Below are 144,179 nucleotides of genomic sequence, written 5' to 3'. Positions count from 1 at the left end.
TTGATAGACGCTACCTTCTCATCTCAGACGCCTTCTCTGCTTCTTTTACTAGATGCGGAGAAGGCATTCGACAGAGTGCACTGGGGATTCATTGAAGCAACCCTACTTAAATTCCGCCTTTCTGAGTTATTTTTGTCAGTGATAATGGCGCTCTACTCACACCCTAGTGCAGGGCTGGCCAACCTGCGGCTCTCCAGCTGTTGTAAAACCACAATTCCCACAATGCCCTGCTGTAGGCTGATAGCTGTAGGCAGTCTTTGCATGCTGGGAGTTGTAGTTTTGCAACATCTGGAGAGCCGCAGGTTGGCCATCCCTGCCCTAGTGCATCAGTCTACTCCTCCGGATTTAAATCCTCATCCTTCCCAATCCCTAATGGCACTAGGCAAGGATGCCCATTGACTCCATTGATATTCGCATTGGTGATGGAACCTTTCGCTGAACCCCAAGGTTACATCCTCAGTGCTAATTGCTGGTATGAAGGCACTTTGGCCTCCTCCTTAAATTCCAAAAGGTCCTTCTTCCATAGATGGAAATTGTGGCATAGATGTCCCCATTGTACTTTACCCCAATCAAGCTTTGTTCTATAAATGCTTACTCAAGTTTTGTCACTAATACATATCTATATTCGTAATTTCGAATATTCAATTTTTTTTTAAATCAGTACACATGATCCCTTCCTGCTTCTAGCTTGTGGGCCAATGAGAATACTGCAGTATATTTGACTTTAGGAGTAGTGTTGTTTACGAATTTTCGTAATGCGAATTTTTAAACTTACAACTATTAGACAAAGAAGATTATATATATAGAGGTTCAAACGGTGGAGGGCACTCAATGGCTGGGTATACAGGTAAACAATGGATATCAGATGCAAATGTGGTGTGTATAATAGAGTATTTATTGATAGAATAAGATATATATATGTATGTATATATATAAAGCACCACTGGAACTTGCAATATCAGTGATGACTTGGCCACAAATGGGATGAAAACATATATAGTCGGATATACTGTAGATATATCTATCTCTATATTATGAAATTACCTACTCATACAGGTGATCAATCTGTATAGAGGTATTGATAAAACATATTAAAACATATTAAGGCGCACAGAAAGATTAAAATCGGAATATAAATCACATAAAAGTGTAGGAAAATCGTAAGCAGATTATAAAAATCGAATCACATTAAGACAAGTGATTAAAATCGAAATATAGGCTGTTGGTGATAGTGATATTTGCGATCTTGCACTTGTGTCCCAAATAAATATTAACAGCCGTATGGATAGAGGAACAGTCTTACCCCATTAGTTGTGGGTCTCAGAGAGCGGCTGTGGGCAGGTTCTGTATATACGATACCCTGGTCTATGTGGGTGATAATCCGGTCCTAAATGGCGTTGGTACACACGTGGTTTGTTGCTACCTCGGCGTTTCTCTCTCCGCTGCGGCGTCCTGGACTCCTGGCTTCTCCTGCTGCGTCCCACGTAGTAAAGGATAGCGTCCCATGTGACTGGAAGAGAACTAAGTTACTGCAGTCAGCTGGTTAATTACGTCAGAGATTTGTGTCGACTCTGTAGATATCGGCTAGCAATTTTCCTTTATATAAAAATTTTCAGCTTATTGCATTATCATAGGTCCATTTAAGTCCATATACTGTCTGTCCTATAACAAACGCGTTTCGGTGCGCTCTTGCATTTTTGCATTGTCACTAGACACCAAATTGCCTTATACTTGAGCAATCAAAATCTCTCTTCTCTTCAAAAAATTATTGAAGAAGTCAATGATAATTGCTGGCTTACAAGTAAAGAAAAAAATATGTAAATTAAATTTATTGATACATAATAAAATATGAATAACCCCCACAGAAAGACGATAATTTCATCAATTATAACATATGTCCACAGAAAAGCTAGTGTGACGCGATATACTGTCAACGGATATAACTAACTGTTAGCAATATACTGTTAACAAGTACACAGGTAATATCATACAAGTATACAATGCAGGCTATTTGATGCAGTTACTCACGGTTCCCATAATTTTTACGTGGTGCCACTTGATGGAATAACTCATGGTTTCTGTGATTTGGGAGGATGACACCCTTCGGGATATGAAGTCATCAGAGAAGATGTTGTCGGGAGATGGTTTGTCCCTGGGTGTCCCTTTTTGGCTATCTCTGCCTAAAAGTGTAGCACCCTCCTCGAAAGGGGCGACCCCACTCCTCGGTGGCTAAACCCTGGAAAAAATTCCCTAGAAAGCCCTAAATGAATTTGTCAAACTGAGTCCCGACGCTTTTTCCCATCCATGATGATGATGGTTTATCAGGGGACAAAAATGCTATAGATGAAACCAAAGATACTGGCAGCCAGAATGAAGTGAGCGCAAATACATGCCCAAAGACCCCCTCTTTTATACCCAGTAAAGTACCTGTGTTTGCACATGACCCTCCTGCTCTCAGGAGCGTGATCACCGGAAGAAGATGCAAATTGCACATGACTTCCGGTATATGGAATGCAAATGTGTTCCACAATGTTAATACATGTGTAGTTCATAAAATAAAAAAATAGATGCTAAACATATGAAAACTTGCCTTTACAAAGGTGAATTAGATTAGTGAGGGATAGGATTATCCCTATAAATAAAGGGACCAGTCGGACCGTGCATGTGAACCGAAAGAAAAACAACTTCCAGTCCGTGGAACGCATCAGGAAGCGGAATGGAACGCAGATTTTAGAATGATGGAAATGGACTGCAAACATGCGTTCCACCACCCTATTTTTTAAGAACTGCTACAGGTGATATTGGAACAGATGCCAATCAACATTAATATTAGTATTTAAAAGTGATGAGCAGGAGGTGCCATATTCTATTTCGCAATATTTCGCGAATATTCGATTGAATATTCGTCTTATATTCGTCGAAATCAAATATTCGTCATTATTCTATTTATCGCGAATAATATGTGATTTAATTATTTGCGTATTATTTGCGTTCTTTTAACTGTATAAGGCAACTTTCCTATGGCTATGGCTAGGCTAATATGTGTATTTTACGAATATTCTCTATATTGCTATAGCTTCGTTTTTTAGAATATTCGTAATATTCTAAAAGACGAAGTTATAGCAATATAGTGAATATTCGTAAAATACACATATACACTGTACTTTAGCTAATATAGTGCTATAATCTTATTTTTTTAAACAATTTTTTTTTGCCTCTTCTGAACTTCAGTTTTGGAAAAAATTGACACTATTAAAAAAAAATACTATAGCACTATATTAGCTAAATTGCAGTCTATATATGTATTTTACGAATATTCGCTATATTGCTATAACTTTGCTTTTTAGAATATTCATAATATTCTAAAATATGAAGTTATAGCAATATAACGAATATTCATAAAATACACATATAGACTGTAATTTAGCTAATATAGTGCTATAATCTTTTTTTTTGTCTAATTTTTTTTGCCTCTTCTGAACTTCAGTTTTGGAAAAAAATTACACTATAAAAAAAATACTATAGCACTATATTAGCTAAATTGCAGTCTATATATGTATTTTACGAATATTCGCTATATTGCTATAACTTCGTTTTTTAGAATATTCGTAATATATTAAAATACGAAGTTATAGCAATATAAACTAATGACTTATTGACCCACAAGAAAGAAGCAGGGAGGAATCATATTTTCAGATGTAAAAAAATGACGAATATTCGATATAACGAATATATAGCACTATATTCGTAATATTCGCGAATTTACGAAGTTGTGATATTCGCGATTAATATTCGCTATTCGAATACTCAAGCTCAACACTAGTATTTAAACGGGAGAGGGGATTTGGGCAGGCTTACTGAGGCTGACCAGAAATTTAATAAACAAAGTGAGGGAGACTAAGGGATTAATAAACCAAGGCTAAGGGATAAATACCCAAAAAAAACAGAATCCCCATTAGGTACATTATGTACATATATGACTCATTCTGGTCCGATACTGAAAGGCAGATTAACAAGTGTACACAAAATTAGAAAAGAGGACGAAGTTATTAATCAAAAAAGCAAGAAAAGAAGCAAGGGAAAAGTTTCTTCAATGGAAACAGGCGAATGATATCTGTTTGTTGAGGCCGAGAGGAAACACAATTTTTAGACGGTGTATCCACTGTGCCTCTTTACAGAGAATACTCTTGTACCAATGACCACCCTTAGGGGATCTATGGACTACCTAGTTTACTGAAATTTAATAGTCCTGTAGTCACCGTTGTGGTTTTCCAGAACGTGACGTGCTATAGGTTTACGATGACTAATATCCCCAATGTGACATCCTCAATGCTAATTGCTGGTATGAAGGCACTTTGGCCTCCTCCTTAAATTACAAAAGGTCCTTCTTCCATAGATGTAAATTGTGGCATAGATGTCCCCATTGTACTTTACCCCAATCAAGCTTTGTTATATAAATGCTTACTCAAGTTTTATCACTAATACATATCTTTGTATCATACCATTCCTCCCCCCATCCCCTCCACAAATGTCACATATGACTATGTAAAACTGTCATGAAAATTATGTATATCCTTTATACCTGTGTAATGTAAACATAACTTCATTTTTGTATGACAATTCAAAACTATCCTAATAAAAATTAATGTCCCCAAAAAATATCAAATATGTACAGTATATATAGTGAAACCTCACAATTTCACAAAATAAGGAATTTCATGGGAGTGTTCCTCTCAAAGAAACAAGTACACATAATTAGTTAATATATTCAAGAATCCTGTTCAGTGCACAAAAAAAGCACACAAAATGATACAGCACCCCAAAATCATTTCATTATTTCCTCTAAAACAACTCTGATCCATTAAGGCATGGACTGTACAAGACCTCTGAAGGGGTCCTGTGGCATCTAACACTAAGCCGTTAGCAGCAGATCTTCCGAGTTGCAAGGTAGGGCCTTGGTTGATCAATATGTTTTGCCATCATACTCCATGATTATTTGAGGAGACTGAGGTGTGGGGAATTTGGAGACCAGCTCTATACCGTGTACTCTTTATGTTCCTCAAACTATTCCTGAAGAATGTTTGCAGTGTAGTAAGGTGCGTTATCTTGCTAAATACATCACCACCATTAGGCAATAACGTTGCCTTCTTGAACTTGGTTTGTGTCAATGTTTAAGTAGGTAATTCCACATGAATGTTAGGATCCAGAGTTTCTCAGCAGACCATTTAGCAGAGCATCATGCTGTTTCCATCAGCTTCTTGCTGTGTTTACATAGTTCATCCTGTTCCCCAGGTAAGCGATACACATGCAAACAGCCATCCAAATGTAGTAAAGATGTTAAAAAAATGAAATTATCAGACAAGGCCACCTGTTTTCATTCCTCCCGAGTCCATATCTGATGCTTACATACCTACTGTAGATGCTTTCTGTGGTAAACGGGAGGAAGGAATGGTCATAATAATTAGACATGCTTGTTTTAAAAGCAAAGAGTGACTATTACAGTTAATGTGATAAATACCTGATGTGATAATAATTGTTCATGATCCAGCAAAACATATATGTGTAGAGAGAAACGAAGTTCTGAAAAATTAGATTCAGCTACTTCGCAAAATTTCACAAAAAAAATCTGATTTGTGATTAATTACTTTGTTACAAAGCACATTCCTTTGTATGTAGTGGATGCTATGACATGGAATGGTGATCATGCTGCCCCCAGTCATTGAATTCCTCAGACGCCCCATTCAATGTTGTTCACAGCATCTGAGGCTACAATTTAGGCCTTTCAGTGGTTAATCAAGGTAAAAAAAAAATACTCACCTTATCCATTTGCTCACGTCGCAGCCATCTTGTTAGAAGAAACGGCTTAAAGTCTTGTGTGGTGACGCGATGACGCCATCACTCTGGCCATGGATGACGTCACCGTGTCTGGCCAGTGCGCAGGTGTGCTGCCGTCATACATCACCCTGCATGACATTCGCACAGTTTCTGCAATCAAGATGGTCGTGCTGGATTAGGTGAGTTTTTTTTGTTTTTTTTACCACCATTTCAGGAAAAAATGATTTCTTACCACGAAGCACAAGGAAATTCGGTTTTGCGGCAAATCAAATTTTTCCTGAAATTTGGATTGAAGTTAGTTCATTTGGCATCAAATCGCTCAACACTATATAGAATATATAATTGTATAATGTACATTTTTAACATGGAAGCCTATGGGTGAAAGATGCACATCTCATGCCATACATCTTGGGATATGTAAGGTTTGAAGTTAGAAAGGACCTACACATATCTGTACATACAGTATCTGCAATCCATACCCTACAACTAGGGATGAGCGAACTCGAACTGTATAGTTCGGGTTCGTACCGAATTTTGGGGTGTCCGTGACACGGACCCGAACCCGGACATTTTCGTAAAAGTCCGGGTTCGGGTTCGGTGTTCGTCGCTTTCTTGGCGCTTTTGTGACGCTTTCTTGGCGCTTTTTGAAAGGCTGCAAAGCAGCCAATCAACAAGCGTCATACTACTTGCCCCAAGAGGCCATCACAGCCATGCCTACTATTGGCATGGCTGTGATTGGCCAGAGCACCATGTGACCCAGCCTCTATTTAAGCTGGAGTCACATAGCGCCGCCCGTCACTCTGCTCTGATTAGCGTAGGGAGAGGTTGCGGCTGCGACAGTAGGGCGAGATTAGGCAGATTAACTCCTCCAAAGGACTTGATTAACTGATCGATCTGCAGCTGTGGATCATTGAGCTGCTGATCCTCAATTGCTCACTGTTTTTAGGCTGCCCAGACCGTTTGTCAGTCACATTTTTCTGGGGTGATCGGCGGCCATTTTGTGTCTTGTGGTGCGCCAGCACAAGCTGCGACCAAGTGCATTTAACCCTCAATGGTGTGGTTGTTTTTTGGCTAAAGCCTACATCAGGGTGAAGCTGTCACACCAAGTGCATTTAACCAGCAATAGTCTGTTCATTTTTTGGCCATATACAAAATCAGGGGCAAGCTGCGCCTGTCACCAAGTGCATTTAACCCTCAATGGTGTGGTTGTTTTTTGGCTAAAGCCTACATCAGGGTGAAGCTGTCACACCAAGTGCATTTAACCAGCAATAGTCTGTTCATTTTTTGGCCATATACAAAATCAGGGGCAAGCTGCGCCTGTCACCAAGTGCATTTAACCCTCAATGGTGTGGTTGTTTTTTGGCTAAAGCCTACATCAGGGTGAAGCTGTCACACCAAGTGCATTTAACCAGCAATAGTCTGTTCATTTTTTGGCCATATACAAAATCAGGGGCAAGCTGCGCCTGTCACCAAGTGCATTTAACCCTCAATGGTGTGGTTGTTTTTTGGCTAAAGCCTACATCAGGGTGAAGCTGTCACACCAAGTGCATTTAACCAGCAATAGTCTGTTCATTTTTTGGCCATATACAAAATCAGGGGCAAGCTGCGCCTGTCACCAAGTGCATTTAACCCTCAATGGTGTGGTTGTTTTTTGGCTAAAGCCTACATCAGGGTGAAGCTGTCACACCAAGTGCATTTAACCAGCAATAGTCTGTTCATTTTTTGGCCATATACAAAATCAGGGGCAAGCTGCGCCTGTCACCAAGTGCATTTAACCCTCAATGGTGTGGTTGTTTTTTGGCTAAAGCCTACATCAGGGTGAAGCTGTCACACCAAGTGCATTTAACCAGCAATAGTCTGTTCATTTTTTGGCCATATACAAAATCAGGGGCAAGCTGCGCCTGTCACCAAGTGCATTTAACCCTCAATGGTGTGGTTGTTTTCTGGCTAAAGCCTACATCAGGGTGAAGCTGTCACACCAAGTGCATTTAACCAGCAATAGTCTGTTTATTTTTTGGCCATATACTACATCAGGGGCAAGCTGCGCCCGTCACCAAGTGCATTTAACCCTCAGTAGTGTGGTTGGTCAAGCTGTGACACCAAGTGCATTTAACCAGCAATAGTCTGTTCATTTTTTGGCCATATACTACATCAGGGGCAAGCTGCGCCCGTCACCAAGTGCATTTAACCAGCAATAGTGTGGTTATTTTTTGGCCATATCCCAGTCTAATTCTGTCACTAAATCCATACCGGTCACCCAGCGCCTAAATACTAGGCCTCAAATTTATATCCCGCTAAATCTCTCGTTACCGCTGTCCTGTTGTAGCTGGGAAAGTTATTTAGTGTCCGTCAAAGCACATTTTTTGTTCTGGGTTGAAGTACAATTCCCAATTTAGCAATTTCATAATTTAGTGGTTTCTGCTATATCAGAGCTATTTGAAATCTATCCCTAAAAGGGTATATAATATTCAAGGTGCACATTGGGTCATTCAGAATAACTTCACACACACCCGCTACTGTGTATTTTCAAGTCTAATTCTGTCACTAAACCCATACCTGTCACCCAGCGCCTAAATACTAGGCCTCAAATTTATATCCTGCTAAATCTCTCGTTACCGCTGTCCTGTTGTAGCTGGGAAAGTTATTTAGTGTCCGTCAAAGCACATTTTTTGTTCTGGGTTGAAGTACAATTCCCAATTTAGCAATTTCATAATTTAGTGGTTTCTGCTATATCAGAGCTATTTGAAATCTATCCCTAAAAGGGTATATAATATTCAAGGTGCACATTGGGTCATTCAGAATAACTTCACACACACCCGCTACTGTGTATTTCCAAGTCTAATTCTGTCACTAAACCCATACCTGTCACCCAGCGCCTAAATACTAGGCCTCAAATTTATATCCTGCTAAATCTCTCGTTACCGCTGTCCTGTTGTAGCTGGGAAAGTTATTTAGTGTCCGTCAAAGCACATTTTTTGTTCTGGGTTGAAGTACAATTCCCAATTTAGCAATTTCATAATTTAGTGGTTTCTGCTATATCAGAGCTATTTGAAATCTATCCCTAAAAGGGTATATAATATTCAAGGTGCACATTGGGTCATTCAGAATAACTTCACACACACCCGCTACTGTGTATTTCCAAGTCTAATTCTGTCACTAAACCCATACCTGTCACCCAGCGCCTAAATACTAGGCCTCAAATTTATATCCTGCTAAATCTCTCGTTACCGCTGTCCTGTTGTAGCTGGGAAAGTTATTTAGTGTCCGTCAAAGCACATTTTTTGTTCTGGGTTGAAATACAATTCCCAATTTAGCAATTTCATAATTTAGTGGTTTCTGCTATATCAGAGCTATTTGAAATCTATCCCTAAAAGGGTATATAATATTCAAGGTGCACATTGGGTCATTCAGAATAACTTCACACACACCCGCTACTGTGTATTTCCAAGTCTAATTCTGTCACTAAACCCATACCTGTCACCCAGCGCCTAAATACTAGGCCTCAAATTTATATCCTGCTAAATCTCTCGTTACCGCTGTCCTGTTGTAGCTGGGAAAGTTATTTAGTGTCCGTCAAAGCACATTTTTTGTTCTGGGTTGAAATACAATTCCCAATTTAGCAATTTCATAATTTAGTGGTTTCTGCTATATCAGAGCTATTTGAAATCTATCCCTAAAAGGGTAGATCATATTGAAGGTGCACATAGGGTCATTCAGAATAACTTCACACACACCCGCTACTGTGTATTTCCAAGTCTAATTCTGTCACTAAACCCATACCTGTCACCCAGCGCCTAAATACTAGGCCTCAAATTTATATCCTGCTAAATCTCTCGTTACCGCTGTCCTGTTGTAGCTGGGAAAGTTATTTAGTGTCCGTCAAAGCACATTTTTTGTTCTGGGTTGAAATACAATTCCCAATTTAGCAATTTCATAATTTAGTGGTTTCTGCTATATCAGAGCTATTTGAAATCTATCCCTAAAAGGGTATATAATATTCAAGGTGCACATTGGGTCATTCAGAATAACTTCACACACACCCGCTACTGTGTATTTCCAAGTCTAATTCTGTCACTAAACCCATACCTGTCACCCAGCGCCTAAATACTAGGCCTCAAATTTATATCCTGCTAAATCTCTCGTTACCGCTGTACTGTTGTTGCTTGGAAAGATATTTAGTGTCCGTCAAAGCACATTTTTTGTTCTGGGTTGAAATACAATTCCCAATTTAGCAATTTCATAATTTAGTGGTTCCTGCTATATCAGAGCTATTTGAAATCTATCCCAAAAAGGGTATATAATATTCAAGGTGCACATAGGGTCATTCAGAATAACTTCACACACACCCTCTACTGTGTATTTCCAAGTCTAATTCTGTCACTAAACCCATACCTGTCACCCAGCGCCTAAATACTAGGCCTCAAATTTATATCCTGCTAAATCTCTCGTTACCGCTGTACTGTTGTTGCTGGGCAAGATATTTAGTGTCCGTCAAAGCACATTTTTTGTTCTGGGTTGAAATACAATTCCCAATTTAGCAATTTCATAATTTAGTGGTTCCTGCTATATCAGAGCTATTTGAAATCTATCCCAAAAAGGGTATATAATATTCAAGGTGCACATAGGGTCATTCAGAATAACTTCACACACACGCTTCTGTGCATTTCCAAGTCTAATTCTGTCACTAAATCCATACCGGTCACCCAGCGCCTAAATACTAGGCCTCAAATTTATATCCCGCTGAATTTGAATACAATACATTGGGCCAAATAATATATTTGTTGTTGTGGTGAACCATAACAATGAGAAAAACATCTAGTAAGGGACGCGGACGTGGACATGGTCGTGGTGGTGTTAGTGGACCCTCTGGTGCTGGGAGAGGACGTGGCCGTTCTGCCACATCCACACGTCCTAGTGTACCAACTACCTCAGGTCCCAGTAGCCGCCAGAATTTACAGCGATATATGGTGGGGCCCAATGCCGTTCTAAGGATGGTAAGGCCTGAGCAGGTACAGGCATTAGTCAATTGGGTGGCCGACAGTGGATCCAGCACGTTCACATTATCTCCCACCCAGTCTTCTGCAGAAAGCGCACAGATGGCGCCTGAAAACCAACCCCATCAGTCTGTCACATCACCCCCATGCATACCAGGGAAACTGTCTCAGCCTCAAGTTATGCAGCAGTCTCTTATGCTGTTTGAAGACTCCGCTGGCAGGGTTTCCCAAGGGCATCCACCTAGCCCTTCCCCAGCGGTGAAAGACATAGAATGCACTGACGCACAACCACTTATGTTTCCTGATGATGAGGACATGGGAATACCACCTCAGCATGTCTCTGATGATGACGAAACACAGGTGCCAACTGCTGCGTCTTTCTGCAGTGTGCAGACTGAACAGGAGGTCAGGGATCAAGACTGGGTGGAAGACGATGCAGGGGACGATGAGGTCCTAGACCCCACATGGAATGAAGGTCGTGCCACTGACTTTCACAGTTCGGAGGAAGAGGCAGTGGTGAGACCGAGCCAACAGCGTAGCAAAAGAGGGAGCAGTGGGCAAAAGCAGAACACCCGCCGCCAAGAGACTCCGCCTGCTACTGCCCGCTGCCATCTGGGACCGAGCACCCCAAAGGCAGCTTCAAGGAGTTCCCTGGCATGGCACTTCTTCAAACAATGTGCTGACGACAAGACCCGAGTGGTTTGCACGCTGTGCCATCAGAGCCTGAAGCGAGGCATTAACGTTCTGAACCTGAGCACAACCTGCATGACCAGGCACCTGCATGCAAAGCATGAACTGCAGTGGAGTAAACACCTTAAAACCAAGGAAGTCACTCAGGCTCCCCCTGCTACCTCTTCTGCTGCTGCCGCCTCGGCCTATTCTGCTGCTGCCGCCTCGGCCTCTTCCTCCGCCTCTGGAGGAACGTTGGCACCTGCCGCCCAGCAAACAGGGGATGTACCACCAACACCACCACCACCACCTCCGTCACCAAGCGTCTCAACCATGTCACACGCCAGCGTTCAGCTCTCCATCTCACAAACATTTGATAGAAAGCGTAAATTCCCACCTAGCCACCCTCGATCCCTGGCCCTGAATGCCAGCATTTCTAAACTACTGGCCTATGAAATGCTGTCATTTAGGCTGGTGGACACAGACAGCTTCAAACAGCTCATGTCGCTTGCTGTCCCACAGTATGTTGTTCCCAGCCGGCACTACTTCTCCAAGAGAGCCGTGCCTTCCCTGCACAACCAAGTATCCGATAAAATCAAGTGTGCACTGCGCAACGCCATCTGTAGCAAGGTCCACCTAACCACAGATACGTGGACCAGTAAGCACGGCCAGGGACGCTATATCTCCCTAACTGCACACTGGGTAAATGTAGTGGCAGCTGGGCCCCAGGCGGAGAGCTGTTTGGCGCACGTCCTTCCGCCGCCAAGGATCGCAGGGCAACATTCTTTGCCTCCTGTTGCCACCTCCTCCTTCTCGGCTTCCTCCTCCTCTTCTTCCACCTGCTCATCCAGTCAGCCACACACCTTCACCACCAACTTCAGCACAGCCCGGGGTAAACGTCAGCAGGCCATTCTGAAACTCATATGTTTGGGGGACAGGCCCCACACCGCACAGGAGTTGTGGCGGGGTATTGAACAACAGACCGACGAGTGGTTGCTGCCGGTGAGCCTCAAGCCCGGCCTGGTGGTGTGTGATAATGGGCGAAATCTCGTTGCAGCTCTGGGACTAGCCAATTTGACGCACATCCCTTGCTTGGCGCATGTGCTGAATTTGGTGGTGCAGAAGTTCATTCACAACTACCCCGACATGTCAGAGCTGCTGCATAAAGTGCGGGCCGTCTGTTCGCGCTTCCGGCGTTCACATCCTGCTGCTGCTCGCCTGTCTGCGCTACAGCGTAACTTCGGCCTTCCCGCTCACCGCCTCATATGCGACGTGCCCACCAGGTGGAACTCCACCTTGCACATGCTGGACAGACTGTGCGAGCAGCAGCAGGCCATAGTGGAGTTTCAGCTGCAGCACGCACGGGTCAGTCGCACTACAGAACAGCACCACTTCACCACCAATGACTGGGCCTCCATGCGAGACCTGTGTGCCCTGTTGCGCTGTTTCGAGTACTCCACCAACATGGCCAGTGGCGATGACACCGTTATCAGCGTTACAATACCACTTCTATGTCTCCTTGAGAAAACACTTAGGGCGATGATGGAAGAGGAGGTGGCCCAGGAGGAGGAGGAGGAGGAGGAGGAAGAGGGGTCATTTTTAGCACTTTCAGGCCAGTCTCTTCGAAGTGACTCAGAGGGAGGTTTTTGGCAACAGCAGAGGCCAGGTACAAATGTGGCCAGCCAGGGCCCACTACTGGAGGACGAGGAGGACGAGGATGAGGAGGAGGTGGAGGAGGATGAGGATGAAGCATGGTCACAGCGGGGTGGCACCCAACGCAGCTCGGGTCCATCACTGGTGCGTGGCTGGGGGGAAAGGCAGGACGATGACGATACGCCTCCCACAGAGGACAGCTTGTCCTTACCCCTGGGCAGCCTGGCACACATGAGCGACTACATGCTGCAGTGCCTGCGCAACGACAGCAGAGTTGCCCACATTTTAACCTGTGCGGACTACTGGGTTGCCACCCTGCTGGATCCACGCTACAAAGACAATGTGCCCACCTTACTTCCTGCACTGGAGCGTGATAGGAAGATGCGCGAGTACAAGCGCACGTTGGTAGACGCGCTACTGAGAGCATTCCCAAATGTCACAGGGGAACAAGTGGAAGCCCAAGGCCAAGGCAGAGGAGGAGCAAGAGGTCGCCAAGGCAGCTGTGTCACGGCCAGCTCCTCTGAGGGCAGGGTTAGCATGGCAGAGATGTGGAAAACTTTTGTCAACACGCCACAGCTAACTGCACCACCACCTGATACGCAACGTGTTAGCAGGAGGCAACATTTCACTAACATGGTGGAACAGTACGTGTGCACACCCCTCCACGTACTGACTGATGGTTCGGCCCCATTCAACTTCTGGGTCTCTAAATTGTCCACGTGGCCAGAGCTAGCCTTTTATGCCTTGGAGGTGCTGGCCTGCCCGGCAGCCAGCGTTTTGTCTGAACGTGTATTCAGCACGGCAGGGGGCGTCATTACAGACAAACGCAGCCGCCTGTCTACAGCCAATGTGGACAAGCTGACGTTCATAAAAATGAACCAGGCATGGATCCCACAGGACCTGTCCGTCCCTTGTCCAGATTAGACATTAACTACCTCCCCATAACCATATATTATTGGACTCCAGGGCACTTCCTCATTCAATCCTATTTTTATTTTCATTTTACCATTATATTGCAAGGCTACCCAAAGTTGAATGAACCTCTCCTCTGCCTGTGTGCTAGGCCTAAATATATGCCAATGGATTGTTGCAGTGGTGGCTGACGTGAAGCCTCATTCTCTGCTATGACATGCAGACTGATTCTCTGGTGACATGAAGCCAGATTGTCTGTTACGGGACCTCTCTCCTCTGCCTGGGTGCCGGGGCCTAAATATCTGAGAATGGACTGTTCCAGTGGTGGGTGACGGGAAGCCAGATTCTCTGCTATGGAACCTCTCTCCAATTGATTTTGGTTAATTTTTATTTATTTAATTTTTATTTTAATTAATTTCCCTATCCACATTTGTTTGCAGGGGATTTACCTACATGTTGCTGCCTTTTGCAGCCCTCTAGCCCTTTCCTGGGCTGTTTTACAGCCGTTTTAGTGCCGAAAAGTTCGGGTCCCCATTGACTTCAATGGGGTTCGGGTTCGGGACGAAGTTCGGATCGGGTTCGGATCCCGAACCCGAACATTTCCGGGATGTTCGGCCGAACTTCTCGAACCAGAACATCTAGGTGTTCGCTCAACTCTACCTACAACAACTTCCCAGCTCACACAATAGTATTGTGTAGTATATTGTTTACACCGAAACCAAAACATGTGCAAGTCACACTGAATATCGAATGAAATAAAATAATAAAGCAAACAGGAACCTAAACAAACATTGACTTTGTTTGCTTACTTCAATATTTGCCACTTTCTATTGGCATTACATCAAATTGAATAATCTCGTCAATGTGTACAAAAGCTAAGGCACGCAAGGACAGTCTGATAAAGTATATTAAGAAAAGGTTTTACTATTACAGCCTTAAAAAAAAAAATTGGGAAAATCTGTGACATGGTTTAAATTGAAACTCTGGTATACATAAAATGTGTCACTTAACTGACACTGCAGACAGTGGTTTAAAGCAGTTATCTGGGATTTTAAGAAAATTAGCTGACAACAGGAAATAGTATCAAATAACCATTACTAACCTGTTAGTCTACAGCATTGACATCACACACTGTACATGATCCATGTGAGCAGTGTAGCCACTGGTCTCAGGGATGATGCTTGCATGCGCAGAACACGACTATCAGTTGTGTGGCTGCAGTGGTCACGTGAATGATGTATGTTACATAGTTACATAGTATGGTTGAAAAAAGACATAGGTCCATCAAGTTCAACCAAGGGTAGAAGGGAGTTCTACCAAGGATGGGTGGGAATAAGAATTAAGAGAAGGGGAATGAGAACTAGACTTCTACACAAGCATTACTGTTAATTAGTTCTAGAAAATCACCTAAGCCTTCCTGTTACAGTTCTTATGGTGAAGAAGCCCTGGTGAATGAATCGTTTCTTATCAAGATGGAGGCAGTGCCCTCTTGTCTTTTGAGGGGATTTTACATGGGACAGCTTTTCACCACATTGTTTGTATGGGCCTTTTATATATTTGCATAGGTTAATCATAGCCCCCCTTAGATGCCTCTTCTCAAGGCTAAATCCATTTAATTATTTTGTCTGTCCTCATAACTAAGCCCCTCCATTCTTCTTATCAGTTAAGTCGCTCTTCTATGTACTGTTTCTAACTTTAGGGCATCCGTCCTATGAACTGGTACCCAGAACTGCACTGTATATTCCAGAAGATGCTGCACCAAAGCTTTGTAAAGTGGTGTAATATTACATTCTTGTCCCACGAGTCCATGCATGCCTTGTTTAACCCCTTAATGACCATCATTTTTTTATTTTCGTTTTTTAACTTCCAGCCTTCCCAAAGCTATTACTTTTTATTTTTTTCCATTCACATAGCAGGAAGAGGGATTGTTTTTGGTGGAACAAGTTGTAAATTTTGCCCTTGCCTGTGAATTGGTGTGCTAATCACCTATATGCTGGATTAATTATATTCAATTACCCCCCCCCCCCAAAAAAAATAAAATAAAAAATCAACTGTGTGTGGAGATAATAAACAGATATAGCCGTAATATTTCAGTCTCAATCACTGATGTATACAGTTTTTCAAACTAAAACAAATAAAAAAAAAATAAAAAAATATGTGAGATGAGCTGACAGAGTTCAACGCAGAATGATGTTCTTCTCTCACCCTTATTGCAAACTCTACTTTCTAAGCCTGTGGACATTATTTTAGCTATTAAATGTGTATAAGGGGTAGTATCAAACAGGGGAGCACCCAGGAATTTTGTCTAGGGGGTCCGAAAAGATAAAAAAGTGGTGTGCGGCCCATTTTTCTAAGCCCATCCTAGAAATAAAAATGAGCCGCACCATTTTTTCGCCCCGCCTATTGTTATAAGCCCCTCCTACATATAATAGGCCACTCCCAACAAACACTGTACAGATGAAATGATATTGCTGAGGATGAAGGTAAAGCTCTACAATGGAAGCACTCATCTCCTACTGCCACCCCCCCACTGCCGCCTGCAATTAGAACCAGGGCCACGCCGCCTGTGGCGATCAGTGGTGCTGCCCTGAGAGATAAAAAAAAATATATATGAATGGTTCTAGGGGGGTCCAGACCCATTGAACCCCCCTGTTTGTGCGCCACTGGTATCAAATACCTTTGCAAAGTCCAAGAATGCTCTATCCACAGCTTCCCCTCTGTCCAGGCTTCTACTTACCTTCTCATAAAAACAACATCATGTTAGTCTGACAACTTCTGTCCTTGGTAAACCCATGCTGGTTGTCACTTATGATATTATTTAGAGTTATATATTCCTGTGTAAAGTTCCTTAAGGGTCCTTCAAACATTTTGCCCCAATGGGGGTTAATCTTATTGGGCTAAAACCTGTCCGTCCATAACTGGCGGGTAGTGGGTGTCCGCCACTAAGCGTCTGTTAGTCGGTCAGTGAGAGTCCGTCATTAGGCATCTATTATGGATGGTCAGTTACCTCCTTTCATTAGGGACCATGTGTCCATCTGTAACTGGCGGGTAGTGGGCGTCCGTCACTGAGCGCCTGTTACAGTAGGTCACTAGGCGTCCGTAATTAGGCATCTATTAGGGACAGTCGGTTACCTTTTTTCATTAAGGACTGTGTTCGTCTGATACTGGCGGTCAGAGGCCATCTGTCACTGTCCATCTGTTAGTTGGTCAGTGGGGGTTTGTGACTGTCCATCTATTAGTCGGTCAGTGGGCATCTGTTAGGGTCCATCCATAATTGTTGGTCAGTGGATACTCCACTACTGATGCTAGCAAACATTTACTTTGAAATTTTTAGGAGGGGATATATATTATATATGTTTTTTGTTCTTTATGAGCTTTATATTTAAAAAAAATGTCTCAAAGATTATATAGTGCAGAGCAGGGATATAAATTTCTATAAAGAAAAAATATGGGGGATTCAGCCCGCACAACCCTATGCAGTGCAGATTGCAATGGCGAAATACAGATACAAACGCAAAAACACAAATGCAATCGCACTCTGCAACCAGCACTCTGCCCTGCCTTTATGCTGGATGTTGAATAAGGCATTGGTGTACATTTTGGCCAAAGCGTAATAAGCCACGCACCACATCAAGGTCGCCTTCATGAGTGGTCCCTAACACTAGTTCCTACCTGTTATGGGCCATGACAGCCACACAACGTCCAGGGAGTGTAGGTACAGCATGCACGCCAAGCACACTCTGCTTTTAACCCCGTCCGGTGCCATTACAGCTTTCATCGGATCCAGGGATGAAAGTACCAACATGCATGCTGAGCCCACTATATACTTCTCCTGGAGCCAAATGGCTACTGGTAGGCTCAGCATGCATGTTGGTACTTACAGAGTGTGCTTGGCGTGCATGCTGTACCTACACTCCCTGGACTTTGTGTGGCTGTCATGGCCCATAACAGGTAGGAACTTGTGTTAGGGACCACTCATGAAGGCGACCTTGACGTGGTGAGTGGCTTATTACGCTTTGGCCAAAATGTACACCAATGCCTTATTCAACATCCAGCATAAAGGCAGGGCAGAGTGCTGGTTGCAGTGTGCGATTGCATTTGTGTTTCTGCGTTTATATAAATCTCTATGCACTGAAAACTCTGCATCCGACACCACTTCAGAGCCGGAAATATTTTCCAATAGTGGGGATTCTAACTTCGCTTACATGCTTAGACCCCATAGCCCTATGGTGGTAGAAGTCGCCACCTCATCTCATTCACCACCCAGTGTTTCTGTCCCTTCTACTACGTGAGTTCCCCAATTTTTATCTACTCCCCAAATTATTATGGACGTCACCAATTTTACCCCTTAAGATTTTTTTATTTATTTGTGGACGATAAAGTCCTGGAATTATTTGTGCAGCATACTAATCTGTATGCCACACAGTTTGCTGTATAAAACCCCACGTCTATTTATCTAAGACGATGGACCCCCCACAAGTGTTCCTGAAATTAAAAAAAAGTTGGGGCTTGTAAAAAGTAGGGGCTTGTAAAAATTGTAAAAAAAACACCCGTCCGATCCTATTGGGCTGGTGTTTACTGTCCACTCAACTCCTGTGTTTGCAGCAGTTATGTCCCGAAACCGCTATGAAGTCCTAATGTGGTTTAGGTATTTTCATTTCATTTCATTTCAATTCCCAAGAGTCCCCCAGAACTCACCCAGCCATGAACGGCTAAATAAATTGAGACCCCTTATTTACCTCCTTAGGGATTTATTCTTAAAATTATATACCCCTGATACAAATCTGTCCGTCGATGAATCCCTTTTTAGTTTTAAAGGCCGCCTTTCCTTCCAAGTGTGCCAGATATGGGGTAAAATTCTATAAAGCGTGCAAGAGAGCAATAGGAATCTGAGGACGTTCGAAGGCTTTTAGAATGCCGCTTCCCTCACCCCATCCCTGCCACTGCCAGCAAGACATATCCTCAGAAACTATGCCGGGTGTGTAGCAAACATGGAAGGAGGAGGGACACACGATTTTACTGTCCCAGTTGCCCATCACAACCAGGCCTCTGCAATTACCCCTGTTTTGAGACATACCATACAGTTGTTAATTATTAATTTTATTTAATACCAAAAAGGGTTAGTTTGTCGGCTTTCCATGATCGTCATGATTAAGACGTACAGTCGAAACACGTAGACATTGCCTGTCTGGTCAGCCTATAGATTTTATAATGAAGAAATAAAGAAATTGGATTTTATCCTGAGCCTGTTGTTGGATATTTTCTACTGTTCTGATTGATTCCTGGTCCGGTATCCATGCACGGCGAAGGAGGACGATGGGTGAGACAAAATCCCTTTTTTTCATGATATTGGCATGATATTTATATTTGGAGCATCTCTTATGACTGAGTTGTTCCTCACCAGTACACTAAGTGCTTTTTTTAAGATTTTTTTTTTTTTTTTGTGAACAACAGGTCTAGAAAAACTGACATCATTTTGGGAATTAGTGATCCATTACTGTTCCTACAGTCGGTTGTGGACACTGTCCTTTTATATATTCTGTAGGTGACTGGTTGATTGTGTGCATAGAGGTTCTTTACCTTGCCGGGCAGGGGCCTGTTATGGTGCATTGCGCCACTTAGCACGTTCGTCTCTCATATAGGGATTGATGGGGCTAAAGAGACGTTGTATGACCAGTCACTGTCCTTGAATGCCAGCTTGTCATTATAGCCCCATGGGTGTTCTTGTATCTTGTGAACAAACCTGGAATTTGCAACATAGTTGGAGACATTTTGCTCTGTTTTCTTGAACATGTTGCCTTTCACTACAGTTCAGTTTTTTTTTCTGCAATAAGTAATTATATGACAGACCAGAACGCAGCATCAGAATGGCGGAAATGCGGGACAACTGCTTTGTTAGTGAGACATAATCATATGTACAGGCAAATGCCTTTTTAGAAATCTGCCTTCCTTAGGCCTCTTTCACACGGGCGTCAGTTTTTTTGCCCGGATAAGAGGCGGGTGCGTTGCGGGAAAATGCGCGATTTTTCCGCGCGAGTGCAAAACATTGTCATGCGTTGCACTCGTGTGAGAAAAATCGCGCATGTTTGGTACCCAAACCCGAACTTCTTCACAGAAGTTCGGGCTTGGGATTGATGTTCTGAAGATTGTATTATTTTCCCTTATAACATGGTTATAAGGGAAAATAATAGCATTCTGAATACAGAATGCATAGTAAAACAGCGCTAGAGGGGTTAAAAAAAAATAAAAAATTTAACTCACCTTAGTCCACTTGATCGCGAAGCCCGGCATCTCCTTGTGTCTCCTCTGCTGAACAGGACCTGGGGTGAGCTGCTGCATTAAATAGAGGTTAAGGACCTTTGATGACGTCACTCCGGTCATCACATGGTACGTCACATGATCTTTTACCATGGTGATTCACCATGGTAAAAGACCATGTGATGACCGGAGTGACGTCATCAAAGGTCCCTAACCTCTATTTAAGCAGCTCACCCCAGGTCCTGTTCAGCAGAGGAGACACAAGGAGATGCCGGGCTTCGCGATCAAGTGGACTGAGGTGAGTTAAATTATATATATATTTTTTTTTAACCCCTCTAGCGCTGTTTTACTATGCATTCTGTATTCAGAATGCTATTATTTTCCCTTATAACCATGTTATAAGGGAAAATAATAATGATCGGGTCTCCATCCCGATCGTCTCCTAGCAACCGTGCGTGAAAATCGCACCGCATCCGTACTTGCTTGCGGATGCTATGCGATTTTCACGCTTCCCATTCACTTCTATGGGGCCTGTGTCGCGTGAAAATCGGACAATATAGAGCATGCTGCGATTTTCACTCAACGCACAAGTGATGCGTGAAAATCACCGCTCATGTGCACAGCCCCATAGAAATAAATTGGGTCAGGATTCAGTGCGGGTGCAATACGTTCACCGCACGCATCGCACCCGCACGGAAAACTCGCCCGTGTGAAAGAGGCCTTATAAGTGCACAGCTTCACTTCTCGTCTGTATGCGACACAAAGATAAGAATGTGTCGGATTTCGAAGACAGAAAGCTAATAAAAGTATGGCAGCACAACATTTCACATACAAACAATAGAACTGAGAAATAGGGATTATTCTAAATTAAAGTGGTATTATACCTACTATAAATTAAAAAATAGAAGCTCTTTGCGCGCATTTTTGATCAAACGTGTGTCGGGCGCATCTACTGGCATCAAGGTGGCTTCGGCAGATGGGTACCTAACATTAAGGCTGGGTTCACACAGGCAAGATTTCCGCGCGGGTGCAATGTGTAAGGTGAACGCATTGCACCCGCACTGAATCTGGACCCATTCACTTCTATGGGGCTGTGCACATGAGCGGTGATTTTCACGCATCATTATGTTGTGCATTTATCACGCAACGCAGGCCCCAATAGAAGTAAATGGGGCTGAGTGAAAATTGCAAGCTTACGCAAACAAGTGCGGATGCGGTGTGATTTTCATGCATGGTTGCTAAGATGACAGTCTATTCACTGTATTATTTTCCCTTATAACATGGTTATAAGGGGAAATAATAGCATTCTTTAATACAGAATGCTTAGTAGAAGGTCAATTGAGGGTTAAAAAATAAAATTAACTCACCTCCTCCTCTTGATTGCGTAGTTGCCGATCTCTTCTTACTTCTTTAATCATAAGCTGCCGGCTAAAGGACCTGTGGTGACGTCACATCACATGGTCCAATCACATGGCCCATCACCATGGTGATGGACCATGTGATTGGACCATCTGATGAGCTCAGTGACGTCACCACAGGTCCTTTGACAAGTCCTGAAGAAAGAACAGGAGACCGGCAGCTACGCAATCAATTGGAGGAGGTGAGTTAATATTAGAATTTTTTTAAACCCTCAATTGACCTTGTACTAAGCATTCTGTATTAAAGAATGCTATTATTTTCCCTTATAACCATGTCATAAGGGAAAATAATTACATCTACACAACCTTGAACCCAAACCTGAGCTTCAGTGAAGAAGTTTGTGTCTGGGCACCACATTTAGTTTTTTATCACGTGCGTGCAAAACACATTGCACCCGCACGATAAAAACTGAACAACGGAATGCAATCGCAGTCAAAACTGACTGCAATTGGGTACCTACTCGGGTTTGCAGCAATGCACCCGGGACACATCCGGAGCCAAAATGTGATGCCCGTGTGAACCCAGCCTAACAGAACTGCCTCTCCTGGGCCTAACCTAAGCCTACAATGTTCAGGGCAGTGTAGGAACCAGATACATTTATACTCTGCTCAGAAGCCCCAGGCAGATAGGTGTTGCTCGGTCAAAAAGAGGCCGCTACCCTCAATATATACTACAAGAAAATTTAGACTAGCACATTCATGGGCACAGGTGTCATAACGCCTGGTAGATGGGCCTGACACATGTTTTATCAAAAATGTGCGCAAAGAGCTTCTATTTTTTTTCATTTATAGCAGGTATAGTACCACTTTAATTTAGAATTATCTTCATTTCTCAGTTCTATATTTTTTATGTGAAATGGTATGCTGAGATACTTTTATCAGCTTTATGTATGCTTGCTTTATGGATATGCACCTGTGACCATAAATGTGCTAGTCTAAATTTTCTTGTAGTATATATTGAGCAATCCATCTTCCTGGGGCTTCTGAGCAGAGTATAAATGTAGCTGGTTCCTACACCACCCTGAACATTGTAGGCTTAGGTAAGTCCAAAAGAGGCAGTTTTGTTAGGCTAGGGCTACAGGACAACATGTGTCGCCCGACAGTTTTAATAATGATAGTCTATGGTGTCGCACTGCGACATGCGACATGCTGCGACTGCGATATGACAGGATGGAATTTTCTGTGACTATCGAGTCACAGTCGCAGCATGGACTATCTTCATAAAAATTGTAGCGCGACACATGTCGTCATGTAGCTCTAGCCTAACAGAACTGCCTCTTTTGTGCTTACCTGAGCCTACAATGTTCAGGGCGGTGTAGGAACCAGCTACATTTATACTCGGCTGTCGTGTAGCTCTAGCCTTAGTGTTAGGTGACCATCTGCGGAAGTCACCTTGACGCCTGGTAGATGGGCCCGGCACACGTTTGAACAAAAATGTGCACAAAGAACTTCTATTTTTATTTATTTATAGTAGGTATTATACCACTTTAATTTAAAATGATGCCCATTTCTCAGTTCTATTGTTTGTATGTGAAATGGTGCGCTGCCATACTTTTATTAGCTTTCTGCATACTCGCTTTATGGATAAGAACCTGTGACCATGAATGTGCGAGTCTAAATTTTCATGTAGATTTCTAAGACAGTAACAGTTACCTATCTAAAAAAAAATTTTCTCCAATTTCCTGTAAAAATTGTATTAACAATTTAAATAAAACCATATATACGTATTATTTCATCTTACAATACTTTTGCACTCAGCATGCTCACTAGACCCCTAGATGCTGCTTTAACCCCTTCAGGACCCTGTCATTTTTCACCTTAAGGACCAGGCAATTTTTTGCAAATCAATGACATGTGTCACTTTATGTGGTGATAACTTTAAAACGCTTTTTACTTATCCAAGCCATTCTGAGATTGTTTTCGCATCACATATTGTACTTCATGACAGTGATAAATTTGAGTCAAAATATTTCATTTTTATTTATAAAAAAATACCAAATTTACCAAAATTTTGAAAATTTGCAACAGATAGTGATACCTCCTAAAATAGTTATTACTTTACATTTCCCATATGTCTACTTCATGTTTGGATCATTTTGTAAATTACATTTTCTTTTTTTGGGATGTTAGAAGACTTAGGCCTCTTTCACACGGGCGTCATGTTTTTTGCCCAGATAAGAGGCAGGTGCGTTGCGGGAAAATGCGTGATTTTTCCGCGCGAGTGCAAAACATTGTAATGCATTTTGCACGCGCGGGAGAAAAATCGGCATGTTTGGTACCCAAACCCAAACTTCTTCACAGAAGTTCGGGCTTGGGATCGGGGTTGTGTAGATTGCTATTATTTTCCCTTATAACCATGTTATAAGGGGAAATAATACATTCTGAATTCAGAATGCATAGTACAATAGCGCTGGAGGGGTTAAAAATAAAAAAATAAAAAAATGAACTCACCATAATCCACTTGCTCGCGCAGCAACGGCTTCTCTTCTGTCTGTCTTCTGTGCTGTGTGCAGGAAAAGGACCTGTGGTGATGTCACTTCGGTCATCACATGATCCATCACATGATCTTTTACTATGGTGATGGATCATGTGATGACCGAAGTGATGTCACCACAGGTCCTTTTCCTGCACACAGCAGAGAAGACAGACAGAAGAGATGCCGGGCTGCGCGAGCAAGTGGATTAAGGTGAGTTAAATAAAGAAAAAATTTAACCCCTCCAGCGCTTTTGTACTATGCATTCTGTATTCAGAATGCTATTATTTTCCCTTATAACCATGATATAAGGGAAAATAATAATGATTGGGTCTCCATCCCGATTGTCTCCTAGCAACCGTGCGTGAAAATCGCACTGCATCCGCACTTGCTTGCGGATGCTTGCGATTTTCACGCAGCCCCATTCACTTCTATGGGGCCTGCGTTGCGTGGAAAATGCACAATATAGAGCATGCTGCGATTTTCACGCAACACATAAGTGATGCGTGAAAATCACCACTCATGTGCACAGCCCCATAGAAATGAATGGGTCTGGATTCAGTGCGGGTGCAATGCGTTCACTTCACGCATTGCATCCGCCCGAAAATCTTGCCCGTGTGAAAGGGGCCTTAGAAGTTAAGAAGCAAATCTTAAAATTTTTCTGAAAATTTCCAAAACCCACTTTTTAAGGTTCAGTTCAGGTCTGAAGTCACTTTGTGAGGCTTAAATAATAGAAACTACGCATAAATTGCCCTATTTTAGAAACTACACCTCTCACGGTATTCAAAACTGATTTCACAAACTTTCTTAAGCCTTTAAGTGTTCCACAAGAATTAAAGGAAAATGTGGAAGAAATTTCAGAATTTCACTTTTTTGGCAGATTTTCCATTTTAATCATTTTTTATGCTAACAAAGCAAGGGTTAACAGCCAAACAAAACTCTATATTTTTTGCCCTGATTCTGTTGTTTTTAGAACCACCCCATATGTGGTCGTAAACTGCTGTATGGGCACACGACAGGGCGCAGAAGGAAAGGAACGCCATATGATTTTTGGAGGGCAGATTTCACTGGGATAATTTTAAGTTGCCATGTCACGTTTGAAGAGCCCCTGATGCACCCCTAGAGTAGAAACTCCACAAAATACCCAATTTTATGAAGCTACGAGATAAGGTGGCAGTTTTGTTGGCACTATTTTAGGGTACTTTTTGTAAGGCAAGGTAACAAAAAATAGCTGTTTTGGCACGGTTTTTATTTTTTGTTATTTTCAATGTTCATCTGACTGGTTAGATCATGTGGTATTTTTACAGTGCAGGTTGTTACAGACGAGACAATACCAAATATGACTTGCTTGTTTCAGTTTTACAAAATAAAGCATTTTTAAAAAACACTTTTTTTGTGTCTCCATATTCTCAAAGCCATATTTTTTTTATTTTTTGGGCGACTGTCTTATGTAGGAACTCATTTCATTAGGTATGAGATGACGGTTTGATTGGTACTATTTTAGGGTGCATATGACTTTTTAATTGCTTGGTATTAGACTTTTTGTGATGTAAGGTGCCAAAAAATTGCTTTTAATTTATTTATTTTTTCACAGTGTTCACCTAAAGGGTTTAGGTCATGTGATATTTTGAAAAAAAAAATAAATCATGTTTTAGTGTCTCCATAGTCTGAGAGCCATAGTTTTTTTTTTATTATTTGGCGATTGTCTTAGGTAGGGTATCATTTTTGCGGTTTGCGGTTGGATTGGTACTATTTTGGGGTGCAAATGACTTTTTGATTGCTTGCTATTACACTTTTTGTGATGTAAGGTGACAAAAATGGCTTTTTTGACACCGTTTTTATTTTTTATTTTTTACGATGTTCAGGGGTTAGATCATGTGGTATTTTTACAGAGAAGATTGTTATGGATGCGGTGATCCCTAATATGTCTACTTTTTTTTTTTTTACATTTAACACAATAACATTTTTTAAACAAAAAAATCATGTTTTAGTATCACCATCAGCCATATTTTTATTTATTTTTTGGGGCGATTGTCTTAGATAGGGGCTCATTTTTTGCGGGATAAGGTTATGGTTAGATTAGTACTATTTTAAGGGGCATACACCTTTTTAAATCGCTTGTTGTTGCATTTTTATTGATGTAAGGTGACAAAAAATTTATTTTTAGCCCAGTTTTTTTTGACAGTGTTCACCTGAGAGGTTAGGAATCAGGGGTAGGCAACCTCCGGCACTCCAGATGTTGTAAAACTACACCTCCCAGCATGCATACTTCCTCTGCTCCTCTCAGAACTCTCACAGAAATGAATGGAGCATGCTGGGAATTGTAGTTTTGCCACAGCTGGAGTGCCGGAGGTTGCTGACCCCTGGGTTAGGTCATGTGATTTTTTTCATAGAGCGGACGATACGGACGCAGCGATACCTAATATGTCTACTTTTCTTTCTTTTTTCAATTTTTTTTTACTTTATTTTGGGAAATAGACACTTAATTTTTTTTTTACTTGAAACATTTTTTTTTACTTTATTTTTTTTACTTCTTTTTTCATTTTCTTTTTTGTACCACTCTAAAACTTCACCTTTTGGGGGTCTGATCCCCTTTACAATGAATCACAAAACGTTCAGACAATATACTGGCTGCAGGGCAGGCCAGCACCTCCAAGGCGTAAAGGGCAAGCTCAGGCCATGTGCCCAATTTGGAGACCCAGAAGTTGAAAGGGGCAGACCCATCAGTCAGTACGTGTAGGCGTGTGCACACATACTGCTCCACCATGTCGCACGTCCCTGTGATGTCCAAGATCCAATTGGATATCTTCTCTATCAACTTTCAATGTTCTTTTATGCGCCTACCATGTTGATTATGGTTAGTGGCGAATCAAGTTTCTACGCCGGAAAGGGAGCGTTAGAAAGGGATACCACATCCAAAGGAGGTCAATGGAGGAAATGTGATCAAACGGAAATGTGGGACAAGTTGTTAAAGCGGAAGGATTGAATGAAAGGAGGTGGCACGCGTCAATTAAAGATGAATTTTAGAAATTGAAGTCCCTGTCACCTACGCAGAGCAGGGGTTTTTCATAGGCAAAAATGCGTTAATGTCACCCACCAATAGAACAGACTATTTTTAAAAATTTTGGTCCCTGTCAACTATGCAGAGCAATGGTTTATTCACGGCAAAACTGTGTTTATGTCACCCACCAATTGAACAAACAATTTTACAAAAATTAGGTTCCTGTCACCTATGCAGAGCAGGGGTTTGCATGCGGCAAAATTAGTAAAATGTCACCTGACAATGTAACAGATGATTTTTTGAAATTTATGTCCCTGTCACCTGTGCAGAGCAGGGGTTTATTCATGGCAAAAATGGTAAAATGACACCCAAGACGCTTTTGCACCCTGCTTCCTCTTTTGCTGTGCTGGTGCCTCTGTGCGACCACCGAACTAGACAGGTCACTCGCATGACCTTGATTCCATGTGGGGTCTAGTATCTCATAATCCTCCACATCATCTTCCAACCACTTTTTACCCCTGTCCTCCTTGTCGGGTTGCAGACTGCAGAAACCGCAGCAGTTGGCACCTGTGTTTTGTCATCATCAGAGACGTGATGTGGTGGTCTTCCAATGTCCTCATCCTGAAACATAATTGGTTGGGCATCAGTGCACTCAATTTTTTCCACTTCTGGTGCAGGGCTATGTGGATGGCCCACGGAAACCCTTCCAGCAGAGACATCAAAAAGCATAACTGACTGCTGCCTGACTTGGGGCTCAGACTGCTTGCCTGATTTGCAAGGGGGTGAGTTGAAAGACAGATGGTGAACGTCACCTAACTATGTAACAGACAAATTAGTGAAATGTATTTCCCTTTCCACTATGTAGAGCAGGGGTATATCACAGCCAACAATTTGGGAATTTCACCCGACAATGTAACAGACAAATTAGTGAAATTTATTTACCTGTGTACTAGGTAGAGCAGGGGTATATCACAGCCAAAAATTGGTGAATTTCACCCGACAATGTAACAGACAAATTAGTGAAATTTAGTTTCCTGTCTACTAGGTAGAGCAGGGGTATATCACAGCCCAAAATTGGTGAATTTCACTGGACAATGTAACAGACAAATTAGTGTAATTTATTTACCTGTCTACAAGGTAGAGCAGGGGTATATCACAGACAGAAATTGGTGAATTTTACCCAACAATGTAACAGACAAAGTAGTGAAATGCATTTCCCTGTCCGCAATGTAGAGCAGGGGTATATCACACCCACAAATTTGGGATATGTAACCCAACAATGTATCAGACAAAATTAGTGAAATGACTTAAAATAAAATATGTAAAAATTAAAAATAATAATCTTGATCTTTGAGGTGGAGTTCCATATGGAGTAGAAGGTTGAGGAGGCGGTGGATGTAGCAGTGTAGGTGGAAGCGGCGGTGAAGGAGGACGAGGTAACCAACACTGGCTTTTGGTTTTATTTTTTTATTTTTGTTTAAATTAGGGTACACCCCAAAAGAGTGGGAAAATTAAAAAATATAACAATGAGCAATTGCACTGTAGTATAACAATGGCTGGGTAAGTCCTGTATACATGTCTATTCTGCACAAGGTATAGACAAGTCCTGTGGGATCCATGCCTGGTTCATTGAAATGAACATGAGCTTGTCCACATTGGCTGTGGACAGGCGGCTGCGCTTGTCTGTGATAATGCCCCCTGCCGTGCTAAGCACACGTTCAGACAATACACTGGCTGCAGGGCAGGCCAGCACTTCCAAGGCGTAAAGGGCAAGCTCAGGCCAGGTGCCCAATTTGGAGACCCAGAAGTTGAAGGGCACACATACTCCTCCACCATGTTGCTGAAATGCTGCCTCCTGCTGACAAAGCTTTTCCACATTTCGGCCATGCTTACCCTGACTTCTGATGTGCTGGCGGTGCCCCAGTTGCGTTGGTGACCTCTTCCTCCTCCTTTCCCTTCTCCTTGTGCTTCCACTGTGCCCCCGCTGTCAAGTGGGAATGCCACCAGCGTGCGCTTGTACTCGTGCATCTTACGATCATGCTCCAGTGACTGAATTAAGGATGGTACGTTGTCCTTGTAACGGGGATCCAGCAGCGTGGCCACCCAGTAATCAGCACTAGTTAGAATGTGGCCAACTCGGCGGTCATTGCGCAGACACTGCAGCATGTAATCTCTCATGTGTGCCAGGATGCCCAGAGGCAACTACAAGCTGTCCTCTGTGGGAGGTGTATCGTCTGTGTACTCTGTATCCCCCCAGCCACGCACAAGTGATGCCCATGAGCTGATTTGGGTGCAACCTTGCTGTGAACACGGTTCTCCTCCTCCATCTCCTCCTCCTCCAGAACTCTGCCCTGGCTGGACAATTGTGTACCTGGCGTTTGTGGGTGCATGAATCCACCCTCAGAGCCACTTGTGAATGACTGGCCTGAAACCCCATGAAATGATGCCTCTTCTTCCTCCTCCTCCTCCTCCTGTGCCACATCCTCTTACATCATCGCCCAAAGTGTTTTTTCAAGGAGGCATAGAAGTGGGATAGTAACGCTGAGAATGGTGTCTTCGGCACTTGCCATGTTGGTGGAGTACTCGAAACAGCGCAACAAGGCACACAGGTCTCGCATGGAGGCCCACTGGTGGTGAAGTGGTGCTGTTCTGCAGAGCGACTGAACCGTGCAAGATGCCGCTAAAACTTCACTATCGCCTGATGCTGCTCGCACAGTCTGGCCAGCATGTGCAAGGTGGAGTTCCACCTTGTGGGCACGTCGCATATGAAGAGGTGAGCGGGAAGGCCAAAGTTACACTGCAGCGCTGACCGGCGAGCAGCAGCAGGGTGAGAACGCCGAAAGCGCGTACAGACGGCCCACACTTTCTGCAGCAGCTCTAACATATTGGGGTAATTTTTAAGGAACCTCTGCACCACCAAATTCAGCACATGCGTCAAACGGGCTAGGCCCAGAGCTTCCACGAGATTTTGCCCATTATCGCACACCACCAGGCCGAGCTTGAGGCTCACTGGTAGTGATGGACGAGCATCTGCTGGGACAGTTCGCGATCAAATGTTCACAAACCGCAAGTTTGTGGCGGGTCACATTTATTTTAATGGCAGGCGAACCTGAAACACAAAGAAGTGCACAAATAGTCCTACAACATGGACAGTGACATACCAGATGTATTATTCGAATTTGCGATCGCCATTCATTATTTTTTTCAATGCGAAATATCGGCAATATAATTTTTGCTTACGCACATGCGCACACCAGTTATAACTATTTGTTCCAATACCGTTTGTCACTGGGTGTAGCAGAGGTAATGCAGCAAACAAATGCTGCTGTACCCGAATGCACTATATAGAAAGTATATTATTGGTATATAACACCCCGCTTCTATCAGTTTTTGGGGGGGGCGACTGTTATATCACACCAGTTATAATTATTTTTTCTGATTGCATTTGTCACTGTGTAGCTGCAGTATCGCTGCAGAACCGCTCACTAGTCACCACCACTGCTGCACAATACAAATTCACTATAATATGTGTAGAGGGAAGTCAGGTGGGCGTATGTATATGGATATATATGTATCTGCCCCTTCCTTGATATGTAGTTAAGGCTGCCGTGCAGCCTGTATTTGTGGGAGGGGCATAGGCCCCGCCCCCTTGCTACATATGCCGAGGAGTGCAAGGGACGGGACGTGCAGCCAGGTACCTGTTACTTCCGGTCACGTCTGGTTCCTGCACGTCCCGCTCCAGTAAGCCTTGATCCGGGTAAGTAGTTGGATTGGCTTCCCTCGTCCAGGTCAGGTAAGCTGCGTGTATCCGATGCCAGCAGGCGGTACGGAGGCAGGCGCACGTCCTCACCGCTCAAATACTCACCGATACGGGGACGCCGCAGACACGCGGGGGGGGGGGGGTTGGGGACGGCACTCCACTTACTTCATCTCACCTCCGGTTCAGGCCGGGCGGCGCTGGCAGATCATGGACGAGCGGGTGGTCCTGTGTCAGTAGTGCACTTACGGGCACACATCACTCAACAATCATTAGTCAAACACAAGGGGCACATGCCATGGCAATAGCTTGCCTGGGCTCAGGTACACAGTCGCCCAGCATCCATGTCACATAGAGCTGTATGGGTTCCTAGGTAGGGTGGGCAGTGGAGACATAGTCAACGGGACATACATTCATTCTAATTCAGGGAACCTAGACATGCATTCATTATGGCCTTCTCATTCTGATCATGTATGGGCGTCCACGGTTCATGCAACCAGCGGCCTGTCTGTGTGGGGTCTTGTGTAGTTCCTTCAAACTGTCTCAAGCGGTGTTATGGGGGCTCTTTAAAAAAAAATGTAAAAATACATTTACATTGTCATCATGCATCATCTTGCAGTGTCTGCTTCTGGTCGGTTATCTGACGCTCCCCGCCATTCAAACGATTCCTTGCTTACAGTAGGTGGTACGTCCTGATTTTACACGGGTATGGTATCTGTCACGGGGGTTTGGCCGCAGGCACATTTGCACGTCCCATATGTCATGTCAGCCGCACCAGTGGCTTGGGGTCCCCCTTGGCACACCCAGGTGGTCACGCTCGTTTCTCTCTCTCGTTGCTCGTCTGCTTGAAGCGTTCAGGCGCCATTCTGCCGGCCACCCCGGTGTCACATGATTCTGCCTGGAACGTCCAGGTCGTCACTTGTCTATTTGTGGTACGTCTGCTTGAAGCGTTCAGGCATCAATGCGTCCGCCACACTGTTGGCATGTAGTCCTGCCTGGAACTCCAGGTTGTCGCTTTGTTAATTGTGGTTCGTCTGCTTGAAGCGTTCAGGCATCAATCACCTGTAACTCCAGGTCGTTCTCTTGGTTATTGTGGTTCGCCTGCTTGAAGCGTTCAGGCATATGTTACGTCCGCCACTCCATGGCACAGTGTCCTGCCTGGACCTCCAGGGTGCCTTGCATCTCACGTGGTACGCCCGCTTGAAACGTTCAAGCATGGTTAGGTTGGTCACTCCAGTGACAGGCGGCCCTACCTGGAACGTCCAGGTTCCCATACTTGTCTTCTGTTGCACGTCTGCTTGAAACGTTCAGGCAATGTTCGTCTGCCACGCCGGTGGCACGTGGTTGTACCTGCACATCCGTGTTGTCCTACTCGTCTCTTGTTGCACGTCTGTCTGAAGCGTTCAGGCAATGTCGCTTCAGCCGCCCCGGCGGCATGGTCTCCTGTCTTACACGTCCAAGGGGTCTTTTTCGCCAGTCTTGGCACACATCCACCCATAACAGCATGCCTGACCTAGCAGCACACCCAGGGAGGGCACGTCATCCTGGGTTGTTGGCCGTTCTGTTCCCATCATTGTTACCTACGGCCTGACGCCCAGGTTGGTTATCTTTCCAGTACATTTAGATTTTCTTACTTGTTCTTTGTTTATACGGCAGCACGTTTCGGGTCTCAGTACCTTCAGTCCCCATAAACAAGGCCTCCACCTCGGTCGGTGGTACGGGCCTCCAGTACGGTATCGTTACCATTGTTCATCAAAATCCATATCTAGGTGAGTATCAATTTAGGTTCGGCAGGCCGGCCATAATCCAGGGGGGGGGCCTTCGGGATGTCCAAGGCCCGCCTGGTGTCCGCACAAGTAACAAAGGTTTTGTCCTCAGGTGTTGTCCAGGGCGTAGAGTGATTGCAGCGCGGTCAACATGTCCCAGGCCTCAGACATCGACGATGCCTCGTCCATCCCCGGGTCCGTGGTTTCCGGGCTGGCTGGGCATGGATCCCTGAGGAGCTGGACAATTCCGAAACTGGTGGCCGAATTGAATAGGAGGGGCATCAGCCAGGAAAGCCGAACTTTATAGGCTGATGATGTCTAGCCCGGTCCCAGCCAGCGAGCAGCTGGCAGTACCTTCTATTCAGTCATTACTGGCTCAGTTGAATGCCACTATGGGGAGCCTGGCTGCCTTGGTAGCGGACATCCAGCACAGGATCATGGAGCTGGAGTCCAGGGCCTCCACCTCTTCACAGTCTGTGGCGCCCGTGACGGCAGTATCAGGGCCGTTGGCGGGTTCCCCAGGTATGTCTTCTACGCCACCGGCCATTGTCCCAGCTCATTTTGTGGCAGAGAACATTAGGAGGGATATACTGGCAGGCAAAGAAGTCAACCTGGCATCTATCCTTATAGCATCCCACGATGCGAGCGAGCATAGAACCATTGATTGCGGGGAGGTTTCAGTGGTAATGAGGTCTAAGGATGCCCGGTTGAATCGCAAGCTGTCCATACCGGAGTTTGTCCTCGCATTCAGTTTATTCAGAGACGTCATCTGCTCGGCTCAGCCCAATAGAAGGGAGGAGCTGGATGCATATTTATACCAGGTCACTGATTTGGGTCACAAGTATGGGGGCTCGGCGTTCTATGATTATCACTGGTCCTTCGCGGCTAAGGATGCAGCCTCCCTAGCACAGTTCCAATTTATGACCAATTGGGCCGTGCTGGATATGGAGCTGTTCTGCAGGCATTTTGCTGGTCTCCGAGCCCCCACTTGTGGCGCATGCCAGACCATTTTCCATGCCACGGAATGGTGCCCAAACAAGGCGTCCGCCCATCCGGACAGAGCCCTTCCGGGAACGTCGGGTGTTCCCAGGGGCCCGGCCCTCATGGACAAGTTTGGCAGGTCTATTGTGTATCTGGGCAAGAGCCAGATATGCAATAACTTCAACTTCGGCCACTGCATGTTCAGCGGGTGCAGGGCCCTGCACGTGTGCACGGTCTGCTTTCGGGCACATCCCAGGTCCTCCTGTCCCAAAAAAATCGGCCAAGCAGGCATGACTGACCGACGCCAACGTGGATCTCCTGGAGGCGCTCCTCGGAGGGCATGACGATCGGCAGTTCGTGCAACACTTGATCTCTGGCCTGTCTCTAGGGTTCCACACGGGATTGGTGGCCCTGCCACATTCGAATTGGGAGTGTGAGAACCTCCTCTCTGCCAGACAAGATGCTGAGGCGGTGCAAGCAGCATTATCCTTGGAGTTGGATAAAGGTTTCATCATCGGCCCATTCGACTCGATCCCCTTTGAAGTTTGGAGGGTCAACCCGATTGGAGTGGTGGCTAAAAAAGGCTCAAATAAAAAGAGGCTGATCTACGATCTCTCGGCTCCTCATTCCTCGCACATTCCTAGTATCAACTCTCTCATACCATCAGAAGAGTTCAGCATGACATACTCCTCTATCGATGAGGCCCTTCTGTTCATCCTCAAAGCAGGCAGGGGGGCCTGGTTGTCTAAAACTGATATTGCCGATGCCTTTAAATTGCTCCCGATCCTCCCACAACTGTGGCAATATTATGGCATCAAATGGGCAGGCAGATACTACTTCGCCAATCGCCTAACATTTGGCTCAAAAAGCAGCCCTTGGCTGTTTGACCGGCTTGCCCAGGCCCTGCACTGGATCCTGGTGGAACATGGCCAGGCTCCTATGTGTATCCACTACCTGGATGATTTCCTGCTGGTGGAACACCCCTCCTGTCAGCCCTCCGGTTTATCCTCCCTGCTGGAGTTGTTTTCGGCGCTGCAGGTTCCGGTCGCCGCGGGGAAGACGGTCGGTCCTTCCTCAACGATCACCTTCCTGGGGGTCATTCTGGATTCGGTAAAGTTGGAAGCAAGGCTCCCAGAGGAGAAATTACAACAGATCCGGTTGGCCATCCAGGAGGCGGCAAAATCCTGCTTCCTGACCAAGACAAGTCTCCAATCATTGCTGGGCCGGCTGAACTTCGCCATGAGGGTCATGCCCCAGGGGCGCACCTTTGTGTCTCGGCTCTTGCTGCTCCTACCATCAGCCCCGGAACAGGACAGTGTCGTCCGGTTGGACCAACAAGCCATGGCAGACCTGTCCATGTGGAGCTCGTTCATGTCCTCATGGAACGGCGTCAGGTTATTTATTACCCCCCGGGACCCGTCCTCTCCCACGGTTTATTCTGATGCGGCTGCATCCAAGGGCTTTGCGGCCATATTTAGCAATCACTGGCTAGCCGGTGCCTGGCCATCCCAGATTATGCTGGACGGGCATGCCCTTCGGTCTTCTCCCTTGTTGGAGATGTATCTAGTGGTGGCAGCAGCTCATGTATGGGGTCACGTTTGGTCAAACTCAAGGGTACTATCCATTACCGATAGTCAGGACTTGGTCGACATCGTCCGCAATGGCAGAGCCAAATCCCCAAAAATCATGTCTCTTATGCGTAGGCTGGTGTGATTGTCCATGGTACACAACTTTTGCTTCGAGTGCTCCCACATTCAGGGTTCCAAGAATACGGCTGCTGATGCGCTGTCCAGGTTTAACGTCGATGTCTTCTTTCAGAACATGCCACTCGCAGACGTAACAGGGGCGAACGTTCCGGCATACAGCGACCTGGTGTGGGACTAACATCATTGATCAGCAAAGCGAAGGACCTGTTGCACCGGAGCTTGTCTGAGAATACAGTCAGGAACTACCGTTCGGGCTGGAATCTGTTTAGAAAATTTGCCGAGAGTCACCCACAGGGCGACGTGGATGACGTGTCATTTATCATGGCCTTCATCGCACATTGCCATGCCAACCTCGGACTCGCTCACAATACCATCCGCCTGTATTTAGCGGGAGTGCAACATCAGTTCACATTGGACAATCCGGCCCGGATTTCGTTATTTACATCACAGGCCATCAAGGCCACGCTCCGGGGCATAGAGAAAGCCGGTGCAAGCAGGCCGGTGGTCCGGCAACCCATGTCCGGCTCCTTATTTAGGCAATTGTCCTTGGCTCTGGATGGTGATCCTTTTGGGCCATTAATTAGCACAATCATCAAGGCCGCCCTTTATCTAGGGTTTTACGGGTTCCTTCGTCCAGGGGAATTCACCCCCTCCGTCCGCAACGGCCGTCATCTCCAGAAGCAGCACTTGTCCTGGCACCACGATCTGTTTGTGCTGAGCATTCCATCTACCAAGACCTCCCAGACAGGGCCTCCAACCCTGGTGTCTTTCTACCCCTCACACAACGCCTGGTGCCCGGTCAAGGTGCTGCGTCAGTTATCTGTGGCCCTGCAGGCTGCTGCAGCAGACAGCCCCCTACTTCCCTTCAATGGAGGGCCGTTGTCCACGCCTCAGTTCATGTCACATGTGCGTTCTTTAGTGGCCGGGTTAGGTCACGACCCGAAGGGCATCTCGGGGCATTCCTTTCGTATTGGGGCGGCCTCTGCGGCATCAAGGCACCAGATACCCCCTCATGTCATCAGGTGCATGGGGCGCTGGAGGTCATCATGTTTCGCTAGGTACGTTCCGAATCCCCAATCCGAAATCCGTGATGCTTTCTGTTCTCTTGCCCTGTAATGGTATAATAAAGTATCTATGGTACGATTTTGTCTCCTTTTTGGCCCCTTTTAGGCCTATCCTCGTTACAGGCTTCTGGCATTCACCAGCCAGAGGTCGGCGCTAACTCCTTCATCCAGGGACCGTCGCCCTGACCACAAGTAGTTAAGGCTGCCGTGCAGCCTGTATTTGTGGGAGGGTCATAGGCCCCGCCCCCTTGCTACATATGCCGAGGAGTGCAAGGGACGGGACGTGCAGCCAGGTACCCCTCCCTCCCTTCCCCTTTATTAGCTCTTCCCTTAGGATAGGCCCCCTTTTAGGCCTATCCTTGTTACAGGCTTCTGGCATTCACCAGCCAGAGGTCGGCGCTAGCTCCTTCATCCAGGGACCGTCGCCCTGACCACAAGTGTATATATGTATATATATATGGGCCCCTTTATACTGTATGACCAATAGGGATATAAATTTCCTGTATTGCCGTGTATATATTGGCCCTGTATGGCAAGTGGGGACATATGTATGTCCCCTGTATGTGATGCCCCAGGTATATGCAAGTGTGTGTGTATATATAGATATGTTTGTATGTATTTGCACACATGTCTATGTATATATACTTATGACAGCATGACAGTATGTATGTGGGCTTATTGCTGCCCATTCATACCCCCGGTTTTGTATGTATGAATGTGTATATGTTTATAGATGTGCCCCAAGCATGTGTGGATATATATATATATATATATATATATATATATATAGAATCCAGAAAAAGGACGGCACTCCAGTAAGATGAAAAGAAAAGGATACCTTTATTCAACCATCCGGTGCAACGTTTCGGCTCTGAATGAGCCTTTTTCCTGCTTGAAAAAGGGTCATTCAGAGCCGAAACGTTGCACCGGATGGTTGAATAAAGGTATCCTTTTCTTTTCATCTTACTGGAGTGCCGTCCTTTTTCTGGATTCTACTTGTGGGGTGAGAAGTCTATACCCTAGGATCTTGCACCCTATTTTCATCTAATTACAGCCAGTGCCGCCATTTTTCCTTTGTATATATATATATATATATATGTGTAGAGGTAAGTGTATTAAATATTCCCTAGATTCAATTCCCTATCAACTCTTATCAACAGTTCATCCCCCATGTTTAGAGAAAAACTTGTGCTGATAGCCTGAAGGATAACAGCTGATCAATATCTGGTCCTCTTTTGTTCAGGCCCTAAACAGTAGGATGGTCTCGTTTGCTGGTCACCTCAGGACAAAGAGATTGCAGACTCTCTGGCACCGTTTGTCAGGGGGCTTTCTAACCTGTTTCCACACCTCTGCCCCATGGCTAAACTCCATCCCCCTACTTCCAGCATTTTGGGACTAGGGGGGAGGACTCTTGGGATTTGAACATAAAGAGAGAGACACTTGGTAGAGGAGAGAGAAGTGGAGTGCATGAGGGAGAACCATCCCCAGGAAAATGAGCAAACGAGGATCTCTCCTGGGATGAGCATAACTCCCTAGAGACGAGCACTGGCTAAGTATCATTTACCCCGATTCACCCCTGGCCCGCATTGGGTTAACCCTAACCCGTGCATTTAACCCCTTTTTCCCTATACCACCAAGCATCCCCTAACCCCGACTGCTGAACTCCTGCAGTCAGTATTTACCCCCTGCTGCTGACCTCCTGCAGCATTAACCTCAGCCCTGTCTGCCTCTGCCCATATCCTTTACCCCTGCCCTGCAGAGCATTAACCCCTGCAATCCCTGTACCCCAGTTCCCTGAACCTGTACTCATGGCTACATCCCTGGCCTGCAAGTATTACCCTTTCTACCCCGTAGGGACAGTGAGTAGCCAGGCGGGTGGGTTGCTGCTAATGAATGTACAGTACAGACCAAAAGTTTGGACACACCTTCTCATTCAAAGAGTTTTCTTTATTTTCATGACTATGAAATTTGTAGATTCACACTGAAGGCATAGAAAATATGAATTAACACATGTGGAATAATATACATAACAAAAAAGCATGAAACAACTGAAAATATGTCATATTCTAGGTTCTTCAAAGTAGCCACCTTGTTGCTTTGATTACTGCTTTGCACACTCGTGGCATTCTCTTGATGAGATTCAATAGGTAGTCACTTGAAATGGTCTTCCAACAGTCTTGAAGGAGTTCCCAGAGATGCTTAGCACTTGTTGGCCCTTTTGCCTTCACTATGCGGTCCAGCTCACCCCAAACCATCTCGATTGGGTTCAGGTCCGGTGACTGTGGAGGCCAGGTCACCTGGCGCAGCACCCCATCACTCTCCTTCATGGTCAAATAGCCCTTACACAGCCTGGAGGTGTGTTTGGGGTCATTGTTCTGTTGAAAAATAAATGATGGTCCAACTAAACGCAAACCGGATGGAATAGCATGCCGCTGCAAGTTGATGTGGTAGCCATGCTGGTTCAGTATGCCTTCAATTTTTAATAAATCCCCAACAGTGTCACCAGCAAAGCACCCCCACACCATCACACCTCCTCCTCCATGCTTCAAGGTGGGAACCAGGCATGTAGAGTCCACCCGTTCACCTTTTCTGCGTCGCACAAAGACACGGTGGTTGGAACCGAAGATCTCAAATTTGGACTCATCAGACCAAAGCACAGATTTCCACTGGTCTAATGTCCATTCCTTGTGTTCTTTAGCCCAAACAAGTCTCTTCTGCTTGTTGCCTGTCCTTAGCAGTGGTTTCCTAGAAGATATTCTACCATGAAGGCCTGATTCACACAGTCTCCTCTTAACAGTTGTTCTAGAGATGTGTCTGCTGCTAGAACTCTGTGTGGCATTGACCTGGTCTCTAATCTGAGCTGCTGTTAACCTGCGATTTCTGAGGCTGGTGACTCGGATGAACTTATCCTCCGCAGCAGAGGTGACTCTTGGTCTTCCTTTCCTGGGGCGGTCCGCATGTGAGCCAGTTTCTTTGTAGCGCTTGATGGTTTTTGTGACTGCACTTGGGGACACTTTCAAAGTTTTCCCAATTTTTCGGACTGACTGACCTTCATTTCTTAAAGTAATGATGGCCACTCGTTTTTCTTTACTTAGCTGCTTTTTTCTTGCCATAATACAAATTCTAACAGTCTATTCAGTAGGACTATCAGCTGTGTATCCACCTGACTTCTCCACAACGCAACTGATGGTCCCAACCCCATTTATAAGGCAAGAAATCCCACTTATTAAACCTGACAGGGCACACCTGTGAAGTGAAAACCATTTCAGGTGACTACCTCTTGAAGCTCATCAAGAGAATGCCAAGAGTGTGCAAAGCAGTAATCAAAGCAAAAGGTGGCTACTTTGAAGAACCTAGAATATGACATATTTTCAGTTGTTTCACACTTTTTTGTTATGTATATAATTCCACATGGGTTAATTCATAGTTTTGATGCCTTCAGTGTGAATCTACAATTTTCATAGTCGTAAAAATAAAGAAAACTCTTATGAATGAGAAGGTGTGTCCAAACTTTTGGTCTGTACTAATATATATATATACACGTATATACACACACAATGTAAAATTATATTCTTTATTGAAACTATTCATATATAATCCAAATAAACCAGGTTCTATTTTCCAGGAAAAAATAAGAAACATTATAGAATCATAGTAGAGTCTAGTCTAGAACTGCGCAAGGTTATTGCCCAGAAGATTTATTGCACAAGCAAGTCAGCTCACTATTCAGCACTTTTCCCTGTATCTTCTCTTCAGACTGTGACACAAAATGTAAGTATGAATCATCAAGCCTCCTTCCAGAGTAATGTTTGTCTTATGCCTCAGCTTTCCTGTGGAGACTTCTTTCTTTAGGGATGTGTTCTCTTTTCCTTTTGACCTAATTGAGGGCCTCCAAAAACACAAGCAGATGAAAACATGTCCAACCCCGCTCGGCTTGTCACTGGAAAATATGACACTCTCCTGATGAAGGTCAAGAGTATGTGCTATGTTTTGACAAATGTCTGAAACCATTAACCAACAGTGCTCTAAATTCTTTAAGCAAGGAAGTAATGATTTCATAATTGCCCTGTGTATCAATGTCAGTCAATTTGAAACAAGTGCTAGATTGTCCTTAGAGACGCAATGCTGGACATAATGTGCATAAAAATACATATATAGCTATATGTGTAATTAGAGAGAGATGGACAGCAGGGTATGATGTCAGCAATGAAAAAGCCATGATTTCGTCATGTTTTATAGTATCTTACATTTGTATTTTCATAGCATTTTGTGTAGTAGTTTATTTGTCTAATAGACCAGAAAAAAATGGTTGAAAAACCTTCAAGAGTATGCTTATCAGAAAAGACTGACCACATAAAATAATGATAAATGTATTAATTTGGTTTTCCAACAATGGTTACTGTTCACAGAATAGGTGCTAAACGTCTGATTAGACAGGTTCCCATTGCTGGAACGACCACCATTGACTAAATTAGGGTTCCTTCTCACTGCACAATACACACAAGTAGGTATGTACTAACAAGTCAATGTTTACACTGTTTCTCTTCTTACAGGCTGTTTATAATCAGGCTTTGTGTTTGAATACTATAGGTATGGTATTAGTTACTGTAAGAGACTCCAACTCCAATCTACAAGCTTGTTTTATCACCCTCTTGTATTATACTAGGAACCACAAAACTTTAAACCTGAACAATATTTTATAAATTTTTATGATAATGCTGTCCCTTACTGCAATATGCTATAGGTAGGGATGAGCGAAATTCATATTTTGAAGTTCGTGTGCGAGTTCGTGTTGTGGTATTTACTGAATTGCGTTATGGATTCCATTACCACGGACCATAATGCAATTCCATGATGGAATGCATAACGGACTGCCTTTAGAGGCATTCCGTTATTCATTCCGTAATAATAGAAGTCTATGGCCTTCAAAACAGATCCATCCGGTTTACGTTATGCAGGAGAGGACTCCCTCATGCATCTATATCAACAGTAAAACAAAAAAGTTATGGATCTTGAAATGTTTGGATTATAGATGAGCAAATTTTATGAAATTCAGGTCCAATTCATCATATTTTTCAAAAGATTTCAGGGTACATTTATGAAGATCGGCGATTTATATGCCGGTGTTCGGCCCTCCTGCACTGGCGGTTCATCCTCTACGTAACCCCATTCATTCGTGTCCAAAATGATTCTACACACAACATAATTGCTCTGATTTGCCTAAAAACTGGTATACAGTATGACACTCTAAGGTCTCCTAGGACTCAGATTTTATTTTATATGTTTTCGTTTTCTCTTCTTTTAAATGTTATTTTTACAAATTATTGCTGTCTTCTGACCCTCTTTTAAGCTCTTTAACACAATGACAGAAATAGCAAATATGGACACTGCCATATATAGCAATGGGTAAATGCATGGTTATTAACAGCGTGTTTAGAATAGAAACACACTGCACAATCACATTTGTTATGCTTTTTCATATTAGAAAGCTTCCAATATTGTCATTTACTGGGGGCAGGTGGTGTTTAAACACACACAGTGGTATGGGAAAAAAAGTGGCTTGGGGAAAAACCAGGCGTCCAAAAATTATGCCTTAATAGGGTAGATCCCTGCCCCTGTGTTACTACCAGCGCCGGCAAACGCAATTCTCCGTGAAATTGCCAGTATCCGGTTGCCAGGGAGACAGTCTGATCTCCCTTGTCAGGTGTTCTGACATCATAGGTCACATGATGCTGGCTGTGTCACATGATCAGGCAGTGCATCACATGACCAGGAATTGCACAGATTGCCTTTGAATGGGTCTATATGCCTAAACAGCACTTTGGATTGTTAATTGTTCTGACTAGAGGTGCGCAAATTATTCCAGAGAGCAGAGAGCCCCCTTTCCCCCCCACCGGCAGTCAGAAACACACAGTGTATCCTGGTAATAAAGTAATTTGACCTCCATTTTAGCAACATTGGGAGAGATTTATCAAACTGGTGAAAAGTAGAACTGGCCTAGTTGCACATAGAAACCAATCAGATTCTATTTTAAATTTTTACAGTTCCTTTCGAAAATAAATGGTACAATTGGATTGGTTTAGTGCTCTCATTAAGAGAAACAAAATAAGAGTATTGCAGGTTTGATACCTTTTAATAACTAACAAAAATAGAAGTAATGATGTTACATAGCGAGCTTTCGAGACATCACCAGTCTCTTCATCAGGCGTACTACAAGAATATATGAGGAAACAGCAATATATATATATATATATATACACAATAAGAACAGAAGCATGGGGGAATGAATGGACATTTGAAAAAAAACAGAACAACATATTAAAGATCTTGAGAATGAGTCCTTAATTATCTTACAGACAGGGGCGTAGCTATAGGGGGTGCAGAGGTAGCAGTCACTACCGGGCCCAGGAGCCTGAGGGGGCCCAAAGACCCTTGTGCTGCATTACAAGACACCGGTATTATAGAAAGTGCATGCTGGTCAAGTTACACCTCTGTCTGGAGGGAAGGGGTTAGGTCAAAATGGAGGGGGGGGGGTGCCGTTTCAATTTTTTTGCCTCAGGTAATATGAAGGCTATTAGCTTCGCTGCCCTTGGTCACAAAACACTGAGGGAACGAGGGCCCAAGCTGAGCTCTTGCACCAGGGCCCATGAGCCTTTAGCTACGCCCCTGCTTACAGATAAGGGGTGTGAAAGTTTTATGGTCTCTAAATTGATGTTATCTCAGAGACCAGAGACCTGGTGCCCCGACTATGTCTATAGAAGACTCTTTAGATCTTGTAGTGTGTCATAAATCCCGGGGACAAATTCAGTCCAGTATTCAAAGTGTCAAGCAGTGTAATAAATTTGTATTCCCAAATTCTTCTAGCTTTTTGGGATTTGAAGTTACCTTTTAATATAAGAACTTTCATGTGTTCTACATTGTGTCCTGGGCTACAGAAATGCTTAGCCACAGGAAAGTGTAGCTTCTTCTCTTTAACCACTTAAGGACCACAGGTTTATACCCCCCTAGTGACCAGGCCCTTTTTTACAAATCGGCACTTCACAACTTTAACGGTTTATTGCTCGGTCATGCAACTTGGCACCCAAATTGATTTTACCTCCTTTTCTTCCCACAAATACAGCTTTCTTTTGGTGGTATTTGATTGCTGCTGAGATTTTTCGTTTTTCTGATATTAATCCAAAAAGACTGCAATTTTCAAAAAAAAAGTGTATTTTTAACTTTTTCTGGTAAAATTGTTCAAATATAATTACATTTCTATACAAGTTTGTGTCAGAATTTATTGTGCTACATGTCTTTGATAAACTAAAATCCAATAAGTGTATATTTATTGGTTTACGCAAAATGTGAATTTCCGCATTTTGAAGCAGCTCTGACTTTCTGAGTACCTGTCATGTTTCTTGAGGTGCTAGAATGCCAGGATAGTATAAATACCCCCCAAATGACCCCATTTTAGAAAGAAGACACCCCAAAGTATTCACGGAGGGGCATGGTAAGTTCATGTATGATTTAATTTTTTTTCACAAGTTAGCGGAAAATGACACTTTCTGAGGAAAAAAAATAAATAATAAAGTTTCCATTTCTGCTAACTTCTGGCAAAAAAATAAAAAATACCACGAACTCACTATGCCCCTCAGTGAATACCTTGGGGTGTCTACTTTCCGAAATGGGGTCATTTGTGGGGTGCGTTTACTGTTCTGGCATTTTGGGCGGGGCTAAATTGTGAGCAACCCTGTAAAGCCTAAAGGTACTCTCGGCCCCTTTACGCACCTAGGCTGCAAAACAGTGTCACACATGTGGTATCGCTGTGTTCAGGAGAAGCAGGGCAATGTGTTTTGGGGTGTATTTTTACATATACCCATGCTGGGTGATAGAAATAGCTCTGTAAATTGACAACTTTGTATAAAAAAAATGGAAAAAGTTGTCATTTACAGAGATATTTCTCACACACAATATGGGTATATGTAAAAATACACCCCAAAACACATTGCCCTACTTCTTCTGAGTATGGCGATACCACATGTGTGACACTTTTTTGCAGCCTAGGTGCACAAAGGGGCCCAAATTCCAATGAGTACCTTTAGGATTTCACAGGGCATCTTTACGCATTTGGATTCCAAACTACTTCTCACGCTTTAGGGCCCCTAAAATGCCAGGGCAGTATAAATACCCCACAAGTGAACCCATTTCGGAAAGAAGACACCCCAAGGTATTCCGTGAGGGGCATGGCGAATTCATAGAAGATTTTTTTTTGGGCACAAGTTAGTGGAAAATTATTTTTTCTTTTTTTCTTACAAAATCTCATATTCCACTAACTTGTGACAAAAAATAAAATTTTACATGAACTCGCCATGCTGTTTTTTAGCTAATCCCTTGCTAAATTGCATTAAGCAGCAAACATCCAGCTGGCATCTAAAACAGAATGGCAATGGTTGACTTTACACATATAATAGAAGGAAGGGGAATTAGGAGTGTCTTTCTGGCCTATTTCTGTTGGGGAAGATAGGATGTCCATAAAGGAGCACATGAAGGAAGTAGATAAGCGCCTACTTTGGGAACCAGAATAAAACAAACATGGAGGTGTCAATAGGATCTCGACTTGTTGCTGTAGTGCTCCCTCACTGCAAAAAACATTCACGTAGTGGGCTGTAAAAACATGTACTGTCTCTGCCCATAACACAGCAAGAACTGCAAGGAGCAGCCTACATTCTCCGCTATGTGACAGTAAAAGATAGGGATGGCTTTTTTTGAGAAATAAAGGTGGTGCTATCAGCTCCCAAAAGGGCGCAGAATCCATTAAGTGGTTCAGCAATGACTGCACCACCAGCAACTAAGCCAGGTGGGAGTTTGGTGGGAAGCCTGCACACCAGCAGACTGTTGAGCATATAGTTGTGTACTGGCCATACATTCTGTTATTGATGGCTTACAACTGAATGGGGTAAGGAGAAGAGGAAGTAGTCTAAGTTGGAGAAGCAGTAACTGATGATGACGATGACAAGGACACTGTACTGCACTTGGATGCGGCCTGGCTGCTGAAAAGGAGATAGGGAGAAGGAGGACATTCTTTTTTTTGTGCTAGCTGGCAGACACCTCTATTTGCACACAGTAACTGGTGATGCCAAATCATGAGCTGCAATAGAGCCATGGTGCCTATATTTGACTTTGAATGTCAATGGCTTATTTTAATCCTACAGATCTTGCAAGTGGCAATGCTTTTTTCTTCTGGTACTTTGGAGAAAAACCTGTCAGATGTGAGATACTAGCGTAATCTTCACAGAGCTAGCAGCAGCTGAGCCTGGCTTAGGTCTGGCACGTTTTGAGCCTGCAACTACAGTATCACCGACATCACCAAAGAAGGCTTTAGAACATATAACTGCACCGCTGAACGGCAAATAATCCATATTTTTTGCCACCAATACATGCTAAAAAGGGCTTTAGAATATGTAATTGCACCGCTGAATGGCAAATAGGCCCTTACTTTTTTCCACGTATACACGCCACAAAAGGCTTTAAAACATATAACTGCACTGCTGAGCGGCAAATATATATATTTTTTGCCAGTAATACACACCAAAAAGGGCTGTAATTTTCTCACTTCACCACTCAATGGCAAATACTTTTTTTTGTGCCACTAATACACGCCAAAAAGGGCTTTAGAACATATAACTGCACCACTGAATGGCAAATATATATTTTTTCTGCTACTAATACACATCAGAAAGTGAGTAAGAACATATAGCTACACAGCTGAATGGCAAATATATATTTTTTTGCCACTAATACACTCCAAAAAGGGCTGTAGTTTTCTCACTTTACCACGCAACGGCAAATACTATTTTTTTGGGCCACTAATACACACCAAAAAGGGCTTTAGAACATATAACTGCACTGCTGAACGGCAAATTATATACGGTATATTTTTTTGCCACTAATACACACCAAAAAGGAATTTAGAACATATAATTGCACTACTGAATGGCAAATAATATATATATTTTTTGCCACTAATACACGCCAAAAAGGGCTGTAATTGTCACACTTCACCACACAACGGCTAATAAGCCCTTTTTTCCTACTAATACAAGCCAAAAAATTATTTAGAACATATAACTGCACCACACAAGGGCAAATAAGACATATAAATATTTCCTTGTAGTAAACTCTATTAATGGCTGTATCAAACAGCAATTGCATCCCAATAACAAGAACAGTTTGATGCAATTACAGAGCTGTATAATGGCAATTTGGATCCCCAGTGCAGCAAGGTGTAATAGGATTGTTCCTATTACCCAGGCTGTAAACTCCCCTACTAAACCCTTCAATACTGTGGAATGATTCCTCCCTATCCTTTCCCTGAACTACTATACAGCAAAATAAAAGTTTTAAAGCCTTTTCTACCACTGTCCCTAGCGCCTGCTGACGTCTCTCCCTGCACTAATGTGGTATGCCAGACCAAGCAGGGGAATTATACGTGAGGTTACGGTGTGAGCAATAGGTGGGCCGAGGTAAATACAGTTCTCTCACGGTTATGTCGTTCCTGGGCAGGCTCACATAAGTGAAGAGGAGAACGGCACAAGAATTCTCTGGGGCACACTCTGGTGTAAGGGACACATGCCAGATGGTGGTTTGAGGTGCCCTTGATGGTCTGTATTATTGTGCCTATGGCAAGGTCCCTTTTAGTCGTGACGCCAGTACCTTTTGTCGTGGTACAACCATTTATAGTAGTGTTAATTGAGGAACTGAAGACTGAGACAAGGATGGTGCAATCCAAATTATAACTTTTACTGAACGTTGCTCCTAGTAACAATTTGTCACTACCAGAGCTTTGAGACGTTCTCACAGCTCTGTGTCTCCACCCCTGTGATGATGTCACTTAGAGTTCGGAGGTGTTCTCACTGTTCTGTTTCTCCGCCCCTGTGAGGAGGTCTTTACTCCCAGCTGTCTCTCCTGCGTTAGATTTCCCTGCCTTTAAATCACCCCTCCTCCTATTGCAGGGCGTGGATTATATTTCTCTTTTCAGTTGTAGCTCTGCCTTGAGTATCTTCACTTCTTAAGCTACTAGTTCTCTGGACCTGTGTTCTGCTGCTGCAAGCACTCCGGATATTGCCAGCGGCCCTTGGATCCGTCTTCTCTGCGGCTGCAGCTCCATCAGCTAAGTGTGCAGACTTTGTTGTGTACCTGGTGATTTCCTGACTGGATCTGAGGTGGCCACGGTTCCCTCCATATTCTGAGCAGGGCATCGGTGGCCGTGCCCCTTCCACTATTGTAGGGGTTACAGGGCTCATCAGTCTAAGGTACGCGGGCATGCCTCGTTCCACCATTTGGATCCGGGCATGTGCTTTAGCAGCATAGGGAGAGTGTTGAGGGTCTGACAGGGGTCACCCTTTCTCTTCCCTAGTTTGGGTCCGGTCAGTAGCTCTTCTTACTGTGTATGCTCTGGTTACCCTTAAACAGCCGTGACACAATTCCATCCAATTTATAAAACAGTCCTTTGTACATCCCAGCATAAAATACAGTCTCATGCATACAGGGGTAGGGAAGTGTAAGTCCTCAGAAGTAACAGGCTCTTGTCCTAAATATATATGTAAGAAAGCTACTGCTTCAGACTAGGCTTTGAAGAAATAAAACTATGTGGCTGGTAAAAACTCTCGCCTGATCCTAACCTGACTTGAAGGTGGTTTGCAGAGTCCTTGAACCTCTATTTTCCAGTGTTTTCTGACAGATGGCCTATAGTTTCTCTTGGTTTAAACTGAAGGTGTGGATGCCGGAAGCTGTGTCCTACACCTGCTTGCAAAGGTGCCTGGGAAGCCCTTAAGGCTGGGTTCACACCTGAGCGTTTTACAGCGCGTTCCTACGCGCTGTAAAACGCTCAACAAGGAGAAACCAATGCTTCCCTATGGGAATGGTTCTCACCTGGGCGTTTTACAGCACGTACGATCACGCTGTAAAACGCTCGACGCCCCAAAAAGTACATGAGCTTCTTTGGGGAGTCTTGTCGCGCGTTCCCGTACATAGACTTTCGGGAACGCGCGACAATGGGCGTTCGCTTGTCTCTGTATGCGCGATTGCAAACGCCGGTACAATCGCGCATACAGAGCGCTCCGGTGTGAACCCAGCGTAAGTATGGCCGTGTGCTATCCTTTGACTTTAAGACAATATCAAAATCCCCTTGAATACTTGCTTTAGTAGCTGGACACTAGTCACCCCGGAAGAGTGTGCTGTAGAAGTGGACTTCTCACCTCTGGGTGGAATCTTGCGGCTTTAACCCTAGTCTGTGAAGCCAACAGGGAAAGAGCAGCGAGGCTACTCTCTGTCTAGAAACTAACTCTACTCTGAACTGGACTGAACTTGCCCAGACTGGAACTAAACTGCCTAACTGTGCCTGAGCTAAGCTATATATACACTGTAACACTGCCCCACCTTGTAGATAAACTAGTGTAGTGCACCCTAACTAGGCCTATGTAAAGGATCTTACATGTGGAATCACATCATGACATGGGAGAATATGACATGAGATGAAATACAGCATACAGGCATAATATAAGGCATTAAGACACAATAAAAACAAGTTTCCGGTGCCCACAATCACGTAGTAGGACACTGCACTTACACTGGAAAATGTCTGAATCCAAGATGGCTGAGGCCATTTATAGGGCTGTGACATCACAGGGCTGGCTGGCTGCTGATTGGCTGCATGCATGGCATTGTGGGTGATCCCTTGTTCCCAGAATTCCTTGCTCCATTTTAGGAAAATATGTGATTCGTTACCACGAAGCGTGAGGAAGTTTGGATTTGGTGCGAACCACATTTTTCCTGAAATTCTGATCGAATTCCACTTTGTCAACTTCGATATGCTTATCTATAATATCTCAGGCTGTTTAAGATACAGAGATTTGGAAATATTTGTTGAAAGACAAGATGGAGTCTGTTAACAAGCACTTTTTAAATATACTGACAGATTGTTGCTATGTATTCTCACTTTTAACTGTCTTATATTATATGTACAATAAACATAATAAGCATTGCCATCTCCAAAAATGTCAAAACTATTAAAATCTAAAACATGTATTGTGGCAAAAAATTGCCTACTGTTTTGTGCTCTTGTTGCCTCCACCAAAAAGAAATAATTTGTGAAGTTTGTATGTACCCCTAAATTGTACCAATAAAAATGGCAGTTCACCTTGCAAAGAAAGAGTCCTCACACAGCTCTATAGACATGGTGATGAAATAAAAACAAAAATAATAATTTTAAAAGGTTTTTATTTTCTAAAAGTAGTACAACATAATAGAAACTATATAAATTTGGTATTGCCATAATCGTGTGTGAGTGTATGCTGTCTGTTTGTGTGGCAATTGTATAATTGGTACAGCTTGTAATGTGCGACTGATGTATGAAACATGTATGTAATGTATGGGTGATGTGTGTGGCCAATATCTGAAGTATGAGAGGAGTATCTAATCTGTGAGAGGCATGTGTGCGACAAGCATTCTAATGTGTTTGAGGTCTGTGATCGTCAAAGTATCCAATGTGTGCATCAAATATCTAAAGTCTGAGAGGCACGTGTGTGGCAAATACCTAATGTGTGAGAGCAGGCTTGGACTGGTCCACAGGTGAAACCCCTGCACAAGAGGCGCAGTAGACAGACTAGACTACATATACACTCACCTAAAGAATTATTAGGAACACCTGTTCTATTTCTCATTAATGCGATTATCTAGTCAACCAATCAATGCATGTAGGGCTGTGGTCCTGGTCAAGACAATCTGCTGAACTCCAAACTGAATGTCAGAATGGGAAAGAAAGGTGGGCTACAACAGCAGAAGACCCCACCGGGTACCACTCATCTCCACTACAAATAGGAAAAAGAGGCTACAATTTGCACGAGCTCACCAAAATTGGACTGTTGAAGACTGGAAAAATGTTGCCTAGTCTGATGAGTCTCGATTTCTGTTGAGACATTCAAATGGTTGAGTCCGAATTTGGCGTAAACAGAATGAGAACATGTATCCATCATGCCTTGTTACCACTGTGCAGGCTGGTGGTGGTGATGTAATGGTGTGGGGGATGTTTTCTGGGCACACTTTAGGCCCCTTAGTGCCAATTGGCCATCGTTTAAATGCCACAGGCTACCTGAGCATTGTTTCTGACCATGTCAGTCCCTTCATGACCACCATGTACCCATCCTCTGATGGCTACTTCTAGCAGGATAACACACCATGTCACAAAGCTCGAATCATTTCAAATTGGTTTCTTGAACATGGCAATGAGTTCACTGTACTAAAATGGCCCCCACAGTCACCAGATCTCAACCCAATAGAGCATCTTTGGGATGTGGTGGAACGGGAGCTTCATGCCCTGGATGTGCATCCCTCAAATCTCCATCAACTGCAAGATGCTATCCTATCATTATGGGCCAACATTTCTAAAGAATGCTATCAGCACCTTGTTGAATCAATGCCACGTAGAATTAAGGCCGTTCTAAAGGCAAAAGGGGGTCCAACACCGTATTAGTATGGTGTTTCTAATAATTATTTAGGTGAGTGTAGATAGGCAGTTTATTATTATAGATAATGGCAGATTTCTAGGCTCATAGTCAAGCCAGCCAGTGTAATTTTTCTCCAAGACTTGACTTCTCAAAATTGCTGCAGGGACACCTACAGTCAGGTCCATAAATATTGGGACATCAACACAATTGTAACATTTTTGCCTCTATACACGACCACAATGGATTTGAAATAAAACAAACAAGATGTGCTTTAACTGCAGGCTGTCAGCTTTAATTTGAGGGTATTTACATCCAAATCAGGGGAACAGTGTAGGAATTACAACAGTTTGCATATGTGCCTCCCACTTGTTAAGGGACCAAACGTAATGGAACAGAATAATAATCATAAATCCAACTTTCACTTTTTAATACTTGGTTGCAAATCTTTTATAGTCAATTACAGCCTGAAGTCTGGAACGCATAGACATCATTAGATGCTGGGTTTCATCCCTGGTGATGCTCTGCCAGGCCTCTACTGCAACTGTCTTCAGTTTTTGCTTGTTCTTGGGGCATTTTCCCTTCAGTTTTGTCTTCAACAAGTGAAAAGCATGCTCAATCGGATTCAGGTCAGGTGATTGACTTGGCCATTGCATAACATTCCACTTCTTTCCCTTAAAAAGCTCTGGTTGCCTTTGCAGTATGCAATCTGCACTGTGAAGCGCCATCCAATGAGTTCTGAAGCATTTGGCTGAATATGAGCAGATAATATTGCCTGAAACACTTCAGAATTCATCCTGCTGCAGTAACATCATCAATAAATACAAAAGAACCAGTTCCATACATGCCCACGCCATGACACTACCACCATCATGCTTCACTGATGAGGTGGTATGCTTAGGATCATGAGCAGTTCCTTTCCTTCTCCATACTCTTCTCTTCCCATTACTCTGGTACAAGTTGATCTTGGTCTCATCTGTCCATAGGATGTTGTTCCAGAACTGTGAAGGCTTTTTTTTATGTCGTTTGGCAAACTCTAATCTGGCCTTCCTGTTTTTGAGGCTCACCAATGCTTTACATCTTGTGGTGATTCCTCTGTATTCACTCTGGTGAAGTTTTCTCTTGACTTTGACACACATACACCTACCTCCTGGAGTGTGTTCTTGATCTGCCCAACTTTTGTGAAGGGTGTTTTCTTCACCAGGGAAAGAATTCTCCGGTCATCAACCAGAGTTGTTTTCCTTGGTCTTCCGGGTCTTTGGTGTTGCTGAGCTCACTGGTGCGTTCCGTCTTTTTAAGAATGTTCCAAACAGTTGTTTTGGCAACGCCTAATGTTTTTGCTATCTCTCTGATGATAGGTTTGTTTTGTTTTTTTCAGCCTATTCAGGGCTTGCTTCACTGATGGTGACAGCTCTTCAGATCCCATCTTGAGAGTTGACAGCAACAGATTCCAAATGCAAATGGCACAATTGAAATGAACTCTGGACCTTTATTTGCTCATTATAATTGGGATAATAAGGGAATAACACACACCTGGCCACGGAACAGCTGAGAAGCCAACTGTCCCATTACTTTTGGCCCCTTAACAAGTGGGAGGCACATATGCAAACTGTTGTAATTCCTACACCGTTCACCTGATTTGGATGTAAATACTCTCAAATTAGAGTTGACAGTCTGCAGTTAAAGCACATCTTGTTTGTTTCATTTCAAATCTATTGTAGTGGTGAATAGAGCCAAAAATGTTAGAATTGTGTTGATGTCCCAATATTTATGGACCTGACTGTATGTGAGCTGAAGTATCTAATGTTTAAGAGGCATGTGTGCGGCAAGTATCTAATGTGTGAGAGATGTGTGCGGCAAGTATCTAATGTGTGAGAGGCATGTGTGCGGCAAGTATCTAATGTGTGAGAGGCATGTGTGTGGCAAGTATCTAATGTGTGAGAGGCATGTGTGCGGAAGTATCTAATGTGTGAGAGGCATGTGTGCGGAAGTATCTAATGTGTGAGAGGCATGTGTGCGGCAAGTATCTAATGTGTGAGAGGCATGTGTGCGGAAGTATCTAATGTGTGAGAGGCATGTGTGCGGCAAGTATCTAATGTGTGAGAGGCATGTGTGCGGAAGTATCTAATGTGTGAGAGGCATATGTGCGGCAAGTATCTAATTTGTGAGAGGCATGTGTGCGGCAAGTATCTAATGTGTGAGAGGCATATGTGCGGAAGTATCTAATGTGTGAGAGGCATGTGTGCGGCAAGTATCTAATGTGTGAGAGGCATGTGTGCGGAAGTATCTAATGTGTGAGAGAAGTGTGTGCGGAAGTATCGAATGTGTGAGAGGCATGTGTGCGGCAAGTATCTAATGTTTCAATGTATCTAATGTATCTTAATTTGTTTCATTTCAAATCTATTGTAGTGGTGAATAGAGCCAAAAATGTTAGAATTGTGTTGATGTCCCAATATTTATGGACCTGACTGTATGTGAGCTGAAGTATCTAATGTTTAAGAGGCATGTGTGCGGCAAGTATCTAATGTGTGAGAGATGTGTGCGGCAAGTATCTAATGTGTGAGAGGCATGTGTGCGGCAAGTATCTAATGTGTGAGAGGCATGTGTGTGGCAAGTATCTAATGTGTGAGAGGCATGTGTGCGGAAGTATCTAATGTGTGAGAGGCATGTGTGCGGAAGTATCTAATGTGTGAGAGGCATGTGTGCGGCAAGTATCTAATGTGTGAGAGGCATGTGTGCGGAAGTATCTAATGTGTGAGAGGCATGTGTGCGGCAAGTATCTAATGTGTGAGAGGCATGTGTGCGGAAGTATCTAATGTGTGAGAGGCATATGTGCGGCAAGTATCTAATTTGTGAGAGGCATGTGTGCGGCAAGTATCTAATGTGTGAGAGGCATATGTGCGGAAGTATCTAATGTGTGAGAGGCATGTGTGCGGCAAGTATCTAATGTGTGAGAGGCATGTGTGCGGAAGTATCGAATGTGTGAGAGGCATGTGTGCGGCAAGTATCTAATGTGTGAAAGGCATGTGTGCGGCAAGTATCTAATGTGTGAGAGGCATGTGTGCGGAAGTATCTAATGTGTGAGAGGCATGTGTGCGGAAGTATCTAATGTGTGAGAGGAGTGTGTGCGGCAAGTATCTAATGTGTGAGAGGCATGTGTGCGGCAAGTATCTAATGTGTGAGAGGAGTGTGTGCGGCAAGTATCTAATGTGTGAGAGGAGTGTGTGCGGCAAGTATCTAATGTGTGAGAGGCATGTGTGCGGAAGTATCTAATGTGTGAGAGGCATGTGTGCGGAAGTATCTAATGTGTGAGAGGCATGTGTGCGGCAAGTATCTAATGTGTGAGAGGCATGTGTGCGGCAAGTATCTAATGTGTGAGAGGCATGTGTGCGGAAGTATCTAATGTGTGAGAGGCATGTGTGCGGTAGTATCTAATGTGTGAGAGGCATGTGTGCGGTAGTATCTAATGTGTGAGAGGCATGTGTGCGGCAAGTATCTAATGTGTGAGAGGCATGTGTGCGGAAGTATCTAATGTGTGAGAGGCATGTGTGCGGCAAGTATCTAATGTGTGAGAGGCATGTGTGCGGAAGTATCTAATGTGTGAGAGGTGTGTGTGCGGCAAGTATCTAATGTGTGAGAGGCATGTGTGCGGAAGTATCTAATGTGTGAGAGGCATGTGTGCGGAAGTATCTAATGTGTGAGAGGCATGTGTGCGGAAGTATCTAATGTGTGAGAGAAGTGTGTGCGGCAAGTATCTAATGTGTGAGAGGCATGTGTGCGGCAAGTATCTAATGTGTGAGAGGCATGTGTGCGGCAAGTATCTAATGTGAGAGGCATGTGTGCGGCAAGTATCTAATGTGTGAGAGGCATGTGTGCGGTAGTATCTAATGTGTGAGAGGAGTTTGTGCGGCAAGTATCTAATGTGTGAGAGGCATGTGTGCGGCAAGTATCTAATGTGTGAGAGGAGTGTGTGCGGAAGTATCTAATGTGTGAGAGGCATGTGTGCGGAAGTATCTAATGTGTGAGAGGCATGTGTGCGGCAAGTATCTAATGTGTGAGAGGCATGTGTGCGGAAGTATCTAATGTGTGAGAGGCATGTGTGCGGAAGTATCTAATGTGGGAGTGGCATGTGTGCGGCAAGTATCTAATGTGTGAGAGGCATGTGTGCGGCAAGTATCTAATGTGTGAGAGGCATGTGTGCGGAAGTATCTAATGTGTGAGAGGCATGCGTGCGGAAGTATCTAATGTGTGAGAGGCATGTGTGCGGCAAGTATCTAATGTGTGAGAGGCATGTGTGCGGAAGTATCTAATGTGTGAGAGGCATGTGTGCGGAAGTATCTAATGTGTGAGAGGCATGTGTGCGGCAAGTATCTAATGTGTGAGAGGAGTGTGTGCGGAAGTATCTAATGTGTGAGAGGCATGTGTGCGGAAGTATCTAATGTGTGAGAGGCATGTGTGCGGCAAGTATCTAATGTGTGAGAGGCATGTGTGCGGAAGTATCTAATGTGTGAGAGGCATGTGTGCGGAAGTATCTAATGTGGGAGAGGCATGTGTGCGGCAAGTATCTAATGTGTGAGAGGCATGTGTGCGGCAAGTATCTAATGTGTGAGAGGCATGTGTGCGGAAGTATCTAATGTGTGAGAGGCATGCGTGCGGAAGTATCTAATGTGTGAGAGGCATGTGTGCGGCAAGTATCTAATGTGTGAGAGGCATGTGTGCGGAAGTATCTAATGTGTGAGAGGCATGTGTGCGGAAGTATCTAATGTGTGAGAGGCATGTGTGCGGCAAGTATCTAATGTGTGAGAGGCATGTGTGCGGAAGTATCTAATGTGTGAGAGGCATGTGTGCGGAAGTATCTAATGTGTGAGAGGCATGTGTGCGGCAAGTATCTAATGTGTGAGAGGCATGTGTGCGGCAAGTATCTAATGTGTGAGAGGCATGTGTGCGGAAGTATCTAATGTGTGAGAGGCGTGTGTGCGGAAGTATCTAATGTGTGAGAGGCATGTGTGCGGAAGTATCTAATGTGTGAGAGGCATGTGTGCGGCAAGTATCTAATGTGAGAGGCGTGTGTGCGGAAGTATCTAATGTGTGAGAGGCATGCGTGCGGAAGTATCTAATGTGTGAGAGGCATGTGTGCGGCAAGTATCTAACGTGTGAGAGGCATGTGTGCGGCAAGTATCTAACGTGTGAGAGGCATGTGTGCGGAAGTATCTAATGTGTGAGAGGCATGTGTGCGGAAGTATCTAATGTGTGAGAGGCATGTGTGCGGCAAGTATCTAATGTGTGAGAGGCATGTGTGCGGAAGTATCTAATGTGTGAGAGGCATGTGTGCGGCAAGTATCTAATGTGTGAGAGGCATGTGTGCGGAAGTATCTAATGTGTGAGAGGCATGTGTGCAGCAAGTATCTAATGTGGGAGAGGCATGTGTGCGGTAGTATCTAATGTGTGAGAGGCATGTGTGCGGCAAGTATCTAATGTGTGAGAGGCATGTGTGCGGCAAGTATCTAATGTGTGAGAGGCATGTGTGCGGAAGTATCTAATGTGTGAGAGGCATGTGTGCGGCAAGTATCTAATGTGTGAGAGGCATGTGTGCGGCAAGTATCTAATGTGTGAGAGGCATGTGTGCAGCAAGTATCTAATGTGTGAGAGGCATGTGTGCGGCAAGTATATAATGTGTGAGAGGCATGTGTGCAGCATGTATCTAATGTGTGAGAGGCATGTGTGCAGCATGTATCTAATGTGTGAGAGGCATGTGTGCAGAATGTATATAATGTGTGAGAGGCATGTGTGCAGGCAAGTATCTAATGTGGGAGAGGCATGTGTGCGGTAAGTATATAATGTGTGAGAGGCATGTGTGCAGCATGTATATAATGTGTGAGAGGCATGTGTGCAGCATGTATCTAATGTGTGAGAGGCATGTGTGCAGCATGTATATAATGTGTGAGAGGCATGTGTGCGGAAGTATCTAATGTGTGAGAGGCGTGTGTGCGGCAAGTATCTAATGTGTGAGAGGCATGTGTGCGGAAGTATCTAATGTGTGAGAGGCATGTGTGCGGAAGTATCTAATGTGTGAGAGGCATGTGTGCGGCAAGTATCTAATGTGTGAGAGGCATGTGTGCGGAAGTATCTAATGTGTGAGAGGCATGTGTGCGGAAGTATCTAATGTGGGAGAGGCATGTGTGCGGCAAGTATCTAATGTGTGAGAGGCATGTGTGCGGCAAGTATCTAATGTGTGAGAGGCATGTGTGCGGAAGTATCTAATGTGTGAGAGGCATGCGTGCGGAAGTATCTAATGTGTGAGAGGCATGTGTGCGGCAAGTATCTAATGTGTGAGAGGCATGTGTGCGGAAGTATCTAATGTGTGAGAGGCATGTGTGCGGAAGTATCTAATGTGTGAGAGGCATGTGTGCGGCAAGTATCTAATGTGTGAGAGGAGTGTGTGCGGAAGTATCTAATGTGTGAGAGGCATGTGTGCGGAAGTATCTAATGTGTGAGAGGCATGTGTGCGGCAAGTATCTAATGTGTGAGAGGCATGTGTGCGGAAGTATCTAATGTGTGAGAGGCATGTGTGCGGAAGTATCTAATGTGGGAGAGGCATGTGTGCGGCAAGTATCTAATGTGTGAGAGGCATGTGTGCGGCAAGTATCTAATGTGTGAGAGGCATGTGTGCGGAAGTATCTAATGTGTGAGAGGCATGCGTGCGGAAGTATCTAATGTGTGAGAGGCATGTGTGCGGCAAGTATCTAATGTGTGAGAGGCATGTGTGCGGAAGTATCTAATGTGTGAGAGGCATGTGTGCGGAAGTATCTAATGTGTGAGAGGCATGTGTGCGGCAAGTATCTAATGTGTGAGAGGCATGTGTGCGGAAGTATCTAATGTGTGAGAGGCATGTGTGCGGAAGTATCTAATGTGTGAGAGGCATGTGTGCGGCAAGTATCTAATGTGTGAGAGGCATGTGTGCGGCAAGTATCTAATGTGTGAGAGGCATGTGTGCGGAAGTATCTAATGTGTGAGAGGCGTGTGTGCGGAAGTATCTAATGTGTGAGAGGCATGTGTGCGGAAGTATCTAATGTGTGAGAGGCATGTGTGCGGCAAGTATCTAATGTGAGAGGCGTGTGTGCGGAAGTATCTAATGTGTGAGAGGCATGCGTGCGGAAGTATCTAATGTGTGAGAGGCATGTGTGCGGCAAGTATCTAACGTGTGAGAGGCATGTGTGCGGCAAGTATCTAACGTGTGAGAGGCATGTGTGCGGAAGTATCTAATGTGTGAGAGGCATGTGTGCGGAAGTATCTAATGTGTGAGAGGCATGTGTGCGGCAAGTATCTAATGTGTGAGAGGCATGTGTGCGGAAGTATCTAATGTGTGAGAGGCATGTGTGCGGCAAGTATCTAATGTGTGAGAGGCATGTGTGCGGAAGTATCTAATGTGTGAGAGGCATGTGTGCAGCAAGTATCTAATGTGGGAGAGGCATGTGTGCGGTAGTATCTAATGTGTGAGAGGCATGTGTGCGGCAAGTATCTAATGTGTGAGAGGCATGTGTGCGGCAAGTATCTAATGTGTGAGAGGCATGTGTGCGGAAGTATCTAATGTGTGAGAGGCATGTGTGCGGCAAGTATCTAATGTGTGAGAGGCATGTGTGCGGCAAGTATCTAATGTGTGAGAGGCATGTGTGCGGCAAGTATCTAATGTGTGAGAGGCATGTGTGCGGCAAGTATCTAATGTGTGAGAGGCATGTGTGCGGAAGTATCTAATGTGTGAGAGGCATGTGTGCGGCAAGTATCTAATGTGTGAGAGGCATGTGTGCGGAAGTATCTAATGTGTGAGAGGCATGTGTGCAGCAAGTATCTAATGTGGGAGAGGCATGTGTGCGGTAGTATCTAATGTGTGAGAGGCATGTGTGCGGCAAGTATCTAATGTGTGAGAGGCATGTGTGCGGTATGTATCTAATGTGTGAGAGGCATGTGTGCAGCATGTATCTAATGTGTGAGAGGCATGTGTGCGGAAGTATCTAATGTGTGAGAGGCGTGTGTGCGGCAAGTATCTAATGTGTGAGAGGCATGTGTGCGGAAGTATCTAATGTGTGAGAGGCATGTGTGCGGAAGTATCTAATGTGTGAGAGGCATGTGTGCGGCAAGTATCTAATGTGTGAGAGGCATGTGTGCGGCAAGTATCTAATGTGTGAGAGGCATGTGTGCGGCAAGTATCTAATGTGTGAGAGGCGTGTGTGCGGCAAGTATCTAATGTGTGAGAGGCATGTGTGCGGCAAGTATCTAATGTGTGAGAGGCATGTGTGCGGAAGTATCTAATGTGTGAGAGGCATGTGTGCGGCAAGTATCTAATGTGTGAGAGGCATGTGTGCGGAAGTATCTAATGTGTGAGAGGCATGTGTGCGGAAGTATCTAATGTGGGAGAGGCATGTGTGCGGCATGTATATAATGTGTGAGAGGCATGTGTGCGGCATGTATATAATGTGTGAGAGGCATGTGTGCGGAAGTATCTAATGTGTGAGAGGCATGCGTGCGGAAGTATCTAATGTGTGAGAGGCATGTGTGCGGCAAGTATCTAATGTGTGAGAGGCATGTGTGCGGAAGTATCTAATGTGTGAGAGGCATGTGTGCGGAAGTATCTAATGTGTGAGAGGCATGTGTGCGGCAAGTATCTAATGTGTGAGAGGCATGTGTGCGGAAGTATCTAATGTGTGAGAGGCATGTGTGCGGAAGTATCTAATGTGTGAGAGGCATGTGTGCGGCAAGTATCTAATGTGTGAGAGGCATGTGTGCGGCAAGTATCTAATGTGTGAGAGGCATGTGTGCGGAAGTATCTAATGTGTGAGAGGCGTGTGTGCGGAAGTATCTAATGTGTGAGAGGCATGTGTGCGGAAGTATCTAATGTGTGAGAGGCATGTGTGCGGCAAGTATCTAATGTGAGAGGCGTGTGTGCGGAAGTATCTAATGTGTGAGAGGCATGCGTGCGGAAGTATCTAATGTGTGAGAGGCATGTGTGCGGCAAGTATCTAACGTGTGAGAGGCATGTGTGCGGCAAGTATCTAACGTGTGAGAGGCATGTGTGCGGAAGTATCTAATGTGTGAGAGGCATGTGTGCGGAAGTATCTAATGTGTGAGAGGCATGTGTGCGGCAAGTATCTAATGTGTGAGAGGCATGTGTGCGGAAGTATCTAATGTGTGAGAGGCATGTGTGCGGCAAGTATCTAATGTGTGAGAGGCATGTGTGCGGAAGTATCTAATGTGTGAGAGGCATGTGTGCAGCAAGTATCTAATGTGGGAGAGGCATGTGTGCGGTAGTATCTAATGTGTGAGAGGCATGTGTGCGGCAAGTATCTAATGTGTGAGAGGCATGTGTGCGGCAAGTATCTAATGTGTGAGAGGCATGTGTGCGGAAGTATCTAATGTGTGAGAGGCATGTGTGCGGCAAGTATCTAATGTGTGAGAGGCATGTGTGCGGCAAGTATCTAATGTGTGAGAGGCATGTGTGCGGCAAGTATCTAATGTGTGAGAGGCATGTGTGCGGCAAGTATCTAATGTGTGAGAGGCATGTGTGCGGAAGTATCTAATGTGTGAGAGGCATGTGTGCGGCAAGTATCTAATGTGTGAGAGGCATGTGTGCGGAAGTATCTAATGTGTGAGAGGCATGTGTGCAGCATGTATATAATGTGGGAGAGGCATGTGTGCGGTAGTATCTAATGTGTGAGAGGCATGTGTGCGGCAAGTATCTAATGTGTGAGAGGCATGTGTGCGGTAGTATCTAATGTGTGAGAGGCATGTGTGCAGCAAGTATCTAATGTGTGAGAGGCATGTGTGCGGAAGTATCTAATGTGTGAGAGGCGTGTGTGCGGCAAGTATCTAATGTGTGAGAGGCATGTGTGCGGAAGTATCTAATGTGTGAGAGGCATGTGTGCGGAAGTATCTAATGTGTGAGAGGCATGTGTGCGGCAAGTATCTAATGTGTGAGAGGCGTGTGTGCGGCAAGTATCTAATGTGTGGGAGGAGTTTGGGGGCAAATATCCAAGAGTCTGAGTGGATGACTTGTGCACTGAGTGAGCGTGTATGGCCCGTGCTTATGTCCGGTGTGTGCAGCAGGGGTCTGATACTTAAATTACTTACTGGTATGTACAGTATGAATTATGTCGCTTGCTCACCTGTGAAGTGAGGGTGCTGAGACACACTTCTTGCAGGGGGGCCTAGTCAGTGGTCTCCCCTGATCTTTTTTAGTCATAATTTAGATGACTAAATGAAAACAAATGAGTAGACATACGGGTCGTTATAGGGATCCCTGAAAATGTGAAAAACATTTTTTATGAATTACCCTGTTGCTATGACATATTACTACTATTGCCACTCCTCCCCTAAGCATGCTCCATCTTTTGGAAGCCATAAATTAAATCAATTTACTAACATTTTCCTGAAGAATTGCTGCCTCTTTTGTATCAAATATTTCAATAAAAAGACTATGAGGAAGAAAAGACTAGCTCGTTGCCAGCGGTTCTGCTTCAGTGTCCTCATGACTTTTCCTGTCCTGTTTTTTGACGTTTCAGTGTTTCCATAAAGGCATTCCAAATCAATATTCACACCCATGGCTGCACACCAACTAGCTGGAAAAGCAGATAAATAGGTTGGAAATGCAACGGGTGTGTCCACCTAGGGCCCTCTATGTAATGCAGGTATAGGAATGCCTGGTGGTATAGTGCGGCCTAAAATGTCCCTTTATATATGTCCCTGTGCTCCTACCTGGATACGGCTTGGACCCCAGGCTTTGGCTCCGAAGCAATAAATAGGGGGAATAATTGAGGAATTTGCAAGAAAAATTTAGTCCAGACATTGTATATAGTTGGACAGCAGCTTTTCTTTGAATAAACCTTCATCAGTAACAATCTTCTACCTTTGTCTTGGTCCCAGCAGGCTTTAGCATTAAAACTGGCAGGCGAACTGGACTCTTCTGTAATGACAGACTGACTGTATAACTCAGATTATTCTGTCTGCTGCACCTTTGTAGTTTGACTCTTAAGTTATGCCAGGGAACTATGCTCCTGGCTCCTAAGGATCTTAAGCTTTGAACTCCATGGCCAGCAGAGCTGAGGGTGCTCTGGCTGTCTTGGACACGTCCAGCAGAAACGTGCCCTGCACACCTTCCCCAGGCAAGGGGTAAGCATGAACTGACTAGAAACTGGGACCCACCCTTCCTGCAGGAAGTAGGACTCTCCAGGGGGGAGTTAGAATAGAGTGGAAAGCTCCATTCTACCTAACTATAGCTCTGCCATATTTGCTGCCACCTGCTGGTGAACCGGACACATTACATGTGAACATAACAGTTGCAAAACATTAGAAATGCACAGTGTAGTGGACACTAAACAAAATACATAAAATGGCGCTTTTTTAGCCCATTAGAGATATAGCAGGCAGAAGTAGTAATGCCACTCTGGGGCGTTACAGAAATGTTCAGATTTGTGCAGAAGATAATATAGATTTACTCAATGTCAAAATAAAGAATAGAAAATCTTAGGAACACTGCAACCAGCCACTTCCGTCAATGGTATATGTGCAGAGGGACGTGGTAGTGAAGAAAGAATTTGTAAAAATGTCTATTATACTTTTAATTGCTGTAATATGAATACCAATTTTGTAAAGATTGCAATACGGAATTCTTTGTGCCGCCGATCTTATTTCATTTACCTTTATTTACCATTTAGCTTGAAATGTTACATGAAAAACGTTGTTTTCAGCCCTAATTCCTCAAACTGCCATTTCACTGTGTCTTCCGACTTATTACACTGAGAATGAATGACCGCTATTATGAGGCTGTCAGCGCCATAGCAGCTCATTTAACCCAATTTAAAAAAGAAGAAAAAGAGCTATTCATTTCAATTATTAAAAAAATTCAGTTTTGTCTCCACATTAAGACCTACTGGGACATGTGCCTCATATAAAATAGATCATTTTATAAGATTTGAGATTGAATATATTGATGTCCAATATTTGTTTTTCACTAGGGATGAGCGAACTCGAACTGTATAGTTCGGGTTCGTACCGAATTTTGGGGTGTCCGTGACACGGACCCGAACCCGGACATTTTCGTAAAAGTCCGGGTTCGGGTTCGGTGTTCGTCGCTTTCTTGGCGCTTTTGTGACGCTTTCTTGGCGCTTTTTGAAAGGCTGCAAAGCAGCCAATCAACAAGCGTCATACTACTTGCCCCAAGAGGCCATCACAGCCATGCCTACTATTGGCATGGCTGTGATTGGCCAGAGCACCATGTGACCCAGCCTCTATTTAAGCTGGAGTCACATAGCGCCGCCCGTCACTCTGCTCTGATTAGCGTAGGGAGAGGTTGCGGCTGCGACAGTAGGGCGAGATTAGGCAGATTAACTCCTCCAAAGGACTTGATTAACTGATCGATCTGCAGCTGTGGATCATTGAGCTGCTGATCCTCAATTGCTCACTGTTTTTAGGCTGCCCAGACCGTTTGTCAGTCACATTTTTCTGGGGTGATCGGCGGCCATTTTGTGTCTTGTGGTGCGCCAGCACAAGCTGCGACCAAGTGCATTTAACCCTCAATGGTGTGGTTGTTTTTTGGCTAAAGCCTACATCAGGGTGAAGCTGTCACACCAAGTGCATTTAACCAGCAATAGTCTGTTCATTTTTTGGCCATATACAAAATCAGGGGCAAGCTGCGCCTGTCACCAAGTGCATTTAACCCTCAATGGTGTGGTTGTTTTTTGGCTAAAGCCTACATCAGGGTGAAGCTGTCACACCAAGTGCATTTAACCAGCAATAGTCTGTTCATTTTTTGGCCATATACAAAATCAGGGGCAAGCTGCGCCTGTCACCAAGTGCATTTAACCCTCAATGGTGTGGTTGTTTTTTGGCTAAAGCCTACATCAGGGTGAAGCTGTCACACCAAGTGCATTTAACCAGCAATAGTCTGTTCATTTTTTGGCCATATACAAAATCAGGGGCAAGCTGCGCCTGTCACCAAGTGCATTTAACCCTCAATGGTGTGGTTGTTTTTTGGCTAAAGCCTACATCAGGGTGAAGCTGTCACACCAAGTGCATTTAACCAGCAATAGTCTGTTCATTTTTTGGCCATATACAAAATCAGGGGCAAGCTGCGCCTGTCACCAAGTGCATTTAACCCTCAATGGTGTGGTTGTTTTCTGGCTAAAGCCTACATCAGGGTGAAGCTGTCACACCAAGTGCATTTAACCAGCAATAGTCTGTTTATTTTTTGGCCATATACTACATCAGGGGCAAGCTGCGCCCGTCACCAAGTGCATTTAACCCTCAGTAGTGTGGTTGGTCAAGCTGTGACACCAAGTGCATTTAACCAGCAATAGTCTGTTCATTTTTTGGCCATATACTACATCAGGGGCAAGCTGCGCCCGTCACCAAGTGCATTTAACCAGCAATAGTGTGGTTATTTTTTGGCCATATCCCAGTCTAATTCTGTCACTAAATCCATACCGGTCACCCAGCGCCTAAATACTAGGCCTCAAATTTATATCCCGCTAAATCTCTCGTTACCGCTGTCCTGTTGTAGCTGGGAAAGTTATTTAGTGTCCGTCAAAGCACATTTTTTGTTCTGGGTTGAAGTACAATTCCCAATTTAGCAATTTCATAATTTAGTGGTTTCTGCTATATCAGAGCTATTTGAAATCTATCCCTAAAAGGGTATATAATATTCAAGGTGCACATTGGGTCATTCAGAATAACTTCACACACACCCGCTACTGTGTATTTTCAAGTCTAATTCTGTCACTAAACCCATACCTGTCACCCAGCGCCTAAATACTAGGCCTCAAATTTATATCCTGCTAAATCTCTCGTTACCGCTGTCCTGTTGTAGCTGGGAAAGTTATTTAGTGTCCGTCAAAGCACATTTTTTGTTCTGGGTTGAAGTACAATTCCCAATTTAGCAATTTCATAATTTAGTGGTTTCTGCTATATCAGAGCTATTTGAAATCTATCCCTAAAAGGGTATATAATATTCAAGGTGCACATTGGGTCATTCAGAATAACTTCACACACACCCGCTACTGTGTATTTCCAAGTCTAATTCTGTCACTAAACCCATACCTGTCACCCAGCGCCTAAATACTAGGCCTCAAATTTATATCCTGCTAAATCTCTCGTTACCGCTGTCCTGTTGTAGCTGGGAAAGTTATTTAGTGTCCGTCAAAGCACATTTTTTGTTCTGGGTTGAAGTACAATTCCCAATTTAGCAATTTCATAATTTAGTGGTTTCTGCTATATCAGAGCTATTTGAAATCTATCCCTAAAAGGGTATATAATATTCAAGGTGCACATTGGGTCATTCAGAATAACTTCACACACACCCGCTACTGTGTATTTCCAAGTCTAATTCTGTCACTAAACCCATACCTGTCACCCAGCGCCTAAATACTAGGCCTCAAATTTATATCCTGCTAAATCTCTCGTTACCGCTGTCCTGTTGTAGCTGGGAAAGTTATTTAGTGTCCGTCAAAGCACATTTTTTGTTCTGGGTTGAAATACAATTCCCAATTTAGCAATTTCATAATTTAGTGGTTTCTGCTATATCAGAGCTATTTGAAATCTATCCCTAAAAGGGTATATAATATTCAAGGTGCACATTGGGTCATTCAGAATAACTTCACACACACCCGCTACTGTGTATTTCCAAGTCTAATTCTGTCACTAAACCCATACCTGTCACCCAGCGCCTAAATACTAGGCCTCAAATTTATATCCTGCTAAATCTCTCGTTACCGCTGTCCTGTTGTAGCTGGGAAAGTTATTTAGTGTCCGTCAAAGCACATTTTTTGTTCTGGGTTGAAATACAATTCCCAATTTAGCAATTTCATAATTTAGTGGTTTCTGCTATATCAGAGCTATTTGAAATCTATCCCTAAAAGGGTATATAATATTCAAGGTGCACATTGGGTCATTCAGAATAACTTCACACACACCCGCTACTGTGTATTTCCAAGTCTAATTCTGTCACTAAACCCATACCTGTCACCCAGCGCCTAAATACTAGGCCTCAAATTTATATCCTGCTAAATCTCTCGTTACCGCTGTACTGTTGTTGCTTGGAAAGATATTTAGTGTCCGTCAAAGCACATTTTTTGTTCTGGGTTGAAATACAATTCCCAATTTAGCAATTTCATAATTTAGTGGTTCCTGCTATATCAGAGCTATTTGAAATCTATCCCAAAAAGGGTATATAATATTCAAGGTGCACATAGGGTCATTCAGAATAACTTCACACACACCCTCTACTGTGTATTTCCAAGTCTAATTCTGTCACTAAACCCATACCTGTCACCCAGCGCCTAAATACTAGGCCTCAAATTTATATCCTGCTAAATCTCTCGTTACCGCTGTACTGTTGTTGCTGGGCAAGATATTTAGTGTCCGTCAAAGCACATTTTTTGTTCTGGGTTGAAATACAATTCCCAATTTAGCAATTTCATAATTTAGTGGTTCCTGCTATATCAGAGCTATTTGAAATCTATCCCAAAAAGGGTATATAATATTCAAGGTGCACATAGGGTCATTCAGAATAACTTCACACACACGCTTCTGTGCATTTCCAAGTCTAATTCTGTCACTAAATCCATACCGGTCACCCAGCGCCTAAATACTAGGCCTCAAATTTATATCCCGCTGAATTTGAATACAATACATTGGGCCAAATAATATATTTGTTGTTGTGGTGAACCATAACAATGAGAAAAACATCTAGTAAGGGACGCGGACGTGGACATGGTCGTGGTGGTGTTAGTGGACCCTCTGGTGCTGGGAGAGGACGTGGCCGTTCTGCCACATCCACACGTCCTAGTGTACCAACTACCTCAGGTCCCAGTAGCCGCCAGAATTTACAGCGATATATGGTGGGGCCCAATGCCGTTCTAAGGATGGTAAGGCCTGAGCAGGTACAGGCATTAGTCAATTGGGTGGCCGACAGTGGATCCAGCACGTTCACATTATCTCCCACCCAGTCTTCTGCAGAAAGCGCACAGATGGCGCCTGAAAACCAACCCCATCAGTCTGTCACATCACCCCCATGCATACCAGGGAAACTGTCTCAGCCTCAAGTTATGCAGCAGTCTCTTATGCTGTTTGAAGACTCCGCTGGCAGGGTTTCCCAAGGGCATCCACCTAGCCCTTCCCCAGCGGTGAAAGACATAGAATGCACTGACGCACAACCACTTATGTTTCCTGATGATGAGGACATGGGAATACCACCTCAGCATGTCTCTGATGATGACGAAACACAGGTGCCAACTGCTGCGTCTTTCTGCAGTGTGCAGACTGAACAGGAGGTCAGGGATCAAGACTGGGTGGAAGACGATGCAGGGGACGATGAGGTCCTAGACCCCACATGGAATGAAGGTCGTGCCACTGACTTTCACAGTTCGGAGGAAGAGGCAGTGGTGAGACCGAGCCAACAGCGTAGCAAAAGAGGGAGCAGTGGGCAAAAGCAGAACACCCGCCGCCAAGAGACTCCGCCTGCTACTGACCGCCGCCATCTGGGACCGAGCACCCCAAAGGCAGCTTCAAGGAGTTCCCTGGCATGGCACTTCTTCAAACAATGTGCTGACGACAAGACCCGAGTGGTTTGCACGCTGTGCCATCAGAGCCTGAAGCGAGGCATTAACGTTCTGAACCTGAGCACAACCTGCATGACCAGGCACCTGCATGCAAAGCATGAACTGCAGTGGAGTAAACACCTTAAAACCAAGGAAGTCACTCAGGCTCCCCCTGCTACCTCTTCTGCTGCTGCCGCCTCGGCCTATTCTGCTGCTGCCGCCTCGGCCTCTTCCTCCGCCTCTGGAGGAACGTTGGCACCTGCCGCCCAGCAAACAGGGGATGTACCACCAACACCACCACCACCACCTCCGTCACCAAGCGTCTCAACCATGTCACACGCCAGCGTTCAGCTCTCCATCTCACAAACATTTGATAGAAAGCGTAAATTCCCACCTAGCCACCCTCGATCCCTGGCCCTGAATGCCAGCATTTCTAAACTACTGGCCTATGAAATGCTGTCATTTAGGCTGGTGGACACAGACAGCTTCAAACAGCTCATGTCGCTTGCTGTCCCACAGTATGTTGTTCCCAGCCGGCACTACTTCTCCAAGAGAGCCGTGCCTTCCCTGCACAACCAAGTATCCGATAAAATCAAGTGTGCACTGCGCAACGCCATCTGTAGCAAGGTCCACCTAACCACAGATACGTGGACCAGTAAGCACGGCCAGGGACGCTATATCTCCCTAACTGCACACTGGGTAAATGTAGTGGCAGCTGGGCCCCAGGCGGAGAGCTGTTTGGCGCACGTCCTTCCGCCGCCAAGGATCGCAGGGCAACATTCTTTGCCTCCTGTTGCCACCTCCTCCTTCTCGGCTTCCTCCTCCTCTTCTTCCACCTGCTCATCCAGTCAGCCACACACCTTCACCACCAACTTCAGCACAGCCCGGGGTAAACGTCAGCAGGCCATTCTGAAACTCATATGTTTGGGGGACAGGCCCCACACCGCACAGGAGTTGTGGCGGGGTATTGAACAACAGACCGACGAGTGGTTGCTGCCGGTGAGCCTCAAGCTCGGCCTGGTGGTGTGTGATAATGGGCGAAATCTCGTTGCAGCTCTGGGACTAGCCAATTTGACGCACATCCCTTGCTTGGCGCATGTGCTGAATTTGGTGGTGCAGAAGTTCATTCACAACTACCCCGACATGTCAGAGCTGCTGCATAAAGTGCGGGCCGTCTGTTCGCGCTTCCGGCGTTCACATCCTGCTGCTGCTCGCCTGTCTGCGCTACAGCGTAACTTCGGCCTTCCCGCTCACCGCCTCATATGCGACGTGCCCACCAGGTGGAACTCCACCTTGCACATGCTGGACAGACTGTGCGAGCAGCAGCAGGCCATAGTGGAGTTTCAGCTGCAGCACGCACGGGTCAGTCGCACTACAGAACAGCACCACTTCACCACCAATGACTGGGCCTCCATGCGAGACCTGTGTGCCCTGTTGCGCTGTTTCGAGTACTCCACCAACATGGCCAGTGGCGATGACACCGTTATCAGCGTTACAATACCACTTCTATGTCTCCTTGAGAAAACACTTAGGGCGATGATGGAAGAGGAGGTGGCCCAGGAGGAGGAGGAGGAGGAGGAAGAGGGGTCATTTTTAGCACTTTCAGGCCAGTCTCTTCGAAGTGACTCAGAGGGAGGTTTTTGGCAACAGCAGAGGCCAGGTACAAATGTGGCCAGCCAGGGCCCACTACTGGAGGACGAGGAGGACGAGGATGAGGAGGAGGTGGAGGAGGATGAGGATGAAGCATGGTCACAGCGGGGTGGCACCCAACGCAGCTCGGGTCCATCACTGGTGCGTGGCTGGGGGGAAAGGCAGGACGATGACGATACGCCTCCCACAGAGGACAGCTTGTCCTTACCCCTGGGCAGCCTGGCACACATGAGCGACTACATGCTGCAGTGCCTGCGCAACGACAGCAGAGTTGCCCACATTTTAACCTGTGCGGACTACTGGGTTGCCACCCTGCTGGATCCACGCTACAAAGACAATGTGCCCACCTTACTTCCTGCACTGGAGCGTGATAGGAAGATGCGCGAGTACAAGCGCACGTTGGTAGACGCGCTACTGAGAGCATTCCCAAATGTCACAGGGGAACAAGTGGAAGCCCAAGGCCAAGGCAGAGGAGGAGCAAGAGGTCGCCAAGGCAGCTGTGTCACGGCCAGCTCCTCTGAGGGCAGGGTTAGCATGGCAGAGATGTGGAAAACTTTTGTCAACACGCCACAGCTAACTGCACCACCACCTGATACGCAACGTGTTAGCAGGAGGCAACATTTCACTAACATGGTGGAACAGTACGTGTGCACACCCCTCCACGTACTGACTGATGGTTCGGCCCCATTCAACTTCTGGGTCTCTAAATTGTCCACGTGGCCAGAGCTAGCCTTTTATGCCTTGGAGGTGCTGGCCTGCCCGGCAGCCAGCGTTTTGTCTGAACGTGTATTCAGCACGGCAGGGGGCGTCATTACAGACAAACGCAGCCGCCTGTCTACAGCCAATGTGGACAAGCTGACGTTCATAAAAATGAACCAGGCATGGATCCCACAGGACCTGTCCGTCCCTTGTCCAGATTAGACATTAACTACCTCCCCATAACCATATATTATTGGACTCCAGGGCACTTCCTCATTCAATCCTATTTTTATTTTCATTTTACCATTATATTGCAAGGCTACCCAAAGTTGAATGAACCTCTCCTCTGCCTGTGTGCTAGGCCTAAATATCTGCCAATGGATTGTTGCAGTGGTGGCTGACGTGAAGCCTCATTCTCTGCTATGACATGCAGACTGATTCTCTGGTGACATGAAGCCAGATTGTCTGTTACGGGACCTCTCTCCTCTGCCTGGGTGCTGGGCCTGAATTTATGACAATGGACTGTTGCAGTGGTGGCTGACGTGAAGCCTGATTCTCTGCTATGACATGCAGACTGATTCTCTGCTGACATGAAGCCAGATCCTCTGTTACGGGACCTCTCTCCTCTGCCTGGGTGCTGGGCCTAAATTTATGAAAATGGACTGTTGCAGTGGTGGGTGACGTGAAGCCTCATTCTCTGCTATGACATGCAGACTGATTCTCTGCTGACATGAAGCCAGATTGTCTGTTACGGGACCTCTCTCCTCTGCCTGGGTGCTGGGCCTAAATATCTGACAATGGACTGTTGCATTGGTGGCTGACGTGAAGCCTGATTCTCTGCTATGATATGAAGACTGATTCTCTGCTGACATGAAGCCAGATTGTCTGTTACGGGACCTCTCTCCTCTGCCTGTGTGCTAGGCCTAAATATATGCCAATGGATTGTTGCAGTGGTGGCTGACGTGAAGCCTGATTCTCTGCTATGACATGCAGACTGATTCTCTGGTGACATGAAGCCAGATCCTCTGTTACGGGACCTCTCTCCTCTGCCTGGGTGCTGGGCCTAAATTTATGAAAATGGACTGTTGCAGTGGTGGGTGACGTGAAGCCTGATTCTCTGCTATGACATGCAGACTGATTCTCTGGTGACATGAAGCCAGATCCTCTGTTACGGGACCTCTCTCCTCTGCCTGGGTGCTGGGCCTAAATTTATGAAAATGGACTGTTGCAGTGGTGGGTGACGTGAAGCCTCATTCTCTGCTATGACATGCAGACTGATTCTCTGCTGACATGAAGCCAGATCGTCTGTTACGGGACCTCTCTCCTCTGCCTGGGTGCTGGGCCTAAATTTATGAAAATGGACTCTTACAGTGGTGGGTGACGTGAAGCCTGATTCTCTGCTATGACATGAAGACTGATTCTCTGCTGACATGAAGCCAGATCCTCTGTTACGGGACCTCTCTCCTCTGCCTGGGTGCTGGGCCTAAATATCTGACAATGGACTGTTGCATTGGTGGCTGACGTGAAGCCTGATTCTCTGCTATGATATGAAGACTGATTCTCTGCTGACATGAAGCCAGATTGTCTGTTACGGGACCTCTCTCCTCTGCCTGTGTGCTAGGCCTAAATATATGCCAATGGATTGTTGCAGTGGTGGCTGACGTGAAGCCTGATTCTCTGCTATGACATGCAGACTGATTCTCTGGTGACATGAAGCCAGATCCTCTGTTACGGGACCTCTCTCCTCTGCCTGGGTGCTGGGCCTAAATTTATGAAAATGGACTGTTGCAGTGGTGGGTGACGTGAAGCCTGATTCTCTGCTATGACATGCAGACTGATTCTCTGGTGACATGAAGCCAGATCCTCTGTTACGGGACCTCTCTCCTCTGCCTGGGTGCTGGGCCTAAATTTATGAAAATGGACTGTTGCAGTGGTGGGTGACGTGAAGCCTCATTCTCTGCTATGACATGCAGACTGATTCTCTGCTGACATGAAGCCAGATTGTCTGTTACGGGACCTCTCTCCTCTGCCTGGGTGCTGGGCCTGAATTTATGACAATGGACTGTTGCAGTGGTGGCTGACGTGAAGCCTGATTCTCTGCTATGATATGAAGACTGATTCTCTGCTGACATGAAGCCAGATTGTCTGTTACGGGACCTCTCTCCTCTGCCTGGGTGCCGGGGCCTAAATATCTGAGAATGGACTGTTCCAGTGGTGGGTAACGGGAAGCCAGATTCTCTGCTATGATATGAAGACTGATTCTCTGCTGACATGAAGCCAGATTGTCTGTTACGGGACCTCTCTCCTCTGCCTGGGTGCTGGGCCTAAATTTATGAAAATGGACTCTTACAGTGGTGGGTGACGTGAAGCCTGATTCTCTGCTATGACATGAAGACTGATTCTCTGCTGACATGAAGCCAGATTGTCTGTTACGGGACCTCTCTCCTCTGCCTGGGTGCCGGGGCCTAAATATCTGAGAATGGACTGTTCCAGTGGTGGGTGACGGGAAGCCAGATTCTCTGCTATGGAACCTCTCTCCAATTGATTTTGGTTAATTTTTATTTATTTAATTTTTATTTTAATTAATTTCCCTATCCACATTTGTTTGCAGGGGATTTACCTACATGTTGCTGCCTTTTGCAGCCCTCTAGCCCTTTCCTGGGCTGTTTTACAGCCGTTTTAGTGCCGAAAAGTTCGGGTCCCCATTGACTTCAATGGGGTTCGGGTTCGGGACGAAGTTCGGATCGGGTTCGGATCCCGAACCCGAACATTTCCGGGATGTTCGGCCGAACTTCTCGAACCCGAACATCCAGGTGTTCGCTCAACTCTATTTTTCACACATAACTGTGAATGGGATTTTTAACCCCTTAATAACTGTGCACTCTGCTTTACTGCCTGTTAAAGGGGTTATCCCATCATAATGATCACTGTTAAATCTGTTAATGATTTGACAGTGATCATTTTTGTAAATATATCTGATTAACAAATTCCCACCGTTTAGAATAAAATTCATCCCCACTTACCTCATTGTTGTCATTCGGTCTCTTCTGGTTACGGCCACCGCTCTTCTCCGGAATCCCGGTGGCCGCACTTGTGCAGAAGACTCCTTTTTTTGTTGCTGCGCATGCGTGATGGTGACTTATTCGTGGCCAGAATAGTACAGAGCCGCGAACGCGCACGCTGGCTCTGTACTATACTGGCCAGGAATAAGTCACCATGGCGCATGCGCAGCGATAAAAAAAGGAGTCTTCTGCACAAGTGCAGCCACCGGGATTCCGGAGAAGAGCGGTGGCCATAACCAGAAGAGACCGAATGAAATCATTCAGTCCAGCTTGCGGCCCGTCCGGGAGAAGGCTTCAATCAAGATGAAGCCCGCCCCCAGCCAGAATCCAGGAAGTGAACGGCGCGCTGGCAGCAGGTAAGTATGAAAAGGCGAAGTGGGATAACCCCTTTAAAGGACTTTATTCTGCAGAGCTCTAAAACACAGCACTTCCAAAAAGTGGCTGTTTAATTCTCTGTCCCAAGTGAGAGACAGCCAGGCACAAGAAAGCGGAAACATTTCTGTTACACTTTCATCTTTCTCAATTAATGAGCGCAGCGCATGTAATAGAGTTACGGGGGAAATGAGTGTAATTGACTGTAGCGAATAATAATAAACATGTACCCAGAGGGTACTGTAAAATATATAGTAAAAAGCTAATAATAACATTATAAATACAATGTGCCACACTTATGTTCTGAGTAAATGACCAGGCACTTTTTAGTAATCTTGGCTAAATGGTAATGTTGAGAAAATTTAAGTGAAACGAATTGACTTCTATCCGAATTTCAGGAAAACTTCAATTCACCATGAATCCAAATTTCCTCTCACTTCATAGTAACGGTGGCTACACGTGTTACAAAGTGAAAATAAGAAGCCAGGGAATGCAATATGACCCATAATGCTGTGCAGCCATCCCTTGCGATGTCAAAGGCCTATAAAAAGCCTAATCCCGTCTGGTCATTTTACTGTGAACTGAGCATAGGGAGAGATTTGACAAGTGCTAGGGACAGTGTTTTAGCAATCTTTTAATTGTATAATATTGGATAGGGACAGCGTAGGAAGATCATAAGGAGAGTTTTCAGACACTGCAGGGAGAGCATAGGGCGACTGCAGGGACAGTGCAGGATCAGTGCCGGCTCTGTGTAATCGCCCTGTGCTTCTTGTTCCACTGCTGTGCCATTCATTATTAATCTGTTCTGTCATATATGGACTGACTGTGCATCAGACTTAGTCTTAACAGCCGGTCTAATATACTGTATAGGCACGTGTACCTAGTTCATCTGCCGTACCATTAATAGTTATTCTGTTCTGGTATACATAGACTGACTGTGCATCAGACTTAGTCTCAACAGCCGGTCTAATATATAGGCATGTGTACCTAGTTCATCTGCTGTACCATTAATAGTTATTCTGTTCTGTTATACATAGACTGACTGTCCATCAGACTTAGTTTTAACAGCCGGTCTAATATATAGGCATGTGTACTTAGTTAATCTGCTGGGGAGGTTCTTATATAGTAAGGGGTAGGCAGCTTTCCTATTGGTTGCTAGGGATGTTGCTAAGCTCTGACAAATATATTGTAGCCTTCTCATTGGCCCACAAGCAAGAAGGGAGGTTACTGGTGAAAATAAATCTAGAATATTCGCCATTAAATATATATATCACTATATTCTACATCTTTGCAAATTCTCAAAGTGCTGATATTCGCAATAAAAATAAGCGATTAGAATATTCGCGATCAACATTAGTCTCAGAGGGCATACGGTCATGTGCAAGAGCCCTTAATCTCAACAGCCAGTCTAATATATAGGAGCACATACCTAGTTAATCTGCTGCGTCATTAATAATTAATCTGTTCAGTTATACATAAACGTATGGTGCATTAGACGCATTGTCAACAGGCAGTTTAATATATAGGTGTGTTTTTCTAGTCTATCTACTGTGCCATTCATACTTTATCTGTTACATTACTGATTCAGTTACTGTACACTATGACCAAAAGACAGTTGCCTGGGCCCTCAAAAGGAATGAGCAGTGGCAAAAATTTTGCTGTAGCCGGCACAAAATAACCATACAACGAAAAAAAATTATGTAGTACAAAAATAATCTTTATTGTGTCATATCCTATTAAATAATAAGTAAAAAGAAGTGCAGATCAATGCTGTGAGAATGATAGCCCCACCAAGCTCTAGGTCCACATGTATTAGACTCTCTCACTTAAAACTATGTGGTTAATAGTATTAAATATTCAGTCATACAAAAATATGAGCTGAGTCACTCACCAACACCAGTGCCATGTTAACTAAGAAGTGGTGTTTCAGTCCATTCCCCAACACTTTATCATATTGCCATGAGTAGTGTTGATCACAAATATTCGAATTGCGAATTTTTATTGCGAATATCGGCACTTCGAGAATTCGAGAATATTTAGAATATTGTGATACATATTTGTATTTTTTTTTTTAAATCAGTACACATGATCCCTTCCTGCTTCTAGCTAGTGGGCCATTGAGAAGGCTGCAATATCTTTGACTTTAGGAGTAGTGTTGATTGCAAATTTTTTTATTGCCAAGTTCCGCAATCAAAAAAATAATGACTGGAGATAACGAATTCTCGAATTCGCAAATATATGGCGAATATTCACGAAATATCACAAATTCGAATATTGCCCCTGCCCCTCATCACTAGTCATGAGTATCAATATATAATAGGGAAATAATCAGACCAAACTGCCACCATAATAATTAAGAGATCTGGAAAGCCTCCCTAGTTAAAATAAAACCAGAGGGCATTAAAGGAAAAAGTTAAGAAGCACTGGAATAAATGAGACATACAGACCAGGAGCTGCAGAAAATCCCCGACGTACGTTTTGCCTCTTTTTTGGGGCTGTTCTTCTGACAGATCAGAAGAACAAAAAAATAAACAGTGATGTGAACACAGCCTTACTGCTGACACCACTGTCATGAGGACACTCTTTGAATTTTGGGCCAAGCCTACTCTCTGATTAGGTATCATGAACATATCTGCACCTGTACTGTGGGTTTGACCCACACCTACTTTGGGCTGACAATTACTGACCAATTAAGTGAAGTATAACCTAAGACTAATAGTGACACACAGTCATTCTACCGCTAACAGAAGGGATTCAAATGCATGTGTTTGCACTGCTATAACATGGATTAAAAGAACCTTTTCTGGTCTCCACTTCGTTATTAGTGCTGTCTCCATGTCTTTATTTTGTTCCACTAAAGAGTCATTGGGGCGCAGGGGCACGCAGCTTTACTGAAGGATGCTGTATGTTGTTTTTTTTTGTTTAGCTAGGGGTTAGCTAGGAATGTTGGTGGCCTGCAGGATTATGTGCACAGCCATATATGTGACCTTAGAAACAGAGGAAAAAGGAGCTCATAATGCCAAAAGATATAACAAATTTTATTAAAGCATGATTAAAATGACAAATAATCAAGAGGTGTGATGCCATGAACATGATAAAACAGGAGCGGAGGACAAAAAAGCAAAAAGCACCGCCCTGGGAAGAAAACACACGGATCATCAAAATGGTAAGGTATCGTATACATACAGCATGGGAGCAAAGTACAAAATGGAAAAATCCAAACCCATGCACAAAAAGAGTATAAGGGTCCCCGGTGAAGTTCCCGCTACCACATATATCTCAAATGGGCAATAGATGGTATGCAAATGTATATAGAGAAAGTAAGAATATATTGCAGACCAATCAATAGTGAACCAAGTAAATAAAAAACAAGGTCCAAGGGCCCACAGAGGGTGGTGGAGAACAGGAACTCACCGGAGATGAACCGTGTGTGAAAGGACCCAGGGCGGCACTACCCCAACGCGCGTTGCGGCGTACCTTCGTTACAGAATGAAGAAAACTTGTCTAATGAATGAAACAAATATAAATGTAATTTTGTTTTATAGTCTGCAAAGAACTGTATGTCCTTTGGCAAACTGACAATAAAAGCTGACACAGATAGTATAAAGAGAATGTAAGAAATCACTCTGGTCATAAGGCATAAACTAATCAGCTGGTACATAAACTACAGAAAAGTCACCACTCTAAAAACAGTCACATGGTTCTGAAGATCTCTAAAATAAGCACAGTTTAGAGTCATTGTATCTTGATCAGTGGAACAACACTTCATTCTAGTTATCCAACATATTTCCTTTCTGAAAACTTCTCTTTGGCTGAAATGTTACAGTTCTCCCACATGAAAAGGACATCACACAGCAATATTGCTGTGAAAAACAATGCGTACTGTATATAAAGTTGGACTTTGTAGGCTATGAGACATGGCTTCATTTCCACCGCAGTCCTTACCTGAAGTAAACCAGTGATAGACCATTAGTAATAGGCATGTAACATACTTTGAATGGACAATTTATTAAAGACACCTGTCTTTTTATGATTGGAGCTTCCATGCATTTAAAATTAGACAACGTGACTCTGGAATGCAGCATAAAATCAAGTGAGCAAGTTTTCCATGGATCAGTTTCAGCGTAATTCCACATTGGAATGGCAAAATCAAGAGATCTGAGTAGGTTCAAATGAGGCATGGTCTCATGTAAAAGTATCAAGTATATGCCAGGAATAGCGTGATCAATGAAAACTATCAATTGAAAGGGATTTCCCTACACAAACAACTCGTCAACCAAAGAGGTCAGATGGATCTTGAGAATAATTAGCTGTTGCTTCAGCTCTCATGTCCAAACACATATTCCTTAGCATAGATGGGCTATAAAAGCCATTGCTGTCTAAGGAAAACAGAAAAGCAACTCTTCAGTGGGTATGTATCGATGAACCCTTCCGGTCAGTTATAACCATTTCAGGCTAGTGGAGCTGGAGTAATGTTGTCATGGGTTGCTTACTTGGTGCTCCCTAAGATACATGTGGATGGGTTATTTGACCAGTAAGGGCTCACCTTTTGTTGCTTTCTTGGTGAAGATAACTGTATCTGGCATAGTCCGACACTTTATGTCATAAATGCCGGCTTTGGCTGGACAAAAAGTTGTGCATGCAGAACTTTTTGTCTGTCCGAAAACTGCATTTATGCTGGAAAGTAGCTGGATTCCCACTAGATCCCATTATTATCAATGCAGATCCGATTGTGCACGGCCTTATCCGGTTATGTCGGATATGGGGAACTCTGACAATATACTCCTCTGCTGAAACAGGCTGCCAGAGTTCGCAACGCATATGTGAACTTAGCCTTAGTTGAATTATGGTATTACTTAAACCCATTGGTGACCAACTATTTATTATATAGATGGAGCTTTATCATGTGGATTCCAGCTGATCCACACCACTGTTACAGCATTACACACATTGTGCATACATAGCACTCCTACAACCTTTTTCCTGTCTAAGATGCTGTTTGCTTCCTCTTCCTCTACCCTCTTCTTTTGCAGCAGAGCTTTTGCCTGGATCAAGTTTCAACATCCGATAAGAAGCTCCAACTGTGGGAAGCTTATTTAGCATTGACAGAAAGGAAGCTAGAAGACAGAATGAGCAGAAACCTTTCTACATGAGTACTTCAACCCCTCATTCTTGGCCATGCCCCTGCATAGTTATGCAATTTAATCAATACCCCTGAATAATAGGGTGCCAGTATGTAAAGTAATACTAGTATACATCTTTCCAACCTACCCTCTAGTTCAAACTGATATACCATGAAACTTTATACTCAAAAGAAGTAATACACATACCCCCCAGTATACCATGAGTAGGTGGCAAACTATTGATGAGCTATAAAAAAAAAAAATGTTTTTTTTTTTTCCCTTAACTAGATGGGCCTCTAATGCACAGACTATTAAATGCAGATAAGAGCTGAATAAATATAAGCTGCACAGTGATTGGTCACGATGACAAATGAAGCCCACTGTATTCTAGTCCTCTGAATTCTCATGTAAATATGAATTTGTTAAAATAAAAATGTCAAAATTCATAATTATGTTTGTGTGGTCTCATTGTGTTTACTAGTCTTGAATTTGGAAACAATTAGATTCCACTTCCTATTAAAGGGTTGTCCTATTAAAGAGCCTTGGAGTCAAGTACCCATTTGGTCAGGACCTGTGAAGCCCCAGCAAGACCAGGAACGTGGCTGGGTCCCGTGATCGCTTCAGCAACTCAAAGGCCTCAGTTGTCACAGCTATGAATGCTATGTCACAGCAGTGATGTAATTGCCTACAGTATTCACAAGACCCAGCCGCCTAATGGTCCTGTGGGGAATGAAAAGCGTACAGGAACAGAGCAACATTGGGAGCAACATTGGCGATTCTTCCTTTTTTTATGTTCAGGGGTTTCCAGATTAAAGGGGTTGTCAGCTCCATGGTCAGACAACCCTTTTATCTGTACTATTTCTGTATTCTCTTGTATTTCCATGAGCTTCCTGGCTCATGAATACATGAATAGAATGTGAGAACTCCAGAACTCCAGGAATAACATAACACCAAATGTTACATGGGCAGATCATTTTTTTTTTTTTTTTTTGGAGAGGATGTTTTGTGGGAGTTTTAACCCTCCCTAAGAAATTCTAGGCTTCATGATTCTGAGAAAAGCTACATAATATGACATACTATAGAATGAACGATACTAAGATATGCACTTTTGTTGGAATCCCAAATTGTGTCACGATGGGGAGTGGGGAAAACCCCCCCACTGTACAATGTAAAGCAGACAGACAAGCAACTAGGCCAGAGGCTGGGATAAGGGAGCTGGTCACCCCCTACTGCATCCCTATTTCCTCGCCGTAACTCCTCACCGTATGAGCGGACCTGGATGGTAGGACGGCTTGTGCCCAGGAAACCTAGGACCCCGAGTCACCCTGAAAGTGATTTAAATAGAGAAAGGAGATGAGACAACCTGGTTATCCCAGACACGGATGAACAGGAGTCTCACTGGCCTAGCTGCCAGGGAAGGGACAGACAGCTACTGGATCGGCAGGTAAGAGCCCCGAACAACACACACTTACCAGCCTCTGCAACCATGACGACTGGACCCCATGCAGATGTACTGGAACCCGTTCACCTCACAGGACACAGCATAAAACACAAACACAGAATCCAGCAAACCAGAAACTGCCTGGACCCCTATGTGGATAGGATGCATGGCGGCCCAAGCAAAGCACAGACAAACAAGAGGATGTCTAGCAACCATTCCGGGCATTACACCAAACATACTAGACATAGAACACAAAACTAGACATAACAACAAATTCTCAAAACAAACCCACACCAAACATAACAACAGGTAAGGTAGGGAACAAGGAGGAGATCATAGGGAGACATCGCTAAAGACCTTGATGTTCCACAAGGAGGCCCTCACGGACAGGTGAAACATCCAGAGAGGAGCAAAGCTCATTCTCCTACAAAGGCAGACAAACAACTGACCTCAAGCTCACAACTCCAACAAAGGAAGAGCCATGAGGCCACACCCAGCTCCACCTTGCACACACCTTAACCCCGTACACACCAAAATGGGAAGGAACACCAGACTAAAAGGGGAAGTGACCACACATGCACGTTGCCACTGGCAACAAGCATGCACGGCACAAGTGTCACGGTCCACTATCACCAGACCATGACACAGCCATGACAAATTGCTATCTTTAAGAAAAGAAGGCATTGTTCCAAATTTTGTCTGCTATTTTAATGTAATATAAGGAAGGCATTCAATTTTTGGAAGAAAATGTACTAAACTTCTCCCATAAATGTGATTGTGGTTTTGAATCTTGTGTTCTTTTCATTTTACATTTTCCCTCCTCTCATCCAGATGATGAAAACACAAGTCACATGCTTTAATGCTTTTACACTTTTACAAGGCAACACAATATTCAAGAAGAAACAAAGACGGTTTTGTATTGTGTCTGAGGATGTCCATGTGTAACTGGGCTTGGGTGGGTTTTATGTTACTTAAGCTGGCACTATACACATACTCTGCACACTGATACTTTAAAGAGGACTTGTCATGTCTTCTGTCATGCCTATTTAACAAATGTTTGTTTTCTTCATGATATAACAATCTTGGAGCATCTTTTCTCAGATCTATATGCTGCTTCTGTTCCTTTGTTACTCCACCTAGAATTTTATATATAAATTGACAACTTAGGGCGGGTTCGTATTAGCATTAGAAATTCTGTTACAGAAGAATATAGCAGAGTTATAACGGAATATAACGGAACTTTAGGACAGAATACAAAATGGTGCCCTTTAAGAGGCATTCCGTTTTGCTTTGTCCTAATACATTTCTATGGGCACAAATATTGGTTCCATTTCTTTCTGTTGCGAATGATGAGAAAAAAAGTCCTACATAGTAACATAGTTTAAAAGGCTGAAAAAAATACATCTGTCCATCCAGTTTGGCCTGTTATCCCGCAAGATGATCCAGAGGAAGGCAAAAAAATAAGGCCTCATGCACACAAAAGTATTTTTTCACTGTCCGCAAAACGGGGTTCCGTTGGTTCGTGATCCGTGACCGTTTTTTTCGTCCGTGGGTCTTCCTTGATTTTTAGAGGATCCACGGACATGAAAAAAAAGTCGTTTTGGTGTCCGCCTGGCCGTGCGGAGCCAAACGGATCTGTCCTGAATTACAATGCAAGTCAATGGGGACGGATCCGTTTGACGTTGACACAATATGGTGCAATTGCAAACGGATCCGTTCCTATTGACTTTCAATGTAAAGTCAGGAGTCCCTTTTATACCATCGGATCTGGGTTTTCTCCAATCCGATGGTATATTTTCACTTGAAGCGTCCCCATCACCATGGGAACGCCTCTATGTTAGAATATACCATCGGATTTGAGTTACATCGTGAAAACTCATATCCGACAGTATATTCTAACACAGAGGCGTTCCTATGGTGATGGGTACGCTTCTAGTTAGAATATACTACAAACTGTGTACATGACTGCCCCCCGCTGCCTGGCAGCCCCTGATCTCTTACAGGGGGCTGTGATCAGCACAATTAACCCCTCAGGTGCCACATCTGAAGGGGTTAATTGTGTGTATCATAGCCCCCTGTAAGAGATCAGGGCTGCCAGGCAGCAGGGGGCAGACCCCCCTCCCTCCCCAGTTTGAATATCATTAGTGGCCAGTGCGGCCCCCCTCCCTCCCTCTATTGTATTAATAATATTGGTGGCACAGTGTGCGCGCCCCCCCCTTCCTCCCTCTATTGTATTAATACGTTGGTGGCCAGTGTGCGCCCCCCCCCCCCACCGGCCCCACCTCCCTCCCTCTATATTATTAATAACATTGGTGGCACAGTGTGCGCCCCCCCAGCCCCCCTCCCTCCCTCTATTGTATTAATAACATTGGTGGCCAGTGTGCGGCCTCCCCTCCCCCCCCCCCCCCCCCGATCATTGGTGGCAGTGGAGTTCCGATCGGAGTCCCAGTTTAATCGCTGGGGCTCTATTGGTAACTATGGCAACCAGGACGCTACTGCAGTCCTGGTTGCCATGGTTACTTAGCAATAGTAGAAGCATCATACTTACCTGCTGGCTGCTGCGATGTCTGTGACCGGCCGGGAGCTCCGCCTACTGGTAAGTGACAGGTCTGTGCGGGGCATTGTTAATGATCTGATCTCTTACAGGGGGCTATGATATGCACAATTAACCCCTCAGGAGCAGCACCTGAGGGGTTAATTGTGCTGATCACGGCCCCCTGTAAGAGATCGGGTGCTGTCAGGCAGCAGGGGGCAGTCATGTACACAGTTCGTAGTATAGATCTGACCACAGACACGTGGTCTAGCAAACACGGGCAGGGAAGGTACATAACATGCTTGACGGCTATCTTATGTGTATGGAATGTGCCACTTTATTTTGTTGGTAACATTCTTTTGCACCTGGTAGCTTTTGTGTCACATGGTCTGTTGTGGGTGTGCGGCTCACAGCTTTATTCTACCTCACAATGCATTGGTGATACCACTATGGAGGCATGTGAAAGCCTGACTGTGAGTTTGTTTCTAGTACAGTTCAGACCCTGTTCACACACCACAGGCAGTTTAGTGGTAGGACCCCATGCTTGTTAAGACACCGTGACGTGGTGCATGAGGGGCTCTGATATGTTCCTGACTGGAGTATATTGGCAAAGTTCTCAGCTTTAACACCGTAATCCCCATACTTACATCTAGTAGCATTCCCCCTTATTCACCCTTTTCCATTCTTAAAACCAACACGTGATACGTGTCAACCAATAAAGGTTTACGCTGGAGAGGAGTCCGCCTTTACTACCTTTCAATTCCTACTTTATTCATAAATTGGTTGCGTGATCTATCTCACTCAATTCAAACTCCCTTGTCCGCAGGTTACAGACTAGATAACTTTCAGTTCCTACTGAAATTATAGACTGGTCACAATGTAACGGAGAACTTTTATTTTTATTTATATTGCAAAGGCTCTGGCCTCTACATAACTTTGGCACGTCCAGCACCAATCTAAATGTAAGCCAGATTCCTTGCTGGATTAAATTTAGACCATTTTCTATGTCTAAAACAGGCGTAGAAAATGATGAACAAGATGGGCCTACTGGTCCGTCCCCAGTCCCCGCTCACTCCAGGCCCACTTTTTTAGACCTGGCGTGAGTGGGGAATAGTTGCAGATTGCGGTGCAATTACATTTGCGTCACTCACAATCATTGACAGAAAAACGCCTAATATAAAGGTGTATTTCTGATTTTAAATGACCCCCTATGTCTCTATGTTATTTCTTGCTCTGTATCATAAAAAAATCTATATAAAAATTTAAATAAAATGGAATAAAGAACTGAGCAGCCCAAAATATTTAACCTCTTTAGAAAAAAAAGAAAAATGTTGGATATTCTTTTAAACCAATTAGTGGGCACCAATATGCTTTTTACAGCAGCACTAAGGGGCTTTAGGCTAGGCTACTGCCTTGTTACTACAGCCCAGTCGAAGTGCTGCGCGGGTCTATCATGCAAGGAATAGCAGGAGCTCATCTCGCTCATAACAGCAATATTCCTGCTTTAACAGCCTGGATCCTAGCCATTTAACCCCTTAGATACAACTGTGGCATCTAAGTGGTTTCTGAGGGAGGGGCTCCCTCTGTCACCCAATGGCACCGCCAAATGAGATTGCAGGTGCCGATGTCTTCGCAGAGCCCACAGGTCTGCCCACTGTGTATGCATATAAGACTGTGCCAGAGATGTAGCCTAACAGATTGACTATCAGTTTGTACTGGCAGCACATAAGTAGTACAGTGTCCTAGGTGAGTGATCAAGAGATTGCCTGTCAAAGTCCCCTTGTGGGACTAATAGGTTTAATAGGAATTAAAGTTTTATTAAGAAAAAAAAAAACATTCCATGGAAAAAAATATATAATAATACCCCCCTCCATGTATTTGGTATTGCCATATCCATAATGACCCAAACTATACAATTAGCATGTAATTTATCTTGTACAGTGAATGTTGTAAAAAAAAACACAAACAAAAACAATGCCACAACTGTATTTTTTGGTTAAGGTTGGTTACTAGAGATGAGCGAATGTTATGTTCTGATACTATTGATTATGCCAACTGATCCGATTCAGTCCAATAAAATTTTATCTAGAATTTTTTTTCCCCCAATTCACCAAATTTTTCTAAGAATTCTATTTAGGGATATCTATGGAGGGGAACGTGGAGGAGTTCCCTGGTGTGGGAGCTAGACTGACAGAAATGTGGAGGTGTCAATAGGACCTGGTCTTCTTGCTGTAGTGCTGTTTCCCTACTGCTGCAAAAAACATTGACCCAGTAGACCAAGAAAGACATGTACTGTACCTGCCCAGAACAGCTGCTCCAGATGTCCACTGTGGTGTGCACATTTATGCACAGTGAGAATTGCTGGTTGTGGCCAATGTTCTCTGCCATGTAACAGTACAAGGCAGGGGTGGCTTTTTGGAGGAAATAATGGTGACTAGATATTTTCCTGCAAGGCTGAGTGCACACCATCAGCTCCCTAAGGGCAGAAACTATGTGGTATAACGGCAACTGCACTGCTATCCACTTGGCAAGGTGAGAGTCATGCTCGCACACCATCGTATCGCTACCGCAAAGTAGGGAGAAGAGGACACTCTTGTTCTGCAAGCTGCCAAAGCCAGATATGCTTTTATTATGGTCAGCTCCAGGACTTGTGGCACATGGTACAGTAGCCTGACTGCACCACATATAGATAGGCTAATGAGAGGCATGGGGGCTGATATGGGGGTGATAAGAGGCATAATGGGGGCTAATAAGAGGAATAATGAGGGCTAATGAGGCATAAGGGCTTATAATGGGGGCTAATGAGGCATAAGGGCTGATATGGGGGCTAATGAGAGGCATGGGGGCTGATATGGGGGTGATAAGAGGCATAATAGGGGCTAATAAGAGGAATAATGGGGCTAATGAGGCATAAGGGCTTATAATGGGGGCTAATGAGGCGTAAGGGCTGATATGGGGGCTAATGAGAGGCATGGGGGCTGATATGGGGGTGATAAGAGGCATAATAGGGGCTAATAAGAGGAATAATGGGGGCTAATGAGGCATAAGGGCTTATAATGGGGGCTAATGAGGCATAAGGACTGATATGGGGGCTAATAAGAGGCATGGGGGCTGATATGGGGGTGATAAGAGGCATAATAGGGGCTAATAAGAGGAATAATGGGGGCTAATGAGGCATGAGGGCTTATAATGGGGGCTAATGAGGCATAAGGGCTGATATGGGGGCTAATGAGAGGCATGGGGGATGATATGGGGGTGATAAGAGGCATAATAGGGGCTAATAAGAGGAATAATGGGGGCTAATGAGGCATAAGGGCTTATAATGGGGGCTAATGAGGCATAAGGGCTGATATGGGGGCTAATGAGAGGCATGGGGGCTGATATGGGAGTGATAAGAGGCATAATGAGGGCTAATGAGAGGCATAATGTGTCATCCACAGATGCCCCCATAACAGTGTGTCTTCCACAGATCCACCATAACACTGCGCCTGCGCACTGACGAGAGACAGATAAAAGGGGAAAGAATCCGCGGAAGCAAGCAGAGGACGGCACAGCAGACGACTGAATAGCTTATTTTGTAAGTAAATTGCTTTATTATAAATGTATCCCTGCATACCGCAATACTCTCGTATTTTGTAATCTTATTTATATATACTTATTTTGTTTTTGCCCCCCCATTTTTGACTGTGGTATCTTTGTGCCCCCCCAATATATTGTTCCTAGAGTCGCCACTGCATGAAGGCAACCCCTGTATATATGCCCCAGGCTCTGTAGGAGCAGCTTCAATTCTGGGAGACTCCTACCATCCTTCTATTACAAGGACAATAATTTATTTTGATGCCTGATATATAACAGTACATTTTCCTTGCAGCATTTTGAAATGTTCATCCTCTGAATTTTCCTTAGGCCTCATGCACACGACCGTTGTTTTAGTCCGCATCCGAGCCGCTGTTTTTGCGGCTCGGATGCGGATCCATTCACTTTAATGGGGCCGCAAAAGATGCGGACAGCACTCCGTGTGCTGTCCACATCCGTTGCTCCGTTCCGTAGCCCCGCAAAAAAAATATAACATGTCCTATTCTTGTCCGCAAAACGGACAAGAATAGAATAGGCATTTCTACAATGGGCCGCCCATTCCGTTCCGCAAATTGCGGAAGGCACACAGGCGGCTTCCGTTTTTTTGCGGATCCGCGGTTTGCGGACGGAAAAAAAACGGAACGGTTGTGTGCATGAGGCTTTAGTCATACAAATGGGGGATATAAATAATATTGTGCTTGAAGCAAAATGTACACATACAGTACTCACCGGACAGTGACAGGGAATTTAAAGGGGAGAGCCTGGTACATCACCGGATCTCCTAAAAATGCCTTTGCCCTGCACGATACAGCACAGGGCAAAGAGAACATGCACCAATGCTCATATCAGGGGGGCCAGAGGAATGAAGCTGGATTCAGCTCTGAACCTGGACAACCCCTTTAACGTCCCTATAGTCCGGCAAGATTATTAAAAGAGAGTATTGAACCTCACTCTGTTAGCCAAAGCGGAGAACCACAGCAAAGTATAGCTCCTTCCCTGTAGGATTCAGGGCTGACATGAATCACATGGCTGTCATTTCCCTGCAGCAGCCTCTTACAGGTGATACCTATTGTTGAGCGAATCGAAGTTAACACATTTTCCTGAAATGGCAGTAAAAAACAAAAAATACATACTCACCTCATCCATTTGCTCGTGGAGAGGCTGTCACGGCCATCTTGATTAAAGAAAATGTGAGGTGTGACGTCACCACCTCATCATCAGTGATAACGTCACTGTGCCCGGCCAGCGGGATGACGTGTTGGCGTCATCACGTCATCGCACGCAAGATGTGCCGCATTTACTTCAATCAAGACGGCTTCTCCAAGAGCAAATGGATGAGGTATGTATTTTTGGGGTTTTTAACCCCTGATTAACCCCTGAAAGACCTCAATGTGACTGTCAGATGCCACAGCATCTGAGTGGTTCAATGATGGGGAGGGCGGTGCAATCGCTGTTCCCCGTCATTGAGCCTGCTACGTACAATTGAATGTGATTTGGGACAAAGTAATCTCTAACTAATTAAATTTCTTTGCGAACTTCGGCAAAGCAGCCGAATCAAATTTTTGATAACTTCGCTCATCTCTAGTGGTAACATATGATCACTAGGGGTGTCTGCTGCCAGACCCATAGTGAGCAACTGATTCCCTATATATTCTGATCTAAATTACAGATTGTCCTTTCAAATATTATATAGGAAAAACTCATATTGCAATTCCCTCCTAACAGAGAAAAGTGATCCAAACCTTTACTATAATGACAACACCTAAAATTTAACAGATCTGCTTCAAAAAGTGTTAACGGTTTCAGATATAATTATAAAATTTGCAATCATTTCAATTTTTCACATTTATGGATATTAGAAATGGCAGGAGGGCAGCCTAGATACATAAAGATTCAGGTAAATTGCCTCATTTGTTCTGATATTTCATCCGAGCAATGGCTGTTGACCTATATCAGCTATGAGAAAGTCCCTTGGACAAGAATTTCTATTTAACTGTATAGTGTAAAGATTCAATTCAGTTATGTATTCCAGCATTATTGCATTTAAACCAAACCAATTTTTTTTTATGTAAAACACCCTCTGCTTTAAATATATTATTTAAATTTCCAAATTGTGTATTTTAAAAACCACTAGGTTAGTTTAGCTCTGTTCATAGAAGAGCGCATGCCAGAAGCTAGGTTGTATAACAAGTATTGTGTTGGCATAGATATATTCTTCAATCCTCAGACCTAAAACACAGTTCCTTGGCACTGCTATGCCACCATGAGAAGCAATTAAATCCAACAGCACTGGTCCAGTGAAAGCCAGAAAATCTAACAGTAACTATGCATGAAAAGTGTTATAAGTCCCCAAAGCGTAAGTTGGCACCCTTGCTTGCATACAATCTGTCATGGACTATCACCTTACCACAGGCAATCTGGCGCCATGCAGTTGACTAACAAGAAACCAATGTCAAACTTCTAATGCACTTGGCAGTCAATAAGATCTTGTCCTTTAACATTTTTCTTTTCATCCATTTTCCCACAACATTTTTTTTTTTCATTTGTTATGATCCTTTTTCCCCTCACAAAATAATATCAACAGATTTACTAAGACTGGCTTCTTGGCACTTCTTACATCTATGCACCAGAAACTGAACTCTACACCAGCTATGAGCTGGTGTACAGTAGATTTATGCTATAATGTGCATCAGTTCCTGTCCATGCCCCCTTCCTCTAAGTCCATCCCCTTTTCTCACAAATGATGCCATAAATATGTCATGCATCATAATTTGCTAATTCTTTACACCACAAAAATGGCATAAAAGCTTTAAATGGAAAATGACTTTTCACACAATTTTACATGAATCAATAGTACAAGTGACCACAAGAAACTTTGTAATATGTTCTATCAGTGAGAAATCGTTAATTTCTAACGATAATTTGTTTTCCCTTATTCCTAACAGCAGCACAGATGGGGTTAACTGCCCCTGTGGACTGGTAGGACCGGCGGAATTTTAATGAGCCCAAGAACCAATAAACGATCTTCAGCTCCCTGAAAAGGAGGAGATCACCCCCCAGCCCACCGTGTTTTTAACAAGCATAATGTATCTAGGGTGGGATATTTGTGTGCTGCTGTTAGGACTAAGGGAAAACAAATTATCGTTAGAAATTAACGATTCCCTTACGTCCTACCAGCAGCACAGATGGGGAGATAGCAAGAAGAATCCCCTAGGGAGGGTCCTCATGCCTGGCAGAACTAAGAACACTCTGCCCAAAAGCCGAAAACTCTGCCATCCTAGCATCTATCCTATAACGGGAGATGAAGGTTGACTCAGAGCTCCAGGAGGCCGCCTTGCAGATCAACTCTAAGGGGAGAAGGCTTCTTTCCGCAACCGAGGTGGAGACCGCCCTAGTAGAATGGGCTCTCACAAACTCGGGAGGATCTAAGGATTGGGAGACAAAGGCTTCCCTAATGGCCTCCTTGATCCAGCGACTAATGGTGGCTTTAGACGCTTTACGGCCTTTAGACTTACCGGCAAACAGGATAAGGAGATTCTCATCTATCCTGAACTCTCTGGATCTATCCACATAGATCTGGAGGCATCTTGAAATATCCAGCGGGTCTCTAGCTGGAGTATCAGAGGAGGAGGTTGTAAACAAAACTGGTAAAGAGATTACCTGGTTGATGTTTTGAAAGGTAGGCACCTTAGGTCTGAAGTATGGTAAAAACTTCAGGAGCACTCTATCCTGTTTGAAGATGATGTATGGATGAATTGCAGAGAAAGCCTGTAATTCAGAGACTCTTTTGGCTGAAGCTATAGCCAGAAGAAAGACCATCTTTAAAGTTAAAAATTTAAAATCTACCTCCTCCAAAGGCTCGAAAGGGGGAGATGCTAGCCCCCTGAGCACTACTGAAAGATCCCACTGGGGAATAGGTTTCAGTATAGTAGGCTTTAGTCTCTCAGCTCCCTTCAGGAAGCGTTTGATGAGTGGGTCCCGAGAATATGGCCTGTTGAGACAGGCCGAGATGACACAAATCTGTACCTTCAAGGTAGCTGGAGATAGGCCTCTGTCTAATCCATCTTGAAGGAATTGTAGTATCGCAGGAAGGGGCGGATCTGCGGACGCCACCTGTTTGGAATCACACCATGCCACGAAGATTCTCATGATCCTGGAGTAGGCCTTCTTTGTAGACTCTGCTCGGGAATGCGACAACGTTCTCAGGACCGACTCGGAAAGCCCTTCTATGTTGGGAAGGGACTGATCAACCTCCAGGCTGTCAGGTTGAACCTGTGCAGATCTGGGCAGAGGTGAGTGTCCCACGACACCAGGGTCTGCTCCGGGGGGAGTCTCCAATATTGTCCCCGACTCATCTGAATGAGCTGGGTAAACCAGGATCTCCTGGGCCAAAACGGTATGATGGCTATTACCGAGGCCTGATCCTGACGGATTTTCATCAATACCCTCGGTATCATGGAAAGCGGAGGGAAGATGTAAGCCAGCCTGAACCTCCACGGTATCGACAGAGCATCTATCGCCAGGGGGTTGTCTTCCCTGTACAGGGAACAGAACCTCAGCACCTTGGCGTTGAACCTGGTTGCCATGAGATCCACCTCTGGCATACCCCAACTGTGAACTAGCTGCCTGAAGATCTCCGGATGCAGAGACCACTCCATGGTCGGTAAACCTCGACTTAAGCGGTCCGCTATCATATTGAGGGAGCCTCAAATATGAACGGCAGATAAATGGGAAAGGTTCAACTCTGCCCACCGAAGGATCACCCCGATCTCTGATAGAAGGGGCAATGACCTTGTGCCTCCCTGTTTATTTATATAGAGAACCGCAGTCATATTGTCTGACTGGACTTTCACCGCTTTGCCCCGAATCTGAGGGGCGAAGTGAAGGAGGGCTAGCCGGATAGCTCGCATCTCGCGAAGATTGGAAGAAAGACGCCGCTCCAGATGGGACCAAGATCCCTGTATTGGGGATCCGTCCAGGTGAGCACCCCAGCCTACCAGGGATGCGTCTGTAGTCAATATGACCCAAGCTGGTTGGGTCATAGACTTCCCTGCTGGTAGCCGAAACCACCATCTGAGGGAATTCCGGGTTTGACCGGACAGGGAGCACAGGGAATCTAGCCCCGCAGGGCTGCCGTTCCATAAGTGTAAGACCTCCGACTGAAGAGGACGGAGGTGCCATAGTGCCCAAGGGACTGCGTCCGCAGCCGCTGACATGAGCCCCAGCATCTTCATGAGAGTCCGGATAGAGACTCGACGAGGGACATAAAGGACCTTTGCCAGGTCCTGAATCCGCGCTTTCCTTTCTAGAGTCAACCGGAGGGACATCTCCACAGAGTCGACCACGAATCCTGAATAATGGATTGAAGTCGATGGGCTCACATTCGACTTCTGCCAGTTGATAATCCAGCCCAGGCGGAGGAGAAAGGAAATTGCAATCTGAAGATGGTGGGTAAGGACCGGAACTGAAGAGGCTTTGAAAAGCCAATCGTCCAGATAAGGAATAATAGTCAGTCCTTGCAGTCTCAAAGCTGCCACCACCGACACCACCACCATGGTGAAGATAAGGGGGGCAGAAGAGATTCCGAAGGGAAGCGCGGCGAACTGAAAGTGCCTGCGGACCCCTGAAATCTGGACCGCGATCCTGAGGAGTTTCCGGGACGCGGAATGGATCGGGATGTGAAGGTACGCATCCTTGAGGTCCAGAGTAGCCATGACGTCCCCAGAGTTGAGGATATGGCTGACTGACCTTATGGTTTCCATACGAAACCTTGTTTTTCTTATAAATCGATTGAGAAATATCAAATCGATAATCATCCGGAGATCTCCCGTCCTTTTGGGAACCGGGAACACTGGTGATTAAATCCCTAGACCCCTCTCCCCTGCCGGCACCTCCTCTAGGGCTCCCTTGGAGATATAGTCCTGAATGTAAGATTCTAGGACCACTTGTTTGGCAGACCCGAAATTTCGCGTGGCGATGAATCTCTCTGGGGGGAGAGAGATGAGATCTACCCGATACCCAACGGAAACTATGTCCTGGACCCAGGGGTCTGCAATCAACCGGCTCCAAGAATCTTTGAAATGGGTAAGACGGCCCCCCACGGGAATCTGGGGGAGGGGTACGGGAAAATCTAGAGGAGACACTGCAGGGGTAGCAGGGCTTATCCAAGAACCTCGAGGAGGCCCATAGTCAGGAGGGTTTTGCCTCCCTGGTGGGTTTACGGGGGCGTCTTGAATATTTACGAGACGCCCCCCCCCAATCTCTGCGCCTAGACTGCTGCCCCGGACGACCTTCGCGCTTCTTCTCCTGTCTGGGGCGTCCCCAAAAGGGCTGCTGGGGGAGGCTCTTCCCCTTTTTATCGGAGAGCCCCTCCATTATCTTGTCCAATTCGGACCCGAACAGCCTATCCGGTTCGAAGGGGAGCCCACAAAGGTTGAACTTGGACACATTGTCAGCGATCCATGGTTTCAGCCAAAGTGGCCTGCGGGCAGCTGGAACTAGGGCCATAGTTTTGGCGGCCAGCTTCAACTGCATCTGGGTGGAATCGACCAGAAAGTCCATAGCCAGATTGGCTGACTTGAAGGCTGCCAGGATGTCATCTCTTGATACGCTCTGATCCACGTCCGTCTGGATTTGGTTGAGTCTGGAGCGTAAATAGGCGGCTACCTCCGTGGCCGCAATTGAAGTTGTTGCGGAGGCAGCAGCCGCCGCGTAACTCCTTCTAAGGGTGCACTCTGCCCTCCGGTCTAGAGGGTCTTGCAGACTAGACCCATCGTCTGCAGGAACTAGAGTGCGCCGGGACAACTTGGCTATAGCCATGTTCACCTTGGGAACGGAACCCCATGATTCCACCAAGGGTTTAGCCATCGGGTACATAAGTTTGAATTTTCTGGTGAGTACTGGACCTTTCTCAGGCTTTCTCCACTCTGTGCGCATCACAGAGAGGAGGGTCTCATCCGCTCTAAAGACACGCCGTGTCCGTCCGGCGGGATCGGAAGACTCCCCCATGTCAACATCCTGGTCCCCCGACCTGATGGACTTGAGCAACTTCTGCGTCTTTTCTGGAGGGAAAAAGCAAGAAGTAAATTCTTCTTCCTCGGAAGAAGACCCCACAGAACAGGGGGTAGGTCTTTCGACCGGTGCGACCACCTCCATGGGAGTCTGAGAGGGACCTGGTAGCCTCTCATTAAGCAGCCGTACCACTCCCTTAATGGAATCATCCACGTATGTTTTTGTCCACTGGAACATCTCCTGCATCGTGGGTTCCGTGGATGCCGTGCGACAATTCTCACATCTGGAGTAAGGACAGCCGTCATCTAAGGGTGTGTTACATTCGTAACACGCCAAATGCTTCCTCTTGGCCCCAGCCTTCCGCTGATCCGGATCCTTAGGGGAAGCCATAGTCTGTAATTGGAAAGAAAAAAACTGGTCATAACACCTACAATACCTGGAGGTGGAGAAACAAGACCTTAAGGGGGCCCACCAGCACTAGAAGAAATTAGAGCTGTGAAAAAGAGGAACAACAAACCCCAAGCCAAGCAATATGAAAATATCTCAGGCACAGGGAACTCTGGAGCTAACTTGTGAAAGCGACGCAACCAGAGCACTGACTGACAGGCTCTTGGGTGCTTTAAAGGAGGAAGCCCCGCCCCTTGGGCAGTTCCTTGATCGTAATTAGCCCAGCAAAATAACAGAGCCTATAATGGCTCAGCTGTTCTAAATGTCTCCCTAGATTTAATCCTGGGTCCCAGGATGTCTTTTATAAGGAGACAGTTAATAGAAATGGTGAGTTTTACAACCTCACCGCATCGCTCCGGAAAACCGAAAGTGACGTAGCGCACCCAGTGCGCGTCACTTCCGGAAGATGGCGGCGCCCATAGCGCCGCACACATGCGGTTGGAGAGACGGGACACTGCATGCTGAGATGAAAGAAGAGGGGAGGGGACACCCCCTTTCCCGACGGTACCCCAGCGACAAAAAATCGCCGCGATCAGGCCTAAAATAAAGGCACTGAAAGCAGGAAAAAAGCGATGCTTTAGCTTAAGGAAAAAAAGAGCCCCTAAGCACTCTTCAGCTCCCTGAGGGGGGAGCGATACGCCAGTCCACCTGTCCAGAGGACAGAAAAAAACACGGTGGGCTGGGGGTGATCTCCTCCTTTTCAGGGAGCTGAAGATCGTTTATTGGTTCTTGGGCTCATTAAAATTCCGCCGGTCCTACCAGTTCACAGGGGCAGTTAACCCCATCTGTGCTGCTGGTAGGACGTAAGGGAATGTCTAGTTTTCATGTTATTTGCTGTGTACCTTTTTCCCTTCCTTATTGCTTTTCACTTTAAAAAAAAGCTTCCTTAATTCAAACCAAGATGGACCAGATCCACAGGAGGATCATATTAAGGGAAGTCTATGAAGGGGGGGGAGTGAGCAGGAGCACACAGAGACAAGCAGACTGCAGGAGCTACATGGACTGAGGTATAATTTTCCTAAGTGCTTTATTCACAAAAAAGTATTTAATCATTACGGATCGTTACAGATCACTCAACAAAAAAGAGTCCCCGTATAGCTCCATTGACATAACTCTAAAAATTTTCTGAGAGTCAGAATATGGCAATGCAAAGAAAAAAATCTGATTTCTCAAAGTTTTTATTTTTTTAAGTATAAAAACACATGAAAAGCTATATAAATGTGGTGTCACTGTAATCGTACTAACCCATAGAATGAAGGTAACAGTTTTACAGCATAATGCCTCTTTCACACGAGCGTGACGGATTAGGTCAGGATGCGTTCAGTGAAACTCGCACCATTTTGCAAGCAAGTTCAGTCAGTTTTGTCTGCAATTGCGTTCAGTTGTTTTTTTCCGCGCAAGTGCAATGCGTTTTGATGCGTTTTTTTCACGTGCATGATAAAAAACTAAGGTTTACAAACATCTCCTAGCAACCATCAGTGAAAACCACATTGCATCCATACTTGCTTCCAGATGCAATGAGTTTTTTACCGAAGCCTCATTCACTGCTACGGAGCCAGGGCTGCGTGAAAAACGCAGAATATAGAACATGCTGTGTTTTTCACTCCACGCAGAACTGATACGTGAAAAAAACACTCATGCACACAGACTCATTTAAATAAATGGGTCAGGATTCAGTGCGGGTGGTATGCGTTCACATGACGCATTGCACCCGCGCGGAAAACTCGCTCGTATGAAAGGGGTCTAAGAATAGCTGCAAATACTAAACTTATAAAACTATGGTGGAATTGCATTTTCTTTTTTTTTAATTTCACCCCATTTAGAATTTTTTTTCCAGCTACATTGTATGCAATTGTCACTGTGCGATTCACATGTAGGCTGGCCGTATGCTCTCATGCGTACTGGCTGCAGGCCGAAACCTGTGTATGCTGGTTGCTTGGGGCTGCGTGCTGGCTACAGTGTCTTGTGTGAACCATGTCCGTGTATGTGTGTACTCTTCATGTCTGCTTCAATGTGCAGTTCTTGCCACTGGTGCCGTGTAGGCTGGCTGCAGGCTCCCTTGCGTACTGGCTGCAGGCTGACTCCTGTGTTTGCTGGTTGCTTGGGACTGTGTGCTGGCTGCGGTGGTGTGTGTGAACTATGGCCTGTGTTTGTGGCTTCTGTGTCTGCATCTCTGTGGCAGCCGTGTAGGCTGGCTTCTTGCGTCTTGTGTACTGGCTGTGGATGTTTCCATGTATGCTGGTCCTGTGATTCGTGCTGGCTGCGGCCTTGTGTGTGAACATGGCCTTACTATGGATGCATTTCTGTTTGTGACCCATGTTTGTGCTCTGGTGTACTGGCTGCGGTAGACTCTGTGTATGCTGGTTGCCAGGGGCAACATCCAATACTGCAGCCTGTGTTCATTTTTCTGCTCCTGCAGGCTCCCCTCCCTGTTTGGTTCTGATGGGGTTAACATTCCATGATCTGTTCCTAAGTGTGGCTTATCAGGTGCCCTCATTTTGCAGCTATATCTACCTGTGAGCTGTGGGGCCTGTGGTCAGTCCTTCCTGTGTCTTACTGGGTGTAGCCCCTTGCTGCTGACCCAGGGGGTTTTGCCATCTGCCCTTTTTGGTGGTGTTGCCTGGTAAAGCATTGTTGATGTTGTTATCCTTGTGCATGCCTTATCTGCTCTTCTTTACCTGTTCTCTGTCTGGATCCACTCTCTTCCATGTCTAACCTAGCAGTGCTCCAACTGCGTCTGATAGCCTGGCAGTGCTAAACTACTTCTGATCCTGTTTTTTGTCCAGCCTGGCAGTGCCTACTGCCTCTGATCTAGTCTGTTCCTTGTCTGTCCTGCAGTGCCTACTGATTCTGCTCCTGTGCTTGTCCCGCCTTTGTGAGAGCACCCCTGGGTTCTCCGGAGGGATGATCCCTAGTCTGTGTGCAGCTCTGCCTGAGATTGCCATGCTACCATTCCACATGGGGTCCAGGCATCTTTTTCTGTGCTGGTTCCTGTTCCTCTTGTTGTCTGTTCTATGTCTGCTTGGGTTCCTTGCAGGTAGGAGCCAAGTGTGCCGGGACCTTCCTGGAGATGTGACCAGTGAGCCCTCGGCCCAGTTCATCCCCACCACCAGGAGCTCTGTGAAGAACGGGGCTCTGTTAAAAAAAATTAAATACTCACCTTATCCATTGAGTTCGAAGAGACCACCGCACCATCTTGATTGAAGAACCAGTGCGAAATCTCGGGTGGTGCGTTATGACGTCATCACGCTAGCCAGTGTGGTGACATCCCGCAATTATGCATGAAATTCAGATCGAAGTCCACTTCGAATACGCTCAACCATATATGCAATATAAAATGGTGTCATTCCAAACTACAATTTGTCCTGCAAAAATACAAGCCCTCATATGGCTATTAGAACAGAAAATGAAAAAGTCATGGCTCCAGTAAGGTAGGGAGTAAAAAAAAAAAAAAAAAAAAAGGCAAAAATGGACAATCACCCTGTACTCAAAGGATAGAGGGAGTTAATAGTTTACTCCTGTTAATCTTATTGTGTCATCTTTTGACCATTACAACAAACAGAAATGGCGCCTGCGGTCACACAATAGGAAAATCAGCATCACAATAAACATTACAAGCTACAGTGCACAGTACAATACAATACCCACTGTGTAGTCCTCTTCTTATTGGTCCGACTCCTCCCACTGATGACACCATCAAAGGTCCTTTAGCTACAATAAGTCAGGTTTTATGTATTTCCCTGCTGCCTGGGGACCTTCATTATGGGGAGGGAGGTGTTTCTGACAGTCCTCTCCATGAGCTGAATGATCTTTCAGTCTTCTCTCTTGCCTGCACTGATCACAAGCATCATTGTCGGGCAGGTAGAAAGGTGTGCAGGATCACATTTATCTCATTGATCCAGCAAAGCTCTGTATAAGCTCTCCAGATCATTAAGACATCGGTCAGGAAGGTCTGGCTCTGCTGGAGCACCCTGACTGCAGACTATAAGATGCAGATACTTTTAAGCAAGTTTTTCCTGCTAAATAGTGAGTGTAATAGTCCAAAAAATACTGTACTATAAATAGACGGTAAGTAAGTAGAAATGGGTATTTCTTGCCAATTCTTTTGAAATAGAACTGCTGGGAGATACTCCTATGTAACTATGACTGAGTAACTGTTTTATAACTAATATATATCACAGTCAGTATTCCGGTATAGAGATGGCCTTGCGGTTCGCCCAGCGGTCGTTTTGTGGTGAACTTTGCATGTTCGCAATTCGCCGAACATGCAAACATATGGAGATATTCATGCCCGCCATATTCTTTTACATTGTGAAGAACTTTGACCCATGACACATCCATCAGGTGGTACAGGACAGCCAATTGAGATGTTTCAGCACATGGACATACCCCTTACCTTATAAATAAACCCGATCTGGCCGCCATTTTACATTCAATGTTTTGCCAGTGTAGGGAGAGGTTGCTGTGTGGAGCAGGGGCAGACTGTTAGGGACACCAAACGTTAGCTAATAGGGCCACAAAAGTCATTTTAAGGACTGGTATAGGTGTGCTATCGATAGGTGTGATATACAGAGGGGTGCGATATACTTACAATATACTTTCTAACATAGAAAGTATATTATAGTGGATTTGTATTGTGCAGCAGTGGTGAGCGGTTCTGCAGCGATACTGCAGCTACACAGTGACAAACACTATTAGAAAAAATAATTATAACTGGTTTGATATACCAGTTGCCCCCCCAAAAAACTGATTGAAGTGGGGTGTTATATACCAATAATATACTTTCTTTATAGTGTATTTGGGTACAGCAGCATTTGTTTGCGGTTTTGCTGCGTTACCTCTGCTACACACAGTGACAAACGGTATTGGAAAAAATAATTTCTACTGGTGTGATATACCAGTCGCCCCTCAAAAAAACTGATTGAAGCGGGGTGTATAACAATAATATACTTTCTTTATAGTGCATTTTGCTACTGTATAGTACATTTTAGCATGCGCGTACGTGAAAATTATATTGCCGATATTTCGCATTGAAAAAAATTATGAATGGAGATCGCAAATTCGAATAATACATCTGGTATGTCACTGTCCATGTTGTGGGACTATTTGTGCACTTATAGTATTTATTTCTTGGCTGCAAATATGAGCTGAAGGTTTTTCAGATTCGCCTGCCATTAAAATGAATGGGACCCGCCGCGAACTTGCGGTTCACGAACATTTGATCGTGTTCGCGTGATCGCGTTCGCGAACCGTCCCAGCAGATGTTCGTCCATCACTATTCCGGTATACACTGTGTAAATTTGTGAAATCTTTCATATACCAGGGTTGGCTCTGGATGTTGTATACTAATGTCTGCAGATTATTACACAGACAAGGCTTCTGAGGTAAATCATGGCCTGCATGGTGGTGTCCATCACTCAGTATAGAGATGTTTCCATAATTATTACTAGAGATGAGCGAATTTCTTGAAAATTCGATTCGGCTGATTTGCTGAATTTCACCCAAAAATTCGCTTCAAGACGAATTACTTTGCTACGAAGCACATTTTTTGTAAGTAGCGGGTGCAATGACAGGGAGCTGCGATAGAACCGTCCCCGTCATTGTACCCCACAAATGCCGCGTTCATACATTATCGCGGCATCTGAGTGTACAAACAGTTTGAAATTACGGGCCGCAGCCATCTTGCTTGAAGATCTTGGCCGAAATCATGTGCGCCGCAAGATTACGTCATCATGCCGGCCAGCCTGATGACGTATGAAGTCATCACGCCGGCTGGCGTGATGATGTAATCTCACGGCACACGTGATTTCGCCCGAGATCTTCAAGCAAGATGAAATCTGGCGGCCCTTTGCGCGCGAATGGAGGCGGTAAGTTTGAATTTCAGGATTAATCGATTCGCTGACATGAAGCACGAGGAAATTCGGCTTCTAGGCAAATCAAATAATTCCTGAAAATCGGATCGAATTCCACTTCATGGGATTCAATTCGCTCATCTCTAATTTTTACCATATCTCATAATTCATGTCTCCTAATTATTTAACTATTAACTCCCTGTGAGCTAAACTGCAGCTATTGAAGTATTTCAGAACTGGTAACATGCAAACTGTTCTTAATATGTTCATGCATTGCAATGTACTCAGCATAGCTTTTGTATGGACGAGATGGGGTTATTTACCCTAACTCAGCTCCTGCTACAAGTAAAGTATGGATCCTGGATCCCCGCCTATCTAAGTTAGTGGTGAGTTTGTAGAGGTGGAAGTGAGAAAAAGCTCCATGTGCGCTACTGCTCATGGGACCACACAAAAGTTCCAGAGAACCACCTTCTGAACAAGAAAGACCTCACCAATTCTACAGTACTCCAGAAAGAGAGATAAATGCAGAAACCAAGAAGGTATAGAATCTGCATGGCTGAGCACTGGAGTCAGACAGTAAGGTTTTTGCTTTTCAAGGCTGATAGACTTTACTGCTGTGAGAAGGACTTGATGACATCCTTCACACCTGGACACCATCTGGCCAACCATATCTTTAACCCTGTATCCCTTAGTTGGAAATTAGAGCTATCCCTTTCTAAATACATACATTGCTATCTGGCAAGATTTGCATCGTGAATTATTTAGTACTGCGTTTTGATACCTTTGGATGTACTACAACTCCCATTCTGCACTTAAGCAAAGAGAGACGTTTACTTTCTACAACTGGCCTGGTTACTGCCTCCTCCACCATATGCTGGCCATTGCACCCTACACCTCTTGCCTTGCACCCATGCCAAGTGACAACCGCAAGGGCATCCCAACTATCATCAGGCAGGAGCCCCATGTGAAAAATGCCTTTCTATAAGGCAATAAGGCTTAATTCTGTGAATAGAGTGTTTTCGACACTATTCGTTCACATCTTATAATCACCTCAGAAGCTCGGCTGAGCTCAGTTATTGAGTTCTGAGGCAAATACACTGATGACTTCCTTATTTATTGCTAACAGATTGCTTCACAAGTTATGTGAGGCTGACTCTAGACAGCTCTCTCTGCGAAACTGTGAAAACTGTTCCATATTACTCTATTAGGAGAATATCTGCCACAGCTGCAAAACCTGAAGGGGCAGTGACAAAAAAGAAAAATGTCCAGATTGGCTATATATTTACAGACCCCAGACCTCATCTGTAACAGCCTCTATAAAATGCTTGTTAGGGCTTTGCATTTATGCTATTTGCATTTCTTATGAAGCCAGATATTGGTTCATTATTAAAGATGGTTGGCTCTAGTGATATTCTCTACAATTTTATTTATTTATTTTAAACTTATATAGCGCTACTATATTCCACAGCGCCTTACAGACATTAGCATCCAACTGTTCCCAATGGGGCTCACAATCTATGGTCCCTTTATGTATGTCTTTGGATTGTGGGGGGAAACCGGAGTAACCGGAGGAAACCCACGCAAACACGGGGAGAACATACAGTTAGGTCCATATATATATTTGGACACTGACACAAATTTAGTTTTTTTTACCTGTTTACTAAAACATATTCAAGTTATAGTTATATAATGGATGAAGGGATAATTGGATGAAGGGTTTAGAAGTTTCAGCTCACAGTTTTATGCCCACGGAAGACAACAGTGGTGGATGATCGCAGAATAATTACCATAGAGAAACCCCTTCACAACAGCCAACCAAGTGAACAACACTCTCCAGGATATAGATGTATCAATATCCAAATCTACCATGAAGAGAAGACTGCATGAAAGTAACTACAGAGGGTTCACTGCAAGGTGCAAGCCACTCATAAGCCTCAAGAATATGAAGGCTAGATTGGACTTTGCTAAAAAAAAATATCTTAAAAAATCCGCACACTTCTGGAAGAACATTCTTTGGACAGATGAAACCAAGATCAACCTCTACCAGAATAATGGAAAGAAAAAAGTATGGCAAATGCATGGTACAGCTCATGATCCAAAGCATACCACATCATCTGTAAAACACTGCGGAGGCAGTGTGATGGCTTGGGCATGCATGGCTGCCAGTGGCACTGGGTCCCTAGTGTTTATTGATGATGTGACACAGGACAGAAGAAGCCGGATGAATTCTGGGGTATTCAGAGACATACTGTGTGCTCAAATCCAGCCAAATGCAGCCATCTGATAGAAAGTATTGGCTTTTACCTACAAATTAGCTCTCATTCCATGTTGGGCTCCCAACACTATGCTGGAACTATGCTAGGAGTACCTTTCAAAACAGACTTTTTGTTGGTGACCTTGCACAGAAAGGTATTGTTTTCAGAATCTGTTGACTGCTTGGCACGGTACAAAGTTAAATGGCAAGCAGGCAGTTGTCCCTCATACTGTCTTAGTTGTGAGAAATAACCCCCTTATAATATGTTTTTCTGGGTAATATATATACATTTACACCGCAAGATCATCGCTAACAAGCATCACTAGTAACGCTGGTTAGCGTTGATTGTTTCAATTGTCAGCCTGTCTAAGGAGCCCATAACTGTAAGCATTAAAAAGGCACATTAGTCCACAAAGACCGTACAATCTGTGGACTACAAGAACTGGTTATTGTATGGTTCTCTATCTCCTCACTAGCTCCTGTATGCCATAACATCACTGTAGATAAACCATTGTAGATATGTACATAAGATACAAATCTGGGACTGAGATCATTCACTGAGGTCATTCACTTACTGTACAAAAGTTACAAAAATTTGGTTCTTCTCCCTCCATCATATAAGGGTCCATTCACACGTCCGCAATTTCGTTCCACATTTTGTGGAACAGGATTGCGGACCCATTCACTTCTATGGGGCAGCACATCATGCTACCCGGACACGGAATTGCGGACAAGAACAGGCATATTCTGTAAGTACTGGCAATGTGCGGTCCGAAAAATGTTGAACGCACATTGCTGCTGTCCGTGTTTTGCGGATCCGTGGATACGCAAAACACGTTGCGGATGTGTGAATGGAGCCTAACTCAAGTATTTCCAGTGAATAAATCATCACCTTAGAAACATTCTGAGGAAAGGTCCCACCTCGGCTGAACTTCAGCTGAGGCGAAGCTCTTCTCCGATCAGGACTTCATCTGAAGCAGTGACTATATGCACAGTAATGCATTCAGTCCCTTTTTTCAGACAATATTAAGGAGGCAGTAATCGGCTGTTGGTAGGTGGCTGTACTTTGCTTAGAAAAAATGTAGGTTGTAGGTTATAGATTCCTACAAATTCTTCTTAAGAAGTGGTTCCTGATACTACTCCAGAGTCTTAAAACGTCTGCAACGGTGGAACATTTCAACAGAAGACTTTTTCATTTCCACTTTTATAGTTAAACATTTTTGCAATACATTTTGCATTGCAACTCCATAATGGATTTTGGAAAAGGCACATAACCAACAAATATTGAATTTTTGTTTTGTCATATTTATTTTTCATAATCTGCTTGCCTTACAAATATTGCGCCCAGAAAATGTGAACATTTACACCTGATCTTTGATAGGAATGTGTGCACAATTCACAGTAGATTAACAATTCTGATAACATACAGCAGCTTCAGATAATATTATTTGGAAATAAAAACACCAGCAGCAATATCAGGTAACCCTGGCAGGAAACTTTTCCATCCACGACAATATAAGACACCAGGTTTAAACTATTCCAGGCATATAGGAAACCGTGCACTGCGGATAAATGGTTATATTTCCGTTCTCGAGATGGATAAGAATTTGTCTTGGCAGATTTTCCTAAATTCTTGTTTCAGCCAATGTTAGCTTTTCTTTTCTTTTTAGCATTTTCTACAGGTAAAACAGGTTTTCCTTGTTTCTGATATCTGCAAGGTTGTTTTAGGCCAATGCCTGGGAGCAATTACATTCTAGACAATGTGCATTAATTGAACTGAGGACATAATGTAGTCCAACAAGCCCTGAATAATGGTTATTATCCAAACAACTAAAGGGATCAAAATAACTACACAAAAGCAAAGAAGAAAGCCTAACAGAAGCATACAGTATGCTTCCATTTATGAGCTGATCTCCTATCGAGCATTACAGGGAGTGCAGAATTATTAGGCAAGTTGTATTTTTGAGGATTAATTTTATTATTGAACAACAACCATGTTCTCAATGAACCCAAAAAACTCATTAATATTTTTAGAAATAGTTTTTAGTTTGTTTTTAGTTTTAGCTATTTTAGGGGGATATATGTGTGTGCAGGTGACTATTACTGTGCATAATTATTAGGCAACTTAACAAAAAACAAATATATACCCATTTCAATTATTTATTTTTACCAGTGAAACCAATATAACATCTCAACATTCACAAATATACATTTCTGACATTCAAAAACAAAACAAAAACAAATCAGTGACCAATATAGCCACCTTTCTTTGCAAGGACACTCAAAAGCCTGCCATCCATGGATTCTGTCAGTGTTTTGATCTGTTCACCATCAACATTGCGTGCAGCAGCAACCACAGCCTCCCAGACTTTGTTCAGAGAGGTGTACTGTTTTCCCTCCTTGTAAATCTCACATTTGATGATGGACCACAGGTTCTCAATGGGGTTCAGATCAGGTGAACAAGGAGGCCATGTCATTAGATTTTCTTCTTTTATACCCTTTCTTGCCAGCCACGCTGTGGAGTACTTGGACGCGTGTGATGGAGCATTGTCCTGCATGAAAATCATGTTTTTCTTGAAGGATGCAGACTTCTTCCTGTACCACTGCTTGAAGAAGGTGTCTTCCAGAAACTGGCAGTAGGACTGGGAGTTGAGCTTGACTCCATCCTCAACCCGAAAAGGCCCCACAAGCTCATCTTTGATGATACCAGCCCAAACCAGTACTCCACCTCCACCTTGCTGGCGTCTGAGTCGGACTGGAGCTCTCTGCCCTTTACCAATCCAGCCACGGGCCCATCCATCTGGCCCATCAAGACTCACTCTCATTTCATCAGTCCATAAAACCTTAGAAAAATCAGTCTTGAGATATTTCTTGGCCCAGTCTTGACGTTTCAGCTTGTGTGTCTTGTTCAGTGGTGGTCGTCTTTCAGCCTTTCTTACCTTGGCCATGTCTCTGAGTATTGCACACCTTGTGCTTTTGGGCACTCCAGTGATGTTGCAGCTCTGAAATATGGCCAAACTGGTGGCAAGTGGCATCTTGGCAGCTGCACGCTTGACTTTTCTCAGTTCATGGGCAGTTATTTTGTGCCTTGGTTTTTCCACACGCTTCTTGCGACCCTGTTGACTATTTTGAATGAAACGCTTGATTGTTCGATGATCACGCTTCAGAAGCTTTGCAATTTTAAGAGTGCTGCATCCCTCTGCAAGATATCTCACTATTTTTGACTTTTCTGAGCCTGTCAAGTCCTTCTTTTGACCCATTTTGCCAAAGGAAAGGAAGTTGCCTAATAATTATGCACACCTGATATAGGGTGTTGATGTCATTAGACCACACCCCTTCTCATTACAGAGATGCACATCACCTAATATGCTTAATTGGTAGTAGGCTTTCGAGCCTATACAGCTTGGAGTAAGACAACATGCATAAAGAGGATGATGTGGTCAAAATACTCATTTGCCTAATAATTCTGCACTGCCTGTAGATAATTGATTTTATTTTCTAATAAAATTTGGTTGACATATAAACCCATTTTGAGAAATTATCAAGTGAATACAGCATTCAGACATGGCTGCCTATCCCCTGCCAAAAAAGATCATTTATGCCATTTCATGGATAGAGTTCAATTAGGTGTTGTTAAAGGACTTGTTAAAAGTAAATTAAATCTCATGCAGGCCCCTCTAAATGGTTTCAAATAGAATCAATACTTCCTGTCCTGTTCGGTGTGCTCTCCACCGCTGTTTTCCTAACTGCAGTGGTGGCGGTCCATACACATAGGTCACTACTGCAGCCAATCACTGGCCTCAGTAGTGACATTCTGTATATTGCTGACGTCAGTGATTGGCTTCACAGTGACCTGTGTGTACAGAATGTTTTCTCTGCAGCCAGGAAGATGATGTCCGCAATCGGGAAGGACTGGATTGCATCGCTGGAAGTGGCAGGCAAGAACTACTTTTTTGTAATTATACTACATTTACAGTGGCTAGCCAAGTTTTTATTTAATTCAGTCAACCCCTTTAAATTGTTGTCAGAAAGGTGAGCAGCTATGGGAATTCTAAATCTTATGCTATTCTAAGGCCCATCCTCCAGCAATATCTTAAGGGAGTTACCTCAAAAACTGGTTTCAAAGTAAGCATACCACAATGTAGGGTAAGTGTCCCAAAATATACCAATACTTTTCTCTAGTCCTTAGAATTGCTTATTTTTGTGCAAATAAGGTTTTCATTGCATTCCCATCTTGTTTGTTTGTAAGTCCCTAATATTTCAAAGCCAGTACAACGTGATCTCTCCAATGGTACAACAAAAACCTTATTTGCATACAAATAAAAAGAACATGGCAAACGGCAACACTACGCAGCCAACGACGAGGAACACTGAATAAACAATAGTTTCTAATTAGTCAATAGAATAATGTTGCAGCCAGCATGGCATCACAGCTGTGCCATGTGGGCATACCCTGAAACTGAACTGGTGCCAATCACAGGATTCTCTGTCTCTATGGAGGACCACCACAATATTGTCAGCTCATTACTCATGCATATTCTGGATTGACATCATAGAATCTTATATTTTTAAATCTGTAGCATACTCATTATTTTGACTTTAGATGTTTACCCATAGCAATGCATAGGGGGAAATATTGTACATAATAATAATATAATAATAATCTTTATTTATATAGCGCCAACATATTCCGCAGCGCCTTACAATTCAGGGGTTCATGTACAAACAGTCATAAATAACATAGCAACAGACAAGTCGATTATTACAACAAGAAGAATGAGGGCCCTGCTCGTAAGAGCTTACAATCTATGAGGGGTGACACAAAAGGTAGAAGTGCTTGTTATGTATGATAGTCCAGCCATCTTGGGAGAATAGGGGAGCAGATATAGAGCCACATGAGCCGGTCAGCAGCCAATATACGGAGTGCTTCTGGGTGCAGTGGAGGCTCAGCTTCAGGGAATGATAAATGGGCTATGGGGAGGTTAGATCAAAGGAGGTGATAGGCCACCCTGAAAAGATGTGTCTTCAGCAAACACTTAAAACTGTGCATGTTGTGATAAAGCCTGATTTCTTGGGGTAGGGCATTCCAGAGAACCGATGCAGCTCGGGAGAAATCTTGGAGCCGGGAGAGAGAGGTTCGGATTTTTGTGGAAGTCAGTCGTAAGTCATTGGCTGAATGGAGAGCACGGGTAGGGTGGTATACAGAGATGAGGGAAGAGATGTAGGGTGGTGCAGCACTGTGGAGGTGCTGTGTACAGGGAGAAGAGTAGAGGACCTAGGACTGAACCCTGAAGAACGCCAACATTGAGGGGAGAGGTAAGGAAGTGGAGCCAGCGAATGATACACTGAAAGAGCGACCAGAGAGATAGGAAGAACACCAGGAGAGGGCAGTGTCCTTTAGGCTGATGGATTGGAGCATGGCGAGCAGGAGATGGTGGTCTACAGTGTCAAAAGCTGCAGAGAGGTCAAGGAGAATGAGCAGAGAGTAGTTACCATTGCATTCTCAAAACATGTTTTTCAAAACATTACTATTGAAATAAGTTGTAAAACCAAGGGTGCACCTAGCCTTTCTGCTGCTTAAGACGAAAGCTGAAACGGCGCCCCTCCCTCCCCAATGCCAATTTCTTAACCTAACCCCTTCCCTTCAGCCCATTTGGTTGTCTCTCTCTTGCCCCTACCTGGTGCTGCCTGAGGCGATGACATTACCTGGCCTCATTGGTGGTGCACCCTTGTGTAAAACTGAAATACACATACATATACAAAGAATAAGCGTGCAGAATGTTTAATTCCTAAAATACAGTATTTTGTTTTGTGGTAGAATGTATTAATACAAACTAGGATATAAGTAGAGCAAAGGGAGCCCGATAGCAAAAAATAAATAAAAAAGGGCTGGATCATGTTAGAATAACTAACATATTGAAATATTTATCATGCGCTCCAAATGAAAAACAGACACAAAATAAATAAAAACTGCCCCTTTTGGTCCCTTTGCCTCCTCCCCAAAAAAATAATAAAAAAAGTTATCTAAAAGTCTTGTCTACCCCAGAATGGTGCTACTTGAAACTACAGCTTGCCCTGAAAAAAAGATAAGCCCTATATTAATGAAAAGTAAAGAAGTTATGGCTCTTGGAACGTGGAGAGGAAAAACCAAACCTGCAAAAGTGAAAACTGGCCTTAAAAGGGGTATGTTCCCTATGCCAGGCTTTAGCGATTCAGTGCTGGTACAAGCAGGAGAGCAGTGTGCTATGGAGCTTTGCTGTGATCTTTGGGCCACCTAATGCAACTCTTAGGCCTCTTTCACACGGGCGTGAGTTTTTTTGCCCGGATAAGAGCCGGGTGCGTTGCGGGAAAATGCGCAATTTTTTCTGCGCAAGTGCAAAACATTGTCATGCGTTGCACTCGCGTGAGAAAAATCGTGCATGTTTGGTACCTCAACCCGAACTTCTTCACAGAAGTTCGGGCTTGAGATTGATGTTCTGAAGATTGTATTATTTTCCCTTATAACATGGTTATAAGGGAAAATAATAGCATTCTGAATACAGAATGCATAGTAAACCAGCGCTAGAGGGGTTAAAAAATAAATAAAAATAAATTTAACTCACCTGAGTCCACTTGCTCGCGAAGCTGGCATCTCCTTGTGTCTCCGCTGCTGATGAACAGGACCTGGGGTGAGCTGCTGCATTAAATAGAGGTTAAGGACCTTCGATGACGTCACTCCGGTCATCACATGGTACGTCACATGATCTTTTACCATGGTGATTCACCTTGGTAAAAGATCATGTGATGACCGGAGTGACGTCATCGAAGGTCCTTAACCCCTTCACGTCTGCAATCTGTATATATACGTGATAGCTGCACATACCCCGTGCAGCTACCACGTATATAAACGTTCTGGCAGCTCTTTAATCCAAGCGCTGCAAAGCGCTTGGATTAAAGCTTCTGCCCCTGCCCTGTATGCTGTCACGGACAGCATACAGTGCAGTAATGCCGGCAAGGGACCAATCAGAGTGGCCCCTTGCCGGCAATCGATCCGATTGGTTAGTCTGTGCAGACTAACCAATCGGATCGCGGCAGTGTTAAATGCCGGTTTCAGGCTCTGATCTGCGCTCTGCAGATCAGAGTCTGAAAGCAGATAGTGTACCTCATGCCCCCCGATTTGTGCCCCTCCAAGCACTTAGTGCAGATCTGTGCCCCCTCATCTGTGCCCCTCATCTGTGCCCCGCTGATCTGTGCCCATGCACTTATGCGGTCCGCCGCCTCCCCGCCCCCTGCATTAATTTTCAAGCCGCCCCTTCCTGCCCGCCTCCCTCGATATTATGGGCAGCCTCCCGGAACCCCCCTCTTTCCTGCGCTGCCCCCCCCCCCATCCCCCTGCTGTGTGCGATGGCGGCGGCTCAATTACTGAGCCGCCGCCATCAGCAGAGAGTGTCAGCTCTATGCTGACACTCTCCTGTAACCCCTATAGATGCCGCGGTTGCGGCATCCATGGGGTTAACAGAGGGAGGGAGCTCCCTCTCTCCACCATCGGGGCTGCAGCGCTGTGATTGCAGCACCCGATGGTTGCCATGGCAACCGGACGCTTTGCAAAAGCGTCTGGTTGCCATGGCAAAGGCGTCCAGTGCTGCCACCTACAGGCAATCTGGAAGTACTATACTTTGCAATGCAAGAGCATTGCAAAGTATAGTACAACTATCAGCCCCACTGGATCTTCAAGATCCAAGAGGGAACTGATAAAAAAAAAGTGAAAATAATAAAAGTAAAAATAAAGAAATAAATAAAAATGTAAATTAGAAAAAAGAAATTGCCTTTTCCTATAAAAAAATGAACAAATAAAATAAAATACACATATTAGGTGTCGCCGCGTCCGTAACGACCATCTCTATAAATATATCACATGATAGACCCCGTCCGATAAGCACCATAAAATTAAAATTAAAAAAACTGTGCCAAAAAAGCTATATTTGTCACCTTACATCACAAAAAGTGCAACAGCAAGCGATCAAAAAGGCGTATGACTCCCAAAATAGTACCAATCAAACCGTCACCTCGTCCCGCAAAAAATGATACCCTATTTAAGACAATCGCCCAAAAAATAAAAAAGCTATGGCTCTCAGACTATAGAGACACTAAAACATCATTTTTGGGGTTTCAAAAATGCTATTATCGTGTAAAACTTAAATAAATAAGAAAAAGTATACATATTAGGTATTGCCACGTCCGTAACGATCTTCTCTATAAAACTATCACATGACCTAACTCCTCAGATGAGCGCTGTAAAAATAAATAAATGAAAACTGTTCCAAAACAGCCAATTTTTGGGTCACCTTGCCACATAAAGTGTAATAATGAATGATCAAAAAATCCTATGTACCCAAAAATGGTACCAATAAAAACCTCAACACTTTCTGCAAAAAACGAGCCCCTGAACAAGACGATCGGCACAAAAATAAAAAACATATGGCGTTCAGAAAACCAATCCAGCACAATTTACCTTCCAAAAACCATATGGCATTCCTTTCCTTCTACGCCCTGCCGTGTGCCCGTACAGCAGTTTACGACCACATGTGGGGTGTTTATGTAAACCGCGGAATCAGGGTAATAAATTATGAGTTTTGTTTGGCTGTTAACTCTCAATGTGTTAAAGAAAAAAAATATATAAAATGGAAAATCTGCCAAAAATGTGAAATTTTGAAATTTCATCTCCATTTTCCTTTAATTCTTGTGGAACGCCTAAAGGGTTAACAAAGTTTTTAAAATCAGTTTTGAGTAACTTTAGGGGTGTAGTTTCTACAATGGGGTCATTTATGGGGGTTTCCACTATGTAAGCCCCACAAAGTGACTTCAGACCTGAACTGGTCCTTTAAAAAGTGGGTTTTGGAAATTTTCATAAAAATTATAAGAATTGCTTCTAAACTTCTAAGCCTTCTAACGTCCTAAAAAAATAAAATGACATTTCCAAAATGATGCCAACATAAAATAGACATATGGGGAATGTTAAGTAATAAATATTTTATTAGGTATCACTTTCTGTTTTAGAAGCAGAGAAATTGAAATTTGGAAAATTGTGAATTTTTCCACATTTTTGGTAAATTTGGGATTTTTTCCTAAATAAAGGTGAAATTTATTGACTCAAATATATGACTATCATGAAGTACAATGTGTCACGAGAAAACAATCTCAGAATGGCATGGATAAGTAAAAGTGTTCCAAAGCTATTACCACATAAAGTGACGCATGTCAGATTTGAAAATTTTGACCTGGACATTGGGGCATCAATGACCCTTGGTCATGAAAGGGTTAAGCTCTATTTAATGGAGTAGCTCACCCCAGGTCCTGTTCATCAGCAGCGGAGACACAAGGAGATGCCAGCTTCGCGAGCAAGTGGACTAAGGTGAGTTAAATTTTTTTTTTTTTTTTTTTTAACCCCTCTAGCGCTGGTTTACTATGCATTCTGTATTCAGAATGCTATTATTTTCCCTTATAACCATGTTATAAGGGAAAATAATAATGATCGGGTCTCCATCCCGATGGTCTCCTAGCAACCATGCGTGCAAATCGCACGGCATCCGTACTTGCTTGCGGATGCCATCCGATTTTCACACACCCCATTCACTTCTATGGGGCCTGCGTCACGTCAAAATCGGAAAATATAGAGCATGCTGCGATTTCAACTAAACGCACAAGTGATGCGTTAAAAACATCGCTCATGTGCACAGCCCCATAGAAATGAATGGGTCAGGATTTAGTGCGGGTGCCATACGTTCGCCGCACGGATCGCACCCGCACGGAAAACTCGCCCGTGTGAAAGGGGCCTTAGGGCTGAAAATGTATTGGCCAAGATTATTTCATAGATTATTAGAGGATGACTCAGACTGGCATTTTCAATGTGTGCGGTCATTTTGACGGAAGAAACACAAGGAGATAGCCTTTTTGTAAAAATAACTTGGTCCAATGAAGCCAACTTCAAACTTTCAGATGCTGTTAATAGGCACAGCAGTGATTATTACTCACAGAAAACCCCCTTGCAACAATTGAAGAACAGTTGAATCAACCAGGGATGACCGTTTGGGAAGCCCTTTCATGTAAAGCAGTAATTGGATCTATAATTTATACTACAACGGTTACCGTAGCCCTGCTCCAAGAAAATCTCATACCACAATTGCAGTTGGCCTCGTGAGGTAAGAGCCGGTAATTTTAAGTGTCAGCGGCAGCTAGTGCTGACTGACACTATTGGTTATTTAGTGTGGCTGTAAAGCCGATCTGAGCCGGCTCTTACTGGGAGCAGCCAAAATGCAGGGTGGGTGGCTGTTCCCCACGTTCCAGGCGACGTTTTTGTTAGGGATATAAAACCCAGCCAGCAGTCAGCTGGGTGTGGATTATCCTCCATCTGACAGTGGAGCTTTGCCAGTCTCTGTGTTGGGGCCTGAGAGTTTAGGCCAGGATTAAGGCCTGCTCGGTGGCGTACATAGAGAATAGTGTTGATCACGAATATTCGAATTTCAATTTTTTTATCGCGAATATAGGTACTTCGAAAATTCGCGAATATTTCGAATATGGTTATATATATTCGTAATTTTGAATATTCACATTTTTTTCAGATTTTTTTTTTTCAGATTTTTTTTTTTTTTTTTTATCAGTACACATGATCCCTTCCTGCTTCTAGCTTGTGGGCCAATAAGAAGGCTGCAATATACTTGAATTTAGGAGTAGTGATGAGCGGCAGGGGTCATATTCGAAAATGCACAATTTTTTATTTCTTGAAAAAATCGTCAAGGTAATGATTGTGTAATATGCGAATTTTCGGATTCAAATTTTTATTGCAAATTTTTCAACTTTTAGACAAAGATTATAGCACTATATTAGCTAAATTGCTCTATATTCGTTTTTTCGAATATTCGCTATATTGCTATATATTCTTGTTTTAGAATATTACAAATATTCGAAAAAACAAAGTTATAGCAATATAGCGAATATTCAAAAAAAACGAATATAGAGCAATTTAGCTAATATAGTGCTACAATCTTCTTTGTCTAATAGTTGTAAGTTGAAAAATTTGCAATAAAAATTCGAATTCCGAAAATTCGCATATTACACAATCATTACCTTGCCGATTTTTTTCAAGAAAAAAAAATCGCGAATTTTCGAATATTCAACGAATATTCTAAAAAATATTCGCGAAATATTGCGAATTCGAATATGACCCCTGCCGCTCATCACTAATAGAGAAGTAAGGTCCCCATAGCAAGGATCAATCCAGCCCCCACCCCCCTCCCCACAGACAGGACAGAAGGGCTTCTGTCTCAACTCTTTTCAATGACCATTTTTTCCACTGCCTAATTTACTAAAAGTTGTTCCTTTAGAGGGTAGAGTCTTGACCAAGTTTTCACCCCCAGTAGAAGGGGAGATAATCCCAACTAAGACTGGGCCCCGTCTTGCCCAGGGTCCCCAAGCAGTTGCATGGTCTGGCGCTATGGTAGTTACACCCCTAGGCCTGCTATTTTGTTTGGATGAAAGCACGTGGACTTCTGTTTCACCCAAGGACTTATGTGTTGCTGCCTGGTGTGAACAAACACCAGACTCAAGGTGACTGTTTTTTCTTGAAACTGACTTTTTGTTGTCACTTTCCTTATGTGTAGGGATGAGCGAACTCGAACTGTATAGTTCGGGTTCGTACCGAATTTTGGGGTGTCCGTGACACGGACCCGAACCCGGACATTTTCGTAAAAGTCCGGGTTCGGGTTCGGTGTTCGTCGCTTTCTTGGCGCTTTTGTGACGCTTTCTTGGCGCTTTTTGAAAGGCTGCAAAGCAGCCAATCAACAAGCGTCATACTACTTGCCCCAAGAGGCCATCACAGCCATGCCTACTATTGGCATGGCTGTGATTGGCCAGAGCACCATGTGACCCAGCCTCTATTTAAGCTGGAGTCACATAGCGCCGCCCGTCACTCTGCTCTGATTAGCGTAGGGAGAGGTTGCGGCTGCGACAGTAGGGCGAGATTAGGCAGATTAACTCCTCCAAAGGACTTGATTAACTGATCGATCTGCAGCTGTGGATCATTGAGCTGCTGATCCTCAATTGCTCACTGTTTTTAGGCTGCCCAGACCGTTTGTCAGTCACATTTTTCTGGGGTGATCGGCGGCCATTTTGTGTCTTGTGGTGCGCCAGCACAAGCTGCGACCAAGTGCATTTAACCCTCAATGGTGTGGTTGTTTTTTGGCTAAAGCCTACATCAGGGTGAAGCTGTCACACCAAGTGCATTTAACCAGCAATAGTCTGTTCATTTTTTGGCCATATACAAAATCAGGGGCAAGCTGCGCCTGTCACCAAGTGCATTTAACCCTCAATGGTGTGGTTGTTTTTTGGCTAAAGCCTACATCAGGGTGAAGCTGTCACACCAAGTGCATTTAACCAGCAATAGTCTGTTCATTTTTTGGCCATATACAAAATCAGGGGCAAGCTGCGCCTGTCACCAAGTGCATTTAACCCTCAATGGTGTGGTTGTTTTTTGGCTAAAGCCTACATCAGGGTGAAGCTGTCACACCAAGTGCATTTAACCAGCAATAGTCTGTTCATTTTTTGGCCATATACAAAATCAGGGGCAAGCTGCGCCTGTCACCAAGTGCATTTAACCCTCAATGGTGTGGTTGTTTTTTGGCTAAAGCCTACATCAGGGTGAAGCTGTCACACCAAGTGCATTTAACCAGCAATAGTCTGTTCATTTTTTGGCCATATACAAAATCAGGGGCAAGCTGCGCCTGTCACCAAGTGCATTTAACCCTCAATGGTGTGGTTGTTTTCTGGCTAAAGCCTACATCAGGGTGAAGCTGTCACACCAAGTGCATTTAACCAGCAATAGTCTGTTTATTTTTTGGCCATATACTACATCAGGGGCAAGCTGCGCCCGTCACCAAGTGCATTTAACCCTCAGTAGTGTGGTTGGTCAAGCTGTGACACCAAGTGCATTTAACCAGCAATAGTCTGTTCATTTTTTGGCCATATACTACATCAGGGGCAAGCTGCGCCCGTCACCAAGTGCATTTAACCAGCAATAGTGTGGTTATTTTTTGGCCATATCCCAGTCTAATTCTGTCACTAAATCCATACCGGTCACCCAGCGCCTAAATACTAGGCCTCAAATTTATATCCCGCTAAATCTCTCGTTACCGCTGTCCTGTTGTAGCTGGGAAAGTTATTTAGTGTCCGTCAAAGCACATTTTTTGTTCTGGGTTGAAGTACAATTCCCAATTTAGCAATTTCATAATTTAGTGGTTTCTGCTATATCAGAGCTATTTGAAATCTATCCCTAAAAGGGTATATAATATTCAAGGTGCACATTGGGTCATTCAGAATAACTTCACACACACCCGCTACTGTGTATTTCCAAGTCTAATTCTGTCACTAAACCCATACCTGTCACCCAGCGCCTAAATACTAGGCCTCAAATTTATATCCTGCTAAATCTCTCGTTACCGCTGTACTGTTGTTGCTTGGAAAGATATTTAGTGTCCGTCAAAGCACATTTTTTGTTCTGGGTTGAAGTACAATTCCCAATTTAGCAATTTCATAATTTAGTGGTTTCTGCTATATCAGAGCTATTTGAAATCTATCCCTAAAAGGGTATATAATATTCAAGGTGCACATTGGGTCATTCAGAATAACTTCACACACACCCGCTACTGTGTATTTTCAAGTCTAATTCTGTCACTAAACCCATACCTGTCACCCAGCGCCTAAATACTAGGCCTCAAATTTATATCCTGCTAAATCTCTCGTTACCGCTGTCCTGTTGTAGCTGGGAAAGTTATTTAGTGTCCGTCAAAGCACATTTTTTCTTCTGGGTTGAAATACAATTCCCAATTTAGCAATTTCATAATTTAGTGGTTTCTGCTATATCAGAGCTATTTGAAATCTATCCCTAAAAGGGTAGATCATATTGAAGGTGCACATAGGGTCATTCAGAATAACTTCACACACACCCGCTACTGTGTATTTCCAAGTCTAATTCTGTCACTAAACCCATACCTGTCACCCAGCGCCTAAATACTAGGCCTCAAATTTATATCCCGCTAAATCTGTCCCTAGTGCTGTAGCTGGGCGAGTTATTTAGTGTCCGTTCAAGCACATTTCTTGTTCTGGGTTGAAATACAATTCCCAATTTAGCAATTTCATAATTTAGTGGTTTCTGCTATATCAGAGCTATTTGAAATCTATCCCTAAAAGGGTATATAATATTCAAGGTGCACATAGGGTCATTCAGAATAACTTCACACACCCGCTACTGTGCATTTCCAAATCTAATTCTGTCACTAAACCCATACCTGTCACCCAGCGCCTAAATACTAGGCCTCAAATTTATATCCCGCTAAATCTCTCGTTACCGCTGTCCTGTTGTGGCTGGGAAAGTTATTTAGTGTCCGTCAAAGCACATTTTTTGTTCTGGGTTGAAATACAATTCCCAATTTAGCAATTTCATAATTTAGTCGTTTCTGCTATATCAGAGCTATTTGAAATCTATCCCTAAAAGGGTAGATCATATTGAAGGTGCACATAGGGTCATTCAGAATAACTTCACACACACGCTTCTGTGCATTTCCAAGTCTAATTCTGTCACTAAATCCATACCGGTCACCCAGCGCCTAAATACTAGGCCTCAAATTTATATCCCGCTGAATTTGAATACAATACATTGGGCCAAATAATATATTTGTTGTTGTGGTGAACCATAACAATGAGAAAAACATCTAGTAAGGGACGCGGACGTGGACATGGTCGTGGTGGTGTTAGTGGACCCTCTGGTGCTGGGAGAGGACGTGGCCGTTCTGCCACATCCACACGTCCTAGTGTACCAACTACCTCAGGTCCCAGTAGCCGCCAGAATTTACAGCGATATATGGTGGGGCCCAATGCCGTTCTAAGGATGGTAAGGCCTGAGCAGGTACAGGCATTAGTCAATTGGGTGGCCGACAGTGGATCCAGCACGTTCACATTATCTCCCACCCAGTCTTCTGCAGAAAGCGCACAGATGGCGCCTGAAAACCAACCCCATCAGTCTGTCACATCACCCCCATGCATACCAGGGAAACTGTCTCAGCCTCAAGTTATGCAGCAGTCTCTTATGCTGTTTGAAGACTCCGCTGGCAGGGTTTCCCAAGGGCATCCACCTAGCCCTTCCCCAGCGGTGAAAGACATAGAATGCACTGACGCACAACCACTTATGTTTCCTGATGATGAGGACATGGGAATACCACCTCAGCATGTCTCTGATGATGACGAAACACAGGTGCCAACTGCTGCGTCTTTCTGCAGTGTGCAGACTGAACAGGAGGTCAGGGATCAAGACTGGGTGGAAGACGATGCAGGGGACGATGAGGTCCTAGACCCCACATGGAATGAAGGTCGTGCCACTGACTTTCACAGTTCGGAGGAAGAGGCAGTGGTGAGACCGAGCCAACAGCGTAGCAAAAGAGGGAGCAGTGGGCAAAAGCAGAACACCCGCCGCCAAGAGACTCCGCCTGCTACTGACCGCCGCCATCTGGGACCGAGCACCCCAAAGGCAGCTTCAAGGAGTTCCCTGGCATGGCACTTCTTCAAACAATGTGCTGACGACAAGACCCGAGTGGTTTGCACGCTGTGCCATCAGAGCCTGAAGCGAGGCATTAACGTTCTGAACCTGAGCACAACCTGCATGACCAGGCACCTGCATGCAAAGCATGAACTGCAGTGGAGTAAACACCTTAAAACCAAGGAAGTCACTCAGGCTCCCCCTGCTACCTCTTCTGCTGCTGCCGCCTCGGCCTATTCTGCTGCTGCCGCCTCGGCCTCTTCCTCCGCCTCTGGAGGAACGTTGGCACCTGCCGCCCAGCAAACAGGGGATGTACCACCAACACCACCACCACCACCTCCGTCACCAAGCGTCTCAACCATGTCACACGCCAGCGTTCAGCTCTCCATCTCACAAACATTTGATAGAAAGCGTAAATTCCCACCTAGCCACCCTCGATCCCTGGCCCTGAATGCCAGCATTTCTAAACTACTGGCCTATGAAATGCTGTCATTTAGGCTGGTGGACACAGACAGCTTCAAACAGCTCATGTCGCTTGCTGTCCCACAGTATGTTGTTCCCAGCCGGCACTACTTCTCCAAGAGAGCCGTGCCTTCCCTGCACAACCAAGTATCCGATAAAATCAAGTGTGCACTGCGCAACGCCATCTGTGGCAAGGTCCACCTAACCACAGATACGTGGACCAGTAAGCACGGCCAGGGACGCTATATCTCCCTAACTGCACACTGGGTAAATGTAGTGGCAGCTGGGCCCCAGGCGGAGAGCTGTTTGGCGCACGTCCTTCCGCCGCCAAGGATCGCAGGGCAACATTCTTTGCCTCCTGTTGCCACCTCCTCCTTCTCGGCTTCCTCCTCCTCTTCTTCCACCTGCTCATCCAGTCAGCCACACACCTTCACCACCAACTTCAGCACAGCCCGGGGTAAACGTCAGCAGGCCATTCTGAAACTCATATGTTTGGGGGACAGGCCCCACACCGCACAGGAGTTGTGGCGGGGTATAGAACAACAGACCGACGAGTGGTTGCTGCCGGTGAGCCTCAAGCCCGGCCTGGTGGTGTGTGATAATGGGCGAAATCTCGTTGCAGCTCTGGGACTAGCCAATTTGACGCACATCCCTTGCTTGGCGCATGTGCTGAATTTGGTGGTGCAGAAGTTCATTCACAACTACCCCGACATGTCAGAGCTGCTGCATAAAGTGCGGGCCGTCTGTTCGCGCTTCCGGCGTTCACATCCTGCTGCTGCTCGCCTGTCTGCGCTACAGCGTAACTTCGGCCTTCCCGCTCACCGCCTCATATGCGACGTGCCCACCAGGTGGAACTCCACCTTGCACATGCTGGACAGACTGTGCGAGCAGCAGCAGGCCATAGTGGAGTTTCAGCTGCAGCACGCACGGGTCAGTCGCACTACAGAACAGCACCACTTCACCACCAATGACTGGGCCTCCATGCGAGACCTGTGTGCCCTGTTGCGCTGTTTCGAGTACTCCACCAACATGGCCAGTGGCGATGACACCGTTATCAGCGTTACAATACCACTTCTATGTCTCCTTGAGAAAACACTTAGGGCGATGATGGAAGAGGAGGTGGCCCAGGAGGAGGAGGAGGAGGAGGAGGAAGAGGGGTCATTTTTAGCACTTTCAGGCCAGTCTCTTCGAAGTGACTCAGAGGGAGGTTTTTGGCAACAGCAGAGGCCAGGTACAAATGTGGCCAGCCAGGGCCCACTACTGGAGGACGAGGAGGACGAGGATGAGGAGGAGGTGGAGGAGGATGAGGATGAAGCATGGTCACAGCGGGGTGGCACCCAACGCAGCTCGGGTCCATCACTGGTGCGTGGCTGGGGGGAAAGGCAGGACGATGACGATACGCCTCCCACAGAGGACAGCTTGTCCTTACCCCTGGGCAGCCTGGCACACATGAGCGACTACATGCTGCAGTGCCTGCGCAACGACAGCAGAGTTGCCCACATTTTAACCTGTGCGGACTACTGGGTTGCCACCCTGCTGGATCCACGCTACAAAGACAATGTGCCCACCTTACTTCCTGCACTGGAGCGTGATAGGAAGATGCGCGAGTACAAGCGCACGTTGGTAGACGCGCTACTGAGAGCATTCCCAAATGTCACAGGGGAACAAGTGGAAGCCCAAGGCCAAGGCAGAGGAGGAGCAAGAGGTCGCCAAGGCAGCTGTGTCACGGCCAGCTCCTCTGAGGGCAGGGTTAGCATGGCAGAGATGTGGAAAACTTTTGTCAACACGCCACAGCTAACTGCACCACCACCTGATACGCAACGTGTTAGCAGGAGGCAACATTTCACTAACATGGTGGAACAGTACGTGTGCACACCCCTCCACGTACTGACTGATGGTTCGGCCCCATTCAACTTCTGGGTCTCTAAATTGTCCACGTGGCCAGAGCTAGCCTTTTATGCCTTGGAGGTGCTGGCCTGCCCGGCAGCCAGCGTTTTGTCTGAACGTGTATTCAGCACGGCAGGGGGCGTCATTACAGACAAACGCAGCCGCCTGTCTACAGCCAATGTGGACAAGCTGACGTTCATAAAAATGAACCAGGCATGGATCCCACAGGACCTGTCCGTCCCTTGTCCAGATTAGACATTAACTACCTCCCCATAACCATATATTATTGGACTCCAGGGCACTTCCTCATTCAATCCTATTTTTATTTTCATTTTACCATTATATTGCAAGGCTACCCAAAGTTGAATGAACCTCTCCTCTGCCTGTGTGCTAGGCCTAAATATATGCCAATGGATTGTTGCAGTGGTGGCTGACGTGAAGCCTCATTCTCTGCTATGACATGCAGACTGATTCTCTGGTGACATGAAGCCAGATCCTCTGTTACGGGACCTCTCTCCTCTGCCTGGGTGCTGGGCCTAAATTTATGAAAATGGACTGTTGCAGTGGTGGGTGACGTGAAGCCTCATTCTCTGCTATGACATGCAGACTGATTCTCTGCTGACATGAAGCCAGATCGTCTGTTACGGGACCTCTCTCCTCTGCCTGGGTGCTGGGCCTAAATTTATGAAAATGGACTCTTACAGTGGTGGGTGACGTGAAGCCTGATTCTCTGCTATGACATGAAGACTGATTCTCTGCTGACATGAAGCCAGATCCTCTGTTACGGGACCTCTCTCCTCTGCCTGGGTGCTGGGCCTAAATATCTGACAATGGACTGTTGCATTGGTGGCTGACGTGAAGCCTGATTCTCTGCTATGATATGAAGACTGATTCTCTGCTGACATGAAGCCAGATTGTCTGTTACGGGACCTCTCTCCTCTGCCTGTGTGCTAGGCCTAAATATATGCCAATGGATTGTTGCAGTGGTGGCTGACGTGAAGCCTGATTCTCTGCTATGACATGCAGACTGATTCTCTGGTGACATGAAGCCAGATCCTCTGTTACGGGACCTCTCTCCTCTGCCTGGGTGCTGGGCCTAAATTTATGAAAATGGACTGTTGCAGTGGTGGGTGACGTGAAGCCTGATTCTCTGCTATGACATGCAGACTGATTCTCTGGTGACATGAAGCCAGATCCTCTGTTACGGGACCTCTCTCCTCTGCCTGGGTGCTGGGCCTAAATTTATGAAAATGGACTGTTGCAGTGGTGGGTGACGTGAAGCCTCATTCTCTGCTATGACATGCAGACTGATTCTCTGCTGACATGAAGCCAGATTGTCTGTTACGGGACCTCTCTCCTCTGCCTGGGTGCTGGGCCTGAATTTATGACAATGGACTGTTGCAGTGGTGGCTGACGTGAAGCCTGATTCTCTGCTATGATATGAAGACTGATTCTCTGCTGACATGAAGCCAGATTGTCTGTTACGGGACCTCTCTCCTCTGCCTGGGTGCCGGGGCCTAAATATCTGAGAATGGACTGTTCCAGTGGTGGGTAACGGGAAGCCAGATTCTCTGCTATGATATGAAGACTGATTCTCTGCTGACATGAAGCCAGATTGTCTGTTACGGGACCTCTCTCCTCTGCCTGGGTGCTGGGCCTAAATTTATGAAAATGGACTATTACAGTGGTGGGTGACGTGAAGCCTGATTCTCTGCTATGACATGAAGACTGATTCTCTGCTGACATGAAGCCAGATTGTCTGTTACGGGACCTCTCTCCTCTGCCTGGGTGCCGGGGCCTAAATATCTGAGAATGGACTGTTCCAGTGGTGGGTGACGGGAAGCCAGATTCTCTGCTATGGAACCTCTCTCCAATTGATTTTGGTTAATTTTTATTTATTTAATTTTTATTTTAATTAATTTCCCTATCCACATTTGTTTGCAGGGGATTTACCTACATGTTGCTGCCTTTTGCAGCCCTCTAGCCCTTTCCTGGGCTGTTTTACAGCCGTTTTAGTGCCGAAAAGTTCGGGTCCCCATTGACTTCAATGGGGTTCGGGTTCGGGACGAAGTTCGGATCGGGTTCGGATCCCGAACCCGAACATTTCCGGGATGTTCGGCCGAACTTCTCGAACCCGAACATCCAGGTGTTCGCTCAACTCTACTTATGTGTGAATAAAACACTAAACTGTTTAAGTTAAAGACGTTGTTGTTGCCTCTATACTGCGTCCGCTAGCCTGTCTACCAGAGCAAATCCCCACAGTAGACAAGGCCTCGGGCAGGTTTTACCCTGATGGACTTTTTCTTTTGGGGTTATGAAAGATAAGGTATATTCAAGAATCCCACATATGGTTGATAACATGATTCAGTTAATAAAAAAGCATGCCAATAAATTAATGCTAATAAAGAACTGTGTGCCAAAGTGTGCTTGAGTGTAAAAACTAGATTACAGCAATGTGTAAATAGTAAGGTCTGCCAATTTGAGCATATAAGAGATTGTATTTATTTAGTTATTTAATAAAATATTATTTTAACTTTATACCTAAAATATATATATATATATATATATATATATATATACCTAGATAGCTTGTGTTCACCGTGGGTAGCTGGTTGTGTTGTAAGGTTTGTTTAAAGAGTAACTAAACCTAAACTGGATGGACAGATGTCTATTTTCAGCCTTATAAACTATGTTACTATGTTTATAACGGATTTTAATATGTCGTCCTTAATGCCCTAATAAAACATTTTCTAATATACTTTATTAATCAATTTTGTATTTTTCTTAGTCTTTTCCCTCCCTTGTGCTTAAAACTCAGTTCTCTGTACACTGCTCACAGCTCAGCGGTGTAAGGCCTAGTTCACACGAACATGTGTGATCCGTGGCCGTATTCCGGCCCGCAAATTGCAGGCCGCAATACACGGCCACAGTTCTGTGTGCATTCCGCATCAAGGATGCGGACCCATTAACTTCAAAGGGTCAGCAAAACCGGAATTGCGGAACGGCCGCACGGAACGGGACCCCTCGGAAGCACTACAGAGTGCTTCCGTGGGGTTGCGTCCCGTACTTCCGTTCCGCAAAAAGATAGAACATGTCCTATCTTTTTGCGGAACGGGCGGATCGCGGTCCTATTAAAGTGAAGGGGTCAGCGATCCGATGCGGCTGACCTATGGCCGGCGATCGTGCATTGCGGCCCGCAGCACGGTCACGGGTCACGTGTGAACTCGGCCTAAGGAGTACGGAATGTAAAGTTCATGAACAGGGCCGCAGCAGTGCTGCGAGTACGGGCAGGAGAAGCAATATGTGCTCCCTGGAGGATTACTAACTCCTGGCATAGCACATGGGTACCAATCAAAATAACCCTCTAAACATAACCCTTTTGATTTTAAAAGTGACCCGAATAAGGGCTATGGTTTAATTGGTTTTAATTGTTTTAACCCCTTCAACCCCGGGCCTGTTTTCACCTTCCTGCCCTGGCCATTTTTTGGAAATCTGACATGTGTCACTTTATGTGGTAATAGTTTTGGAACACTTTTACTTATCCATGCCATTCTGAGATTGTTTTCTTGTGACACATTGTACTTCATGATAGTCATAAACTTGAGTCAATAGAAAAATTCCCACATTTTCAAATTTCTATTTCTCTACTTTTATAATAGATAGCGAAACCTCATATAATAGTTATTACTTTACATTTCCCATGTCTTCTTCATGTTTGGATCATCTTGAAATTATATTTTATTTTTTGGGGACGTTAGAAGGCTTAGAAGTTTTAAAGCAAATCTTGAAATTTTTCCAAAACCCACTTTTTAAGAACCTCACTTTGTGAGGCTTACATAATAGAAACCACCCAAAAATGACCCCATTTTAGAAACTAAACCCCTCAAGGTATACAAAACTGATTTTACAAACCTTTTTAACCCTTTAGGTGTTCCACAAGAAGGAATGGAAAATGGAGATGACATTTTAGAATTTCACCTTTTGGGCAGATTTTACATTTTAATATTTTTTTTCCAGTAGCAAAGCAAGGGTTAACATCCAAATAAAACTCAATATTTGTTACCCTGATTCTGCGATTTACAGAAACACCCCACATGTGCTGTACGGGCACACGGCAGGGCGTAGTAGGAAAGGAACGCCATATGGTTTTTGAAAGGCAAATTTTGCTGAACTGGTTTTTGAAGCCCCCCACAGTAGAAACTCAAAAAAGTGACCACATTTTGGAAACTACGAGATAAGGTGCCAGTTTTATTGGTACTATTTTGGGGTACATATGATTTTTAATTGCTCTATATTACATTTTTTGTGAGGCAAGGTAACCAAAAAATGGATGTTTTTATTTTTAACAACAATCAGGTTAGATTTGGTGCTATTTTTGTTTGTTTCAGTTTTACATAATAAAGCATATTTGGTTTTTGTATCTCCATTTTCTGAACGCCCTATTATTATTATTTTTTTCTGCCGATCGTCTTGTGCAGGGGCTCGTTTTTTGCAGGAAGAGTTGACGTTTTTATTGGTACCATCTTTGGGTACATATGATTTTTTGATCATTCATCATTACACATCATTATACTATAATAATGATATTTTAGTGTATCCATAGTCTGAGAGCCATAGCTTTTTTATTTTTTTTACTGATTCTCTTAGGTAGGGTCTCATTTTTTGCGGGATGAGGTGACGGTCTGATTGGCACTATTTTGGGGGGCATCCGCCTTTTTTATCGCTTGCTGTTGCAATTTTTGGGATGTAATGTGATACAAATATTTTTTTTTTTTTACTGTGTTCACCTGAGGGGGTAGGTCATGTGATATTTTATATACCTAATATGTATATTTTTTTATGTATTTCACTTTAGCACAAAAATTGCAGTTTTGAAACAAAAAAATGATGTTTTAGTGTCTCTATGTTCTGAGAACTATAGTTTTTTTTATTTTTTGGGTGATTGTCTTAGGTGAGGGCTCATTTTTTGCGGGATGAGGTGACTGTTTTATTGATGCCATTTTGTGGGACATACGCGGTTTCGATCGCTTGGTTTTGCACTTTTTGTGATGTAAGGTGACAAAAATGGAATTTTTTTACACCGTTTTTATTTTTATTTTTTTTATGGTGTTTATCGGACAGGGTGGATCATGTGATATATTTATAGAGCCGGTCATTACAGACACGGCAATGCCTATTATGTGTGTTTTTATTTTATTTATTATAAAATAGGGGGCGTTTTTTTTTTTAGTTTTTTTAAACTTTTTTTTTGTAATGCATTGCCTGTTAGTGTATGACACTGATCCCGAGGCTGGATCTCCTCGGCACCCGTAGAAGGCAGGTCCTGATGCCGTGCAAGGTATTGGGCAGCCTCTGAACGGCATCGAGCTGCTTGGTCATGCATCGGGTCCCCGCCACAGCAGCGCGGACCCTCGATGCGCTCACTCACCAGACACAAAACCCCAGTCAGCGTGGCATAGAAGGGGTTAATCTGCCGGCATCGGCTTTTACATCGATGCCGGTTGTCACAACAGGGGCCCTGCAGTGATCGTGCACGCACCGCTCTGGTGCCCGCGCGATAACCATGACTTACTATTACGTCAAATTGCGGGAACGCAGTGGTTTCCATGACGTAGTAGTACGTCATGTGTTGGGAAGGGGTTAATTTAGTGGCACTCTGTGAATAATTGTATGTTGGGACACCATTTTTGTGAATTACACCTTCTGGCAGGTTATTGCCTCAGCTGTGATAATATGTTTATACAAACCGGATTCCCAAAAAGTTGGGACACTAAACAAATTGTGAATAAAAACTGAATGCAGTGATGTGGAGATGGCAAATGTCAATATTTTATTTGTAATAGAACGTAGATGACAGATCAAATGTTTAATCCGAGTAAATGAATAATTTTAAAGGAAAAATACGTTGATTCAAATTTTCACGGTGTCAACAAATCCCCAAAAAGTTGGGACAAGTAGCAATAAGAGGCTGGAAAATGTAAATTTGAGCATAACGAAGAGCTGGAAGACCAATTAACACTAATTAGGTCAATTGGCAACATGATTGGGTATAAAAAGAGCTTCTCAGAGTGGCAGTGTCTCTCAGAAGCCAAGATGGGTAGAGGATCACCAATTCCTACAATGTTGCGCAGAAAGATAGTGGAGCAATATCAGAAAGGTGTTACCCAGCGCAAAATTGCAAAGACTTTGCATCTATCATCATCAACTGTGCATAACATCATCCGAAGATTCAGAGAATCTGGAACAATCTCTGTGCGTAAGGGTCAAGGCCGTAAAACCAGACTGGATGCCCGTGATCTCCGGGCCCTTAAACGACACTGCACCACAAACAGGAATGCTACTGTAAAGGAAATCACAGAATGGGCTCAGGAATACTTCCAGAAACCATTGTCAGTGAACACAATCCACCGTGCCATCCGCCGTTGCCAGCTGAAACTCTACAGTGCAAAGAAGAAGCCATTTATATGCAAGATCCACAAGCTCAGGCGTTTTCACTGGGCCAGGGATCATTTAAAATGGAGTGTGGAAAAATGGAAGACTGTTCTGTGGTCAGACGAGTCACGATTCGAAGTTCTTTTTGGAAATCTGGGACGCCATGTCATCCGGACCAAAGAGGACAAGGACAACCCAAGTTGTTATCAACGCTCAGTCTGCATCTCTGATGGTATGGGGTTGCATGAGTGCGTGTGGCATGGGCAGCTTGCATGTCTGGAAAGACACCATTAATGCAGAAAAATATATTCAGGTTCTAGAACAACATCTGCTCCCATCCAGACGTCATCTCTTTCAGGGAAGACCCTGCATTTTTCAACAAGCTAATGCCAGACCACATTCTGCATCAATCACAACATCATGGCTGCGTAGGAGAAGGATCCGGGTACTGAAATGGCCAGTCTGCAGTCCAGATCTTTCACCTATAGAGAACATTTGGCGCATCATAAAGAGGAAGGTGCAACAAAGAAGGCCCAAGACGATTGAACAGTTAGAGACCTGTATTAGACAAGAATGGGAGAGCATTCCTATTTCTAAACTTGAGAAACTGGTCTCCTCGGTCCCCAGACGTCTGTTGAGTGTTGTAAGAAGAAGGGGAGATGCCACACAGTGGTGATAATGGCCTTGTCCCAACTTTTTTGGGATTTGTTGACACCATGAAATTCTGATTCAACATATTTTTCCCTTAAAATTGTACATTTTCTCAGTTTAAACTTTTGTTCCGTGATTTATGTTCTATTCTGAATAAAATATTAGAAGTTGGCACCTCCACATCATTGCATTCAGTTTTTATTCACGATTTGTAGAGTGTCCCAACTTTTTTGGAATCCGGTTTGTATATGCCAAAGCCATAGCCAGGTTTATTGAAAAAAATATGTATTATTGTCATCTGGTTAATTTTATCATGTGATTTTACTCGCTCCATTTGCATAGTTTGTGTGTACAGTCGTGGCCAAAAGTTTTGAGAATGACACAAATATTAGTTTTCACAAAGTTTGCTGCTATACTGCTTTTAGATATTTGTTTCAGTTGTTTCTGTGATGTAGTGAAAAATAATTACACGCACTTCAAACGTTTCAAAGGCTTTTATTGACAATTACATGACATTTATGCAAAGAGTCAGTATTTGCAGTGTTGGCCCTTCTTTTTCAGGACCTCTGCAATTCGACTGGGCATCAACTTCTGGGCCAATTCCTGACTGATAGCAACCCATTCTTTCATAATCACTTCTTGGAGTTTGTCAGAATTAGTGGGTTTTTGTTTGTCTTGTCCACCCACCTCTTGAGGATTGACCACAAGTTCTCAATGGGATTAAGATCTGGGGAGTTTCCAGGCCATGGACCCAAAATGTCAATGTTTTGGTCCCTGAGCCACTTAGTTATCACTTTTGCAACTGTTGTTGGATTGTTGGAAGAAGTTGCTGTTGGAGGGTGTTTTGGTACCATTCTTTATTCATGGCTGTGTTTTGGGGCAAAATTGTGAGTGAGCCCACTCCTTTGGATGAGAAGCAACCCCACACATGAATGGTCTCAGGATGCTTTACTGTTGGCATGACACAGGACTGATGGTAGCACTCACCTTTTCTTCTCCAGACAAGCCTTTTTCCTGATGCCCCAAACAATCGGAAAGAGGCTTTATCGGAGAATATGACTTTGCCCCAGTCCTCAGCAGTCCATTCACCATATTTTCTGCAGAAGATCAATCTGTCCCTGATGTTTTTTTTTGGAGAGAAGTGGCTTCTTTGCTGCCCTTCTTGACATCAGGCCATCTTCCAAAAGTCTTCACCTCACTGTGCGTGCAGATGCGCTCACACCTACCTGCTGCCATTCCTTAGCAAGCTCTGCACTGGTGGCACTCTGACCCTGCAGCTGAATCCTCTTTAGGAGACGATCCTGGCGCTTGCTGGACTTTCTTGGATGCCCTGAAGCATTCTTAACAAGAATTAAACCTCTTTCCTTGAAGTTCTTGATGATCCTATAAATTGTTGATTGAGGTGCAATCTTAGTAGCCACAATATCCTTGCCTGTGAAGCCATTTTTATGCAACGCAATGATGGCTGCACGCGTTTCTTTGCAGGTCACCATGGTTAACAATGGAAGAACAATGATTTCAAGCATCACCCTCCTTTTAACAGGTCAAGTCTGCCATTTTAACCCAATCAGCCTTACATAATGATCTCCAGCCTTGTGCTCGTCAACATTCTCACCTGAGTTAACAAGACGATTACTGAAATGATCTCAGCAGGTCCTTTAATGACAGCAATGAAATGCAGTGGAAAGTTTTTTTTGGGATTAAGTTAATTTTCATGGCAAAGAAGGACTATGCAATTCATCTGATCACTCTTCATAACATTCTGGAGTATATGCAAATTGCGATTATAAAAACTAAAGCAGCAACTTTTTCAATTTCCAATATTTATGTAATCCTCAAAACTTTTGGCCACGATTATATATATAAATAGAGATGGTCATGTTCAGAAACTTCACACCTTCAGCTATGAGTAAGGGCAAATTTGGTGCCCAAACCATGTAACCGATGTACTTTTATAGGTACTGGATTTTTTTAAATCCTCTATATGCATCTCAGACTGAGTTCGCAGTGGTTCCATGCATAAAAAAAAAATTAAAATCACCAGGAGGCGAGCAACACTCATTTTTTTTTTTCATGTATAAGTTTTAGTTTGAAGTGTTATTACACCTTGAGTCAAATATTGAACAAATAATTGAGAGGTTAAGGATGCATGTATATGTAAGTGTTTATTTCTTAATATAGAGACAATTAGATTAGTTATAGGGTTTAGCTAAGTTTATTTAGCTTTGGCAGAGGACCTCTAGGGTTCCACTGGGTAAATGTTTAAAAGCAGTGCTGGACCAACAAAAGTTAGAATAGGATTTGTTTTGTGTAATCTATCTGATGCAGCGGTGATGGGAAGTATATGAAGTTTTAAAACTTAATCCCCACCATCAACAGCTCATCCTGCCATAGATTTATTCTGGACTGAGTTGAAATTTATGGACTGAGCTATATTGAACTTAATTACTGCTCTAGTTTGTCTTTAATTCCATCTTCCCTAAGTGCAGGCAGCATTAGCTGTTTAACAGAGCCAGGATTAACAAATCCAGCAGTGTGTCCAAATTAACATCAGGTGGGGTAAGACACAGATTATAGTGGCCTGTGCCACCGAAACAGAAAAGACTTAAAATACTAGTGTGCCACGCTGAAAAAAGTTTTGCTACTTGTACTACTATTGTCCGGGTGTGGCCCTCAAAGCTAGTAATCTGCTCAAGACTTCTTGCAGTGCACCAATCAACCAGCAGGGATGACAACCTTATACAGTACAATGAACTGCAGACCAGTGAGGGGAGGAGATCCTAGTGTCAAAGCTCCTCTCTCAAACAAGCTTATGGCCTATCATACAACTTCAGGAAAGAGGCTCTGAAACCTGCACTTACGATTGTGAATACACCTACAAGCCTCTCATACATCAACAAAGAGGAAGGAAGGGTAAGAGACTGTGCTAGAGCAGCTGAAAACCAGTAAAAGTTTATATCTCTGTCCTGAAACGCCATGTTGTATGGCGTAAGAAGACCAAGAAATGGAGAATCGAGTTTTGATTTGATTTCAAAGTCAAGATCAAGATCCTCATGTTTCAAAGCAACAGAGACTTATGTAAGTTTAGGATCCAAGAAGATCAGAAGTGAAGAACTTCTTAGTTCAACACACGTTTTTTACGACCATTAATGTTGATAGGCTACATTTTTATTATATTCTAATTACATAGAATAGAACTGGAATATAATATATGTGTATATATATACAGTACAGACTAAAAGTTTGGACACATCTTCTCATTCAAAGAATTTTTTTATTTTTTTCATGACTATGAAAATTGTAGATTCACACTGAAGGCATCAAAACTATGAATTAACACATGTGGAATTATATACATAACAAAAAAGTGTGAAACTACTGAAAATATGTCATATTCTAGGTTCTTCAAAGTAGCCACCTTTTGCTTTGATTACTGCTTTGCACACTCTTGGCATTCTCTTGATGAGCTTCAAGAGGTAGTCACCTGAAATGGTTTTCACTTCACAGGTGTGCCCTGTCAGGTTTAATAAGTGGGATTTCTTGCCTTATAAATGGGGTTGGGACCATCAGTTGCGTTGTGGAGAAGTCAGGTGGATACACAGCTGATAGTCCTACTGAATAGACTGTTAGAATTTGTATTATGGCAAGAAAAAAGCAGCTAAGTAAAGAAAAACGAGTGGCCATCATTACTTTATTAAATGAAGGTCAGTCAGTACGAAAAATTGGGAAAACTTTGAAAGTGTCCCCAAGTGCAGTCACAAAAACCATCAAGCGCTACAAAGAAACTGGCTCACATGCGGACTGCCCCAGGAAAGGAAGACCAAGAGTCACCTCTGCTGCGGAGAATAAGTTCATCCGAGTCACCAGCCTCAGAAATCGCAGGTTAACAGCAGCTCAGAATAGAGACCAGGTCAATGCCACACAGAGTTCTAGCAGCAGACACATCTCTAGAACAACTGTTAAGAGGAGACTGTGTGAATCAGGCCTTCATGGTAGAATATCTGCTAGGAAACCACTGCTAAGGACAGGCAACAAGCAGAAGAGACTTTTTTGGGCTAAAGAACACAAGGAATGGACATTAGACCAGTGGAAATCTGTGCTTTGGTCTGATGAGTCCAAATTTGAGATCTTTGGTTCCAACCACCGTGCCTTTGTGCGACGCAGAAAAGGTGAACGGATGGACTCTACATGCCTGGTTCCCACCGTGAAGCATGGAGGAGGAGGTGTGATGGTGTGGGGGTGCTTTGCTGGTTACACTGTTGGGGATTTATTCAAAATTTAAGGCATACTGAACCAGCATGGCTACCACAGCATCTTGCAGCTGCATGCTATTCCATCCGGTTTGCGTTTAGTTGGACCATCATTTATTTTTCAACAGGACAATGACCCCAAACACACCTCCAGGCTGTGTAAGGGCTATTTGACCATGAAGGACAGTGATGGGGTGCTGCGCCAGATGACCTGGCCTCCACAGTCACCGGACCTGAACCGAATCGAGATGGTTTGAGGTGAGCTGGACCGCAGAGTGAAGGCAAAAGGGCCAACAAGTGCTAAGCATCTCTGGGAACTCCTTCAAGACTGTTGGAAGACCATTTCAGGTGACTACCTCTTGAAGATCATCAAGAGAATGCCAAGAGATTGTCATTCCCCTTCTGCCAACATTCCTGTCAATACATTCTTGGGACTTCACACAGGAGTCCTCGCCAGCACAGCTTTGAGAACTAATAGTGGGGAAATGGGGGGGGGGGGGGGGGGGGGGCAGCAGGAATATAAGAAATGGCGATCTGGAGATCTTATGTGTAGCACTATAGATAAAAGATCAGAATTGCGCTAATTCTGTATCCTTGTGGTGATTCCATATAAGGATACAGAAACATTGCCCCACCTTTCCATCTGTAGTGTCTGGTATTACAGTTCATCTCTATTTAAGTAAATTGGGGTGAACTGCAATATCACACACATCCTGTTTCTTAAAGAAAGTAGCCACGTTCTCTCATGTTGGGCAACCACTTTTAATTTGGTCTTGTAACATTTCCAATCCCTATGCCTTCATTTTGCATTTAGTTTATAAAAACAGATACAAAACTCAAACAAAAATAAAGTTTCCAAAAGTGTGTTTTGGAATTATTGAGCATTTTGTTTTCAGTCAGTAAGGTGGGGTAAATGATTAAATCAAATAAAATTACTGCAGTCACCTTTTAAATGTCATGAAAGTGAAAGCATAAAATTATCTTCCCTTTATAATATCTGTATATAGGTCAATGTTAGGTGGGCTAGGGTGCCACAATGCATCTGCAGTACAATGCCTGAGAAAAATCATAATTTGGTGTATTGGATACTGGCCAAATTATTTTAAATTATTTTTTAACAAAGACTTGATTGTGGTGAAAAAACGATTTATAAGTGCAGGGAAAGGATAGGGAGGAATCGTTCCACAGCATTTGTTTAGAACAGGCTTCAGTAGGGGAGGTTACAGCCTGGGTAATAGGAACAATCCTATTACACCTTGCTGCACTGGGGATCCAAATTGCCATTATACAGCTCTGTAATTCCAGCAAACCGTTCTTGTTATTGGGCTGCAAGTGCTGTTTGATACAGCCATTAACAGGGTTTATTACAAGGAAATATGTATATGTCATATTTGCCCTTGTGAAGTGCAGTTATATGTTCTGAAGCCCTTTTTGCCGTGTATTAGTGGCAAAAGAAAATTATATTTGCTCTTGTGCGGTGCAGTGATATATTCTAATGCCCTGTTTGCCGTGTATTAGTGGCGAATGAAAAATATATTCGCCGTTCTGCGTTGCACTTATCTGTTAAAAAGCCTTTTGTGTTCTGTAAAAATAGAAATAAATAAGGGCCTAATTGCCGATCAGTGGTGCAGTGATATATTATAAAGCCCTGTTCGCTGTGTATTAGTAGCAAAATAAAAATATATTCGCCGTTCAGCAGTTCACTAAGGCTACTTTCACACTAGCGTTCGATCAGATCCGTTCTGAACGGATCCGCTCATATTAATGCAGACGGTGGCTCCGTTCAGAACGGATCCGTCTGCATTATAACTTAGAAAAATTTTCTAAGTGTGAAAGTAGCCTGAGCGGATCCGTTCAGACTTTACATTGAAAGTCAATGGGGGACGGATCCGCTTGAAGATTGAGCCATATGGTGTCATCTTCAAGCGGATCCGTCCCCATTGACTTCCATTATAAGTCGGAACGGATCCGCTCGCCTCCGCACGGCCAGGCGGACACCCGAACGCTGCTTGCAGCGTTCAGGTGTCCGCTCACTGAGCGGAGCGGAGGCTGAGCGCTGGCAGGCGGATGCATTCTCAGTGGATCCGCCTCCACTGAGAATTCATTAGGGCCAGACGGCTGCGTTCAGGGCCGCTTGTGAGCCCCTTCAAAACGGAGCTCACGAGCGGACACCTGAACGCAGGTGTGAAAGGAGCCTTATCTGCAGGGTTGAGCGAACGCGAACTGTAAAGTTTGGGTTCATACCGAACTTTAGGATTTTTAGACCCCGGACCCGAACCCGAACTTTTCAGTAAAAGTTTGGGTTCGGTGTTCGGCGAGTTAATGGCGCTTTTTGAAAGGCTGGAGAGTAGCCAATAAACAAGCGTTTAACTCTGTGCCCTTAGAAGCCATCACAGCCATGCCTACTAATGGAATGGCTGTGATTGGCCAGTGCAGCATGTGACCCAGCCTCTATATAAGCTGGAGTCACGTAGCGCCACACGTCACTCTGCTCTGATCAGTGTAGGGAGAGGATGCTGCTGCTCTGACGGAGAGAATAGGAAAGAAACTTTAATCAGAAGTGCTTGTTAACTCAGCGATCTTCATAGATTTAGTTTTGTGGATGCAGTGCACAATTTTTTTTACCCTGCCCTGAGCCCAGTGACACAGAAAATGAACTTTTATCCGTCTGTTAGTTAGGTGGGTGGCGGCGGACACTTTATGCAAGCTCAGTGCACCACCAAAGCATATGTGCTTTTCTGACATTTAAATCCAAGCTTGAAATACTGCAATAATAATCTGGGTTTAAAAAAACACCAATTTTTGGCAATATCCTACATCTGGTGTCTTTGCAGCATTTGTCAGTGTGAAATCGAATCTTGCAATACTTCAATAATTTTCTGGGTTTAAAAAAATCTGCCATTTTTTGCAAGACCCTGCATCTGGGGCCTTTGCAGCATTTGTCAGTGTGAAATCCGATCTTAAAATACTGCAATAATTTTCTGGGTTTAAAAAGCACCCATTTTTGGCAATATCCTACATCTGATGCCTTTGCAGCATTCGTCAGTGTGAAAGACAAGCTTGAAATACTTCAATAATTTTATTGGTTTAAAAAAACACCCATTTAGGGCAAAATACCAAATTTTGCAGCCTTTGCTGAATCTGTCAGTGTAAGATACACGCATTAGATACTGGTGTTCCATTCGGTTATAAAAAGAACACCCATTTTGGGCAAAAAACTAAATTTGCGGCCTTTGCTGCATCTGTCAGTGTGAGATACACAAGTTAGATACTGCTGTTATATTCTGTTATTAAAAAAAACACATTTTGGGCAAGATCCTAAATTTGAGAAATATGAGAAGATGTCATGGAACCATGAACCAGACGTACAACAAGAGATAAGTGGAAATAAGAAGGCTTTATTGAAAATCAAGCTGTAAGCAAAAGTCCAAACGGATGGCTAAACCGAAGCAGGGTCTTGCGTAGCCAGAGGTCAGGAACCAGAAGGGTAGTCAGACGAAGCCAGGATCAGGAACCAGCGGGGTAGTCAGACGAGGCCAGGATCAGGAACCAGAAGCAGCAGCAGTCTTAGAAGCGTGTGAACACAGGAGGACCAAGCAAGGAACTGAAGCCACAGACCTCCTATATATATGAGCTAGGCATCCAGCTCCTCCCAGTGGGAAGGAGAAGCCGCAGGGTGGGAGGCTACAAGAAACCCAGAAACCAAGATGGCCGCCAGCACATGTCAAACGAAGGAGAACAGCAAGAAGGTAAGACCATGACAGAAGAGCGTCAAATAAGGGATTTGGTCCCGATCGTGGTGCTGCTGGTGGAGCTCCTGTTGCAGGGAGAGGACGATCTGTGCCAGCTACACGCACATGTGAAACACCTTCTTCAGGTGCGAGTAGGCGACAGAACCTTCAGTGTTATTTGGTCGGGCCTAATGTGGCTCTACAAATGGTGAGACCAGAACAAGTACAGGCGATAGTAGATTGGGTTGCTGACAGTGCCTTAAGTTCCTTTACATTGTCTCCTGCTGAAAGATCAGAGTTGGCAGCTGCAGCCGATGTCCATCAGTCTTTCACCTCACCATCCACCTAGCCCTGCACCAGAAGTTGAAGAGATTGAGTGCACCGATGCCCAACCACTTATGTTTCAAGATGAGTACACGGGAGGACCACCGCAGCACGTCTCGGATGATGACGAAACACAGGTGCCAACTGCTGTGGCTTTCGAAAGTGTGCAGACCAACAAGTAGGGCATGGGTGAGGACTGGGTGGAAGATGATGTGGAGGACAATGAGGTCCTCAACCCCACATGGAATCAAGGTCATGCGAGTGACCTGGGCAGTTCGGAGGAAGAGGCGGTGGTCGCACAGAGCCACCAGCACAGCCGAAAAGGGAGCAGGGTGCAAAAGCGGAGCGGCCGTCCTCTAGACAGTACGCCTGCTACTTCCCACCGCAGCAAGAGACCGAGCACACCAAAGCCTGCTCAGAGGAGTTCCCTGGCGTGGCAGTTCTTCAGACAATGTGCTGACGACAAGACACGAGTGGTTTGCACGCTGTGCAATCAGAGCCTGAAGCGAGGCATAAACGTTCTAAAGCTGAGCACAACCTGCATGACCAGGCATTTAAGTGCAAAGCACGAGCTGCCGTGGAGTAGACACCTCAATAACCAAGAAAGGTCTCTGGCTTCTCCTGCTTCCTCTTCTGCTGCAGTCTCGGCCTCTTCATCCACCTCTGGAGTGACAGTGCCACCTGCCACCCCGCAAACAGAGAATCTGCCAGCAACACCACCACCTGGGTCACCAAGCATCTCCACAATGTCCCACGGAAGCGTTCAGATCTCCATCTCCTAAACACTGGAGCGGAAGAGGAAGTACTCCCCTACCCACCCGCGATCTCTGGCCCTTAATGTCAGCATTACAAAATTACTGGCCTTTGAAATGCTGTCATTCTGTCTGGTGGTGTCCAGGCGTGCCATCCCTTCCCTGCACAACCAAGGTCCACCTAACTACGGATACGCGGACCAGTAAGCACGGTCAGGGACGCTATATCTCCCTAACAGCACACTGGGTAAATTCAGTGGCAACTGGGCCTGAGGCGGATAGCAGTTTGGCGCAGGTCTTTCCACCACCAAGGATTGCAGGGCGCTTATGTAGTGTCCCACTAGGTAGGGGTGGGCACTACACAAGGGTTAATTGGTGTGCGCGTTACTCCTACTCACAAGGAACAGAAGTGTTATATTTAATTCTGCATTTAATGTATGTTCTAATGTGTTTTTATATGCAATGTACCCCTGTATGATGCAATAGCATGCCTAGTTGGGTGTAGTTAGACACCCCAGACACTAGAGGGAGATAGGGAGCCCCTAGTATAAATGTCCAGGCCCAGACAGGGAGAGTTAGAGAGAGTGTGTGAGTGCAGTGCAGTGTGTGCAGAGTCAGAAGTCTGAGAAGACAGAGGGTAGAAAGCCTGCTCCTGACATGCAGCTTGATAGCCCTGGCTGCTAGCTATGACCAGGAGGCTAGTGAGGAGATCCAGCCTGCCTGAAGCCAAGAGAGCCTTAGTTAGCTCTGAAGATACCCCAGTGGCAGGACAGAACCTCCTGGGAGCAACCCACAGTCAATCACCAGCCGAGTAAGGAAGATCCAGGGAAAGATAAGTAACCCTGATGGGCAGATGCAAATAGAAAGGAAAGCAAGGATTTAATTAATACCAGAGGAAGAGATAGTTACCAAGGATTTAAGCCACCCTTTAGGCATCCGGGCCTTGGGATATAAAGCCAGAGCAGGAGTTCTAGAAAGGACAGTGTACACTAATTCTGAGGAAAGGTACAACCTGCTGCTGAGTGCTTGTGAATTTACCCTCTGCGTATCTTGCATAATTCATACTGTCAGAACCTCCCAGGGAGCCAGTAGTGGGATGAGGAACCCACTGGCAGTAAGCAGCTGACAGCCCAGAATGCGGTACAAGTTTAGGGATAATCCAAGAGGGGTAGTCAATGTCCAATCCGGGTCGAGGCAGGCAGCGAAGGTTCAAGGCGGAAGACAGTCCAGGGGTCAGTAGCCGGGAAGGATACAAAGAAACAACAGGCAATAGAAGGATCTGCAGGGAGGCTAGGTGTTCACCATAAGGTGGAAGGTGTGTACTGGGAATCTCCCTCAGCAAGGCTCACACCTGACAGCCGGATAATGCAGGAACTCTATGCACCCGGAAATGTGCGAGCAGCCTGTGTACTGCGCACACGCCGTGCACCCGCACCTCGGGCACCAGGTGTTCTACTGAGCTGAAGGGGAACCCGTGCCCTGCGCCGTGCCCGTGGTCCCAGAGTAGGGGTAACACCCCCTGCTTCCTGACAGAGCCCCCCACCAAGGAGCGGCCTCCGGACGCGACCCTGGGAAGGCCTCTCGGGGTGAGCCCGATGGAACGCCCGCACCTTGGCGGCCGCATGGACATTCCCCAAGGGCTCCCAGGAACGCTCCTCGGGACCGTACCCCTTCCAGTGGATGAGATACTCCAGGACCCCACGCCGGCGGCGGGAGTCCAGGATCTCCTGGACTTCATACTCATCATCGTTATTCACCTGGATGGGAGGTGGTGGAGCAGGTGCCCGGTCCGGGAATGGGTTGGCACGGTGTGGTTTCAACAAGGACACGTGGAATACCGGGTGGATTCCCAGGGAAGTAGGCAACTGGAGCTTGGCTGCAACGTTGTTGACCATACTCACGATCTCAAAGGGACCAATGTAACGGGGTCCCAGTTTTCGGGAGGGACAGGACAGCTTGAGGTGCTGTGTGGAAAGCCACACCTTGTCCCCGTCTTTGTACCTGGGGAATTCTGTGCGTCTACGGTCTGCCTGCATCTTGTGCCGCTGCTGAGCGGCCTGGAGTTGTTGCGTTAGGGTCCGCCTCAGTTCTCGTAGGAGCCGGAGCCGTTGAGCCACTTCAGGCACTGGGACATCAAGGGGGAGATCCGGGAGAGTTGCGGGATGATAGCCATAGTTGGCATAGAATGGTGAGAGCCCGGTGGAGGAATGAAGCTGATTGTTGAAGGAAAATTCCGCGAAGGGGAGATGGCTCACCCAGTCGTCTTGTAGATGGGATGTGTAACAGCGAAGGAACTGTTCGAGAGTTTGGTTGGTCCTTTCGGTCTGCCCATTGGACTGGGGGTGATAGGCAGAAGACAGGCTGCGAGTGATATGAAGGCTACGGCAAAACTGGGTCCAAAAGCGGGAGGTGAATTGTGAGCCCCGGTCTGAGACGATGGAATCAGGGAGCCCGTGCAACCGGAACACGTGTTGGAGGAACAACTCTGAGGTTTTTTGGGCCGTCGGGAGACCGGAGGTCGGAATGAAGTGGGACATCTTGGTACATCTGTCCACCACCACCATGATGGTGGTACAGGCTTGTGAAGGCGGTAAGTCCACAATGAAATCCATGGCTATGTTGCGCCATGGAAGGGTTGGCACTGGCAGAGGCTGTAATAACCCAACAGGTTTTGAGGTGGGACGTTTGTAGAGTGCACACACGGAACAAGACTCTATGAAGGAGCGTACGTCGGCTGCCAAAGAGGGCCACCAAAACTGACGTAGGATGCATTCCATGGTGTTGCGCCTACCTCGGTGGCCTGCTGTGGGGTGGTCATGGTGATGCTGTAGTACAGGCAGTCGCTGGGAGACTGAGACGTAGATCCACTGTTGGTGGTAACAAAGCCCCTGCTTCATTGGCAGATGGGCTGCCTCCTCTGGAGCTGGCATGCTGGCCCGTCGGATCCTCTCGATCAAGGAGTGTTGGGTGGCTAGAAAGTATGCGGCTGGCAGGATCGGTTCCGGAGGTGCAGGATCGGCCTCGGAGGAGCACATACGGGACAAGGCATCAGCCTTGCCGTTCTTGGATCCCGGTCGATAGGTAATCTGGAGGCGAAAACGGGAGAAAAAGAGAGCCCAGCTGGCTTGTCGAGGACGCAGTCGCTTGGCACTGCGGAGATATTCGAGGTTGCGATGGTCGGTGTACACCACCACAGGGTTTTCGGCTCCTTCCAGCAAATGTCTCCATTCCTCCAGGGCATCCTTGATAGCGAGCAGCTCCCTCTCACCCACATCATAGTTGCGTTCGGCCCCGGTGAGTTTGCGGGAATAAAAGGCAACGGGATGGAGAAGCTGCTTCTCCCCTTGGACCTGGGAGAGAACAGCCCCGATAGCCCCCTCGGAGGCATCGGTCTCCAGAAAAAACGGGCAAGAGGCGTCCGGTTGTACTAGTATAGGTGCCTGTGTGAACAGCCTCTTAAGGTGCTGGAATGCCTGTTGGACCTTCGGGGTCCATTCAAACAGGGTGTTGCTCCTGGTCAGAGCAGTGATGGGAGCGCAGATCGCTGAAAAGTTCCGAATGAATCGGCGGTAAAAATTGGCAAAACCAATGAACTGCTGCACCATCCGCCGATTGCGGGGGACAGGCCAATTCTGGACAGCCTGGATCTTCCTGGGGTCCATCTCCACTCGACCTGGGGATAGGATGTAGCCCAGGAACTCAATGGACGAAACTTCGAAGGTGCTTTTTTCAAGCTTGCCATAGAGACTGTGGGTCCGCAGACGCTGGGGCACCGATTTGACATGCCGTTCGTGTTGTGGCAGTGATCTGGAGAAGACAAGGATATCGTCCAGATATACCACAACATGGGTATCCAACAGGTCACGGAAGATGTCATTGATGAAGCACTGAAATGTGGCAGGGGCGTTACAGAGCCCGAAGGGCATGACAAGGTACTCGTAGTGCCCAAACCGTGAGCGGAATGCTGTCTTCCACTCATCCCCCTCCCTGACACGAATCAGATTGTAGGCCCCACGAAGGTCGATCTTGGTGAAGAAACGGGCATCCTTGACTCTGTCCAGCAAGTCGGGAATGAGAGGGAGTGGGTACCGGTTTTTCTTGGTGATGTCGTTCAGGGCCCGGTAATCGACACAGGGCCGGAGACCCCCATCTTTTTTCCCCACAAAGAAGATGCCGGCCCCAACTGGAGAGGTCGAGGGACGGATGAACCCCTTCGCTAGGCTCTCCTCTATGTAGTCCTTCAGGGCCCTGGTCTCGGGTTCGGACAGATTGTACAAGCGCCCGTACGGCAGTGGGGCTCCAGGGAGCAGGTCAATGGGGCAATCATAAGGCCTGTGTGGCGGCAAGGCGTCTGCTCCTTTTTTTTCAAAAACGTCTGCATAGTCCCGATATTTGTCAGGTAGTCTGTGTTCAACGGTGCCCAGAACCGCAGGAGGGCTTGGAGCCGGAGACGCGTGAACAGGAGAACCGGAGGGGGGCGTGAAGGTGATGGAGCCAGAGGTCCAGTTAATCGTGGGGTTGTGTCTCCTAAGCCAGGGGATGCCTAAAATGACTGGAAACAAGGGGGAAGGCACGATGTCCCACACGATCTTCTCGGAATGGTAAAGGCCGATGCGGAGGAACAAGGGATGTGATTCCATGGCGATAGGTCCCGTCTTTAGGGTGCTGCCATCCACCAGATGCAGCTGGGATGGGTTCTTCTTAGGGCGCAACGGGATGCCTAGTTGGGAAGCCAGATCCTTGTCCATAAAACAGCTGCTTGCGCCCGAATCAATGATGGCAGAGAGATCAATATTGTTGTTGCCCAGCTGCAGGGAAACAGGGATGGTGAGATGAGACGAGTTGTTATACATAGGTAGGTTAATGCATACCGTGGGTGTCTCCGGCCTACCTTCGGGAGGTTTGATGGGACAGTCCTTCAGGAAATGGCCCGGTTTTGCGCAATATAAACACAGATGCAAGGTTCTTCTCCTGGTTCTCTCCACTGTGGACAGGGGACCCCGAACAGCCCCGATCTGCATCGGCTCCTCCTGGTTACCGTCTGCTGCCACAGGAACAGGAAGCCTTAAGGGTTCCGACCGGCGCTCCGTTAGAGGCGGGGTCTGTTGTCGCTCCTGTCGTCTTTCCCGGAAGCGGCGATCCAGGTGGGTTACTGAGTCCATCAGGCCCCCCAAGGAGCCCGGCACCCCAATGCGGGCGAGCTCATCCTTGAGCTGCTCGGACAAACCGATGCGGAATTGGTCAATCAAGGCCACCTCGTTCAAGCCCGTATCCGGGGCTACCTCACGGAATTCCATGATGTAATCCTCCACTGGACGTCTGCCCTGGCGGAGGGTGCGCAAGGTACCCCTGGCGGTTGAAGAACGCAGGGGGTCATCATAAAGTCTTTGCATAGCTGCGGCAAAGGACTTCCAAGATGCCAGCACTGGGTCATCGGCTAGTAGGAGTTGGTGCGCCCAGGTCTGGGGAGGCCCTGAGAGCAAGGAAATTGCCGTGCGTACCTTGACGAAGTCCATGGCATATGTACGTGGCTTCAGGGAAAACAACAGCTCGCAGGAGATGATGAAGGAGCGGTACTTCCTCCGATCTCCTGAAAACCACTCAGGGAGGCTGACTGACGGCTCGCTAGAGACCACTTCCAGGGTGCGCGCTGGCGTAGGGGGAGGCGAGGGTGGTAGCGCGGTGCGCTCTGCGATGCGCTGCTCCTGTGTGGCAACCCTCTGCAGCAGGTGCTCATGACTCGCTTGCATCTCCTGAAAGGCCTGCGTCATGAGGTTAAGTTGCTGGGTCATGGCCGTCATGGGATCCACTGCTTTTGCGGGTTCCATGGTGAAGGCTGAGTTATTATGTCAGAACCTCCCAGGGAGCCAGTAGTGGGATGAGGAACCCACTGGCAGTAAGCAGCTGACAGCCCAGAATGCGGTACAAGTTTAGGGATAATCCAAGAGGGGTAGTCAATGTCCAATCCGGGTCGAGGCAGGCAGCGAAGGTTCAAGGCGGAAGACAGTCCAGGGGTCAGTAGCCGGGAAGGATACAAAGAAACAACAGGCAATAGAAGGATCTGCAGGGAGGCTAGGTGTTCACCATAAGGTGGAAGGTGTGTACTGGGAATCTCCCTCAGCAAGGCTCACACCTGACAGCCGGATAATGCAGGAACTCTATGCACCCGGAAATGTGCGAGCAGCCTGTGTACTGCGCACACGCCGTGCACCCGCACCTCGGGCACCAGGTGTTCTACTGAGCTGAAGGGGAACCCGTGCCCTGCGCCGTGCCCGTGGTCCCAGAGTAGGGGTAACACCCCCTGCTTCCTGACACATACCTGCCATTTTGTGGATAAGCCTACTTGTGGAACTGTGATTGAAAGACTGTGTGACCACCTGCTGTACAAAGTTGAACTGTTCAGTAAAAGTAACGTTTGGTTCACTATTCTACCTGTGTACCTACATTATTCCAACTACCAACCGGTGTGCCACCGTCCAAAGGCACTGGCGTCACGAATCCAAAAGGGACCTTTCCCCAGGCACTCAAAACACCTGTAACATCCAGGGCACCTCACCCACCATCAGGCCTGGTCCCTATATACAGAGTGTGCCCCAGAGGAACCGTGTCTACCTCTCCTTCACTGCCACGCGCCTGCCCAGGGTTCTCCAATACAGTGAGTAACCCTCGATTGCCCATAACCGTGACCTCACTTCGCTATACCCTGCAGGTCTGGCGTGTTGCACTTCAGTTTGCCTCCTGTTGCTTCCTCCTCCTACTCCGCTTCCTCATCCTCTACCGGCTCCTTATCCGGTCACCTTCACCACCAACTTCAGCACAGCCAGGGGTAAACAACAGCAGGCAGTTTTAAAACTTATCTGTTTGGGGGACAAACCCCCCACCGCGCTGGAGCTTTGGACGGGCCTTGAACAACAGACTGATGAGTGGTTGGTGCCAGTGAGCCCGGCCTGGTGGTGTGCGATAATGGGCGAAATCTCGTAGCCGGTTTGACGCATATCCCTTGCCTGGCGCATGTACTGAATTTGGTGGTGCAAAGGTTCCTTAAAAATAACCCCTATATGTCAGAGCTGCTGCATAAAGTGCGGACCTTCTGTGCGCGCTTTCAGCGTTCTCACCCTGCTGCTGCTCGCCTGTCAGCGCTGCAGTGTAACTTCATATGCGACCTGACCACAATGTGGAATTCCACCTTGCACATGCTGGCCATACTGTGCGAGCAGCAGCAGGCGATAGTGGAGTTTCAGCTGCAGCACGCACGGATGAGTCGCTTCTGCAGAACAGCACCACTTCACCACCAATGACTGGGCCTCCATGCGAGACCTGTGTTCCTTGTTGCGCTGTTTCGAGTACTCCACCAACATGGCCAGTGCCGTTCTTAGCGTTACTATCCCACTTCTATGCCTCTTTGAAAAAACGCTACTGGCGATGATGGAAGAGGATGAGGCACAGGAGGACGAAGAGGGATCATTTCATAGGGTTTCCGGCCAGTCATTCACAAGTGGCTCTGAGGGTGGGTTCCTGCACCCACAAAAGCCAGGTACACAATTGTCCAGCCAGGGCACAGTTCTGGAGGATGATGAGGTGGAGGATGAGGAGAAGGAGATGGAGGAGGAGTTACCGTCTTCACCAGGGCCGGCGTCAGAACCCGGCATACCCGGGCAAGTGCCGGGGCCCACTGTAAGTTAGGGGGCCCACTCGTTTCCCCGGCGCAGCTCCTTTAAAATTTTGACATACTGATTTGTGCAGCGCTGCTTGCTGCCCCCTCGCGGTCTCTCCAGGCTGAGCTTTTGTGAGGCGCGTGAGTACAGTTGGGCACGCCGCACTACAGGCAGCGCACAGACTCTCAGCCTCACAGCCAGGACTCGTCTCGGAGGGCACAGGGGGCGGAGCTGATTAGCAGGCGCAGCTGCAGCCTGCAGAAGAACATTCAGGACATCATAGCCGACAGCCGAGCGGAGCCCAAGAGGACACCTGGAGGCTGGAGCAGCAGCTGGAGTTGTTCTTTTAGAATTCAGGTCAGGTGAACTACAGTCTACAAAGTAATGTGGGGCTATATGTGTAAAACCCCAAAATAAAGGAGCAAGCCAAGCCAATAATTGAATACATGGCCATTACCATGTAATGCAACTTGCTCAGCTCAGCAGCACACATGCCTGTAAAACAACAAACTCCTATAAGAAAATACCAGAACGCATGAAATCAATTATACAGTTTATTGGCAAAAATGTATAAGAGGAAATTTTCCTCTTATGAATTTTTGCCAATAAAGTGTATTATTGATTATTATTTTCTTATAGGAGTTTATGTTTTAGGCCTCATGCATACGGTCGTTGTGTGGCCATGGCCACACGGCCCATGTGCACTCTACATCACAGATGCGGACCCATTCACTTGAATGGGTCCACAATCACAGATATGCGTAACGAAAGCATGGATCGGAACCCCACGGAAGCACTATGGAGTGCTTCCTTGGTGTTTCTGGCCGTGCCTTTGCACCGCAAAAAAAAAATAGAATATGTTCTATTTTTTTGCGGGTGGGACGGATCACGTACCTATTGAAG

This window comes from Bufo gargarizans, chromosome 1 (genome assembly GCF_014858855.1).
Source record: "Bufo gargarizans isolate SCDJY-AF-19 chromosome 1, ASM1485885v1, whole genome shotgun sequence".
Classification (NCBI taxonomy): domain Eukaryota; kingdom Metazoa; phylum Chordata; class Amphibia; order Anura; family Bufonidae; genus Bufo; species Bufo gargarizans.
The sequence above is the reverse complement of the archived record's forward strand: the minus strand, read 5'-3'. Positions refer to the sequence as shown.